This window comes from Astatotilapia calliptera, chromosome 6, assembly GCF_900246225.1.
Source record: "Astatotilapia calliptera chromosome 6, fAstCal1.2, whole genome shotgun sequence".
Classification (NCBI taxonomy): Eukaryota; Metazoa; Chordata; class Actinopteri; order Cichliformes; family Cichlidae; genus Astatotilapia; species Astatotilapia calliptera.
Genome location: NC_039307.1, coordinates 16324252 through 16442747, shown reverse-complemented (window position 1 = coordinate 16442747; position 118496 = coordinate 16324252). Strand labels below are relative to the sequence as shown.

The 118496-nt window shown below is 40.5% G+C and overlaps 4 protein-coding genes across 13 annotated transcripts in view; all 4 read left to right on the top strand.

Annotated features, from left to right (window-relative positions):
- The window catches only part of rhot1b (ras homolog family member T1), a 13022-nt gene extending 12648 nt beyond the window's left edge, over positions 1–374 (top strand). For all 3 annotated transcript variants that reach the window (XM_026170600.1, XM_026170598.1, XM_026170599.1), the window contains one exon: positions 106–374. In XM_026170600.1, the coding sequence (XP_026026385.1) occupies positions 106–223 (118 nt within the window). In that variant the 3' untranslated portion in view covers positions 224–374. The remainder of the gene's footprint in view (positions 1–105) is intronic.
- A 5075-nt stretch (positions 375–5449) lies between these two features.
- Positions 5450–80769, top strand: rhbdl3 (rhomboid, veinlet-like 3 (Drosophila)). Of its 5 annotated transcripts, XM_026170593.1 has the most exons (11): positions 5450–5502; positions 6723–6899; positions 7097–7640; positions 8213–8236; positions 47552–47710; positions 52439–52663; positions 54107–54255; positions 67273–67385; positions 77591–77691; positions 78400–78460; positions 79432–80769. In XM_026170593.1, the coding sequence occupies exons 3-11, from the start codon at positions 7500–7502 to the stop codon at positions 79701–79703; spliced, it is 1245 nt and encodes a 414-aa protein (XP_026026378.1). In that variant the 5' UTR covers positions 5450–5502; positions 6723–6899; positions 7097–7499; the 3' UTR covers positions 79704–80769. The 5 variants fall into 5 exon arrangements, with proteins under 5 accessions (XP_026026378.1, XP_026026377.1, XP_026026379.1 ...); XM_026170592.1 differs by lacking the exon at positions 5450–5502 and having other exon boundaries at positions 6717–6899; XM_026170594.1 differs by lacking the exons at positions 5450–5502; positions 8213–8236 and having other exon boundaries at positions 6717–6899.
- An 8686-nt stretch (positions 80770–89455) lies between these two features.
- Positions 89456–96980, top strand: znf207b (zinc finger protein 207, b). Of its 3 annotated transcripts, XM_026170588.1 has the most exons (11): positions 89456–89645; positions 90130–90256; positions 90389–90527; positions 92134–92316; positions 93173–93248; positions 93407–93459; positions 93575–93702; positions 94184–94282; positions 95067–95312; positions 95698–95854; positions 96198–96980. In XM_026170588.1, the coding sequence occupies exons 1-11, from the start codon at positions 89605–89607 to the stop codon at positions 96347–96349; spliced, it is 1401 nt and encodes a 466-aa protein (XP_026026373.1). In that variant the 5' UTR covers positions 89456–89604; the 3' UTR covers positions 96350–96980. The 3 variants fall into 3 exon arrangements, with proteins under 3 accessions (XP_026026373.1, XP_026026371.1, XP_026026370.1); XM_026170586.1 differs by lacking the exon at positions 94184–94282 and having other exon boundaries at positions 89457–89645; positions 93578–93702; XM_026170585.1 differs by lacking the exon at positions 94184–94282 and having other exon boundaries at positions 89458–89645.
- A 66-nt stretch (positions 96981–97046) lies between these two features.
- Positions 97047–106435, top strand: LOC113024023 (uncharacterized). Of its 2 annotated transcripts, none has more exons than XM_026170590.1 (5): positions 97047–98146; positions 103529–103882; positions 104200–104589; positions 105514–105623; positions 106057–106435. In XM_026170590.1, the coding sequence occupies exons 1-5, from the start codon at positions 98140–98142 to the stop codon at positions 106252–106254; spliced, it is 1059 nt and encodes a 352-aa protein (XP_026026375.1). In that variant the 5' UTR covers positions 97047–98139; the 3' UTR covers positions 106255–106435. The 2 variants fall into 2 exon arrangements, with proteins under 2 accessions (XP_026026375.1, XP_026026374.1); XM_026170589.1 differs by lacking the exon at positions 97047–98146 and adding an exon at positions 101358–102528.
- The last annotated feature ends 12061 nt before the right edge of the window (positions 106436–118496 follow it).

Sequence of the window (118496 nt, the reverse complement as noted above, 5' to 3'; positions counted from 1 at the left end):
AAAGCCAAGTGAAAACAGGGTTGTATGATACGGAAAATCAGTTGTTTTTTTTGTTTTTTAACTCTTTACATATGTCTCTACACTCTGCATCCCTCTATTTAACAGACACGTTAGCCAAGCGGACCTGAAGAGCTCGACCTTCTGGCTGAGAGCGAGCGTTGGAGCCACAGTGTTTGCAGTGCTGGGATTCGCCATGTACAGAGTGCTGCTCAAAACGCGGTGATCCTTCAGCATTCAGTCCAGCCCTCACTACCCGGGGTACATAAAAGCTAATTTGACCAGTCGGAAGTTTTGATTTTCCTGTTTTCATTGAATTAACTTAATGGAAAATCACTCATAATTCTGTTGTTTAATAAGCCCCGTTTAAAAAAAAAAAAAAAAAAAAAAAAAAAAAAGAGATTTATGTGCAAATAAGCAAACATTTAGGTTTTGTTTTTTTGCATTTTCATTTCTGTTTCTCTTTGGGGACGATACAAAGAAATATTTAATTTTCTACCAAATGCTAATTTGCTCAATCTGTCCTGTGCAAATAAAGATAATATATTTATATGAAAAGAAACAAGGTTGATTAGTCATACTGAGTTACGTAAAAAGCTATTTTTTTTTTTTGGTTGCTTGCTGATATGATGAACAATTTAGTGTCACTTTCAGTACGATAAGGCTTGTGATGTGTACCATATGCAAGTAATTCTTTAGAAGAAGATGTAAATACTGTATATAGCGTAGACTATGTGTACGTTTGATTTATTTGTGTCTAAAAGGCCACTTTTGAGTCACATTTCAGCACTGACTGCAGAGCTATTAACAGCACAATCTTTCATCATTATCACCTGGCAGAAATGAGGATTTCCTTTAATGGCCAAATGCCTGGATGCACATTATTTTTTTTTTAATTTTATTTTTTAAATGTTTGCTTTATTTTTTTTATTTTTTGTTGCTACCTGAGCGGATCAAGATTATATCAGTGGAAGTGAATGTGTGAAACGAAAGGTCTGCTGCGCTCTCTCATGTCTTCCTATGTTGGTCACTTTACATTTTATCTGTATGTATGCAAGTACTTGTCATAAAGTTTGCATGCTTCAAACTTTTTGATGACAGTTCAGTGTTTTAAGAATTATTGTAGCCCAACGTCTTCACAGCTTCTCCTCATTGCTTGTAAAGTCCCCAAAATCGAGGACTCGCTGATCTCTCCTGGTTACAAAAGGTGTAATAATTTTCTCTAGATGCTCATTTTCAACCACATGCAGCTACTTGCTTCACTGCTTGGTTTCTGTATTCATTCATCCCTGCCTTTCCAAGAGTTTACATTGAATAAATATATCTGAACAATGTGGTGTACTGGAGTTATTTTATTCAAAGATTTTCTTTTTTTGAAAGTTGTTATCTCCCGAAGACTCCGTTATTTATTCACAACTAATTAAATTATTGAAAAACAGTAACTTTATTCATGCTTTTATATTCAGGATGTTTACTACACTATTAACTTTCCTCTTGTCCTCTTCTGGGCCTGTCTTTCTCCAGATTATATTCGGTATGCAACAATTTGGAAATAAGGTTTACCTTAACACAAGAGGGCAGCGTTGCTTAAAAAAAAAAAACTCCATCAGTGGCTAAAACTAGATTGTGAGCCATACAGTCTGATTCTGACTCAAGACTGTCCATGTTTATATTTTTATATATATACACACACACGGTGTTGCGGTTATCGACATAATGTCTTGGCTTATTAAATCCAGTTTTGCTCTTCAGCAAGTGGTCCTCTCCCTAAATTGAGAACAACTCATTCTGTGCAGTGAAATACAAGTTAGAATTAGTGCTCATCATTCTGACTCATTTATAATTTAACAGAATTATAATGATGAAAAATCTCTGCAGGCTTTTTTGGGCTTTGGTAAAAAAATTTGCGTATTTTTTGTAACTATTTGGAATAACTTCATGAGGAATGTGGTGGAGGGCTTTTCTCCCAGAATGTTTTAAAGTGAGACCCAGTACTGTGTTAAAGTAGCATCTCCCTACACCCCAGAAGAGGCTTAAACTGAACCATAATTTATCCTAGATTTATTAAATAAGAGACGCTGAACTTCTGAAGTTATCTTCCAGACCTCTGGAAAATGTATAAATCCTTTGAGATGTGTTTAGCATCATAAACTGCATAAGGACAGAAACCAGAGGTTGCTGGAAGTTTCTAAATAATGAAGTAGAGCTTCTTGGTGAATTTGATCCATTGCAGATGACTGAACCCCACAGGATTGATTTCACAATACGCAGCAATATCTCATGCTGTATGCTTCATTAGTTATTCCCCCAGTCATCCGCTGTGAAATGTTGGCATATCACAGCCCACTGAAAACTTTAAACTCCATTTAAAGGGAAACTTAGAAATCACTACTTGTCTTTAGAGACTACTTTGAGGCAGCCTTCCTTTGACTGCTTTTTTCTGGTTGGTGTCTCATCTTCATTGTGGAAGGTACTTTTCTATGTCTCTGTGAACAAAGCTCGATGTGCTGTCTTTTTGTCTGCTGCGGCTCTGCAGAGAGCGCCAGTTATTGCTCTCTGAGAAACTTGAATCGTGAGAAAACCTGTCTTTGCTTAGAATAACAGCCTTACTTCTTACTCTCTAGCTGTGATGTCTCCTACTGAAAACCTGATTGGGCTGTGGCTTAGAAAATTTCAATATTTTTTTCTCAAATTTTTTGTTTTTCTACAAAGTTTGAAAAAAGCAAAATTTATACTGTAAGTAATTTAAAGTCCTACAAGCATGGATGGATGGATGGATGATTTTAATTACCAGGTAATTAGCAGGTAATTCAGTTTTTTTAAGCAGAAAAATAAAGTAATATTCTGCATGTTTTAGGGAAAGGGCCATATTATGAAGTGGCTTAGGCAACCAACCAAAGACAACCAATGATATACAACATCAGATTCAACATACTTACATATCGACCAATGAGGCACCAGCAAGAATTAGCTGGGCATATATTAACCACCTAATTAATGTGAACCACAACATTTGAACTGTTGACTGTCATATGTTTTACCCTGGTGACTGGTCAAACACTCTAAGTCACTCCATAATCTGCATAGTTATATATTTAATGTTGTTGCTAGTTTTTCAGCTAAAATAACTAAAGATACTCACTACTTGAAGTCACATACAGTGTAGTTTATTTCTTCTTTACTGTAAAATACCTGAAGTTACTTGCTACCCAAAATTACAATCAAAATGTTTCTTCCTTCCTGTAAAAACCCAAATTAGTACCACCTTATCCCAGTGCACTTTCTGGTATGTATTTCAGAATAAACTACATTGAAATTCCTGGGAGTTTCCGTTTAAATCTCTGGGAATTTTAGTTTCTATTAATTACTACTGTTTTAAAGTCTTTAAGTCTTTTTTCTTATATATATTTTTATATATTTATATATTATATAAAAAGATAACAGATTTGTGATGTTCTTGGTTAAAGCAAATGAATAAATGAGTGAAATAACTTCTGCCATTAGTTCAAATGTCTAGCTAAAATTAATGTGCTTGTATACATTTTAAATAGCAGACTAGTTATAGCAACAGATAATATGAAGTTAAATTAAAAAAAATAGTGTTTTCTACAGCAGACAGTGGTCATAGTAGCTAAAACTACTCAATAATGGAAACTTTTTAAAACACTTAACCTAATTAAACTTAGTCAGCATCTGTTACTGCAAGTATGGGATATGCAAAATACACAAACAAATAAATAAATGAATACAAAACATAAAAATGGAGAGAAGAAAAACAACATTTAAATAATTAACAATCAATGAGTCCATCACTGATTCACTCAGTCACTTTAATTTCAGTGCAAATAAACACTTTCACACCATCAGGAATGGTGTTAATAAAGAGCAGTTGGTGCCTGCAAACAGCCCTGAGCTACACGGATGCGAAAAGAAAGTGATACAGTTCAGGTCTTCATTTATAGATGAGCTAAGTTCCCCCACATAGCAGGTGTTTTTCTAACCAAACATCTTGTCTCTCTCTGTTTCTTCTTCACACTCTCTTTCCTCATCACCTCTGTCCTTTCCCTCTGTCTCTTGGGTTACAGCTCTTCAGCTGATGTTAACACATGACCTGTGAAAGCCACCTCAAAGCTGGTTTTGTACTTGTTTTAAATGGAAATTCCTGGGCTGTCTGCAGCTGTTGAGACAATAAGTTTGCCGGTTCTCTGGTGTCTTTTATGATTTTATGCCTGGTTTTATAGTTGAAAAGATCAATTCTGGCTGAGCTTTACAATAAGACAGGGTGTCATGAAAAAGTAGTTACCACCTCCTTGATTTCTTAGGTTTTTGCATATTTGTCACAATTCAGTGCATCGTCAGCCTTGTGTGAAAAACAAATTTCCCACAATTAACTGTGATTATGCATGTTTGTTTGAAAGCTGACTTTAATTTCATTAGCCACACTGAAGCCTAATTAAAGCCACTTAAACAGAATCTTTCTGACAAAGTGAAGCAGGTAAAAGATCTCAAAAAGCATCATGCCACAATCTAAAGAAACAGCTGAGAATCAAAGTCATTGACATCAATCCATCTAAAAAAGCGTTTCATTTTTATAAGGCTCTGGGACTCCAGCGAACCACAGAGACAGCCATTATCCAAACTTTGTGAACCTTTGTGAAGTAGTGAAGCTTCCCAGCAGTGCCCATCCTACGACAATGACAACAACAGAGACTCAATGACAAATCAAAGAAACCAGAACAACATCTAAAGAACTGCAGGCCTCACTTGCCTCAGTTCAGTGTTCACAATTTAGCAACAAGAGAGAAGTGCACATCCATGGGAGAGATCCAGTATGAATAAATCACTAGTGACCAAAAAGAACACAAAGGTTCATCTCAGATTTGTAAAAAACCCATCAAATGTTTTGATGATTCCCAAGGCTTTTAGAAAATATTCTGTAGACTGAAGAGACAAATGCTGCTTTATAAAAAGAACATCATAAAGTCAAACATGGTGGTGGTAGTGTGATGGTCTGGGGCTGTGTTTCTGCTTCAGGATATAAATAGAAGTGCAAATCAGATCGTAAGGTGTCGCTCATGCATCTGCTTCACCTGCACGGAGATGGTCATGTGAGGTAATGAAGAGTGAATTATTTGTGCAACCTACAGTAAGTTCAAAAAACTGCCATTAAACTTTTTTCTCTCCAGTGCACAAAAAGCACAAAATAAGAATACAGAATCTCAACACTGGGTCTGGTGACCTTTGACCAATTATTCTGTTTTCCTCCTTTTTTAAGCAACATGACAAAGTTCATCTTTAATCCCACGTTGTTGTGTGGGAGTCAGGGAGAGACCCCCAGGGTTAAAAATATCAACTGGTCATATGGTTACCATGGTAATGCGAACACGAAGTACCTGGGGGAGGTTTACTTGATGGATACTGATCAACCCACACACTGCAGACCACATAATTTCTCCTCATACATGGCTTCCACCCAACTATTATGTTTGTTTGATGTCTCCTCAGGTAATTGGTATGTGTTTGTCTGAGGTGGGGCCCCTGCTTTTTGTAGCTGCGGGCTGGAGGGGACATTTTATATCCCTCTAAATAAAACGGAATTTATAGCTTTGGACACTCCCTCCTTCCCGCTTTTAGACTGAAGCGATTTTGTATGCTGTTTTTTGGGGCATGATTAATTAGTGTTTATAGCACAATAGAGCTGTATGCCAAGTGCTTGCTTACTGTTGTGTTGAGTTTGTCTTCGAGATTTTTTTGGAATCTTTACCTTGAAATAAAATCGTGAATGTAGACTTTTACAGTAATTTTGTGCTATAAAAATAAAGTTAAATGAATGGACTGTTTTAGATTAGATGGATCAGATCAAACGTGAAATGCTCACTCTAGCTGCAAATATTAACAGGGAAATGTTGAACCAAGATACTATGTCTGTAGTTTTTATTTGAGCATATGGTGGGACATTAAGCGAGGGTCCTCCCTTAGGAAATGTTAAGTGTCATAAACTTAACTTTATGAATTTCTTCACCAGTGTATGCATGGAAAACAAAACACATAGTGGATTACAATGCAGTGATTCTCTCTGGTATTCTCCATCATTTTTAAGAGTAATTGTCAGCTTTTGGCGCATAATTACCTTTACCTCAGAAGATTCTGTGGTTAAACCTTATTTTTGCATGAATATTTTATGCTTAATATTTATATTTTGGGAGCAAATTGCTTAAGAACAAACACCTGCCTGCTCCAGAAGTATTCTTTGCTTAGTAATGTTATCGTGTTTTCCCAAAATAAACCATCTGCTTCCTTAATGTTTTACGGAGAGGAAGAGATTAGGGCAAGTGCATGTTCTAATTGTTGGGTGGATGGGGCTTGTCTTTTGGGTACAGCTGTGCTCGACAGCTACAAAAGTCTTTTAAAACAAGACTTTTCCACAAACAATACAAATAAAAATAAGTAAAAAATAAAAAATGAGCATGTTGTATTCCATATGGTCACACTTAAGCAGTAAAGATGAACACAAGTCGTTACGATCGTGCACAAATCACCCTAAACCCCACGAGCCAGCGACAGCCAGCTGCTCGCTCAGGGAGCCGGAGTTCCTCGAAACCCCCGAGAGGCAGTGGCTGGTGATCCCTCCTCACCGCCGGCCAAATCTCTCCCTTTCTCCCTCCCTTCCCTTATCTCTCCGCCCCCACCTTCCCTCTCTTCTTCACTCCCTCTGTGCCTGGAAGGACGTATGCGGATGGAGCAGAGTCGCGGCGTCTCCTGGAGCTGATCCAACCATCCCGTCTGAGGCGGTCGTTTTGTGCCCCCCGCCCCCTAGTGAGGTTTCTTGCACGGCGCACGGTGGAGAAACCAGACGGCCTTTCCCGCTCTGCGCCGTCGACCGGCAGAAAACAGCGTGCCAGGTAACGTGACGCACCACAAAAAAGAAGCTGGCACATAACTGAACTTCTCTCCCAGTGTGCCATGTGCCCACGCTTCTGAAGTAGACTTTTACCTCTGCCCGGAGAGGCCATACGAGACTTCATAGGTCGATGTCGTCATCCCTTTTCTGGGTTTCATGTTGTTGTCACTACTGATGATGTAATTATTTTTTTTTCAGTTGGATCTGCGTTCTGCTGCTGCTGCGTCGCACCTCTCGAAGTGAGAAGACTCGCTCTGCCAATGTGCGTCCCCAGCATCGCAAACTTGGATCGTCGCCTCTTTTCGCGGAAAGACTCATCTCCACCTCTGAAAACCTTTTGTCACTGCTGACTAACGATGTATTGACAAATTGTGTGACACTGTATGGATACTTTTTTTTATCCCCTAACTGGCTTTTACTAAACTGTCAGACGTCAACTTCTCCCTTGCGGATGAAGCTTTGCTTGCTCTGTTTATGTGAAAGTGCGTCGGGCATAACCGGAGTGCGCACACGTTTAATTCATCGCGGCGGGAGCATGGGATTTTAAACTACAGCATGTGGAGTCGTTCCTAAGGACCGCATCGCTGCTCTCCGTGGGTGTATGGAGAAGAGCAGCCTGAGAATGACAGGCGGAACCCGGGAGGCGCCGGTGAACATCTCTCCGGCGGTGGCGGCCAACGCAGAAGGCGAGGAGATCGAGGTTTTGGAAAGTACCGAAGTCATCCCAGTGGCTCCAGAAGAAGTAGGTCTACACAATGTGGCGTCAAGTGAACACATGACCCCTGTAACCTTTTGACATTTTCACAGTTATGAATCAGGACCTTCAGCTTCTTTTTCTTTGAGCGAAGTTAAACACAGTCCCTCTAAAATTAATTTCAGAAAGTCATTTGTCCCTAAATTCAGTGGCACAACTGACAAAAACAAGCGTTTTACAAAGACACGAGATGGAATTTAAAATACTGTTTATTCTTTTGAGAGCCGAGTTAGTAAAAGCACCCAGCACTTTGCTTCATCTTTTCCAAAGACACACGCTCACAGCATACTACCTTTTACACATAATGAGGCACACTTTTGGTACCTTGTTATCTTTTGCTGCGGCTCATTGACCGTAATGATCAGATAATAGCTGCATGTGATCGCAAGACTGCAATTATGGCAAATGCTTAGTGAAGGAAGCCCTTTTGGCCGAGATTCATCATTATCAAACAGGTGCTTCCCTCCTGTCTGGTACCTGTTTCTGAGTTTATTTTTCTTCCCATCTATTCCTCTTATTCATTGCTTCACACGCTCTTTTTCTCTTTTTACTTGTCTCAGCAATGGAAGTCTCTGTTTGACAAGGTATGTATCACAACCTTTAGTCCTTTAGGCTTGACTTTTCATATGCATGTTTCACTCATCGTGGAACTGTGTTGTCTCTGAAGGTGCTCATCTGTGTGTGAACTGTTGGTGACCTATGTCTTAATCTTTATTATCCGCTCCAAGCAACACAGATATATTAATCTGTTAAAAACGACATTGTCTTGCTTAAAGGTCATGAAACATAGGAAAGATTTAGCAAGATCAGGATTGCAGGATTGCACCAGAGGCAACGATATTTAATATTAAAAACTCCATATTTAGTGCGCTTTAGTGTGAATTGCCCATGGATCATGACCTTATCATTGTAAATGTGCTGTAACAGTGGCTTAATCACTAACAGAAGTGATTTAAACCTGCGCTGGGGGATTTTGCAAACTGGTAAAGGAAATGACATACAAAAGCAACAAAAAAAAATTTAGATTTTAGAAATATGATGCAAATATTTTCTGTTCAGCTATCACAAGTGCCTACTTAATATTTTTTATAGTTTCAAAATACTGCTAAACTTTGATCAGTTCCACAAAAAAGTAGCATCAGAGTTTCGTGGGGTTAATTGACTTGAATCCTGAGTCTTTTTTCCCTCCAGTCCCAGTTTATGAATTAGGATGAGTTGATAAATATATTTTCAGATCAAAATCTTGCCTAGTGCAGCTTTAAATCCTTCGCCCGCTGGGTATGACGGCATAATGTGTAACCAGGTCGAATCGCTGTCAAACCAAACTCGTGGAGAAGAGGGGGCTGTGGTGGTTGTGTCATTAACTGATATCGGCCCCAGTAATACAATTAGGACGATACACCTGGATGGATTGATCTGTGAGTCAGAGCAGTCTTGTAAGAAACACATGCCACCATGCACACACACATGCACAGACACACACAACCGAGAAACCCCAGGAGAAGAGAAACAGCGACTGGCTGATCATGCAAGCAGCAGGTCTGACAGGACTGACAGACGGCAAATGAGCCCCCCCTCTATCACACAAACACACGCACACTTATGCCCACACAGCTTGCAGTGTGTGCGACTACTGCATCACCTGCTCGGCATAGGGCCCCCCACTTTCTCATGTGGGGAATTGTGTGCATATTTATGTGTGTGTGTGCGTGAGTGCAGTGGTCAGCTGGGATTTTTAGGGTTGAGACTGAGGCTCGTGTCAGCCTCACTTTTAAGGGGGAGACAGAGGTCCCGTGGGATTATGGTGTGTGTGTGTAAGTGATGGCGGCATTAAGTGGGCCTCTCAAGCCGCTGTCTCCATGTGTGCTGCACAGCTTGGAGTTTCCTCAAGTGGGCGTCGGTCAGAAAAAAGCAAATGGCAGGGTCTCTACTCACCGTGGTAGCAACAAATATCCTTTCACTCTTTCGGTCTCCTTTCCTTCTTGGTTCACACAATGAGTTGGTCCATTTGTCAAGGGGCTGACCTCGGGGACCCCCAGCTTCTGTGAAGCGACAAGAGAAATGATGGGCCACTGAAGACCAGGAAAAGAAGGCTTTTAATCCACCCTGGCAGCCCGTGTTACTGCATGTGGAACAAAAGATGAAAGCTACTGAAAAACAAAGAGCAAGATCCAAAGATTTATGAGTAAAGATACACATTTCAAAGTTCATCTGTATGTGTGGAAGTCTATTTCATGTGTTGGATACTTTATTTGGTAAATATAAGATGTGAATGAATAGAAATATGTATGGTTCAGAGATGTGGAACAAGGGAAGAGAGGGGTGTGACATGCAACAGGTCACCAAACAAGTTTTCAAAACAAAGAAAAGTCATGACTTAGTGGACTGACCGGTAAGAGGTCAATCAAGTACAGGTAACAAAGTCCTTTCTTCACGTTTATAACATATTATCATCGTATTTGAGGACAGCTGAGAACATCTGTCGATTCTAAACGAAAAAAAAGAGCAGTTTTTCTTGGCTGACAGGTTGTATACATTTGTTTCTTTAAAAGATATCCCAGTATGTAAACTTGAAAATGCCTCACGAATGAAAATCTCACCTTCTAATAACTAGATGTTACAAATCAGCTAAAAATACAGCGTCTAATGTTGAGGACAATGATGCATCTTTTCTGTTAATCAGTCCTGACACCTCTGTATGGTCTCGACAGCGCGCATTTTATCCTGTCATCTCTCTCAGTGATGTTTGCACAGCAAAGAAACTACAGGATCATTTTCTCTCATTCTTTTCAGCCTCACTCTTTGGCTTTGCTCCCAACTCTTTAAAGCAGTTTGAGCTGTGTAAAAAAAAAACAACCCTTTGCCATCCTATCAATTTTACCAGCTCCCACGTGACTCTGTACATACAGCTATCATTTCTGGATTTCAGACCATTGGGGACAGGAATCAAAGTGCTGCGTTGCTCTGTTTCCCCCTCACTCCTCTCTCCAGTCCCTGGAGAGGATTTTGTTGCTGTATAAGTGCTTTCTTTCTCTGCACACAGGAAGCAAGAGAGCAAACCTCAGAATGCTTTGATTCATGTTTCCCATCGCCTGAAACAAACATCGAGACTCAACACAGACACAGGCGATATCTAATGAAGCAGAGGAGATGCTGTTAGCGCGGACAGCAGCTGCACTGCCCTCGCTCTCCCTCATAATCAAAGTGTCCCAGCCTCTGTTTGTCCTCTAGACACACAAATCTGAAAAGGCTGCAGTCATTGTAGCGTGATTACACACGGCACATGTCATCAGAAGAAAAAGAAAGGGCCCTTTACAGATTCTTCTTTCTACCCTGACTGATTTGCACACCAGAGCTCAGATAATGATGTTTCTTTTTTTTCTTTTTCTTTTTTTGAAGGTTTCTGTGGATTTAATCAATCCAGTTTATGTCTAGGATTTATTTGATAAACCATATTAAGCATGTTTAAATCACACGGTAAAATGGAGGAAACACATTTGTTTTGCTCAGCCAGGGAAGGCACATCAGATGGCTTTTTATGTGTGACTGGGAGCGCTAAAGATTTCTTTTTCAACCCGCTGGTAAAAAAAGTGTCTAAAAAGCGTCTCTCTCCTTTAGCTGTCTTGACCTAGATGGTGATTTTCTTACAATATTGATTGCGAAGAGCTACGTACACACAGCAAAGACTCAAAGTTATTATTTACCGGGGCTGGGACTATATCTGCGTTTGCGATTGCTGATAGTAGAAGTCCCCAGATGTACTGATTGCGACGTGGCTCAGCTCAAATGAGATGAAGCACCTGTAAAGGCAGGATATATACAAACCATAGATTGTCTTCCTCTTCTTTAGAAACTTTTCTTTAGCTAACTCTCGACTGAAGACGCACAACAGGATTGTTTGTCAATTCTCATAAATTGTCAGTGAATACTAATACATCTTTGATTCTGTGTGTGTGTTTGTTTATGTGCAATCCATAAGTGTGTCCACAGATGCCTTTGTGTTGACAGCATGCTCCCAATGCCACTTCGAAAATCCCCCAGGCATGCGCCCACAGGAGCTTAGTGATTAAACACTTTCACATGTCTGCATACTTTCCGTGAAAGTGTTTCCCTTTTAACTTCATGGTTGGTGGCAAAGAAAATCCCAAAACAACTGACTGGAGCCACATAAATCAATGTCTTATAGTTCTTTTAGGAAGGTTGTCTAGCTGGGGAGATACAGTATACAGTACATGTCATTTCTTTTTATTCTTCCTGGAAAATGGGAAGTAGATACAGTTATTTATCAAAACGTGAGGAAAAAACAAAGTTTGTTCAGTTCTAATGAGCTTGAAATTAGTATGTGGTATGACTGCCTTTATTCTTCATCACAGCCTGAACTCTTCTTATTTCTGGAAGTAGTCTTCAGGAACAGTTCTCCGGGCCTCCTGAAGGAGATTCAAAGCTCTTCTTTGGATGTTGGCTGCCTTTTTTCTTTCACATTTTCTGTAAAGATGATCTCAGAGAGGTCACAGCTCCGGGGAGGCCAATCAATGACTGGTATTGTTCCATTGTGTGCTTTTCTGTCAGGGTATGTTTTTACTGCACTGGCAGTTCGTTTGGAATCATTGTGCTGAAAGATAAGGCTATGGCCAATCACAATGTTTACAGATGGTGTTGCATTTGGTCAAATCCGAATTCATAAATCCATCAATTTCAAAAGATCCCCAACCCCACTGTCTAAAATGAACGAGCCTTCACCGTGTTTTCCAGATGGCTGTAGACTCTCACTGTTGGGCTTCTCTCCTGAGTCCTCTGATTATTTGAACCAAAAATGTCAAGTTTGGATTCATCACTCCATAAGACCTGTTACCAGTGATTTTCAGTCCAATTTGTGTGTCATTTGGCATCCCTCAGCCTTTTCTCCCTGTTTCACTTCCTTAAGAATGGATTCTTGACAGCCATCCTTCATTTGGGACCATTTCTGATGAGGCTTCAGTGAACCATAGATGGATCAACTGAAGGGCCAACTCTAGCAAGGCCTTTGTTGGATTGTTATTATTATTTTTTGTTGCTGTTTTTCTTTTGGATGTGGCTTGAAGATACTGCTCATCTTCTGTAGTGTCTTTTTTTCACCTTCACATGTCCAGTTTCCTCAAATTATTTAGTGACACGCGGCACACAAAAATATTGATCAATGGCTCTTCAATAATCATGTTTTTGGTGAAGAAAAAGTATCAGATGATGTTATTTTTGGAATTTAAAAAAATAGATTCAGCTAAATAATTGGAACACATTTTGTGTTTTAGCGACATGCTGCAAATAACGAAATACCTAAATACACAGAGATTGGTTCTTTGCTAAGTTGTCTGTTAAGTCTAGAAAAAAAGGTTCATCCCTTGATTTAGGTTCCTTTTTTGTGCTTCAATGATTCACAGCTCAGTGTAAAGTGATTTAACAGTGAAAATGGCCAGGTATAGGGATTGGCAACACGTTCTCACTTGAACATAAGCAAAGAAGTGGATATGTCAAAAGAAAAACTTCAGGAAAGTGTGGAGAATTATTGCTCAACAACAATAAAAATGACAAGCAAGTCTGACTACATGGTAGCAAAATCCAAATAAATTAGACTGGCTCAATACTTTTGCTCATTAGTGTATATTTTCCTGTAAACTGCTGGTTAGTGCCTCCTTCCTCATGACCCGTATATTCTAAAAGATGTCAAGCATGACTGATCGAGGGGAAACCACGAACTTTGTGAATGATGGGCGTAGCCTCCTAGCATCATATACTGGATTTGGGCTCTGGCTCAACGTTAATTTTTGGCCGCCGATGCTGTCGTTGCACAGACACATATCTTATAATTAGTGTTAAGTAACATTCAAACACGGGGTCACCTAATTCTAGTATGCAGATAAACAAGTTATCAAGCAAAAATCTTAAAGGTGATATTTAGCAACTCTGTTGCCACTTAATCTGAAACAATGCACACCATAGGAAACAAGGATATCATGTTGTCTGAGTAAATGAGCGAATGGTCCACCACCCAGTTGACTGGCACTTAATGGAAAGCCAACTGGGAAGCCTCAGCTGCTATTAGCGGTGCATGCAGGGAGAGGATGTCTCGACACGCCCCATCAGTTTTACTTACACTAAAAACAGAAGGAGGTTTAGACAATGAGACAACAGCAGTGAGTGAATCTAGTGGTAGTTAGGTATTGTGTTTGAAGAGGGTAAGGCCTGCATCATTTCAAAGAATGGCACCCGCAGACTGTAAAGGATAAATCATAAGGACCTTTGCCGCTCCCCATTTTCAAGAAATCTGAGACTAGATCAGATGGTCAATGTTTGACCAAAATATTTCCAGGACAGGCGTTTTTTCCCTGTATTTGTACCTTTTATGTCCTTGATATCAATTAGCTTCTAATTGCTTTCTGTGTATAAATTTACTTATTAGTGTTTCTCTCTTTTATCCACATTATTTTTAGTATCCTGATGTGTTTATGAGCCTAATTGCCTCTGACACATACACAGATGGCGAGGTCACAGTTTGCTGACCTGCTCATCCAACAGCACACATGTGATTGACACCAGCTGAGTCCTGGAGATGAGCCAACGACAAACACTTTTTGAAGTGTGTTGTCTCGATTCAGGATCCTGAAAGCAAAATACACTCCGCCTCATTTTTATTGCAAAGCGCCTGGCCTGTGCGGTGATGAAATAACAGAGAGAGCCTCAAACATTTTCATTGAAAGATTTAATCAGTGCTCATCTTTCCCCCACTCCTTTGCCGCTCCCCTGCTCAGCTCTAAATAGATTTCCTTAATGAAAGGCACAGTTCCAGTTGGCGGAGTGTGAAAACAGTTTCTGCTTTTATGCAGAGGTAAAAATAGCCGCCTTGTCTGTCGATCTGTAAATGAGAGATAGACGATGCACCGGTTTATTTGTAATTGGCTACAGTGTGCAAAACACAGCAGTGACATGAATCCGAGGTGTCTCTTTTGATAGCTGAATGGCTCGGTAATTTGGCAACCTCCATATGCCGTGTGTTTGTATGCATGTGCATCTAGTAGATTTGTACACACCGGTCCTGAGAATGTAAATCCATTACTAGAAGTCAAGGGAGGGCAGTGAAGAAGGCGGGGTATGCCTATTGCCTTTTAGGACCAATGCCAGTGCGTACATTCTGATGGGGCTTCTTCACAAATCATCCCTGACTGGTCTGCTTTCTACGTTCTCTTTCATCTCACTTATTACCTCTCTGTCTCTTGTCTCGTTCTTCTGAAATGCGATTTGCCATCAGAGTTAAGTGGATGACACTGCAGATGTGACAAGGCTTCAGTCTCTGTCTGCTCATCAGTGCTTTTATTTAATCTCTTTCCATTAGCTCTGTTCACAGATCCACACATCACCATGCACTAGCTCATCAATGATACAATAACAGCCCAAAAACTGAAGGGCTACAGACGAAAAACATCAAATCAGTGGCTGATAAAGGAGCCTGAGGTATTGTTTTCAGCAAGGCTACATATATTGTGATTGTGAGCCGAGTGCGTGTCTATGTCACTGCTGACACAGCTCACAATAAGCTATTTTTTGTCTGGAAGATCATGTTGTAGTCTCTCTAGCTGTGAGATTGTGAGAGTTTTGGCTGAAACTGGGTTCTAGTTTATTCCTGAATGATGGCTTTTGTTGGTAACCTGTCATTTTTGCACTGTTTTTAACCATTAATGCGGTGGCATTTCTCAACACCACTTATCAATGTTGGGATGGTTTAGTTAGCTCTGATGGTTAAAACAGAAGAGTTTAATTTTAAGAGAAAAGCTTGGTCCCGCTCTGTGCTGTATGTGCCAGCATGACATAAACTCTGGATCCTTTATTGCTCAATGTTACGCTTGTAGGCTGCCTGCAGTCAGCCCGCTGGCTCTGGCCTAAGCTACACAAAATGACTGTTTGATTGTTATGGTCCTGTTAAGCCACTGGGCTTTGCATAGGGCAAAGCACATCCAGTGTGCTCCCGAAAGCCAGCTTAACCTGCAAACACGATTTATACGTGAAAAAAAATCTTTTCATGTTGCAGCATGAAAAGAATTCTCCAAATTCTCCTTTTCTCCTTATTTATTCATCATAATAAATCATAATAACAAGATTTAGCTATCAGCCAATGTTCGGACATCAAACAAACACATTTGCTTACTTTGTTTAGTCTCAGGTATCCAGACTTGTTTTGTCCTCTCCTGCTTTACACAAGCATGTTTTGCTGTCATCTTTTATTTGTTATTTGAACAAAAGTGCCAAAAGGATTTGCTTTTTATAATTATCAAACAGGAATACAACCTTGAAAATTATAGAAGAAAATAGATAGATCTAGCTTTTTCAACACAGCCAATTAGCAGGCATGCTGCAAAAGGTTTTAGTGAGAAAAAAATAACCAAAGCTTATTTTCACCCATAAATAAAGCCAATCTAAGATTTCAAAAATTCTGTTTTTTAGGTTTGAAAACCAGATTTAAGGGGCAATCGCAAAGGAAGCACTTTGCTCAATGTACATCGCTTTGTTGCTGACAACTGGTAGCTTCTAGGCTCGAGGTTGCTCTACACTTTATGGCCAAAAGTATTGGGTTGCACCTCTTAATCTTTGAATTCAAGTGTTTTTGGTCCAGTTGTCATAGATATTTCATGATCAACTATAACTGATATTATTGCAGTGTGGAACATAGCATATATAAAAAAGATGGAGTCATCGAGTCAGGTTAACTCATGAATCATTATTCACTTCTACTAAACAGAAAGCACAACTCAAGTATCAACACGCATAATAGATCATCAACCAGACATGCCAGTGCTCAGGAGAACAATTCCACTGAAAGAAATAGATCTCAGCTCAGCTGAGAAGTGGCCGATTTTATAAAGTCAAGAACAGAGTTTCCGAGTGAGGTATGTTGAGGTGCTTAGTGTGTAAGAGTCATGAATGCTCTGCTGACTCAGTAACTGCAGCATTCCACATATCCTCTTTTATTAACATCAGCATAAAGACTGTGCACCAGGAGCTTCGTGGGATGGGTTACCTGTAGCCATGAGGCTGCTGTAGGTGTACAGTCCTTTATGATTATTGGTAGGTATTTTCTATATCTTATTTTAAAGTTGAGAAAAGTTTAAAGCCCTGTCCACACAGGAACTCAGTTACATTCAATGACTTCAAGAGAGGATGGGCGAAATACCTGCAAAGTGGGCGGGTCCAATTTAAACTTTTCTCAATGTTGAGGCAAATGATTGAGAGCGCAGGATAGCACTCATTGACATATGACAAGGTAGTAAATAAATGAGAGGGTTACCTACAGGAATGTCCACTAGTGATCAACCATCAGCGACAAAGTGATGCTTGATGAGTGAATCCCACTCATCAAGTGGACGGGCTTAACTCAGGATCATCCACTTTGCGTTGCCTACAGTTGTTTCACCTGTTGTCGTTTAAAGTTGATCATGCACGGAGAAACAAATGTAATAAAATATACTTATTCTCTTATTTACTTTATATATGCGCTTACATTTGTATCGTTCAAGACACTAAGTGCGAACCATTTTGTCCAAACCAATCAGATGTAGAGATGCTCCAAAGTCACAAATGTAAGATGGCAAAAACTCATTTAGATAAGAGGATACATTTGAACACTCAATATTCACTTTTTCTTTGTAGGTATTGATGATATACAATATGAGTTACAGAAGTAGTCATATGAAGAAATTAAAAGCTGTAAAAATCTTGCTCATTCTTCCACAGATGACAGCTAGTTTACTTTCTTCGTCTATTTCAACGTAGCAGTGCAGGATCACTGTTTAACAGAGTCCGGTTTCCTTGTAGCAGGTCATCACTCTGATCCTCCAGGGGATCAAAGACACATTGCAGGTCCGTTCATTCCTCATTGTATCAACAGGTCTTCCCACAGGTTGCAGAGCTGTTGACAGATCTGGTCATGACCCATTACACATTACAGCAACTAGCAGCTGTGTGCGTGTGTGTTTACATGTGTGGCACACTTGTAAGCTAAGCAGTTCTTGAACCTTGTGGCACATGAAATACAAAATGACTCCCTTTTTCTCAGTTTATAGATGTTGTGTGAATGTTCTCCCCAGTGAGATATCAAGAAAACCACAATTTTAGGACGCATTCCTATGCCATAGGCCATGCAGGTCCACAATGAAGCCTTGCAGATGTGGTGTTGACACAGGTACAATAACCCTGTGTTTGCTGTGTATACCTGTCTGTGTGTTTCAGTGCTCTGATTTCTGCCTCTTCAGTCAAGCACTTCCCATTAAGGAATGTTTCTGACTGAGTGTTCAGCTGAGCCAACTCTTTCATTCCCCTCTCTTCTCCCAGTAGAAGAAGCGTTTAGTGCTCACTAAGACAGATGGCACATTGACAACCACCTCAAACGAAAGCTGACAACTGCTACCGCAGATGTTTAGGCCCATGTGCTGGATTCATAATGCTGGCTGTATTTGCTGAGTTTGAACTCTAAATTGTTTGTTGGCTTTCAGATCACTTTGTCTCACTATGTGCTCAGCTGTCCGTGAAGCGCTGTTCTAACAAAGTGCTTCTCCAGCGACTCCTTGTTTATTCCTACACCTCCTTGTCTCTCCGGAGAGTTTGCAGTCATGACAGACTGTTGTGCAGACAAGAGGAAAAATGCATAATTCAAAGGTAATGGCATTTTTTTCTTTTTTGCTGCTTTTTTTTTTTTTTACGCCCACAGTAAAACTTTAGGTGGTGAGCTCAGATCGCATTTTTCTGGATTTACTTCTCTAAATTTACTAAAACCTTTTTCTTAGTTTAGGGGCATTTTCCATCCATACATTTGTCACAAAAACAAAACAGTACTGTGAAAAAAATCTGAATTTCTTGATTAAAGGTGTAATAGGTGCAATATGTTATTGAAACATGTCCAAAAATACATGGAAATATAGCACATAAGGCAAAAGCAGAGTTTGTTCAATTCTAATAGGCTTAAAAGTCAATATTTGGTATGAAAATCTTTAGAAGCTTAGTGATTAAACACTTTCACATGTCTGCATACTTTCATGGGAAGTATGCAGACGTTTGCTTTAAACATCATGGGTGGTGGCATAGCTGAGAAGATAGATACATGTGCGTACAGTATACAGTACCTGACATTTCTTTATATTTTTTATAGGAAAATGGAAAGTAGATACAGTTATTTATTGAAATATCTGCACACATACATTAAAATATAGTATAGAAGGCAAAAACTAAGTTTGTTCAGTTCTAATGAGCTTGCAAGTCAATAATTGGTGTGACCACCTTTATTCTTCAGCACAGCCTGAACTCTCTTTGTTTCTTTAAGTAGTCTTCAGGAGTAGTTCTCCAGGCTTCCTGAAGGACATTAAACACTTTGGATGTTGGCCGATAGTGCTCTGTTGTGTGTTCTTCTATTCATGCTTTTACTGCTTTTGTTGAAAAATGAAGCTGTTGCTAATCAAAACCTTTCCAGATGATAATTCAGGGTAAATCAAAATCTGAAGACACTTTTCTATCTCCGTATTTCCATCAGTTTTCACACCAACACCATTCCCAATACCACTGTGTGAAATGCAGCTCCAAGCTGTAGACACTCACAGTTGTACCAGCTTTGAGGTCACGTGACTCTGTTTGTCTCTCATATTTTTCACAAGTTCTGCTAAAGAAATGGGAACAAAGTTTGCCTTTATTTATCTATTTACTTATTTATCTTTTACAGGCTGCTAGTAGTAAAATGTGTACAGACACAATTTAAAATGGATTCTTTTCTATGTATAGACACATATAAGAAAGATAAACACTGGAGCCAAGCAGCCAATGTCCAAAAACCCCTCCAAAACATATAAGACCTCCAGAAAGCCTGGAGAACTCTTGCTCAACACCACTTTAAAAATGAACAGAAAATGTGTCCATTCTCTCTTTTGTCTGTGCTCAGTGGCTTCTCTGGTTTGTGTTCACATGACAACTTTCCAGAAGCAGACTGTATATAACCCCCAAACTGGTGTCACTTTACTTAATAACGCACTTAGAAGAATATAAACAATTTACTTGACACGGTACAGGTGGGACTGTGGGCCTGGACGCTTCGTTATAACTTTTTGCAGAGCAGTTGTTCTCTCTGCAGCCCTCACATCAGGTTCCTCTGTCTGCCACATCAAGATTGGTTAAATAAATTAGGCAGACAAGTGACTTCCCTCAGACTCGGTGCCTGCCCCAGTTTCAAGATCAGGAAGCTGGCTTCAAGAAAGGGAGAGAGATGTTTACTGTTTACTAATGTGGGTAATCATAGAGTCACGATTGAGATGATAATATCATCACACATTACCCACAGTAACGATGGTATTGCACTGATTTTGTAGCAATTGATGCATCATGGCATCTAAGTAAATAACTAAATAAGAAAATATTTTTAGCAGCTGCATTTTGCTGTCAGTGTGTATATGTGTGTGTGTGTGTGTGTGTGTGTGTGTGTGTGTGTGTGTGTGTGTGTGTGTGTGTGTGTGTGTGTGTGTGTGTGTGGGACCTCAGTAGGTCACATTAGTGGAGAATTCTCTTTAGAGTGTCTGCGTGTTTTATTCGAAATGTTGGTATTTGGTGACAGCACAATGATAATGGTGTCCCTAGAGAAAGTGATACGTGATACTGATACTTAGCCCCATCCTACTGTTTCCTTACTGCTTTCTTATTTTATTTTCAAGTATATAAGGTTCCCTTGCATTTATTTATTGCCATGTTTGATGTTATACCTATAAAGTAATGTAATGTAACATTGACCAATAAAACCCCCATAAAGGGTATGCCTTAGGGTGTCATCCTGGTGAATGGCGGTACTTTAAGATTATGCACATCAAGATGACGGTGATGAAAATGCTCAGCATGAGGTTCACTCTGGGATATCATCCACCGATGGATGACATCATAATGGCTTCCTCCATCTTTTGTATACAGTTTCAGAGTAAACCAGAGGAGTTTTGAATGTTGGCAGTTTTAGATTTCAAGAAGAAAGTCAAATTGAAGAAAATGCTTGTAACTTTGGATGGGTTTTATTCAAAAGTTTGAATATTGCAGATAAGAAAGGCAAAACTTTGGAGCTTTTCGTTGTATCTTGGACCAGGAGCTGTTGTGTCAGACTGTTCACATCAGGAGAGAGGCTCTGTGAATTGCATTTTTAAGTCAGGAGTCCAGATCATTCACATTTTTGCAGCCTTCTTACTGACTATGTTACCCATACCACAGCAAAGCAAAGGAAGCTTCCTGATGTTTTTATGTGATTCATGACATCGGTGTTTCTTTGCAAAGCAATTACAATGAATATCAAAAAAAGTTACAAAAAAACTGAGTTATGTTGAAATTGCATGGGTAGTAATTTTATTTTTTTATTTTTATTTAACATAAGTAATATAAGTGTACAAAGTGTATTTGGACTATCTTACACTAAAGGAAGGGAATAACTGGCTTTTTAATAGGCTATTATGTAGTGATTTGAGTTTTTCCTCTGACTTTGAACTCTATATAACCTTAAAAGATGAAAAGAGGTTTTACACACTAAAACATAATTTTGTTAGAGAAAAAGTTGTTATGCGTCTGAGAGTAAACGTTAAATATTAGTGGGGTTATTAGAGATTTTGGAGCTTTTATATTTTATATAAAAGCTCTTTTATGTCAACATAACCGCTTGATTTGTTTGGGTGAGAGGATGGGTCAGTAACTCTCAGACATCTTGGGCCAGCCCGGCAGGCTCAGCAAATGTCCAAGGTGAGTGACAGTGCTTAGCTTTCACACAGATACCATCCTGTCTCCCCTGTGTCGTCTTACAGGGCATCGATGCCAAAGCCTGCCAGCCGGTCCAAAGTGCTGAAGTGGCTAACAGTGCCAAGGGCAAAACCACATCACAGCGTGCAACACAAAATTAGACAAACAGGATCTGCAGCCATTGTAACTCCTTAACTTTCTGATTTGATGTTTACTGAATTCTAGCATCCTTTTGAATATTAGCATTGATACTGCTGACTGCTGCAGTGGCGTCTGTTCATAAAGGGGTAAATAAGATAAACTGCACACTGAATCATTCAGGTTATAAAACATAATCCAGACGTCCTGCATGTAATTTTACAATGAAGGCCCATGGTAAAATACAGGGATATGAAATTAGGTCATAGATGGAGTTGTTCCCACTGATGATAAAAATTTCAGCAGTTTTTCAGCATTGTTTACTATGAAGCATGAGCTTCAGGGAAGATACTTTGATTCCCTTTTCTCTCATGGTTGGACAGGCATAACTGTTTTTAGACAAAATATATTTTGTACTCCTCAAAGAGAATAGCCTGTGTTGTTCAGCACTGGGGAAAAAACTGTTGCCATAGTTTTACAGCACAGTAATGTCAGACTGTGTGCTTAATTAAGATATTAGTAAGAAATAATAAATCGCTGCTGTAAGTTAGAATAGATCTCGGGCTTGATCCTAGATCTCTTATGGCACTTGCTCATTACATGGACACAAGTTGTAAATTTATAGATTTGATGGTTGGGTTTGTTGATGGCAAGAAATTGCATCTTACATTTTCATTTCAGTTTCTCAACTCAGACCTATAATGCAGACACAGCGGGGCTTATCTGAGCTGTTTTTGACTCTCATGGCTCAGCTATGGCACTGGCAGATGCTGTGTGGGTCTGATGTGCCCCAGTTGTCATGTGAAAATGAAAGGTTTCACAGGGCTCTATGCAGTCCTGTAAAAATCTAAGTATAACCGTACTGTTTCCATAGGAATTTAGAGGGTAAGTTGCAGCACTGGTGTAGCTTATCAAATGCACATCATCAGTTATCATAAAGTGTGACTTCCTCTATGAAAGCAGATGTTTTAGCAGTTTGCTGGTCTGGAGCCTTTAAGTGTGTTTTAACACAATGCCACAATCTTCCCAGGAGTGGACATCCCAGCAAATTCACCCCAGTACTCAGAGAAACTGTAGCAGACTCAAGAGCTACATCTCAGTTAGTAGTACACTTAGAAAAAGACTGAACAATTATGACTTATTAGGAATGGTTTGCAGGAGAAAGCTTCTTCTCTCTAAAACATGACATCATGGCTTAAGTTTAAGCCGAAGTTGTATCTGAACAAACCAGAAGACTTGATGGAACAAATGGAACAATGCCCTTTGAATACATAAGCGTAGAATGGAGATGTTTGACCAGAATACACATCGCCACATTAGACAAAAACCAAACACAGCATATCAGCAGAAACACCTCATACCAGCTGCCAAGCACGGTGGTGGACGGGTAATAACTTGGGCTTGTTTTCCAGTAACCTTGGCATCTTGCAGTCATTGATTAGACCATGAACTCCTCTGTATAGCAAAGTATTGTAGAGTCAAATGTGCAGCCATCTGTCCACTAGCTAAATTTTGGTCCAAAATTGGACCACGCAACAGGACAGGGATCCCAAGCACAACAACAAATCTACAACAGAATAGCTGAAAGGGAAAAGCATCAAGGAGCTGCGATGACTCAGTCAACGTCCAGACTTCAGCCTGTGGTTGGATCTTTTCATAAATAAATGATTGTAAATCTCCATGAATCAAAGCACCATTGTAAAGAACAGGGGACTAAACCTGTTATGCAGTTATGTGAGAGACCGATGAAGTCATGCAGAAAATGACTATTTCAACTTGTTGCTGCTAAAAGTGTTTCTACAAGCTATTGAACTATGGGGCGTACTTGCTTTTTCCACAGGGCTACAATGTCCTGCACCAACTGTATTTTTCACATGACGGTAAAATTAATGAATGACTGAACTTTGGCTATTAGACACACCCTGAATAAAGACCCGACAGTCAAGAACATAAAGGACTAATAAAGCTTACTGCATTTGATCCTAACATTTCACTATCTGTGGAGAATTTACCAACACTGAGTCTTAGTGTGTTGTTTAATTTAATATCTGTTGAACTCACTGTAGGGAGCTAATTTTCAGCTTAGTAATTCTCATTTAAGGCAAATTGAGGACGGGAATTACTGCTGTGCTAAAAACTGGGAAATGTCATGACTGATTATTATAACTGTTAGATGAAACACAATAAAATTACACTGTTAACCAAACAGTATTTAATATAGATTGGTCACATTATGTCACTGAATAGGGACTATATTTTGGCTGACTGAGATACAGTCTCTCAAATAATTGTTAGCATGGGGGAACATCCTTAAACAGGCTTTTTATGTATAAGGATACACAGTGGTCAGAGGTTGAGATAACAGAGGCTTTTCAAATAGATAATAGGCAACATAGAAATTTTCATATAGCTTTTACTGTTGTAAATTGAGCTGAATTAACCTTCAACAATAGAAAACATGCAAAGTGCAGATATTTCTAGATATGGATTGAAAAGCTTTTAAAAGAAATAAATAGTATTTGTGGATCTTCAACGTTGCTTTTTTGTAGTTGTAATGTGTTTGTGTTCAGCTCACCTCAATAATTAGTCAGTGGATCTAAAGTTAGCTCCGTTCCTGTAAAAAATCAGAATTTGATATGTTGTAGTCAGAATGAATGTTACTCAGCTTTCAGCTTATTACTCTGTCCGGATTTGTTGCGATCACTTTTGTGCTGTGGGGCAGTAAAAACCTCATTTATTGCAATCTCAAAATCTTTTGTATATCCACTTGGTCTCGTAGTGCTGTCTTGAGTGCTGACACTAACCGTAAGGATAACATAAGAGGGAATTGCTGTAACCTGACATTAAGTGAGAGAAGATTCATTTCACAGCATTGATAATGGAAGATTCTCAGCCTGTAAATCCATCCCTAATCCTTTGCCAGCCCAGTGGGGTATTTGCGTTTTTATGTGGTTGTGTCACTTCCAAATGTGGCTGTAGTGATCACAGCGCATCCTTAATGCATTTTGGTGCAGTCGCTCTGTTTACTTGGAATCAGATCAAACAAACTGCATGTTAATGCTGAGTGTGAAAACAGGGCCTGTTCTGTGACAACACCATCACCTTGTCTCCTCTGTTGCAGTGTTTAGTAGAAATCTTCTCAGAGTTACAGAAGGAGATGGGGGTATTTTTATGGTCGTCACTGGGTTTGCTGAAGCCACATTTGCAGACATAGTGGCTCGTCAGAGTGCCTGTCAGAGTCTGACACTGAAGTTGCCATTAGATAACGCTTATCTCCTTCAGGGGAAAAACTGCCAAGGTTACGATAACTTACAGTTCAATTTCAGGTGGAACGAGAATCCATATTTATTATTTTTACAACAGTCTTTCTGAAATAAACTTCACTTTTTAATGAGGTATTTATGTGTGTGCAATCACATATGACATATAACAGACAGTCAACACAGGATTACATAAAGTGCACTGTGCAAAAATTGCAAAAAACAAAACAAAACAAAGACAGTGCAACACCAGACAGAACAGAACAATGCAGGCACAAGACAGTGTGGACACAACAGAGCAAACATGTGCACACACAACAGTATGTGTGTGTGTGTGTGTGTGTGCTTGTGTACTCTAATGAAATCTGTGCATGGATCTTATTATTTCGACTCTTTCTTATTCTTCAGTGAGGATATTGTGGCAACATTGGTGATTCAACTCAGACTGGGAACAGAAAAAGTGTCAAACGGACTCTTTTGCTTACTTTTCTTCAGAACTTGAAGATATGTAAATATGAAGATATGAAGATGCAAGAAAAGGTCAGGAGAGAGTTAACTTAGTTTGGCACAAAAAAACCCCCTAAAAAGTATAAAGCTGGTCATAAGATCCATGAGATGAACAGGAAGAGATGAAGGTTGGATCAGGAAATTTGGTATGCCAAATATACAGCAACTATTTTGTTACTCAGTGACAAGTGGGATCTCAAAAGTCCAGTGATGTTGTATGTCTGCAATTTAAGCTGAAGCATCTTCATCAATCCGGTATGTGCAAAATGGAGTTATGGAGCTGTTATTAATCATATCTGTTACCTAGCTAACTCTGATTTATAACTTATTTCAAACAGCTAACCAGATATAGTGTTTAGTGAAATATGCTCTTTTATTTTGGTAGCTAAAGTCATTTTGTTTGTGTTCAAGCACTTAACTACAAATATAGACTGTATATAAATGATGGAAGTAGCCATCATTAGCCACTGTTTTCTGGATTTCCAATTTTAAAACTTCAACTTTTTTTTTTTTGGCCGCTGCCATGTTGCTATTTTTAAGGGTCACGAGTAACATGTCACCCTGACTTCCTCAATGAAGACCCCTGTCATACAAGCCTACAGAGCGGCCGGAGAATAATGTGTATTCCCCAACTGGTTGGTGAGTGGTTGCTGATGGTTGCTTGCTGTTTTCCGGATGAAACCAGTCACAAAGGGGATGTTGCACCAAAAACCTTGCAGTTACTTTGGTCATTAGCAGATTGCCACTTTCACATGTAGCTTGCATGGACTGGTCTGTGGATGGTCCCTGAGTTGAAGTGAAACTTGTAAAAGTACAACAGAAGCCAGAAATATAAAAAGTTTGTCTTCAAAGTAAAAGTTGTCTTACAGCTGCAACCAACATATTGGGGGCAGCTTTTTGAAGGCGAATTGTTTCTGTTTCCAGTTTGTGTTATGTGTTTCACAGAGCAGTTGCCATTTGTTTTCAGCCCAGTCACCATCTTTAACGCAAATCGTAGGCCACCATAGTCTTCTAATGACCGCAGGAAGAAGGTTTGCACTGCAGCACTATATCTCAGTTTGATCCAGAATCTGCTAGTAAGAATTCACATTTATCCTTAGTGACTAGCGGTTGCCAGAAAGTCTGAGGCCTAAGGCTAGCATGCATGTTTAGCAAGCTGCATCCATAAACTGCATGGTGCATCGCCACAAATATCTGTTATTTAGTGACGAGTAATGCACTAATAAAATACCTGAATTTTACTCACCTAAACTGCAACAAAGACTTCAATAATTCAGTTAAAAAGCTTCAAAGTCACTAGCATCACAAAGACAATTGAGACCTCTCATCCAGTGTAGGATGTATTTTTAATGCCATTGTTGAAGCTGAAGACGTTTTCACATCTGAACATGGGAGTCAATGGGGATCGACTTAGCTTTATGTGTTGCATTTTGTTTCTATTTGAAAATGTTAGTATTGAGTCTCAACTATTCTCAAATATTTACGTAAAAGGACAAAAAAAACCTGAAAGAAGTCAGATATGGTGTTTTTTTGGAAAAAACTATATAATAACCTACACTTCCTGTAAAAACTTGATTGTGAGGTCTTTGGTTGCTGTATGAATGCAACATAACTGCCTCACATCTTAAACACCTTGAACTGCTTTTTCTGTTTTTTGTTTTTTTGAAACTCGAGTAATGTGGGTTGAAAGAACTCACCTTCTTCTTCTGCCTTAAAAGGAAAGGGGAGTCTACCATGGAGAGAGTGGGGATTGTCTCTTGCTCGCTGATTTCTAAGGATTATGGGAATAGGATTATGAAGTTGAGGGTGCCCGAATGGGACTTTCCACTACTGCCAAGGATCAGGAGACAGCTAACTGGCTGGCTGCCTGATTGTAGCTGATTAATAAAAGCTACTGCTTGCAGAGTGGCCTCCAAAGAGCAAATGCAGTGTGTTTCTTCTATTAAGGGAGAAATTCTTGTTTAAGATTGACAGACAGTTTCAAAAGTCCCACCCGGCCCAGATGGCTACCTTGAAAATGTTTCTGAGAGCCAGATTAACTCCACCATCCTCACCCCCAGCCTCTCGCAGCTCACCCTTTCCCCCCTTTTCTTTTTGAGATTTAAAGAAAATAAGTCTGGGGCCTCCCCTTGGGGCAGCCCAAGCTCGGGTCCATTTGCCAGCTATTATAGATCATAAATCTCTGTGGTGAATGGAACCGCTGCCATCAGTGGTGCAGGGATTTGATTGTGTTTTGGGGAGAGCTGACCTGAGGGCAGGCCTGTAGCAAAAGAGAGGAATGAATGCGAGAGAAAGACAGCCTGGGGAATGGCTCATTAAACAAATGTTTCTCCCCACTTTTTGTTCCCCTTCTTATCCTGTGAGGAGCTGCTGAATGTGTTGAGCACTGAAGGGACGTTTGATAGAGGGTTTGGCCTGGCTATAATGAAGGGTTCTCACCTCGTTGTAAAGGGGAGGTTTGGGGAGAAAAGGTCACTAATCTCCATCTTTGTCTCAGCGCTGACCTGCCTGTGCCCTTTGCCTGAGTGACATGGATGCTCTGTTATAACTTTGTTGGTGTATGTGTGTGTTTGACATGAATTTTGACTTCTCCATGCCTCCTGGCAGATTAGCTCACGTGTGTGTGTCTGTAAAAGTGACATTTGTGCTCTTGTGGTGTAAAAAGCTTTCTTCCTAGTCATGTCTTGTCTTGCGTGTCCAGTTTGTGTCTTTGTTTGTGTGTTTAATTGTGTTTCCATACATGCTTTTCTCCAGTGTGAATGCTTTCACAAGCACAGACGGGAGGTAAAGTGTTTATTTGAACACATGTTAGACAGCCTGCTGAGGGCCATTCTGTCTGCTACAATCCCCTCTGCTTCTGGAAATGCCCTGGGGGCAGTACAGCTCTCTCTCTCATTTCACCCATCTTTTAAACTATCAACCAGTCTGTCCCGCTCCATATTGCCTTCTGTCAGACAAAATCAAACCCCATCCATACTAATGCAGATAACTCTGAAAGCACATCTTTTTCTTCCCCCCACTCGTGGATGTCAAGGCTTAAATTTGAGTTTTTCCCAATTCTTTCTAAAATGCAGGTAATAGTATTTAAGGAGAAAATGTTGCAGTTTTTTGTTTTGCATGGATTAATGCCATTCTGTCAATGATGCACTTAGGATCTGTTTGTTGGCATGTAATGTATAATTTAATTAGCAATGTGCTTTTTGCTGCTATACCTTGTCCCCTCCATAAGCTTGTTGCCACTGCTGCCAAAGTTCACATGACATTGGATACTCTAAACCCCATGTCAAAAACCACCTGTAGATATCCAAGCATACATCCAAGTCTACACATGCTTGTGACTAGAGATCAATATTGGTAAACCAGCTTTTACCATCAATGCAATTATAATATGTAATTCTGAATTCAGTGTTCAGTACTATACGAATGTCACACTACCAGAAATTTAGTAGTCGGTACGAATACCGGAAGAACTGCAAGATTCTCGATACCCAGTTGAATGCCAAAACAAAACGATCATCCTGCGGACACAAACTCCTTTATTAAAAAGTCATTTTAAAACACAGACATGGTGGAAAAGTTTACAATTTTTAAATTATATTTTGTTAACAAGACACAGAGTGAAAGGTTAAGATGGTTCCTGAGTAATCTACAAATGTTACATTTGCATTACATTAGCATAAGAGTTTAACGTTTGCTATTGTAAACATTTTGATCTATGAAACAAAAGTTGAGCTTACAAGGCCAAGAAAGATCACATTTTGTTGCTGTGAGTTGAAACTTACTCAAACTGAATTCTTTGAATAGGTCTTGGGTGCTTCGCTACATTGGAAATACTTCCGCCCAACATCAATTGCATCTTGCCTTTGGTGAATCAGTTATGATCCCTTATTAAACCCCCGTTGAACACAGTACTTGTCATGTCGGACCCCAACACACGCACACAGACCAGCGGTATAGTGACAGCAAACACAATCAGTCACTCGTCCCAAACACCTGTTCAGCCCCGCCTCCGCGCTGCCCCGGGAGCTCACCGTGCCACCCCTCCTCTGCAGCGGGCCAGAGACCACGTCCACGCCACAGTACTGTTATTGCAGACTCCGCCTTTTTTACCAATAATTTGGAGCAGAACCAATGTTGAAATCGCACTAGTCTTCTTCTTCTTCTGGATGCAAGGATAGACTAGACCACTTGTAGCTGTACGCTGCCTCCTTCAGTTCCAGAAGACTGGAACATACCTTTACCCATAGGTATGTACTGTCTCGATACATACCTATGGGTTGGGACAACTAATGGTACCACACATATCAGTTCAGGTGACATCCCTACAGCAGTGAAAGTTGAAAGCTGTAAAAAGTCTTGCATGTGATTCGCAGAACGAACTAATAAGCTAAGGGGTGTTCTATTTAGGCCAGTTTCTGCTCCGTCTGCAGGCTGCTTTGCAACCCACCTCCACCCCAGCATCATGTGTCAGTGTCATCTTTGTTCTCATTGTTGCGATTTATGTTTTGTACTGAAGGGGTGATCCCAGAGCCATACATTTCAATTGGTCCTGATTGAGCTGTTTTAATTCATATAGTAAAATCTTTACAAAAACTAAACAAAACCTAAGCATGCATGCATGTAAATCAGCGGTCTCCAACCTTTTTTGCGCCACGGACCGGTTTATGCCGGACAATATTTTCACAGACCGGCCTTTAAGGTGCCGCGGATAAATACAACAAAATAAAACTAGTACCGGTACCGAAAAAAAGAAGATTTATTCATAACACACGTGAAAAGACCCATAAAAACGATAACAAAATAACGCTGAAAACCGATAAAAACCCTGAAATCCATACATTTCACACCTGAGCCTCTACTCTCGCAGCCCGGTACCAAACGACTCACGGACCGGTACCGGTCCGAGGCCCGGGGTTTGGGGACCGCTGATGTAAATCACAGAATCCAATCACAGAACTCTATTGAACCCATAGGAATAACAGTAGTAACACTCACCTATGGTTAGTTTGTTGTCTCATTCACACTCGGTTTATCAAAGTTATTGCAACAGTTGGCTTCCATGGAGTAAGCTTCATCCAACAAGTAGCACCGCAGAACTTGCTAATAAATGTAGAGCCTGAATGTAATGTCTCCCCATTCAGCATCTGTCAAAGAAAACTGCTGATGATATTATGACTGCATCTTGTCACCCACAGACCAAAGTAGCTCTTTGTCTGCAACAGCTTTAAACCAGGAAGGAATGTGGTTTTAAACTTTAAGAGTACATAGGCTTTGTGATTTAACAGTGCAATGAAGTGTGCATCTAAGGGTGTGTTAATGAATATTCAGGGACACACAGTTGGTATGCAGCCCTCTTTTGTGGCGCTCGGTGATAGATCTCAGCTGTCTGTGCAGTGAGCTGCTGTGATGTGTTGGGAATTAGCAGAGATGTCGATGGGACAGATACTCAGCATGCTGCTGGGTGATCAAGGGTATTGATACTGTGTTACCCAGAAACATTCAGTTTAGATTAAGCTGCTCCAAGGTGCTTTATAGTTACATGGAAGTGAGTTTTCTTATTAAGATTATTTGCTTATTAAGATTATTTGCTTAAGGCAGAGTGCCTATGTTTTTTCTATTCGGTCTTACTTAGTGAAGCAGAATAAAGAGGATGCCAGTATTTACAGCAGTGAGTGGCTGCACAGAAAAGAGAGAGGTTGTACAATTTCACACCTTCAGCAGAAACTAATATTACAGTGTAGAGGTTTGCTTAGACCCACTGAACACAGGTTGCACAGCATAACAGCTCTACAGACACTATTAAAATCTAGCGAGTCCATAAAAAATACAAAAAAACTGTGCATTAAATATAGACGGAGACACTTTAAAAAAAGCTACTTTAATACCACCTTAAACTTTGGAGAAATGAAACACCAATTATCATTTTAGTCTTCCAGCCATGAATAAACTGACTGAAATGATGTTTCTGACATTTTTCAGATATCTAGCCTGATCTAATGTTTCACTTGTATGTCTCAATCGTATCATAATGATACCATTAAGCGGATTTTTGCACCATTGCAATTGTAGAAAGGATAAATTTGCAATAAGCATCCCACTCAGGCAGGATTTCCTCCTCAGCCTTAAGTAGACGAGGATCTCTTAATAAACAGTGTCACCTGGGAACTGTACTTATTGCCATTAATGATAACTAAATGTGAAACCACTCCTGTAGTTTTGATCAGGGTTTACAGATGAATTAACTGCGAAGCTGTTTCCATGTCAGTGTGTAGTTGTATGTTTATATGCTATCTCCGTGCAGCACAGTAAGATGTCTACAGATTTAAAGTAATACCTTTGCGTCTGACACCTATCCATATACTCCATCTGTGTGTGCACACACACATGTACCCACTGAAGACATCTTCACGTAGATCAACGTTGCCTGGTTACTGGCCAGTTGGCAAGGGAACGGTGACAGCCCATGCTAATTTGTGATGGCCTGAGATGACTCTGTTCGTGCCTACGTGTCTGTGCACGCGTGTGTGTGTGTATGTGTAAGATCAATGAAGGTTTCTAATCTGTCAAGTGAGACAGGTGACCCAGCAAGGCTTTGATTTGCCCAGACACAACAGCAGACTCTCTAAAATCAATTTATGTTATAGCGACAAAATGAGCAACTTACCTGACTTAACTCAAAAAATATATTTTGATACTGAAGTGGTCCTAAAAGAAGTAGCAGTGCATAATTCTGATCTTTTTTAAAAGATTTTTTAATTAAAAGAATAAAATGAAGCAGTGTATTCTCACATATTCTTATTTGCATGCTTTTTGATACAGAAATATGTACTGTGTCAGAATTGTCTGTTTCATGGTGAAGTAGACAGAGTAAAAGAAGGCGAGCGGAGAGAGTATATTAGACTACGCGCAAGAAAAAGCAATTACCTGTGGACGGCTACGTGCACTTCCCATCACATAGAACAGGAAAGCAGTGGAGAGAGGAGAAATGAAGACAAAAGGGAGCGGAAGCTGTATCAGGAAAAAAAAGAAAGGAAAAAGGAAAGAGTGGAGATACTGTGGCCGAAAGAGTCTGCAAGTCAGCTGTCTCTGTGAGAGCTGATAAGACTAATCTGAGTGAATAGAGTTTTGGAAGTAATGCCATGCATTTGAAATTTCGAGGGGTTTTTTTTTTTTTTTTTGGGGGGGGGGGGGGGGGGGGTGATATTGAGACTTTGAGTTTGAATTACTAGGAGGAAGGGATGACATGTCCAGGTGCAACCAGCTGCTCCGCCGAGTGAACTTTAGCTTCGGTGCAGAAAGTTTTTCTATTTGGACTCTTTCTCGTCTTCTAAAAACATGAGAGTTGGTTCAATTTAATGCTCAGACTTAAACATCAAGTGACTTCACTTTTACCATACACAGCTCTGCATTGTTCTTGTATTATTTGTCTGAGTATTTCTTTTAGAACATGACCAAAATATATGTATACACACACACTCTCTGAGCACTTATGAAACACCTGTGTAACCCTGTTCTATTCAATATGAGTGTTACAACCCTAGCTGAGACTACTGTGACTTATACCTGTGTGGGTGTCTCCTGCCTTAAGTGCCACCCTTCTGTGCAGCTGCCTCCAATCAGCAATTAGGCCAGGAGTGCTTAAGGCCAGAGCTTCAGTGCCAGAGAGCCTTTTTTTTTTTTTAACAGCTTGTGAGCGATGTTTGTGTCTGGACTTCTTACTCCTGCTCTGTGAAGAAAGGTTGTTTTTGACCATTTAACCTTTTTGATTCTTTTGTTTTTTTGTGCAGCTTCTAGGCATTGTTGTATTTTTACTTCTTTTGATAGTGTTAGCTCCTTGTCCTTCTTTTCTAGTTTAATTATTAATAACAACTTTTATTTAATTGATATTTTTGCCTCCTGGTCTCTTTGTCTTCAACCTGAACACTTTGAACAAGCAATGGCTTACGATAAGGTAACATCCAGTAGTAGAAGCCATACAAATATGTATGTAAATCCATGGAAAGTTATACATGAACAGGTACAGGTACATGAACACACAAGCCTGTAAATATACAGGTAACTGCACATATCCATAGATACATATACATGTGCCGAAGGTAAAAAGAGAAACAAATTTTCATTCAATTTCTACTTGATCTGATACATACTGTGCATGTTCTATACATGGATTTAAATTGTACGTTATTCAAAAGTGCAGTGCAAAGCTTTTTCTTGATGGTGCCATAGTTTCAGTCCTTAGTTTGAAATACACTTTTGTTTTGAATTAGTTGACAAAAGTTGAGTTTTTTCCTACAGAACTATCCCGTATGGCAAAACACTTTTGTAGATTAGCAGGTAATGGAGTAGATAAGCATTATCAATACATTATCATTATATAAAATATTACTTTTGTTCTTTCCCCACTTCTCCTGGTTTTTCAGGTGAACGTCACAATGAGTGAGGACCTTAATGTTACACCATTCTGCCCACAGACATTTGGCCAGTATGCTCTTCAGGGTCATACCCTTGTGCACCTCTGGCCCGCTCTGCAATTGTTAGGTTGTTGCATTTATGTTGTGACTATTTTTGTGTCTGTAATTTCACCAGAGAGCAGACATAAACAGAAATAACCGTTGTCATCACTAGTAAATGTTTTGTTTACCTCGTCAGCAAACATGATAGAGACGCAATATTAGCAATAGTTTGGAATATAATGTAGTATATATCACATATTTATGTTTAAGTGACTTTCTTTATTTCTCACACTGTTCTTCTACGCATCTTCTTCTGCGTCCTTAAGTGGTTTGTAAAATGCCAGCCTTAATAAAATTGACATTTGAATAATTATTGTTCTTAATATTATTATTCTGATTATTATATGTATTTCACATCCCCGAGCTACTTGCATGCACTTCTCAGTGATTACTCTTTTGTCTCTCTTGTTGCTCCTTTGTCTCTTACACTCCAAAGCAAAGTGGCTTCATCCTGCTCTCTGTCCTACAACAATCATCTTTTTGCGCTACAAGCTCGGGGAAATAACAAGTTCAAGTGTGCGTTCTGTGCAACACTTGCCCCTCAGTGTTTCACCCGAGTTTCCCAGGGGAAAACACCGCTCATATTCAAGCATGAGTAACGAGGTAAAGAAAGCGGAGTGGGTGAGAAATTGTTGGTCCTGCTATTTAATGAAAGTGGGTTGTAATAGAGAGCTGTGCTGGGACAAGAAAGGTCCTCCCTCAGCTTGTTGAACTTGCTGATGTATGCTCTGTCACAATGTTGCTTAATTGACTTGTTTTGTGCCCAGCTGAAGGTTATTGCATCAAAAGAAGTAATTTTATCTGGCACCTGGAATCTGTAGTACTTTCTGTCCTGCAAGCTTCCATTTGTAGGCTACAGTCTGGACATTCTTTTAAGTATTATAATTTTAAACTTCATCCTCATGTTATTTTATCACGACTTAGCAAAAGAAATGTTACCATTATCTCAAAAGATCAAAGACTCAACTGGATAGCCAGCTTAACCCCCATCAGTGGTCAGCATATTTATAACTTTTAATCCTTTCCTGAGTTTCTTTGCTTTCTAGCTTTTCCCTTGTTTTCTCTTCCTCCCTCTCTTCTCCCTTACTCATCTGTGGCCTTGGCCTTTGAGTCTTAAGTTTTTATGGCTGCATTAACAGGCACTGCTTGGCATTTGGGGGGCTATTAGAAGTCTTGTTGAGTCATTAGTCATGCGTTTGAAGTGTGATGTGGGCAGAGCACTGGCTTGGCCAGCGGGGGCCGTGACATGCATGGTGAGCTGGTCTCTATGCGAGCCAGACGGCTGACCTTTTCCAGCAGAATCCTCCACGACAAGAGAGGTGAAGTCTGAGTAATTAATGGTGTGAAACTGTGGTTGCTCATCACATCCCTTCCTTTCACGACGTCTTGTCACTCAGCCTTCAAGTGACACCGGCGGATGATCCACCTGGGAGGAGCAGAGAGGTAATGGATCTTCCTTTCTGTGTTTATCCCAGGTGGAGATCTCTCCCCAGCTGAATGCTTTCAAAGTTCATTTTGAACACGGATGATAATGAAACTGAAAAGAGGATCTGTGTGACAGCAAGACTAAAGCGAGTCATCCAGCTTCAGTGTGAGACAAGTTGACTTGAGCTGATTGTTTTTCCTTCATTTCAGTAAAAGGTTCTACCCTTTGAGGTTTAAAAAAATAACACATGCACTGCAGAGCATAATTAAAGTAACGATTAGATGCTGCTGAATTCTTCTGCTCTGAACGGTGTTGGTTTTGTCTGGGTAACTGAATTTGTTCTCTGTCAGAAAACAATGATACGACAAACGGGCTACTGACTGGTAGCCCGTCTGCATCAGTGCCTGCCTGAGCTGGAAGCTGTCAAACTGGCCCCAGGCTGTGGGAAAGATTAGAACCGCTGATGCCAGACTGACCGACGTCAATTTGGCACTTTTTACTTCGAAAGAGAGCTGACTGCTGTGCTCTTACATGTATATATGCTTTACAATGTGTGTGTTTGCAAGGCTTTGAACCTTTCGGTAAATGAATTTTCAAAATAATGAGTTATTATTGATGTTCATGCATTTGAGCATACTTGCACCAAGACAAAACTTCTGAGAATGATGATCACGTTTGAAAAATACTTAATTGTTAAGTTGTTATCCAATTATTTCCTTGTAGTGTTAAATTTAAAACCAACAAATAAAATTAGGGATGCACGATTATGGCCAAAATGATTATCATGCTTAGTTTGTTCAGTATTGTTTGTGGTTATTTATCACAATTATTCTTCAATTGTGTTGGCAAAAAATGTTTTCATTGCATTGTCATGTAAACACTCCTTTCACATTTTCATATCTGTACAAATCTTTGCATCCGGATAACATCAACACCGCACTACTTTTACATTAAGCTACATACCTGTTAATTAAAACAGGGTGTTTATTCACCTTGCCTGTTGAAGTGTTTGTACATGCATGATGCATATGACTAAAATGCACACGGTGTTCAGTGGGCTCCTATCTTTGGTTGGTGATTTCAGTAAGTTTTGTCAGCTGTACGGGCTCACTTTTATGGACATCAGAGTTGATATTGGATGTTTTAAGTAAGTGACCAATTCATAGTGGTGTTGGCCAGAGGGGCCGATGGCGCGATATGGCAGCCTCGCTTCTGTCAGTCTGCCCCAGGGCAGCTGTGGCTACAACTGTAGCTTGCCTCCACCAGTGTGTGAATGTGAGAGTGAATGAATAGTGGTATTGTAAAGCGCTTTGGGTGCCTAGAAAAGCGCTATATAAATCCAATCCATTATTATTATTATTATTATAGTTTTTCTTGATATTCATGCATTCATTATACTTATACAGTTTGTGGTTTGTTTTCAGGTGGCTGAATAAGCTCATTGCAGACACAACTCTACAGCACTTTTTGCACATGATTAGTTCTCGGTTAGCAACACTTGGGCTAAATCAAGCGCTGTTGTTTGGAAATCAAAAGTATTTCCAAACAACAGAGGGTGATCCATTTGGAGGATAATCTCTTCATCTTCTCTTATGCCAGACATTTCAGTTTTGTTGTATATTTGTCTTTTAATGTAATTTTGCTCATCCACACTCGTCCGGAAAAACTCAAGCTGTGTGATGCAGGGAGCAGCTGTGACTGGCACATGCAGGAACAGGTTATGGATCTAATTTAGGGAGTGCCTCATTAGCTTTTGCTTTGAGTTTAGCATGCATTTTCAGTGTCTCTCGGTCACGTTCCTTTAATTGTGGGAAGCCAAAATCGTGAACATTAAAATTCAATGAACTGTGCAGCCCCAGATAAAGTATATTAACAAAGGTGTTGATAGTAGCTTGTCTATTAGAACATTGAAATGAAAAAACCCAAAGGGCAAAGAAAAAATCAGGGCATAATAAAGTAATCACCATAGATCATTAGGATTCTGCATACTACACATGTGTCATGGCAATTTTGTATATGTGGTTTTGTGTTGCTAAAGGGAAAATATGGAAAAATGCTTTTTCAAATGCATCACTTCGCATGGAAATGGCCAGAATTTGTGCAAAGACACACACATCACCAACATGAAGATTTTCATCCATGATTGCTCATAGCCCCATAATCTTGACTGGGGTCTTTTGGGTGATGTCAGCTGTCGGTCTGAGTGTTTGACTTTTCACCTCTCCATCGCTGCTCCGCCTCTACCATTAAGGGTTGCCTCCCGCCGACAAGCTGTCGGCTCCACTCAACCTGAACTAGTCTCCTAAATGAGGCTGGGTCCTGCTAGCGGGGCTTATGACAAGCTCTAAAACCACAGAGCGTCTCCCAGCTTACAGTGGCAATAACTCTGATAATGTACTCTTTCAGCTGGGCTAGATAATGCAAAAGAAAAAAGCAAAGGAAATAAAAGAATGGGAGTGTGTGAGAAAGATGAAAGAGAAGGCAAAAGAAGGAAAAAAATCACACAGGGAAACCCCTCCTGTTGTCAAGGTCACATCCTGAAAAGCCTGATTAACATGAGAAGGTGAGTGTGTTTGAGTGGATTCAGTTGTAGGGTCTGAGTAATGGCCAGTGAATGAGGTGCCGCTGGTTTTGCCTGTCCTCCCTGGTGCTTCAGTGTAATTAGCAAGGAGACTAACAAGCTTTAACGAGGCGGGCTTTTTATTAGAACTGCTAATTGCTCCATGCCAGGGGAATATTCAGGAAGCACAGGGAAGTGGAATTATAATACGTGTGTGTGTGTGTGTGTGTGTGTGTGTGTGTGTGTGTAAATGTGCAGTATCTGCTCAGAAAGACAATAACACTCAAAGACTGTATTTAGACAGGAATCTACATGTAAAATTGTTCACATGCTTATTTACATTCCCGTTTTCCCTTTTGAATTCACATGTGTATTCCATGTTTATAGGTGAGACAAATTAAAGGAAAAATTAGCATCTTCAGTTACCTTTGCGTATTTGTGCTTCTGTTTGGGTGTGCTTAGGTTTGATGTAACGCTCTAATCAAACTGAGATTTTCTTCCAATCATTTCAAGTTTCAAATGGTTGCATTTCCTTCTCTTTGACCTGACTGAACTTTGTTAACTCAAATTATAAGGTTCTTTTTAGCTGACTCTCATTCAGGAATTTCTTTTTCGTATAAACTTGTTTATCTGCATGCTAGGCCTCGGTAATCATTCTTATCAGATTCACAAGTTAATGAAGAATATTCATTGGTTACTATGATTGATTTGAATAGGACACAGCAAGGATCTCCTGGTTGTAAATCAGCTGGCCAGCTGTGACCTTTCTGTGTGGAGTTTACATGTTGTCACTGCGTCTCCCACAGTCCAAAGACATGCAAGTTAGTTTTATTAGTGATATGAAGTTAGTGTCAGTGTGAACTTGGATGTGAATGGTTGTCTGACTCTCTGTGCTGGCCCTGCAATAGACTGGCATCCTGTCCAAGATTTACCCTGCCTTTTACTCATGACAGCTGGGATAAGCTCCAGCTACATCAGGGCCACGAAATGGACGAGCTGTTAAGGAACTGGATGTTTTGAACAAGCTCTGATTTCCTGAGAAAAGTTGCTTGATTTTTTTATTTTTCATATGCTAATTACTGATTCTGATTCCCTCTAGACTCCATGCACACATATCTTTTAATTAATTACAGTGTTGTCCTCATACTCAGTGATCAAACATGTCATGTAGTCTTACTGAGACAGATTTTGAATCTTTAACAGGGTGTCTCGGAGTTTCTAACACCAGCAGATTGAAGTTCAGATGCTGTTTTTACAAAAGTCATTAGGAAAGAGAATCTGCCAGCTCGTTAAATTGCCTTTTGTAATGTCAGCCACAGTCAATTAGCTGCTCTGCCTTCATGCTCCATCCTTCATGATGTATTACATATAAAAATACTGTAACACTATATATATATATATATATATATATATATATATATATATATATATATATATATCTGGGAGAACCTCAACATCTCCAAGTGTTTTACAGCAAAGCAACTTGTTCTCTGAAAGAATTTAACAGGACACGGTAGAATAGCCTCATTGCTGTGAGTTGTAATGAGATGTTTGATTTACTGTAGAAAATACAAGATGCCAGTGGCTGGATAACCAAAAATCTTGTTTTGTCTGTGGGTCAGCAACTCGAGCGGGCAGAAGCTGCTTTTTTTTGTACTGCACAATCCTTAAAATAGCAACAACTGAACACTGTCTGACTTGTGTGGTATGACTGTAGGTAATTATATTGCTGAACAGGCTGCTTGCTGATGGATTATGCCACACCATGTATTTAACTGGAAGGAAGTAATAAATGATACACTGTATGTAGATGTAATATATATTTTTCCTTAATACCCCAAATAACAATATTTAGGTAAAAAATAATTGAGCTGAGCATACATCTGCAGAGCCAAAGTTGTATGTTGACTGTATTTACATGCATTCTGCTCTCTAATTCTTCTTAATATCAAATAACACTACCAAAAGTAAGTCTACTGCATCCTAAAGATAGTGTCTATTTTTAGCAATCCCTCCTTAAAACCACCTGCAGTGTGTGGTTGCACACACTCAAACACATGTAATTGCATTCTCAACCTGGATGTGCTGCCACAGCGCGGTGCTTTGCTACTTAGCCATAGTCGTACCTACACCACCAGGAGGATGTTATTCTTAAAATGTGTGACACTGGGAATCTTTACTGACTCCACGGGCAGCAGTCATGTTTGTTTATTTCCTCACGTCCTTGTCCATGTGCAAACCTTTGCAGCTTTCAGGTAATCCAGGTACTTAACAATTCTTTACATGGGATAGAGTGACATTATCAATGGGAAAAATGGCTCGTGCGTGTCATTCCATCCCAGTGAGACAGGTCACACATGTCACGCTTGTTACTGCACCAACCCGTATGACTGAATGAATTATTTTCCAGTGTGAAATTAGCTCTGTGGTGATGCAGCTTCAATTTCCTGTCCTGTTAGTTTGTTTCACCACATTTCTGATGTAGGCAGTGAGAAAAGAGTGACTGTCAGAATGACTCACAGCCTACATTTTGTGATTACATGCTATAGTATGAACTTCTTCCTGCAGAGCCTCCAGGGTACATCCTGTCTAAAATGTAGATGAGGTTATCAAAAATTTTGGCAGTCTGTTTTCCGCTGATGTTGCATAAATCATACATAAGTTTACTGTCAGCAGTGGAACAACAGATCTCATTTTCTTCCTAAACAATTAAAAAGGTTTTGTCAGACACAGAATAAAAAGTTTTCCCACTGTGTGCAATTATCCCATTTCAGCATTCAACACATCAGTTCTTAACGGCTTGACAGCTTATTAACTGTTTACTGATGTACAGTTGTGGTAAGACATACGCATATACTCATTATGGGCATGAATGTCATGGTAGTTTTGGGCTTTTAAGGCATTCTTTGAACTAAAAATAAGTTTTAATGTATTTTGGGTTTAAATTGGGATACATACAGACCCAAATATATGCATATATCCCCCACTAATATTTGGTTTAATCTCTACTATCAATCTGCACCGAAATCAGTCAATTTTGGTAACAATCAACAAGCTTCTCGCATTGGTGGTCAAATAGCTCAGTCTTTGTCTCGTCGGACCATAAAACTTTTCTCCAAAAGGCATTTGGCTTGTCCATGTGGGCAGCTACAAATTTCACTCGAACTTGGAGGTGTGGGTTTTGGAGCAGGGGCTTCTTTTTTGGTCCGCACCCTCTCAGTCCATGGCGATTTCAAACTGTCTTCACTGTGGAGAGTGACGGTGGTGTTCCAGGAGTTTCTAGTTCATGGCAGGCTTGTGCAATTGTTGGCTCCTTGGTTGTTCCTGAATATTCTAACCAATTTCCTCTCATCTGAGGGTAACACTTTGGGTCTTCTACAGACCTTGGCAAACCGGTGATACATCAGAATAACTTGAACTTACATACAATTGTTTGAAGTGGTGATGTTGAAATCTTAAATTGTTTAGAGATAGCTCCAAAAGATCTTCCCAGTCTGTGTAGATCTAGTATTTTTCACTGAGTTCCTTGGATTCTCCAATAGTTGTGGATATTGGTTAATCCAGTGAGTGCTGCTGTCAAAGAAGAACTGCCAGTTGTAGCCAGACATGATCACTAGTAAGCCTTGACCTTGACAAGTTAAAAGGCACTGTGGAAGATTTAAGGAAGTCGATATATGTATATATTTGAGCTTGTTTGTATGCATTTGACCCTGAGTGGATTCGAGAAAGTCCAGAATAGATTCAAACATGTGCACCCAGTTCTTGTATTTAAAGTGATTTAAAGATGTTTTTCTAACCAAGAAAAGCAATCATTAAAAGCCCAAAATTACCGTGACATTTATGCCCAGGATGAGTGTATGTAAACTTCTGACCACAACTGTTGGTGTAGCAGGCGTTGAGTGGCTCTGTGATGTGGTCGTTTAAACATTAGCCTTACATGTAAAAGATATCTGGTTTGAGATCAGCTTCATGAGGTCAAAAACTAGTGTACTCCTAGTGCCGGTCCCAGGCCCAGATAGATGGATGTGCTGCATCAGGTAGGGCATCCTATCTAACAGTCTGTGCCAAATCAAACGTGCATGTCCATCTGCTGTGGAATTTCTTTGGGAAATTAGTGAGCAGCTGAAAATTCCCATCACAGGTGTAGCAGGATTTGAGCGTGGCCACCAGCTGTGGTAGAGCAAGATGATCGTTTGGACGTCGTCATCTGTCCAATTTTCTTCTTAGCTTGTGCTTCTTGTTCCAGACACCATCTAATTAGTAGCTCACGACTCAGAGACAGCGATTCAAAACAGTGTGGGGTCATGGTCAATGGTCACTGAAAAACTAAAAGGTCAGACAGATCAAGGCTTTCGGTCTTATATTTTAACACAGCAACACAAATTGTGATCAATATTTTGGAATCCAGGCCCAGAGTACAGCAGAGGATCTCAGTGTTTTCATTCTTTTCAGCCACTTAAAATAAATGAGGGTTCGATTTTATCATCCTCGAGTTGTTTTGAGTATATTTTACACAGCCTGCTTTGTTTCTCCAGGCTCTCAATGCAAACTTAAATCCTTAAAAAAAAGTCCCTGACCCTCACACGCTGCCTCCCCTCTGCTTCCTTAATATTCAGCTTTGTGAAAATGAGGATGAAGACAAAAACCCCTGCATTGTGTCCAAAATGCACCCCTCGGCCTCAGCATTAACACCCCTCACACTCCCCTCCCTCTGTTGTTTTCCTCCTCTTCCCCCTGACAGGCTGCTGAGAAGCCCTTAATATTGGTTGTGAATGTTTTATGGTATTATGTCTGTACCAGGATTTGAGAGTATGTGTGTGTGTGCTTATTTTAATCTGAGAGATTTGCATCACACTCCCTTTGCTGCTTGCAAAACAGGCCTTATGAAGCAGAGACAATAACATAATTATGAAAATGAAATGTGTTGGGATAGAAGCTAATTCAAATTCTAGATCTGGGAAATATTATTACAACACAAGCCAAAATGCATCCAACAAAACTCAAAGTTATTTCATAACTGCTAGACAGATGATAATAACGTCGGTGCATAATTTTAAAAACAGCATTAGTACATCTTTATGTGCAGCTCACACTCATTTCCTTTGCAAAGTGCAATTAAATGTTAATCATTTAATTCATAACTTAATTAATTAAATTGATTAAATGATTCACAAACAAACTAAACTTGCTTAAATGTGCCAGTTTTAGCTTGTGCCAAGAGTCTTGGTCAAAAATGTTTTTTGTGCGATATAATGTCCTTCTCTGCGTGGACCTGCATCGAAAGAAACGATCACTAATTGGAGTGAAGGAACTGGCTAAACCTTGCATGAAATTGCCATCAGTGGTCCATTGTTGAGTGTGTGTCCCTCTGCAGCTCCACCCCAGCAGTCTGCCCATTGACTTCAGAGGGTGCTCACTCAGCTATGAAGCCTGTGGTGTTGCAGGGTGGAGCGAGGAAGATGTTTGTGTGTGTGAGGAAAATAATGCATGGCTGTCTGCATCTGTGAGTGACATGGGAAGAGATAACAGGCACATTTATTGAACTATTTATTTTTCTTCTGAGGGATTTCTTGTATTTTACTTTACAGTGAGAAAGTAAAGGGGATAAGTGAAGGAGAGGTGCATGGATGTAGGGTAAAGAGGGTGTTGTGTGAAGGGGATAGATGGAGGGGGGTGATAGGAGGTTGATGGGGGCCGGGGGGGGGGGTTCGTAAGTAGGGTGGGTGTGGGATAATATTGGGGCGGTGTATGTGGCGGGGGTCTTGGATTGGACTGTAATCCTTTAGTCCTGGTTTGAAATAACCCTGCACAGTCTGGGACAAACAATATGACAGGGTCTCTCTCTCTCAGACACACACACACACACACACACACACACACACACACTGAACATATTGCCTGGCTCAGAGTGGTGAGACTGGCTTCGGCTGACGTTACTTCATCATGACAAAATGTCTTCAACGGGAGCTCACTGATCTGCAAAAGAAGGTTTGTTCTTACTTCTGTAGAGGAGAGTTTACATTTTACGCATTAAGTGAGATTTTTTGGTGGTGCATAAAGTAAAGAGAGCATGTTGCACTCAGAAGTGCAAGTTTGAGCATATTCAGGGTTGACTGTTTGTCTAATATTGAAAAATGCAAAAATGGATGGGCTGTTCATGCTTGAAAACCCTTCAGTGTGGCTAAATTAAAACAATTCTGCGAAGAAGAGTGGGCCAAAATTCTTCCACAGCGATGTGAAAGACACACTGCCAGTCACTGAAAATGCTTAATTGCAGTTCTTGCTGCCAAGAGTGGCACAAGTAGTTATTAGGTCTAGGGGGCGATTACTTTTTCACACAGGGCCTGCTAGGTCTGGATAGTTGTTTTTCCCTTAATTATTAAATAATTGCATTTTGTATCGACTCAGGTTGTTTTTGTCTAATATTAAAATTTTTTGATCATCTGAAATATGTAAGTGTGACGAATACACAACAAAATAATAAAACAGGAAGGGGGCAAATGCTTATTCACAGCACTGTATGCTTGAGGTCATTAGGCACGAAGAGCACTTGGCTCCCTTCTGGTGAGGTTACTCTTGTGGTCCTATTTTGTCTTTTCTCAGTGCTACATCTGTTAGCATTAAACTATGGTTTTTCTCAGATTGCTGTCACATTTTCCAAACATTGCTTACAGATATGTATGTGAAAGTAAGTAGTCACATCATCAAATGTAATATTACTCATGTGATATTGAATATAATGTTGAATAGTAGTAAGGCCGTTCTACGGAAGAGGATTAGGGCCACTGGAAAAAAAAGATGTGCCCACTTTTTTTTTCCAGTGGCCCTAATCCTCTTCCGTACCATTCCAAGTAAAATCAGTCAAATCTAAAATAAGGTTTCCATCTGATCCCCTCAGAACATATTTAATGAAGCTATGCAAAATTGTACTTTCCTACTATGAACATTTGTGCCATTTAAAAAAAATCAGAGTTTAAATGCATTTTTCACACCTGAAAATTCATGTAGCTATCTCCTTTACGTAAGAGGGCTCAAAAAGGCTGGGAAAATGAAGACAAATTCAAATGCACCACCTGATGTACTTCGAGGGTCTGTGCATCAGAAAATACTCATTTTGCATGGTTTCAATGAATCAGTTGTTGTATAAAAACAAAACGAAAACAGCTGATTCTCAGGGGATCAGATTGTCAGCGATTATATAGTGAAGTGGGAAAACCTATGACTTATTTAAAAAATACAGACATCTAGACACTTTTCCATGCTACTTCCTCTTCTGCAAATGTACAGCTTTGTTGCAACTGTACTGCTTTTCAACATTTGAGAACTCCATGCATTAATCGTGTGAGCCTCTCATCATGCTTTCTATACTCTAAAGGTCTCACTTACTATCTGCTGTCAGTCATTTCTTCTGTTTACTGTCAAGTGGAAAAAACATTTTCACAGGTCATCATTTTTTATATGACTTTATTACTTCCTCACGTTGTGATAGATTAAAATTGTCCCACTCGTCTTTACATTGTTCCTTAAGTTCATTGAAGTTTTCAGCCATTTGTTTATGCACAGCTCTCCGCAGGTCTTGCCACAGCATTTTGATCGGGCTGAGATCTGGACCAAGTCCAGTTACATTTTCTTTTCCCGTCCCTCTGTTGTAGTTTGCTGGTGTGCTTCAGCTCATTGCAATTTCACATTTGATTCTGAATGCTTTGATATACAGAGGAATTCATGGTCACAGTGACTACAAGCTGAAATCATCACCCATCCACCACTGTCCAGCACAGTGGTGGATGGGTGGTGCTATGCTGTGTTTGGTTTTGGCAGAAAGATTCTGTTGTGCGTCAAAGTTTCATCTGTCCACAGGACATTGTGTCAGAGGTCTAGTGATTTCTCCAGGTGCTGTTTAGTCTTTTTTTTCTAATTCTTCTATCATGATTTTTTTTTTTTTTTTTTGCCGTGATTTAGCATGCTAACTGAGGCCTGTAAAGTTGAGATGTAGCATTTGGATTTTTTGCATGTTCTCTGAACATCTGACTTAGAGGTCACTTTGCTAGGACCTCTAACCTGTGAAGATTGTGGCATTGTGTTAACATACGCTTGAGTGCTCCAGACTAATAAACTCACACTTGCTGATTATCTAAGTGTTATTATTAAGTGTATTTGGTCATCAGCACTTGCTGCTTCTTAACCTCTTTATTCCTTTGCAAGTGAAGGTAAACTTAGTTTTTTCAAAGGACTGCATATGTTAAAAACATCTGTCATTGTCTGATGAGTCAGTCCATAGCATACACTTTACTTACTATACTTTGTAGCACCGGCATGCTTGCTACACATGACTGCCTGCTGGAACGAGCTGCATTTAATTGTCTGCTGCCAGACGAACTGCATATAAACAAGTTTCAGGCTAGATGCAAATTTCAGAGATAACACTGGCTTGAAAATGTACAAATGGGCTTGCGTTAAATGAAAACTGCATCATCGCTGTTAGATAACATGTAAAAATAAAGACACACAATGTTAGAGAGAGCTAGAACCTCTTCTGTCTGTTGTCCCTTGGTCAACCATAGACCACCTGCTGCCAGACTGGCTGTGCTCAGCTTCTGCTAGCGCTGTCATATGGCAACCACACGTTTGCATACACACGCGCATGCATGCGTGCTGTAACTATATCTGGTTCAGGGGTGTTGAAGTCTGGCAGGCGGCTAATATTGTCTGAATGCCACATCTTTATGCATGGATGTGCACATTTGCAAATATACAGATAGAGAAAGACAGAGTTACATGTGCATACACACTCACATGCACAGAGGCAAGCAGAGTGGCAGCAGCTGTCTTCTGTCTGAATCCACAATCAACCCAACATCCAAATAACACATTCAAGTCCTTTCTAGTGTAATTTGAGGCCAGACAGATATTGTCGCATATGGCTGTACCTTTTTTCTGTTTTTCTTGTTTTAGGGCGTCATGAGCAGCTCGATTTTTCACATTTCACTCAGAATTATTCCAGAAACACTGCTCACTTCTCTGCAATCAGAAAGCCTCTGTAAGAGGTCCTTCCTCTGGCCCCCTAAATGTCTGTGTGCGTGCATGTATATATGCATAGGCTGAGTGGCAACTTCACTATAAATTGGCACTTAAGATTTGAAGCCACACGGCACAAAGGAAAGAAAAGAGTGGAGGAAAAAAGCAAAGCTCTTTTACCATTTAAGTGCTTTAGTAATCACTGCTCTGAAGGTCTTTTGACATATTTGGATTTGTCAGAAAATCTTGGGAATGTTATTTTTCAGATATGTCTGAATGCTTCCTCTCATGAGCAAAAAGCAGCCTGTGGCTAAATGCGGTGCAGGGTGTCATTTCAAAGTGAAATTCAAAGCTGTTATAAGTTACTGCATCTCCACAGTTGGGCCTTTTAGAGCAATTAGAGCTCTTTTATGCAAGATCTTCAAACCATGACTAAACCGCTGCTGATGGTTTTTAGGGTATTGATATTTGGCTTTGCAGAAAACTGTGCACGAGGTGAAACTGACTACTCTAGACTTTTTAAAACGTTTATTTTATTTTATTTGTTTGATATACTGCAAGTGTTGTGCCCATAAAGACACCATGTTTCGTTTGTCTAGTATTTTTCTGTCTGTTCTATTTAAATAATACTTTTAAACAGGTAATCATCACATAATCAATCAAATAATGAATCAATAATAATCTTTTGCATTTCCATATGTTTTTGTTTGCAGTATGACCCCGAAAACTCAGGCTTCATCAGTACAGAGCGGTTCAGGGACCTGCTGGCCACCCATGGCTCTGAGCTCGACCCCCACAAACTGGAAGTCCTGTTGGCCCTTGCTGATGGCAATGCTGATGGAAAGATCTGTTATCAGGACTTTGTCAACCTGGTGAGATGATTTAACTTTCTGTAACTCTGTATTATCCATAAAGATGGTTATGTGAGAAAATCCCACTACATCAGCAGTTTCTGAAATACTGTGCCTAGCACCAATATGCGTCGACATGTCTACTTGAGTTACTGCCATGTGATTGATTGACTGGATATTTGCTTTTTGATCAGCTGAACGACTATACTTAATAAAGTGTCTGGTGAGTGTCAAAGACTCAATACTTATGACTTCACGTGGACGTCACACCTTTTCTCTTAATTGTGATGACATTAAAGCTTCCACAAACCCGAAGGCTAAAGAATATCTAATACGCCAAAGCAAAACATACGTTGCAAGCAGTAGAGTACAACTCTAAACACTAGAGACATTAAAAAGACTGATTAAAAATTGTTCATAGTACTCTGTATGAGGCCAAAACTGTTTGAAGTATGGCCAAGACTTGTTAATTGTCTCCTAATGTGCAGCAACTGAGATTTATTTGTGACTTGTGGAACAGTTGTTTTTTTTTGCCACATCTGGAACTTTTTCAGCTTTACATCCACCATATTCCAAAATCACCTCAGCTACACAAGATTGCTCCTAATAGGAAATAACTCCCTGTCTGGTGAGAATTACCCCTCCTAAGGCTCACCTTGCCCCACTTACAGTTTCACCTTCAAACCACAGCCCGCCGCTGATTGTCCAAGGTCTCACTCAAGTCTCTTCAGCCTTGCTAGCTTCTTCATAACCTTTTCTTTTCTTTTTTCTTGCTGCTATACCTCGTGGGAGACTCAACTGCTGACCCAGGATACTGTGAAGTGGTCTTATGTGGTACACAATAACTACTGGGTGGCTAAGGGATGCGGTGGGGGTGTACATCTCTGTACAGACTGTAGGGAATTCATTGTTGTCTCTGACTGTAAGAGAGTCCATCTCTCCCTGTCTCTCTTGTTCTTCGGAGCTGTTTATTGTGTGATACAGTGGGTGAGGAATGAGGCCTGTAGGAAGCTTGGAAAAATGTCAAAAGGACATTTTCTATTTGGTGCATTCATGTCACGTGAGAGCCTGTGGGTCATGGTGTGCAACTGGAAGTGGGACAGAAAGGAATGGAGGTCTGCGTGCGTGTGGATCTTTGTGTACAATATAGTGAAGTATAGTTTATACATTCACAGAGGCAGCACCAACAGCAGCTAAACACATAAGAGAGAAAGGAGTGACTCATGGTTATGGTAATAAGGTGTGCATGTTTGAGTAAATAGGTGCTAAAATTTCAGATTTGTAAAGCATTTATCATCATCTTCCAGTTACTCACTGCTTTGCACTGGTGGATTACAAAGGTTGACCATCTTTAGACATTTCCTGAGCTTTGTAAAAAACATAGTAAGGTTTTTTTATAGTAAGTTGAATTTCGATGACCTTAACACTAACATTGAACTGTTTCGATTGGTCAACAGTAAAAATGTTGTTGGTGGGATCCTTCACATGTGAACCCACAGCTCTGTGAAAAGGCTTGTGAAACATGTTATGACTATCTGAAGAAATGCGTGGTATGTAAACACGCAGGCACGATGCTCAAAAGTACCAACTGCAAACTGGGAGCTTGAGGCAGAGAAAGAAGGACTGCAGCAAAGAAAGAGCGGAGTAGAGGAGTAGGGAGGAATAGCAGAAAAGGAGGCAAAGGAAAGGACAGACAGAGACAAACTGTGAGGGTTTTATTTGTTGCGCCATCTCTCCCTTGCACCACAGCTCTTCCATCAGCGTGATTGTCAGTAATTGCCTGCTCACTGCTCCATCACAGTTAGCTTTCATATCACTGCTCGCTCGCTTTCTTCATCCTCTCTAACTCTTTACCTTTCCACCTGCCTTTCTTGCATTGAATAAACCAGCAGGTTCCAGCTCTTTATTTCTTTCTTATTTTGTATGCTTATTACATTCTCCTTTACATTTGTCTCCTTGTATTTAACTCTTTCTCATACATCACCCTGATGTGTTGCATTTTTTTTTTACAGCTTTCCTGGGCAGAAAATAGCTACGTAATGTGTTTATACTTTACAAAATATCTACACTTTTAACCACTCAGTTTCTCGCCCGAGTGGAATAAATTCAGGTAATGCTCATAACTTATGATGCATGCTCGCATGTCCTGTTTTGTGTTATGTATACCTGAGAGAGCTTGAGCTTTATGTTAGTTTTTTTTCTTCTTTTATGTGGACGTTTGTTTATGCTGATGTAAGATCTCCCAACATCTTTTTGTTTTTGTGATTCGACACAATCGTCGACATTCAGGCAGGAAAACACGTGGAGACAGTGAAACGCAATCCAAGACACATTGTGGAAATGCCAAAACACACAGTGGCATATGAGAAAGGATTTTCTGTTATGACAGTGGAAGTTGTTTTAATTGTTTCACTTGGCTTGGAAAGCAGTCCACCAGGAATGTGGACGGATGACGTTGTTTTGTGTGTTGCGGTAAATGTTAAGCCTGGTTGAACTTTTTTTTTAGTGTGACCACCTTGTGTGCGTGTGTGTCTTTGCCTGTGCTTTTTTAAAAGCCGCTCTGTTGATGCCAACATTGTGCGCTCTGCCAAAAAACTGAGGGTAATCCAACAAAACAGATGAAACTCAGGGCTGACCTGGTGGAGCTAACGGAGGCATTAAGGCATAAACCGCATACTAACACACTTCTATAGTCTCTTTTCAGCCTTCATCATATTTCTTCTGATCCTCCGCCTATTTGTCCTTCTCTGTCCCCTTCTTGTTGTACTTGTTTCTTCCTCTGCCTCTTCTTCCGTCTCTTTTCTCTGATTGTATTTTCCACTGATCAAACAGAGAAATTGTCTCTTCCTAGCCGAACGCTCATCAGTGCCTCTCACCTCTTCTGCCCCTCTCCCTTCTCCTCTTGGCAGCGAGAAAACAGACAGAACATTATTCTTTCTTTTGTGCCTCGCAAAGACGAGAGGAATCACAGTTGCTTCACACGAAGAATTGACTGTCTTTATGGGGCATGGCTGCCTGGGGGGGATGTCTGTGAGAGCGCTTGCTTCGGTGTGCGGTCTCGAAGTGGCCATGGTAACCTGTAATCATTTTCCCACAGTTCTCTGTGACTGATATAAAGGCTGAAATAATTGGCTTTTTTGAAGTTTGTCTCCAAACAATGAGTCCTAAGACTCTAAAAGTCTCATTAAAAAGCGTCAGAAGAACTATCAGACAACTGTTCAGAGATTTTATTGTTTTTCTGATTTCGTGTATTCCTTCTTATCTTTATTTCTCGTGCAGTTTCTGTTAAACTGAGCTTAGCTGTGATAAATGTCTTTGCTTTCAAGATGTAAACAAGAAGATAAGCCTGCTGGCTTTAAACTAAAATGTTCCTTCTGATAAGCCAGTGCTCGTACTTGAATAAACATCAATTGAAGCTTTCTTACACATCGCAATTTTGAAGCCAATTTAAAGTTGTAGCTTTTGAAGATCCAGTATTACCGTCCACATCTACCTCTATTGCCAACAGCTCCGCTGCCACAACACATTTATGTTTTTTTTCCCCAATCTCTGCCCTTGCTGAAAACAATAACACTCATCCTTATTGCCTTAAAGTAGCATCTGCTAACTGACACATCTGGGCTTCCTGCAGTTCTAGAGACACAGACATAGCCGTAAAATTGAGTTATGGAGTGTCACATAAACAGAGCGGAGCTGGAAACAGATTGGGGGAGGAGGGAAAGACTGGGACCGATAGCCAGAGTGAGAGAAGGATGGAGATGTGGGACAAGAATCTTATAAAACACACAGCAAGTGCAATAAACGGCATAGAGACGGCTGTGATTTAGGCAGCTGGAAAGGATAAACTAGAATTTCTTTTGCCATCTATGCAAAACAAAAAGCCTTACTCAGTTACTCTTAAGATTTGTGCAAACATTTTTTCGTCTGGTTATTTGTGGAAAATGTAAAGATAATTAAGTGGCAGATAGCTAAAACACATTCCTATTATTATTCTCACTTTTCTGACCTTCTTAATGTACTGTTACGCTCAAACAAAGGCTGCTGAAAATGGCGAAACATTTACAAATGCGATAAAGCCTGGAAACCCTCATTTCTTGTGGATTTTGCACCTTTTTTCCGTGGACGGGTTTCTGATGGACATGTTTGTTCAGCAAAAGATGTGTTAGCTTTTAATGCCTGTACGTGTCTGTACTGTTTAATGTAGGGTGGCTGGCAGTGTTCATTATCAGTTCACTGCAGATTATTCTCTTAGTCAGTCAATCATTTGACCTATTGGATATCACAAAAGTGTGAAAAATGCCTTTGTTCAGCCAACAACACCAAATCATACACATTCCTGCTTCATTTTTTTGTCCTTAGACTCTCAGCCTGGGTAGTTTTGAATGATTCACGGTTCAATATAATCCTTTTTTTATCCTGGGCCTTGGTGCAGTCCCTCAGTTCATCGACTGCATGAAACAAGCCGTTTTATCTCCCTTGTCATTGCCTTTGAAGCAACTTTATTTCGATTGGCTGCCCCTTGTAAACAGAAGATTTGATCAGCGGGTGGGTTTCTGAGCTGTGTACTTGTGATGACCGTACCTGCTCTCACAGATACAGCAATTGAAAAAACTCTCTGATAGTGAGTTTTAATAATGATGGTTATAGTTAGACTGTTATATTAAACTATTTGTACTTACCTCCATCTCCTCTTCAGTTTTCTTCCATTCTTAATATTTCTTCTTCCTCTTTTTATGTTTGTTTCGATAGATGAGCAACAAGCGCTCCAACAGTTTCCGGAGGGCGATTCTGCAGGGCAGCAGGCAGCTAAAAGGCTGCAGTCTCAGAGACGAGGCAGGCTTAGGACTGTCCCAGCGGTTGGTCCGCCACGTTGCCTATGAGACGCTACCCCGTGAGGTCGACCGCAAGTGGTACTTTGACAGCTATACCTACTGTCCTCCTCCCTGGTTCATCCTGGCTATCACCATCGCAGAGGTAAGTTGATGGAACATAAAATGTGATGAATCTTTTAGTAATAGTACATTTTAATATGAATTGACCATGATGCTTTTCAACGGTGCCTTCTTGTGCACCTCTAGTATGATGTCAGTGTGCCTGTTATACAGTTGTGGTCAGGCGTTTACTTACACTCATCATGGACATGATCGTTGTAGTAATTTTGAGCTACTGATTTCTGAGCTGTTCTTTTTCCAGGTGGAATGACTGTACGACATATTCTTTAGTATAATGTAATCTTTAATTGACTGCACAAGTTTGAATTTAATATGGATTTTCTCTAATTCACACAGGGTTAAAATTATAAATAAAGGTGCAAATAAATACAAACACAGCCACTAATATTTGGTTAAATGTCCCTCAGCAAGATGTCCCTGAACTAGCCATCAACAAGCTCTTGGCATGATTTTCGTCGGGTATTTGGACACTCTTCTATATTTAAATCTGTTTGGGTTTTGGGAAGATCATTCCAGAAGTTTAATGTTAGCCTGCTTTATCTATTCCTAAACCATTTCGTTTTTGTGTGTTTGCAATCATTGTTCTGTTGGGACACCCAAATGTGTCCAGGTTTCATCTTTCTTGCTGAGTGGTTTGCAACTTTTAGTGTCAAAAGAACCCTTTTTGCCTCTTCTACCAAACAAAGGGAGAAAAATCACTGCACACGCAGGGGGGTAGTGGGTGGGAGGATGGACGATGGATGGGAGATGTAACTGGGAGAGGATAAATTCGTTTAAATTATTATTTCTTCACATATATATATTTTTTTTTTTACTGATGTCAGCTGAGAAAAAGAGACTCACCAAAACTGTACAACAGAAGACTGAATAACATGTTACCTATTTGAGAAGTCTCTTTTTCTGCTGTGATATTGGGATGGTGGGGTCAGAATTTGGCATAAAGAACATAAAAGCATGGATCCATCCGGCTTGTGTCAGTGGTGGTGGTGATATAATAGTTTGCCCATATAAGGTGTATATAAAACATTTAATAATAGGATAAACATACAGTGGTGTGAAAAAGTGTTTGCCACCTTCTTGGTTTCCTGTTTTTTGTATGTTTTTTACACTTTAATGTTTCATATCATCAAATTAAAAATTTTAGAAAAAAAACAACAAAACACAAAATGCAAAACATCCAAAGCTTTGTGAGAAAGGGATGGCTCCGCCCCCCAAAATCCCCTAAAAAAACCAAAACAAAGCAAAAAAAAACAATAGTATTTGATGTTGATGCCACCACTGATTTTTCCAGGTTAATTTGATTGAAACAATATTAAATCAGAAGCTTTTGCTCAACTCCTGTGAAATTACTGAAGTAATTTATTTGCATTGTTTCTATAATAATCTATGAATGGATTTGTGTATTTGTTATTCTTATCATAAATACTACAGCAAGTCACTTATTGTTTGTTCTCTGCTCTCCCAGGTAGCTGTGTTCATGTACTATGGGTGCCAGATGGACCGCTTGGTCCTGCAAGTTTCCAGTCCATCCTTCCTTAAAAGTCCCCTACCTTACCATCCTCAGCTACGAGCCCAGGCCTGGAGGTATCTCAGCTACATTTTCATGCACACTGGGTGAGTTTAAATCTATTGCTTTTCATAACTTTGCCACCATTCAGATTTTCTGATCTTGGAAACAACTTGGTGACATATTTTAGATGAAGTTATCTGCTACAGTGTGTTCATGTCAGCCTTTAGATCAAGGAGGTACGCTTGTAGCATTTTAGGTGGATATGACATATTGATGAACACTAATTTGAAGTGCCGCATAACTGTGATGCCTTGGGGTGGTGTTACCTAAGGCATGTGAGGTGCTGAAGTGAATCAGCACAAGTTATGCAACAGATTCATCAACAGAAATATACAGCAGTGATTTTTCGTTCAAACACACCGAGCAGGACAAAGAAGTAAGAGATGAGAAACGTAGTCGATGGATGCAGCCAATGTTGACTGAAAGAAACGGGTCCTCTAATAACTGTTTGTAGTTGGATTATTGTAACGTGTGTTATGTGTGCTCATATTTGACCATAGAAAACAGTTATCTTTACAGGTACTCTTCACAAAAAAAGAGAAAACACCAAATATCAACTTGACAGATTTAATAAAACCACCTCTACATTTCTTCAGTCTCCTCCTTCCCTCCTCCGCTCCTCTCCTCTCTGACTATATTATTATCTGTTCAGTTCCGGCCAGGTCATCCAGGTTTAATTACTCTTCTGGCTAAATGTAGTTTCAGGCGATAAAGAGAACTAATAAAATGGTAATTTACTTAAGAGAACCTGGTTCAGTGCGAGGGAAGGGCTCGTGCACGGTGAGAAGATAAACTGGAAAGGATGGAGTGATGTTTAACACACCCCAATCACAGAGGAACTCACTGAAATGATTACGGTTCTCAAGGAAAGTGGCTGGCGGGAAAAGGGACTGTTGGGATTTAAACAGTCTGACTGAGGAAACTATGTATAATCACTTGGAAAGAAAAGCGTCTGGACTTCTTTAAGTTGCTTGAAGACGTTTCACCTCTCATCCGAGAAGCTTCTTCAGTTCTAAGAGTCAAATGGTGGAGAGCCCCAGGTTTAAACCCAGTGGGAGTATCCCCCCAAAAGATGGACAAAAGGACCCCCTGATGATCCTCTGCTTAGTCCAATGAGCCAAGGTGTGAAGATGGGTGTAGGTCACAATTAGCCAGGGTTTCAGGTGAGCTCATTGTGAAACCTGGCCCCACCCTATCATGTGATTTCCTGAGGTCAGATGGCCCAGGGTGTGAGTGGCTGTTAAGGTGTCTGGGAAGGGATCTCAAAACTGGATTATAGATGGCAGACAGTTGGTGTCATAAAGCACCGCCTCTGTTCAAAGATGGTCGTTCACAGTGAACATAAATGGCTTCTTTCACTCCTCTTTCAAACCATCTGTCCTCTCTGTCCAAAATGTGAACGTTGGCATCCTCAAAAGAGTGTCCTTTGTCCTTTAGATGCAGATGGACTGCTGAGTCTTGTCCTGTGGAGGTGGCTCTTCTATGTTGTGCCATACGTTTATGAAGTGGCTGTTTGGTCTCTCCAATGTAGAGGTCTGGGCATTCCTCGTTACACTGTACAGCATACACCACATTGTTAAGTTTGTGTTTTGGCGTTTTGTCTTTCGGGAGAACCAGTTTTTGTCTGAGTGCGTTGCTGGGTCGGAAATGCACTGGGATGTCGTGTCGTTTAAATCTGGGACTCTCCACCATTTGACTCTTAGAACTGAAGAACCTTCTCGGATGAGAGGTGAAACGTCTCATAAAAGACACTTTTCTTTCCAAGCTCCTTAGACTACGATGACCTGGATGACTGAGAACCTTCACAGACATATGTATAATCACACAAAGTGACATGAATTCAGCACAGTGCCCTTAAAAAAGTTTGAAAGATGATCACGATATTCAGCTTCACGCGGTCATGTGATGTACGCAGGAACCCTGTTATGCGTTGTCAGAAGAGAAAGAGCTCAAAGAATCCTGATTAAAAGTTAATATAGATTCAAGATGGCTGCTGGGTGACAAGATTTGCTTTTAGGACTTCGGCTATAATGGAGAAAACATGGACCAGCTGCTTTTCATAGCGGAGACCTATGAATGTGTGAGTTTTTGCACGAACAGTTTATTGATTAATCACAAAGAAAAAACAAACATGTTTTAAAAGCATTACTATGATTGCATAATTTAATCCTTAAATGTTCCATCATCTGTAGCTGGCTGCTCTCACCTAAACAGATATATTGCATATTTGCAATCAAGCTGCTGATTTGTGCTGTTTGCTTTCAGCAGCAGTAGCCCAGGTCGCACTTGATGATAGTCCACATAATTTAATCGCTAATAGCTGAACAAGTAGCTACCGCACAGCTGTGTGAAATCCATGATGCTGGTCTTTTTGATGCAGAGAATGATCGTTTATATCACACTGCAGCAGAACTTCTTCAGCTTGTATGGATCGTGTTTTGTCAAAGATATTCTAACGCCTACAGACTGAAAATCAATATTCTTATTTATTCAGAGAATATAAACCTTTAATCACTGATTCACTCTGGATCTTTAAATAATGTTGAAATACATTCAGTTTTTATAGATTTTAGAGACAAAGTAACCCAATTCATGTCACTTCAGATAGACTCATGCATCATCGAGTGTAAAGTGCACAAGTCTTGTCTTTCTTTATTTAGCTGTAATTGATTTAACACTGACAGAGAGCACAGACACAGAAATGGAGTGCCCTTTAACAAAAGTCAAGGCTGGTTTTCTGATTCATTTATCCAATGGTGCAGACGAACTTTGATGTGTATTGCAAGATAATACTCGGCGCTCACATTAAAAGTGGCACTGACAAAGCTTTGCAACTGACTGATACCAATATTTCCATATTTGAATTTTGCCCGCTTTCTCTTCTTGTTTCCCTGTGTCTCTCACTCACACACACACACACACTCACACACACACACACACACACACACACACACACACACACACACACACACACACACACACACACACACACACACACACACACACACACAGAAACAGAGAGTGAGAGTCTCACACACATCTACAAACCATGTAATCCTGTCAACAGCTCAGTACCACTGATCCCTCCAGTTCCCAACACTAAAACAAAATGTAAATATTGGCCCCAAAACATCCCTCAGCAGAGCAGCCTCTCAGACAGACAGAGCCTGCTCTGCTCTCTCTCCCCTCGCTCTCACTTTCCATCACAAGCACACGAAGGATGTCTGTAGCAAGTGTGAAGCCTTCAGAAAGATTAGTGCTTTTTGAGATTAAACCAGGACAAGTTTCTGCCCGGTTGTGTTTCTCGAGTTCTCAGTCTAATGTGGGAAGATGTAACCTACAATAATAATCAGAGGAGCCTGAGCACCTGATGATAGTGTAATAATTTGTGGAAAACTGGCAAGAGATTGCACTCAGTTCAGCGCTAAAGTTGTTCCATTAACGTGAACTAACAATAAGGTTTTCTGTAGTTTGGTGAAGCAGCGATAAAGACAGTAAGATTCAACAGTGCTTTTGTTGAGTGCCCTGAAAGGCCATGGTTATCTCGACACAATAGGGCTTCTCATGGGTATCCACGGATCTGCCTGACAGTGCAGCCTGTTCCTCACAGCCTCATTAGTGGTATAGAAATATATAGCTGCTGTTATCTGGAGGGGAGTTGTTCTCTGAACAGGGTTCTCCCAGCCAATCAATATCCCCATTGTCTTTCTGATCGCTGAGCGATGCTTTATGTCGCCGTTGTAGTTGAGGTGGCTGCGTTGTTTCAAGCTAACTAGATTACTGGGCTTGCCTGAGTTGAAGGAATAGCATGTGTGTCAGACACAGAGAGAGAGAGAGGTTATTTGTTTTAGGAAAGTTTTTGTTTATTTTTGTTTGAGTCTGTCTGTAAACGCAGCGTTTACTGGAACTCTCTGTCAACCTGTCAAACAGGGGAAAAAACGAGACTCCTACAAGAGTCATCGCCATGTCTTTCTCTTCGTTTCTGTCAGCGCTCTCACACATTCGCTGAAAAAGAGACGTCAGGATAATTTAGAAACAGAAAAACACACCAAGTGATTGAAGAGAGCGAGAGAGAGTTATCAAAGCCGAGACGCAGAGAGAGGCTGAGAGGCCAGATTATGCTAGCTGCTTTCCTTTTGGATTCTGCTGTGACACCCGAACGTGCCTGAGCTGCTGACTGAGGTTTGGCTGGAAGGACTCTCTAGCTGTGAAGGGCACAGGGTGTCTGTGTTTGTGTGTGTGGGTGTACGTATTTGTGTGCAAAGCTATCATTTGCTTACACAGTCATCACATTGAACCACAAGCTGTGAGCAGATTAGGGTCCATTTATGGCAGCCGCACACCTCTTTTATCTTTTGTTGTTTTTGAAATATTTAAATGCTGGGTGCATGTCTCTGTGACTCTGTGATAGAGCTGCTTAATCATGGCTGACACTGTAATCATTTTGGTCACTACTGAGGTCACGGAGATTTAGTGGCTTCTGAAACATTGTGCATTTGTTTGAATTTTTTCTATATTTGTTGTTCCTCATTGGTTCCCTTGAATAAAAAGTATTTCCAAGCAGATGAATAGGCTTTACCCTTTCTAGTTGACCAAAGACTCTTTTTCTCTTCTTTCAAAGCATCATAGCTGGGAGACTGAGTCTGGGCTCTGAGGTAACAGTCAAAGCCAAGCAAAATTGTGCATTCATGACCAACGCGATTATAGTAATAGAAAAATAGAACAGCAATCCGCAACACAGCACCTCTTAAATAAGTTGGGACAGGGCCATGTTTGCCACCCTTTAGTATCCCCTCCTGTTTAGACTTTGAGAGAGGTATGCTGTCCCGTTCTGGTCTGATATAGGCAGCAGGACAGAAATACAATATGGATTTTTGCCCATGTCCCTTGCACACAGATTATTTTTATGACATTTTTTGATGAAGTTATTTAATATAGATGATGAAATATTCAGTATCAACAATTTTAAGTTGAGGAACATTATTTTGAAATTGCTCCAGACCCAGTTTTTTGCAGATGGGTTAATCTCTGCTCATTGTAACCTCTGAGAAATGCTGCCTATCTAATATCCTTTTTTTATACTCAATTATTTTACTAACTGTTGCCAATTAACATAATTACTTGAAAAATGCTCCTTCAGCTGTTTCTTTTTGGTACTACTTACTAGAGATGGACCAATCCGATATTACGTATCGGTCCGATACTGACCTAAATTACTGGATCGGATATGGGAGAGAAATAAAAAATGTAATCCGATCCGAAGTATCACAAAATTACCTCACAAAACGCGCTGCTTGGCATAACCCAGCTCAGCGCATCGGAGCAGTATGTGTCACGTGATAGAGCGGCTGTTGTCTGCAAGACCTGTCTGCGGTCTGGTGGAGCATTTGGAGCCGCACTGCTTCCAAACCGCGGCATTTCGTCTCGGAGAAAACTATCCCAGAAAAGTAAAGCAAGTGCGTAAGTTCATCTCAGAATGTTTGCATAGTATTTCCACGTTAAGCTTAACAACTGATACATGGAGCCACAGCTGGACTGGCCATCGGAGTTCCATATTGAGGTACAGCTACAATGAAAAAAAGACACAAAGCTGGAGTTATTATGTCCTTGCTGCAAAGCTGGCTCTTCTCTCATTCTCTTCCCCTCCCTCCCCTGTTGCTACTTCAATCATGAAACTGATCATTGATCAGGTGATCCGCTTTTCTGTCGCAACTCCGGTCTTTCTTGTTTATTTATCGCCCACATTGCGCTAGAAAGAGGAGACCAGCGGATAAACAACAGCAGCACATTTAAGCTTGATAAGCTGTCGTTAGAATTGATTTAATATTAATTTCTAGTGCTGTTTGCTGGAGCCACAGCTAGTGATGGTAAATTTGATTTTTTTACTGAATCGAGTTTTAATGAGTCACTCACCAAAGTGAATCGAATTTTTTGAGTCATTTGATTCACTTGACCAGAGAGTGCAAAAAATGTACATTTTCACTCAAACTTAATTTGTTTCTCTTTTCATGTATATCCTACTGCTAAGATGAATGATTCTAAAAGAAAACAACTATTTTATAGAGCAAAAAAAATTCTAAAGGGAACATTTATTTTGTTTATTTTTATTTTATTAGTATTTTCCTTAAATGTGTCAAATATATATTTTCTCATCTAAATGTCCACTGTGCTGTAAGCCAGGGGGCGGTAATGCGCCTTAACATTGGTTGCCAACCAGGAAGAAGCACAGGAGGGAGGGGGTGAGTAGCTCAAATGTGCTGTTAGCATGTTAGCAGAGCGATGCTACTGTGAACCAAGGAGCTATTGTCTTGATGTGAGCTTCTACTCAGGGTTTTTTTTCTTCCAGCTCAGAGCAGAAATATTTTTGTTAAGATACTGGATGTTGTGTTTTTCTCCACAATTTTAATTATAAGCTAGATATATTTCTACTAATAAAATTAGTTTGCTAACTGCAACGGGGATGAGTCAGTTGGGCTTGTGAATCATGATTCATGAGTCAGTAAAGTGATTCTCGAGTACTGAACGATTAGTTCATGATTCGCGAGTACTGAACGATTAGTTCATGATTCGCGGATTAGCATTAAGTCGATTATGCATCACAGGGTGGAGGGTGGTTCCCTGTTTTCTTTTTGCATAACTAAACTATAGGGTTTGCAACCCTATTAGTTAGGTTGTTCAATATTTATGCTAAGTACTCTTTAAAATACCAGAATAGGGAGGATGGTGTAGGTTTAAGTTTGCTAGATTGATCAGTGTAGCTGAACTAGAAAATATTTTGGGTGCAGTGTATTTTTTGCATACAGGTATAACAGAATAGTTTTAGTGTTTTGTTTTTTAAAACTTGAGTGTGAACTTATACAAAATGCAGCAAGATATTTATAAAAAAAATTGTATTGATTACAAAATACACTATATCGGATTCATATTGGTATCAGCCGATATCCAAATTTATGATATCGTTATTGGTATCGAACATAAAAAAAGTTGTATCGTGCCATCTCTACTACTTACTTTTCCAGCCTTTTTATTCTCCCTGTCCCAACTTTTTCTGAGATGTTCTGCTGCCATCAAATTCAAGAGCTGTTATTTTTCATTTGAAACATTTAATCATGTTTTCTGTGGTCTGTTGTGAATAAAATATGGATTTACTGGATTTACATTTTACGTAGTGCCTTAACTTATTTGGAATTAGGGTTGCAAGTTAAAAAACAAAAGAATGTATTTTTTTTAATTGTTTTCATCAAACCTGAAGATAACCTGAATACGGGCAGTGCAAGTTTCCATCATGATGTACCTCACTAGGAAGTGAACCGCTTTCATAATCCTGAAAATCCGGTGTTAACCCTGAAATTACCTGTAAAAAAAACAAATTTGGTACTTGTTTTTTTTCTGGTTATAAGCATTTTGTTTCCTGTTGAGCTATGGTAGTTATAAGTTTATTAAATGAGAGTCAGCTTGGCGTCAAGTAGACTTTATCTCAATTTATATACAGAGATTGTTTGGGTTTTTGTTTGTTTGTTTGATTTTAATTAGGATATAGCTTACATAAACATGCGCACACTGTCAGATGAGGAAAAGTTTCTTGTCTTCTGTGTATTCCTTGTGTCTAATAGGTCTGTGTGTGTGTGTGTGTGTGTGTGTGTGTGTGTGTGTGTGTGTGTGTGACTGACTTTTTGGACTTGTTTTCGGGCTGTTTATCCTTTCACCTCCCTTTGCCTCGCTGACAGCTCACCAATGTATGAACTCAGCCTTTTGATGAAAGTTTTGGAATAATGAGGCCAAAGTGGACAGTTACAAAGGAAATGCTACTAAAAAAACCCATAAAAATAATGAGAGATTTTTTCCCCTGAGGCCACTCTCTTTTTTGTCTAAAATTCAAGCGTTTGTCTTCTATATATATTGTACTGTATATCTCAAAGGACTCATATCTCACATTATGCTGTTTAGCTTCTTTTGCTGTTGTGTCATAAAACATGAGAATTAAGTGAAAAGTGAATTAATCACTTTTGTGATTAAATTATGAGACGTGCGTCATGTAAGACTTTGATCCATCCATCCATCCATCCATCTTCATCCGCTTATCCGAGGTCGGGTCGCGGGGGTAGCAGCCTAAGCAAAGAGGTCCAGACCTCCCTCTCCCCAGCCACCTCCTCCAGCTTGTCCGGGGGAATACCAAGGCGTTCCCAGGCCAGCCGAGAGATATAATCTCTCCAGCGTGTCCTGGGTCTGCCCCGGGGCCTCCTCCCGGTGGGACATGCCTGGAACACCTCGCCCAGGAGGCGCCCAGGGGGCATCCTTGCCAGATGCCCGAACCACCTCAGCTGGCTCCTTTCGATGTGGAGCAGCAGCTGCTCTACTCTAAGCCCCTCCCGGATGGCCGAACTTCTCACCCTATCTCTAAGGGAGAGGCCAGCCACCCTTCGGAGGAAGCTCATTTCCGCCGCTTGTATCCGCGATCTCGTTCTTTCGGTCACTACCCACAGCTCGTGGCCATAGGTGAGGGTAGGGACGTAGATCGACCGGTAAATTGAGAGCTTCGCTTTTACACTCAGCTCCCTCTTCACCACGACTGACCGGTGCAGCGTCCGCATTACTGCAGCCGCAGCCCCAATCCGTCTGTCGATCTCCAGCTCCCTTCTCCCATCACTCGCGAACAAGACCCCGAGATACTTGAACTCCTCCACTTGGGGCAGGAACTCATCCCCGACCCGGAGTGGGCACTCCACCCTTTTCCGGCTGAGAACCATGGCCTCAGATTTGGAGGTGCTGATCCTCATTCCCGCTGCGTTACACTCGGCTGCGAACCGCTCCAGTGCGAGCTGGAGGCCCTCACCCGATGAAGCCAACAGAACCACATCATCCGCAAAAATCAGAGATGAGATTCTGAGGCCACCAAAGCGAAAGCCCTCCGCCACTTGGCTGCGCCTAGAAATCCTGTCCATAAAAATTATGAACAGAACCGGAGACAAAGGGCAGCCTTGGCGGAGCCCATCACCCACCGGGAACGAGTCCGACTTATTGCCGGCAATGCGAACCAAGCTCTTGCAACGGTTGTATAGGGATTGAATGGCCCGTAGCAATGGGCCAGACACCCCATACTCGCGCAACACCTCCCACAGGACGCCCCGAGGGACACGGTCGAATGCCTTCTCCAGGTCCACAAAACACATGTAGACTGGTTGGGCAAACTCCCATGCACCCTCAAGTATCCTCGAGAGGACAAAGAGCTGGTCCAGTGTTCCGCGACCAGGACGAAAACCGCATTGTTCCTCCTGTATCCGAGGTTCGACTAGCGGACGAACCCTCCTCTCCAGCACCCTGGCATAGACTTTCCCGGGGAGGCTGAGGAGTGTGATCCCCCTGTAGTTGGAACACACCCTCCGGTCCCCCTTCTTGAAGATGGGGACCACCACCCCGGTCTGCCAGTCCACAGGTACTGCCCCTGATCTCCACGCAACATTGCAGAGACGTGTCAACCAAGACAGCCCTACAACGTCCAGAGCCTTCAGGAACTCGGGGCGGACCTCATCGACACCAGGGGCTCTGCCACCAAGGAGTTGTTTAACTGCCTCAGTGACCTCGCCCCCGGAAATCGGTGGGTCACACCCCTCATCCCCAGACTCTGCTTCCTCCCCGGAAGACGTGTCAGTGGGATTAAGGAGGTCCTCGAAGTATTCCTTCCACCGCCCGACAATTTTCTCAGTCGACGTCAACAGCGCTCCGCCAGCACTATACACAGTGCAGGTAGAGCACCGCTTTCCCCTCCTGAGACGCCTGACGGTTTGCCAGAATCTCTTCGAGGCAGTCCGAAAGTCTTTTTCCATGGCCTCTCCGAACTCCTCCCACACCCGAGTTTTTGCTTCAGCCACTGCCCGAGCCGCATTCCGCTTGGCCTGTCGATACCTGTCGGCTGCCTCCGGAGTCCCACAGGCTAACCAAGCCCGATAGGCCTCCTTCTTCAGCCTGGTGGCTCCCTTCACCTCTGGTGTCCACCATTTGGTTCGGGGATTACCACCACGGCAGGCACCAACCACCTTGCGGCCGCAGCTCAATGCAGCAGCTTCGGCAATGGAGACGCTGAACATGGTCCATTCGGACTCAATGTCCCCAGTCTCCCTCGGAATGCTGTTGAAGCTCTGCCGGAGGTGTGCGTTGAAGATCTCGCGGACTGGGGCCTCTGCTAGACGTTCCCAGCACACCCTCACTACGCGTTTAGGTGCACCAGGTCTGTCCAGCGTCCTCCCCCGCCACCTGATCCAACTCACCACCAGGTGGTGATCAGTTGACAGCTCAGCCCCTCTCTTTACCCGAGTGTCCAGAACATATGGTCGCAGGTCTGGTGATACGATTACAAAATCGATCATCGACCTACGGCCTAGAGCATCCTGGTGCCACGTAAGACTTTGATATAAAACATAAACATTTACTCTTGGGGACATATTTTTTTCCCCTTCCTATATGGCTTTTTTTCCTTTCTTTGTGACATTCAAGTTGCCCTTTTTTTCTGATAATGCCTTTGCAAGCTCTGTAGCGTTCATGAAATCATGTTTTCTTCTTCTTTGAGGAGGTAGCTCCCATTTACTTTTACACAGTGTGAAAAACATTTCCCATCCCAGTAAACATGAATCCAGAATTTGATTCTTATCAGAGTTTCTGTTTCACTACTTCTTCGTGCCAGAGTTCAGTACGTTTCCTGCCAATCATCCGCAGGAGGAAAAAGAAGTGTTTTGCCATCACAGAATTTTTTATCACTTTCATGTCTTCACTTTTAAAGTTTACAGAAGAGAAACAGGAGAAAAAAGTTGCCTTTTAAAGACTTCTATGTCTCATACAAGGAATTTGTCATGAAAGTGGTCATTTTTGCACTTTTAATGCGACATAAAACTAATTAAATATGATCAAACAGCATGTCGCTTGAGAGAAATGCAAAACCCAACACTTTCATGTCTGTTTTCATATTTGTCAAGATTAGGCAGACGATACATGTTTAAGATTTGGAATTGAGTGCAATGCTATGTTGTGTTACACATTCATAAGTGAGTGATAAGGCCACATGGGTTTTCTGGCTGGGAAATTGTTGATATTCAAGTTTCTTTCATTGCAAATTTGGGTAAAAATCATTATAAATGTATCATATGCGATGATATAGCATGCTTATTTAGATACACTAAAGGTGGATTTGTGTGTTTATGACATTATGCAGTGTTTAAAAGCTGCAATGGAAAAACAACTGCTTTGAACCACTAATAAACAATATAGTAAGAAATTTAGTTGTTAATTATGAGACACTTAATAGATGCGTGCACACACATTAACAAAGCATGTAATCCTGTCAACAGCTCAGCAGCACAGATTCTTAAGTCATAAACTGACTGCAAATATTGGCTTCAGAAATAAACCTCAATGGAGAAGTATGCAAACTGACCAACCTCCATTTCTTCCCCATCTTTCTTTCTTTTTGTGCAGATGGAGGAGGAATATTAATTTTTATGGAAATGTTTTTAAGCCTTAAAGGCAAAAACAAATCCAGGAGCTATGTTAATCAGCAGAAAATGTGTGTGTGTGTGTGTGTGTGTGTGTGTGTGTGTGTGTGTGTGTGTGTGTGTGTGTGTGTGTGTGTGTGTGTGTGTGTGTGTGTGTGTGAGATACTCTTCAAAAATTTTGAAAGAGTAGTTGTTAAAGAGCTAACTGATCATCTGCAGAGGAATGGCTTATTTGAAGAGTTTCAGTCAGGTTTCAGAGCTCATCACAGCACAGAAACAGCTTTAGTGAAGGTTACAAATGAACAATTAGAGCATTCTGTGTGTATTACAGGTACTGCGCTGCAGTGGTTTGTATCATATCTATCTAATAGAGTCCAATTTGTTCATGTAAATGGAGAGTACTCTTTACACAATAAGGCACAGGTGTCGAACTCCAGGCCTCGAAGGCTGGTGTCCTGCAGGTTTTAGATGCGTCCTTGATCCAACACAGCTGATTTAAATGGCTAAATTGCCTCCTAAACATGTCTTGAAGTTCTCCAGAAGCCTGGAAATGAACTAATCATTTGATTCAGGTGTGTTGAAACAGGGTGAGATCTAAAGCCTGCAGGACACCGGCCCTCGAGGCCTGGAGTTCGACACCCCTGCACTAAGGTTAATTATGGAGTTCCACAAGGTTCTGTGCTAGGACCAATTCTGTTTACATGCGTCCCTTAGGCAGTATCATCAGAAGGCATAGCATACATTTTCACTGCTATGCAGATGACACCTAACTTTATCTATCCATGAAACCAAAAAATACACACCAATTTGTTAAACTGCAGGAATGTCTCATAAAGACCTTGATGACTTCAAATTTTCTGCATTTAAATTCAGATCAAACTGAGGTTATTGTACTCGGCCTTAAAAAGCTTAGAAATATGGTATCTAACCAGATTCTTACTCTGGATGGCATTACTTTGGTCTCCAGTAACACTGTAAGGAACCTTGGAGTCATTATTGACCAGGATATGTCCTTCAATGCACATATCAGTTTTCAGGCCCCTCTTCTGTGGAACCAGCTTCCAGTTTAGATTCAAGAAACTTGTCAAAATGACAAGGGGCTGTTTCTAGGGAAGAATGTTTCTGGAATGACACATTACTTTTTTCCAAAATAAATCACACTACACTATAAACTGGGGAGTCTGAGCTCCATTTGTTGTATCCTGCTCTGAATGTATAGGCTGTATAGAGGGTGAATGTAGCATCCACATCTGAAATTGATGTAGAAATGTATAAAAGCTGTACTTTCTAATGAGAGAACACTTCCCTGATGACTTTAAATTCCTCAAATGCTTGTTTTAAGTTTTATTTAATGCAACATAGGGTTCATTTTGTAAAACATGGTCCTCGTTTGATTTAAAAAGGAGGACAAAGTTGTGGTCTTCAAAATCCTGTTTCAAAATATTGAAAACACAAATGGTAAAACTTTGAGGCCTCACAGTGTGACCTCAATAGCTCATGTGCCACTCACATTTCTGCAATGACCTTTTTATATTGCTACTGTATTAAGTGCAGGGTTATATATTTTTCATGTTACAGGATTGAACACCTGAGCCTGAACATGGCCATGCAGCTGCTGGTGGGCGTCCCTCTAGAAATGGTCCACGGTGCCCTGAGAATTGGACTGGTCTATGTGTGTGGTGTGTTAGCAGGTAGGTGTGTGGCTTCACTGTCTCTCTGCTACCCAGGGACGAAAACATAAACAGACATGGCGGGGTTTTCCCTTTCAGCTCCGTCGTTGTTCCATCTGCTTGTTTTATGCATTTAATCACCTATCAGATTTCATCGTGTGTTGGTGGATACTGGTCAGGGAGAGAACTGTGCATATGTGTGTGGCATGTTCAGGACAGATGGTCTTCTGTTTCTGTCCTCCTACCAGACATGGTGGGATGCAGGGGGTTCTCAGAGCCCTTATTTAAGCCCCCGCGTCCTCCATATTCATTCAGTAAAGGGCAGAGCAAAGAGAGTCATCTCAAATAAAGCTCAATCAGAGAAACACACACAGTAATAATGAAATCGGGGGGGATGAAGAAAGAGAAACGTGATGAATTCTTAAACGCTAATAACACAGAGTCTGAAGAGGAGAGCCGGGATATGAGAAATGCAGAAATGGATGTGAAGCAGAGCTGGGCGAGAATTAGGAGAGGAACTACCAATGAGAAAGCAAAAGCGGACACAGCTTTGAACAAAATGTCACTGCTCCCTTCCTACTCCCCTATCAACCTCAAGCACTGGTGCAATTTGAGTGTTCAGGCCCGTTCAGCTGAGACAAAGCATGTGTATGTGTGAGCTCATAAGCACCGTTTTTCTTCACTGAATCTGTGATCTCCAGCACAGTGATCAACCCCAGTGCTGTTTTCCTGTTTTTTTCCCCCCCTTTTATTTGGTACCCTGGGGTGTCATTTTTAGCAAAACAACTGGAGTGGAAATATTGGGCTACTTTTTGAGACGAGACTTAGAAACATGATGCCTCGTGGCGGGAAATGAGGGTTTTTACTGATAGACTGAAAAAAAATGATTGTGTGATATGAATCGCAGCCGTTGAGGTTTTGTTTAATATTCATGAACATTTCTCTCTACACGTCTGCGAGCCCCCATTGTGTGTAAGAGAGTGTGTGTCTGTGCGTGCACGCACAAGGGTCACTGACAAACACCCCTGGGGATACCAGCTGCGGCGGCCTGTAGCATTAACCTCACAGTGAAATGAGGACGGAGCACATAAATCACTCACACTTACATATGCACACAGACACACACACACACAAATGTCTGTTAATTAGATATCGACCACCAAGAGGAAGAGGGGAGTTGCAGTGTGGTTGTGCCGGCTGCCATGTTTGCGTTTCTTGTGTCTGACTGAGCTCAGCAGGTAAAATTGGGCAGCAGAAAGACTCCAACCAAAATCTGTAATATTTAACAAGAACCGGATGTTTGTGTATGTGGCACATATACAGCACATGTATTGTGTAGACTGTAGATTTATGATTATCTTTAACAGAAACTTTCTAATAGTAAACAGTAAATTAAATTTAAAAAAAGGAAGTTTTCACTGAGGTTTAATGTTTAGTTTTTGCCCCTTTTAGCCTAAATTATATTAATCTTTTACATTAAATTGCCAGAAGTGTTTCCTTACTATCTGTTCTCACTTACTTACTTTTATTTGCACTGTTGTGGATCCTACTCAGAGGTGCCTGTAGTTTTTTTTAACATGAATGAACCTGTTTGTGGAGTATTTGTATATGATTTCAAACATATGTGTAAAGGATCTTTAAAAGAATTACTGTGAGCTTTTTATTCTTTACACTAGATGCTTTTATCAGTGTAATAAATCAAATATAAGGCCGGCTTTAGATTGTTTTTTGTCTTTCAAACAGTCGAGGTCATTGGAGGGGCACAATTTGAACTTGTTCACAGGGACACATGGCCATAAACATCTATGAGGTCATCAAGCTCTGGACCTCAATTTCTATGTATTTATTTACTTTTAAAACGGTACAATAAAAATTGACATGAATCAGCGTTTGAGACTTAAGGCGGATAATACTCTGAAGAGACTCTAGTGAGTTATGGCCTGCAATATAGCCCCTCATGCATAACTCATTAGGAATAATAATTGACTGGTTTATGAGGAGTTAATCAAAGGCGCAATAGCCACAGCCACTGAGCAAGTAATTTTTTCTCTCATGATAAGTGTAGAATATATATCAGGGCTCTAGACTAACTTTTTGACATGGGCGCACCGGTACGCCTAACTTTAAAAATTTAGGCGTACCGGCACAAAAGTTAGGCGCACTCAAATTTTTCAACCGCATCGCTTAACACCGCAGTTTTACATGTGCACTTTCTTTGGGGGGGAAGTCCATACAGACAATATTAATTTCTAAATTATTAACTAACAAACTTGTGCTTAAAGTGCTTTGTCAATATTGTAGAAAATGTTAAAAACTTAATCATCATCTTGGCCTCCTCTGACGACCTGTTTGCTGCTGTCTGCTGCTGAAAGGCCGTGGGGAGAGGGGACACTTGGGCAGTGCATTTACTGCAGCATATAATGTGTTTTCTGGATACACTGTGCTTTTTCAGCATTCAAATATTGATGGCACCGTGTCAGAGCACTGGCTATGAATTTCAGACAGATCAGGCCTTAACTTAACAAAAAAGTTATCAATAGTTCTTTTCATCTTTTCTTATTACCCACAGCTACAGTACATCCACTTCTCTCAGGCCTAGGCTGCTCACTAGGGCTGAGTATCATCACTGATTTCTATAATCCATTCAATTCCGGTTCTCAAAGTCCTGATTTGATTCAATTTAGCCTCAGACAGTCAGAAATATTATAATTCTGATCATTTATCAGTACTGATACACATGAGACTTCATCAGAATTGTGAAAATCACAGCAGATGCCTTTGTGTGAAAGTAACTGAGAATAAAACACAGGAAAACATGAAGGAGATTTTCCTGGTCTGGCTTTTTATAGCAGATAACCTTAAAAATATTCTGCAATTTTGCATAATTTTAAGAAATTTAAATTTCTTCAGTATTGAACAGCAGAAATTAGGCTTTCTTGTCCGAGGTCATTTAAGTGAAAAAAGAAAAAGCGCTGTAAACAACGCTAGACTGGTGGGTAATAAGCGAATGAATAATGCAGAAAACAGATTTGAGACGGGAAACTGTTCCTGAAGTACAGAGAGAGAGAGAGCTGTGCAGGAAGTGTGATTTTTATCGTGGTGGAAGCAAAACAGCAAAAGTCAGAGGGAATTCATGACGACATTGATCAAATGTGAAGCGCAGTTTGCTGCTTCTTTTGCTGCAGGCTCGGTGAATTTTGGTTGGAGAGAGGCAAAACCTGCAGCTCAGAATCAGCGCAAAAAGACGTAAACACAGCGCGGACCCGAAGAATCGCTAAGCTCCGACAGCGTGTAGTGTTCAGGCCGTCGGGTGAGAAAGCCGAGAAAGACGAAGCTGATTCTGATGTGTTGGGTCCGCTCCGTGTTTAGGTCTTTGTGTGGAATCCGTTAATGAATTGATATCGCTTTATTCAAGCTACTCACCTCTCTCTTCCACCTGCACTTTCAACTGGACCACGGCCAATCAGAGAGGTCCCGCCCCTGACTATCTCTGATTGGTTTAGTCCACGATAGGGGCATAATGTGTGTCTGTTGTTGACCACACGGAGAGTTACAGAGATTTTTTTTTTTGTTACCGGAACAGTTGGTCGCACCTGTACGACCAAATATTTATTTTTAGTCGCACCACTGAAAAATTTGGTCGCATTTGCGACCAAATTGGTCGCACTCTAGAGCCCTGTATATATACTGGAAGTGCTGGGTATACAAGTCTGGCCTAAGTCTTCGGTCAGAAAGACTGCAGCAGTCCAGGAGTTTAGTTCACCGTCTTTAATGAAGCTTCACAGAAGATATGCACTGATAATTGTGGCAGGTGCAGTATCGGTGACTATAAGCATGGTTGTCTGGAAACAGAAACAGGTAACACTATAATTAGCAGGCTCAAAGACAACCAAACAACAATCAGAACACATCATCTACTCAGACACAGCAATATTTTACAATGTCCACAAGGGGTCGCCGTAAGACCAGAAGTTGGCTAAATAGCACATATCTTCCCAGTTGCTAGTACTAAGGCAAGCATGTGGCAAGCTAACAACAGCTAAACTAAACAATAAACAACAGAAAAATCCTTTAACCGCGGGATATAATCATTGGGGGAGATTCTGGCCACTGGTATTAACTTAGTGCTTATTAATTAAATAATTAAATAAACCTACTAACGTGGTAGCAGTGTACTGAGGCATAACTTTAGCTTAAACATACACAAACAACTATAACTATTATCATACCAGTTAACCTGTCAAAGGCAATAACACTTACAGTCTCATTAACGCACACGGAATCACACAAACTGCGATACAACTGCCATGCTCTGCTGCTGCTTTTCGTCCCTCACTCTCGCGAGGGACGAAATCGCATCGCACATGATCACTGGTGCGCTCATTTGGGTGCGCTTGGTTCTTGCCTCTAGACATCCTGAGGCCGAGTCAGCAGGGAATTTGCACAATAAGGAATAATTGACTATTTTTATTCTAATTTCTATTCTTCTTTTGCATTGTTTAATTTCTCATTGCTACAATGACAATAAAGTTTCTGAGTCTGTTTCAATTCAACTCAATGTAGACATACATGTGTATACAAAAGTGTTTTCAGTTTTTCTATTTTTGGTTTTGTTTGTATCACAACTCTACGAACAATTCTCTTCAGAACAACAGAGTGTACAATTTTAACAAGCTTTAAATCAATATTTGGTAAGACCACCTTTATTTATTTAGTGCTTGCTCATAGTGGGTCGTTGGATTGTTGAGGTTTTCTTTGTTTTCTCGGTTATATTGTGTTACAATATAAAGCATCTTGAGGCAACTGTTGTTGTAATTTGCACTGAACTGAACTGAACTGAACTGAATTCTTCCACGTGGTCTGGCCTCTCTTAGAAAAGCTTTCATGCAAGTTTCTTTAAGTACTCTGGAGGAACAGTTCTCCAGATTTTTTGAAGAACACGTGATAGCTCTATATCTTTGTTTCTTCTCTGTTCTGTCATGGGATCATCTCTGTCAAGATGACACACTGCTTCCATAAATGTTGAGGTCTGGGTTCTGGGGAGGCAAATATAATGAATATTAACAAAAAAGTTTGAATTCCCTACATGTTTTGTTTGATTTGAGGCCATTTAAACATTTTAGCTTAATCCTTATATATTAGGGGACAAACAGCTACTCTGTTGCTGCATAATGACATAATTTCCTCACATAGGTTACTATGTGAGGAAATATTGCATCAAACAGAAAAGGGCTCAGCTGGCACATACAGAGGTTAAGGCATAGTTCAGAGGTCAAGTAATGACTCAGAAAAGGGTGTCTGACCCTCTAGGGCTCACACACACTCTGACACTTTAATGTCATAGCTCCCCTTATGGAAAACAGACAAGAAGTGGCTTTTCAGAGCAAAGGATATAAGACAGGTGCAGCAGTGGACAATGATAACTAAGACTCAGACGAGACAAAACAGACACACAGACAATAAAGCAGCTACACAAAGTCAAAGACTTGACTATGGGCACATGGGGGTCACTTACAAAGGGCACACACATAAAACACTACTGTAAAGGCTCGGTATATTCAGTTGGCTCAACATGCAGCCAAGCTGTTGATTTTTCTCATTATGAGCACTGATGTGCGTTATTATTTCTCCTCATGTGTCTGGCTGTTTCGCTGCAGTTTGGAAGAAGAGCCAAGAAAAATGAGCTGCCACTTTCAACTGTAAAACCTACAGGCCTCCTGGGGCCTGCTGAATGACTATGAGAGACCGTGTCCTTGTCTGTGTGTGTGTTTGTGTGTGTGAGATTATGTGCACACAGAAGCACACTGCTAAAATAATGTTATTAAACCAAGGTAATTACAGAGATGGAGGTCACCCTGCAGAGACACACTTCCAAAACACAGGAACTAGAAGGTGGAGTTGCTCTTTGTGTGTGTGTGTGTGTGTGTGTGTGTGTGTGTGTGTGCACGCACGTGAAAGAGAGAGAAAGAGAGATCTGTTAGGGTAGGAATCTGATTATCTTGTTTTTCAATTGTTCTTTTTTTTATTTGTTCTTTTTTGTTTGTTAGGTTGGGTGCCAGTGTTTAAAAGTAAAGGATTAGATATGGTAAATGGCCTGTATTTGTATGGCGCTTTTACTAGTCCCACCTAGGGACCCCAAGGCGCTTTACACACCCAGTCATCCACCCATTCACACACTGGTGGAGGCTAACCACAGCTGCCCTGGGGCAGACTGACAGGCTGCCATATCGCGCCATCGGCCCTTCTGGCCATCACCAGTAGGCGGTAGGGTGAAGTGTCTTGCCCAAGGACACAACGACCGAGACTGTCCGAGCCAGGTCTCGAACCGGCAACCTTCCGATTACAAGGCGAACTCCCAACTCTTGAGCCACGATCATCAGAGATGTAGGCTTCTGAACAGAGCGGTGATAACAAGCTGGTCCATCTCCTCCTTAGTCTGAACGATGGCATCCATGTTTTCTAAAAAGAATGTCACATTTTTGTTGGTTTCTACTTTGCTTCAATGCATTTTTAATGACCTTTAGCCCAAACAGGACGGTGACTTTTCTGGATCATGTTACATATGGCTTCTTTTTTGCATGCTAGAGCTTGAACCTGTATTTGTGGATAGTATAACATTTGTGGAAATTACTGGAAGTAATTCTTGAGTCCATGCAGTGATTTCAGTGACAGAATATTTCATGTTTTGCCCCATGCTTTTCCCATCAAATACCAATGTTTGGCCTTATCCATTGTGGACAGAGATTTCTCCAGATTTTTGATGATATTATGTACTGTAGATGATGAGATATTCAAAATGTTGAGGGGCATCAATCTAAAGTTGTTCAACAAACTGGTGAACATCTGCTTCTCTAAGATGCTCCTTTTATTTTATTTATTTTTTTATTCACATTTTACAACATTTTTGGAATAAGGCATGTATGAATGATAAAGTATGGTGTAATAAATTCTGTACATCAAGGAGAAATAGCAATAGCAACAGAAATATAGGAGAAAGTAAAACTGAGCATTGATCAAACTGGGTTTTAACATTAATTTAAACATTATGGGATTGGCCAAAGGTGCAGAATTATAGAAAATATCCAGTTCAAGAGTTTCCATTCCATTTTAAAAATTTAATTTGAATTTATTGGAACCAGTACCAGACATTAAAAAAATCGAATCTTCATCTATAGAAAGTTAATAAAGCATCTGTATCAAAATCAAGATGGTGAAGAGAAACGGTGGAGAATAACCCCATTAGATTTTCTATGCGTTTGAGTATATGATGCACATTTTATTGTGTATTGCTTAAAGGAGAAATATGTAATATGCATCCGTATTCGTACTTTGAGAACAAGAGTGGAAGAACACAGAGTGAATGTGAGAATATTTATCTGCATCTCCTTGTGCTCTCTTTCATAGTGTGGGCAGTTGTGTGTTATGTACTTTGCATCAATACAGTAAACATTCAGTGCCAAAAAGTGAAGGAAAGGAAAAGAGAAGCAAAGTGTAAATGAAGAAAGGAAATGAGTGAGAGGAAAGGGACGATAACAGATACTGTAAGTGTTTGGACATTTGAATAGCCCAGCTAAACATGTCTGCCTTTTTTGTTTCCTTTTATTCCATCTCTTGTAAAGTGAGTGCTGTGAGAACAAATGTGTCTCACCCTCTGAATGTCCGCATGTTTAAACTTTGCTATGCGTGATTGGATCTTTTGTGTATGCAATGAATTGCCACCAGTTGCACAAAAGAGAGCAGCTCCTTGCTGCTGCCCAATTTGCTTGGATTGCTTTTGTCTTACATTAAATTATAGCGTGTGCTGTTACGGTATGAGTAAGCCTCAGTTCACGGAGGTCTGTATATAATACACCCACATTAAATAGCTAATAGCAAAGCTGCCAAAATGCTATTCACAATAGATATTCAGTACACGAATGGTCACAGCTGGTGTGAAAGCAGTTTAAATTAGACATATTGTCAGAGTATTTCCTCTTGAATAAATTAAAACTCAAGACTGAAATATGTGACACAAAAATCAAGAAAGTCTTGTACCATGTAGCATTCTGTCATATTATAGAAAGTTTGCAGCATATGTACAGTTTGGTCCATTTCTAAGATGACATAATGTTTGTAATTTTGAGTAATTGGACAAAACTAACATAATTTCAAATATAAAGATTTTTTAAGTACTTGGATGAAACTCCTTTATAATCAATGACTTCCTGAAGTCTAGAGCAAATGGACATCACCAGATGCTGTTTCCTTCCTTGAGGACTTATCCCAAGCCTTTACTGCCGCCACCTTCGCTTGTTTGTCGGACTTTCTAACTTCAGTTTTCTATCTTCAACTTAAAACCATGCTCTTTTGGGTTGAGATCAGGTGACTGACTTGATTTTATTTCTTTGTCTTGAAACACTTGTGGATTGCTTTTGCTTTTGGGTCATTATCCATTTGTGCTCTGTAGCTCAAGCAGCGTTGCAGCATTTAGCTGAGTAGGTGATATTGGCCTCTACACATTAGAATCCATCTTCCTGCATCTATCAGCAGTCACATCAGAAACACTAGTTAGCTGGTTTCTATTGGCAGGTATACATGCACAAACCATAACATTGCCTCCACCATGTTTAACAAATAATCTCTGGTATGTTTTGGATCATGAGCTGTTCCGCTTCCACCACCAGCTCAGTTTTCATCTGTCCAAATATTTTTTTTCCCAGACCTGTGCAGGGCTCTTTTAGAAAGTCTAATATGATCTTCCTGCTCTTGAGTGTAACCAGTAGTTTGCGATATGTTCTGTCGTTACAGTACATTGGTAGTGGTTGTTTACCAATCAGAAGGTTGGTAGATCGATCTCCGGCTCCTCCAGTTCCCATGTCTAAGCATCCTTGGGCAAGAGCTGCCCTCAGCGTGTGCACTGTTAGATAAGACGCTTAGTCATAGATAGGTTAAAACACTGTATGAATGTTTGTGACTTGCAGTAGAAAGTGCTTTGAGTGCTCAAATTGAGTAGAAAGAGGCTATAAGTACCAGTTATTTACACTCATGAAAGTGTTTTGATTGTAGACCTTGACAATCTCTCTAGAAGGAAACAATTCTGCAATCATCAACTTTTCAGGCCTTTTGGTGTTGCTGAGCTGGTCAGTGCAGTTGCTGGCATTAGGTTGTTATACCTAACCAGATGCTAAAAAGTGTAGAATGCACTCTGCACAGACACTGTTTATGCTCCCAGTTGTCATGTTTATTCAGGGCTCTTTGTGCAACAACCCACACTCTGGTCAGCGCTGGTCTCAGCTTTTCTAACAACCAGTTCTCTTGTCTAAAAGGGGAAAAAAGACCATCATCAGTCCAAACGCCACCAGCTGTGTTCTCACCTGCCTCCCCAGCACCGCCCCATTGAGCTCACTGCACCGCTCCTCCCTTGCAGCTGAGCCAGGGACCACACCTCCGCCACAAGAAGCAACAGCATGCACATACCTATGATTCAAAGTGGCAACTTTAAAATAGTTTTTAAAGGGAGGATTTATAGATATGAAAAAAATTGTAAAAAAAAAAAAAAAAAAGCCTCTCGTATAGTTTTCTCAAGGTAAAGGAACAGAGGCTACAGAGACCAAAACATTTAGACTGCAGACATGTTTCTTTTTGCGTTGAACTTGGGATTTTTACAGAGGAGTCTGTGGGGGTCTGACTGAGTTGCTTTTGAAGCCGTCCTCAAGTGGCCTTTTGGGTAATTGCAGTTTTTTGTGCTTTCACACTGACCCCAGAGGTTGCCGGTGATACAGTCAGTGGTTTGGTTAAGTTTGTCTTCCCTCTAGTAATAAAGTAGTTTTTGTGACTGCCTGCTTAAAAGCTGAGATTCAAAGTACTTTTTTTTTTTCAACAGAAAGTATATAATTGATAGATTTGTTAAATAGAGTTAAACTGAATTAATCCTAAGAAAAGTCAGGGAGTTGAATCGCTTGAAAGTTTTCTTAGGTGTGGTTGAATGAAATCCTATATATTTCACTATTTTGGATACCTGTCTAATTTCACCTTTTAAATATCCCCTAGGCTTTGATCATTACTTCAAATTTCAGTGGCAGCTTTGAAAAAGAAAGAAAACCCCCAGCGTTTTTTTTTTTTTTAAACAAAGGTTTTAACAAAGATTGACTGAAAAGATCATTCTTCAATGAATTATCAGACAGTAAAATGATGTCATCATTTATTTATAAATTTTCACTGACATGTGGCCTTTATCATCACTGCAGGGTCTCTGGCCGTGTCTGTCACGGATATGACGGCACCGGTGGTTGGCTCGTCTGGGGGAGTCTACGCCCTGGTCTCTGCACATTTAGCCAATGTAGTAATGGTAAGTTTTCCATTTACATGCACATGCTATGTGTGCGCACATGTGTATCAGTGATTACCACATCACTCAGTGTTCCTGTCTCTACACATCATTGTCGTATCGTCAAAGTAGCCTACAGTGGCCCCTCGACAGGTGCCGCTTTATCTACAGATGCCATGCATTCCTCACCGTCAGTTTTCTCCCATTCCTTCAAAGATCAGAAAACCATCTGAGCGTGTGCACATGTTTACGTGACAGAGTGCGAATAAAATGCATCCCATCTCAATGCACTCTGCTGTCCTTTGACTTCTATGCCTACTCTGTTTGGTCTAACCCATTCAGCAGGTCATTAGACACATGTAGCAAATATCAGTCAAGGTGAACCTCTATTATGTGCAGTGGGGTTCTCATTATGTATCCTGCCACATCCTTCACAGCATTCTTGAGGTCAGTATGGAGGAGTTTGTGTTCCTCCTCTCCATTGAAATCTTATTATCTAACACAGCAAGAACAGACTGGGGGTCAGAGTGTCTCTGGAGCCTTTAAAATTGACGTGAATTCAGACAAAGGGCACAATCTAAGGTCATTTCAGGTAGTCATGCATGTCTGTTTGTGTGTGTGAGTGTGTATGTAAGGAGGACTTTCTCTTCTAGCAGAGTTAGTTCTGTCTTTATCATCAGAAATGTGTTTCATTATGATTTCTCCACTCTCTCTTTCTCTTCTTTGCAGAATTGGTCAGGAATGAAGTGTCAGTTTAAGTTATTTCGGATGGCCATGGCTCTGGTTTGCAGTAAGTCTGAATAAATATGCCACACTCCCACTCTTAACACTTCTCGTTCAACAGAAAAGTTTTGCTGTGTTACTACTTCAGCACCAGAAATTAATTATGTCAAAACAAATGTTCCTGTTCTTGAAAAAAAAAAGTGTTTATTTTCTCCAAATGCTACAATAATAAGCTTTCTGGCTTTGGAGCTTCAGCACATGAAGGATTTCTCGCTGCTAAGACACTATGATTGTTGTGATGCACTGCAATGGGGTGATGTAAGCAAACTTCATTGCAAGGCTAGATGGGATTCCAGGCAACCCAGATCTGACAAGTTCAAAGTGATTTTCTCCAAAAACAGAAAACAACAACTAAACAAGCAGTGAATCAAAAACTGTAGTCGTGCCAGATTCACTGAAATTAAACTAAATTTCCTCTGTTGCTCGTAACCTTTGACACACTCCATCCAAATAGCTGGGTGAGTTGCTTCCAGTCAGTCTTAAATCAAATAAAAATCCTCCCTCTTTCTGTTACTATCCTGCCACATAAACGCAGTAGCAAAATATGTCTGTGAAACCCCAAGTGGGAAAGTTGCACTAATATTGACTTTGAGTGTGTAACATGCTCATCCACTTGATTTGCATAATCCTGGCTATTGAAGCTGAAGCCTCATAATAACTTTGCATAAAACTTCAGAATGTAATTTTGCAGCAGCACAAGGACTGTCTAATTTTTTACCCCCAGTTCCACTAGAAGGTTGTTAGGAGCAGATCAAGTCAAATACACAAGAGAAAGGATGAGAGCAATTGAAACTTGTATAACAAAGGTTCACTGTTGCTTTATGTCTTATTTTAAGACATCTCGACATCCTTCTTTTTTTATCATAGCTCATCTACCTCAAAGTCAGGACTGTTTATTTTTAATAAAGTGCTGCTGTTGTCACCTACATGCTCACATCTCGCTGCCATTATGTCTTCCTTTCTCCTTTCTGTCCACAGTGAGTGTAGAGTTTGGTCGAGCAGTATGGCTCCGGTTCTACCCTCCGGCCTTTCCTCCATGCCCGAATCCCAGCTTTGTAGCTCACCTGGGAGGAGTGGTGGTCGGCCTGACGCTTGGTGTGGTTGTTCTGCAGAACTATGAGCAGCGGCTCCAGGAGCAGTCCCTGTTTTGGATATTTTTCTGTGTCTACACCTTGTTTGTGCTCTGCGCTGTTTTCTGGAACATTTTTGCCTACAGCCTGCTTGATGTGCGACTGCCCCCACCACCATGAGTTGCTTATTAGAGGCACAGAAGACACTGTATCCCTTTTATTCCTCCCTTGGTAGACGCCTGACCGCCCGGCTGGATGAGTCACCCGGGCCTTCACTAACTGAGCCTCATCTTGAGCCAGTCAGAGTTGTCTGACAACCGCTTTACTCATACATCCAGTGCTCCGATGCAATGATACTTGGCATGCAGAAGCCCTCTGTGTTACACTAAACTTTTTTGGACACGTGTGCTACGTTTTCTGGTTAAGCCTTACATTGGCTCACACTCACCATACAAGCTAATCTCCACTCGTTCTTTGTCTCCATGTCTGCTGGATGTTGGTGTCAAGAGTATCAACCAGTGGGACAGAAGGCAGAAGAAGAGCTGTCTGCATGGCCTGACCTTCTCTGCCTCTTTTCCCTCGATCCAATGGTGCCTATTCATGGAGACATCAGCCTGATGAAAGTATTTCTGCACAATTGCCTGTAGTGTAGGGTGACAGCAGTAAAATCCTACGACCATTTTCTGAAGGGAGACGTCTCTGAAACTCCTCTAAATGAAGGAGAGTATATCAGAACTTAGTCTAAGCTGGTGTTTTGTCATAATTACAAGCACCCCATGAGCATGAGAGGATATAACAGGCAACAGGATAGTCAATCTTCCCCAAGTTTCACAGGAAACGGAGGAGTGTGTAGGCACAGTTTACCTTCAGAGGTTATTATGAATTTACCGTTTGAAGGAGACTGTGGGTTCAGGGTTCAGTCAATTTGTGTTCGGCACAATTTCAACCTCAAACTTGTGTCTTTCGTGTGTTTGGAAGGAGTGCAACAAATGTATCATTGTGTGTGCGAAAAGAAAAGAAGCGGAAGTGCCATTCAGGCTTTTTGCTTAAAAAAAATATGCCAAAACATTGTTAATAGCAGCAAGAGCACAGCCCGTAACAAGTGTTGCTTTTTTTGACGTGAAATAGGTCTAATTTTTTCAGTTGAATGCTATATTTTCTCTAACAAATGTTTTACTGACACCAAGAAGAGTAAAGTTATTTTCATTTTAAGTAGTTTTTGCAAAGGTGAAAATAAAAATCTGCAAAGAGTTAAAAGAAGTTTATTTATTGAAATGTAATAAATACACACAGCAGTAAAGACATCCGGGCCATTCTGAATACATCTTTTTTTTCTTTTTCTTCATTACCAAATGTAGACAAACACACATGCCTGACCTCGAATACATCTGGGCTGGGGTTGTTTCCCTCTCAGTTCAGGATCAACTGGGCAAAGAAATCAATGGTCTTCTCATTAGTTCCTGACACAACTTAATTTGTTAATTGATTGAACCGAGACAGAAAGCGACCCCAGCCCCGAGCTGTAAGTCTTAAACTGTACTGTATTCTAACCTCATGTTACACTGGTAACTGCTTGGCACAAACATAATGTAATTACATACAGATTAATATTTTAACATGTGTTTGCTGTTGATTTTTTTTAAAAAGATTGTGATATTGGTATGTTGTGTAAATCGTCTGGTCGGTCTGCATTGTGATATGTTAGCTATATACTATATGTGTCCTATTTAAAGATTGATTATTAATGGCCTGGGATTGTATATAATAAGGGCTATGGCACAAAACTGAATGAGGGGCAAATCACTGCTATTTTAACATTGTGCATATTTTCTAGATTTGATATGTAAATACTGGAGTGCATTAAACAGTTTTATACAGAAACAAATACTGATGTATTGGATTTTTGCAATCTCTGTGATAGACTGACAGCCTGACCAGAGTGGACCCCGCCTCTCGCTCTGTAACACCTGAGACAAGCCCCAGTCCACCTCTGACCCTGAACTAGAAAAGTGGTTAAGATGACGTATGGCTTGATTTTGCCCTCTTCTGTACCAGTTTTTTTAATGATGCTATTTGTCCATCTGTCACACAATTTTACAATAATATATTTTAGCAATGTAGAATCTGAATGTGCCCAACAATAAGTGTACTGTTCATCTTTGTTGTGAGTGTTTGGACTCATGCATGCCTTTGTTATTGTTTTTCCATTTGCTCGGGGTGGCTCCAACTCTCTGTTACTACAGCATCCTGACAGCAGGTCATAGCACGTTCTCAAATATTTTAAGCCAAGAAATATCTTGACCAAATAAATTTGTTTCATACATGGATATATATACACACACACACCGGACTGATCAAATAAAATCATTTCAAATATTTTAATCAAAGATTGAAACACAAAATGCCAAAACATTTGGCAGTTGGATTAAAGGAGGAGGAAATGAAGTACAGACCAGCAGGTCTTCTTTCAGCTGCATCTTCTTTTGGCTGCTCCTGTTAGAGCAGGGGTAGGGAACTCCAGGCCTCGAGAGCCAGTGTCCTGCAGGTTTTAGATCTCACCCCGGGTCAACACACCTGAATCAAATGATTAGTTCATTACCAGGCCTCTGGAGAACTTCAAGACATGTTGAGGAGGTAATTTAGCCATTTAAATCAGCTGTGCTGGATCGAGGACGCATCAAAAACCTGCATTAGAGATTAACTCATCATCTGCCTCCATCTCACCCTGTCCCAAGCATCTTCCTCTGTCACACCAACATTCTGCATCTCCTCCATCACTCCATCGATGAACCTCATCTGTGGTCTTTGTATCCGCATGTCTGATTTGGCAAAGATTTTAAGCCGGATGCTCTTCCTGACGTAGTCCTGCCCTTTTATCTGGGTGTAGGACTGACACTAGGAGTGACACTAGGACTGACACTGGCTTGTGGCCCGTCCTGTGGATGGCTTCAATGAATTTGGACAAAACATTAAAAAGCAAACTAAAAAGTAATTAAGTAAAATGTTATTTCTATAGAGCCTTTTTAGACAAACATCACAAACCACAAAACACCACTTGTGATCTGAGGTGGCATGTGGGTTTAGCATCCTCTGATGTGAACTGGCTGAACTTCTGTGGACTGCTATTAAAAAGTCAGCTAAACTAATGGATTACACAATCAGATTGCTAATATTAAACTTTATTAGTACTAGATAAATTTACAAATATTGTGAACTTTATTTAAATAGAAAACAATTCACCGACAAGCTATCATTGAAAATATAAGTTTGTATACTTATTATACTTGTATACTTACACAAGGGAAAGGAAACACAGATAAAAGGGTTAGTTATTGCACTCATTAACTTCTATCCTTTATTTCACTTCAGCGACATCAGTTAAAATGATTTTGTTTATTTGGCATAACCAAGATTTCCAATCTAATCTTTATTTTTGTGACTCCCAGCTTGGACCCTGCCAACAACACTAATCAATAAAACACCATAACCTCAATCTTTGCGTGTGTGTGTGATCATTTATCTGTACAATGTGTACAATTTATCCATGAGCAAATGCTGTTTTGTGAAGTAATAAAGAGGAGCTTCACTGCACACATTATGAAATAAAAATGACAACAAAGGAGGCCCTGAAGTGTTGAACAGCTGTTCAGTAGAAATGGGGAAAACATTTGGCTTTCAGAAATGCAGCAAGTGGTTTTCTCAGTTCCCAAACATTTAAAGTCTGTTAAAAGAAGCAGTTCCCAAACAAATTAAGGAACGTCACTGCTATCTATCCATCCTGGGGAAAGAACAGTTCAAATAAATTAAAAATTACCATGACATTCATGCCTATGATGATTGTATTTAAACAACTTTCTTTGGAAACATTAATGTCGGTTGATTCAGTATCAAGGAAGGAAGGACAGAGGATATTGTCCAATATCAAAGAAAAAAGTGCTCAAACTGAGCAGCTTTAAAACAGGATTATGTGTTAAATGTAAACTTAAAAGTTGGAGGAAGCGATTATAGGGCCATACAGAGAGTAGAGAGCTGGGGTAAGAGCCTTTGTGAAAAAAAGCAGATGTCAGAGTGATCAATGAAATGTGTGAGAATACAAGAATCAGCTATAATTCATTCAGAGAAGGGACCCCTTAAGCTGTCACTGAACATCTTCTCTGTCTAGCCGGTACAACCATGGAGTAGCAGTTTTGAAGGCCTACGATGAAAAATTCATTATGCAGCCAAGGAAAGCCGCCTCAGTTGTGTTTCCCCTTCATAAATCTTTCCTTTCAGAGGTAATCATTCACCTTGATGAAGAAAACGAGAGGCCGCAGGAAAGGAAAATCTGTCTGGAAACATTTGTTGCATCTCAGCATTTATGCAACCTGCTGCGAGAAACACTTGTTACTTATTTATCCTTGTTTAAACATGAAGGTGCACACAGAGACAAGTACGAAGTACACTTAAAGGACCAAAAGTAATGAGGAGTGATAAAAATATCACTATTACATTGCAGTGGGTCAGTCTGGACTTGATTTTAAATACTGGGTATTGTAATACATTAAAATTGTCAATGTTGTTACACCTTATTTTCCTGTTTGGGTTGATTACCTAATGGTTACTAAACCTCTCAAATACATGTATATTTGGCTCTAAATTGTAATGGACCATAAGCGTAATCGACACTGTATGTTGGTACAGATAGAGTAACCATCGAACGTTTTCTAATGAGAGCGTTTCCTAATGAAATGTATATATAAACCATTACTAACAGCTGTTCTGGAAAGCCTTTCCACCCAATTTCCACAGCCTGAAACCCCCAATGTACTGTTCTTGAAGTACTATCGCCACCTAGTGGCCAAAACAAGTTGTGCGCCGTTCTATTTCATCTATCAGTGTTACCTGAGCTTCCAGCGTCACCGGTCAAAAATCTGTCAATTTCTTGTAAATGTGATCTATCAGGATGCCTTGGAGGGAATTTATTACATCTGGGACAAAAATCCGCCGCGTCCACAATATGGGTTCAAATTGAATGCAAAATATATTTTTAGTTATAACTAAGTTGGAAATTCAGAGAGATATCAAATACATGACATGGCATTACATTTTGAATCTGAAGGGCTGAAGACACTGTTGGTGACTGGACTGAAAGTGGAAAAATCTGTGAATGATGGAAAATTTCTCTGACATTAAATCCTCTGTGTCTTTTGCGCATGTAAGTAAACTCTTGTGATAATTAACTTTTATAAATTATTTATAAGATAAGTGATGAATGTTTAGCTGGCTAAAAGTTCATATTCATTCATAGTTCACAGATTCTTGTTAGGTCTCATCAAAATGTAAATAGTTTTATTGCATTTAACTGTGAACATGTATTTTTACTTCATTTTTTAACTTTTTAGGCTAAGGAAATCGCATACCTACATGCACATACCCCAGCAAAATGCAGCACATCTTGCTACAAACCCCTTTTGGACTTAAAAAGACAAGCAACAACAACAAAAATCCAAGGAGCTGACAGGAGAAAAAAATGCTGCTGTGTGGAGAAGTATTTGCTGGAAAGGAGCTCAAGAAAGTGTCGACACTTTTAATGGCCAGACAGGACTTGGAAAGCTTTGTAAAAGCAGTGAAAAACAGTTTGACACTATGTGCGAGGAGACTGACAGAAAACTGAAAGAAAAGGAGAAGTAAGGTTGGATCTTAAAAGAAAATCTGAGCATCCAGCCGAGTGAGAGTGAGAAGGTCAAAAAACACCAAGCGACAGAGTGCAAACAAGGCAATGAGGTGAAGCTGTCACTAAACACAACAGCAAAGCTGGCAGGGGGGTGCGGGGGGGGGGGGGGGGGGGGGGGTGACCATTGAGTTTAAAACTCTGTAGGAACACTGTGGAAAAACTTCATCCAAGACAGCTGAATTTTCAAACTTGAAATGATGGCACTGGTAGAAAAACATTTGGCCAAGCTGAAAACAATTAAGTCGAAACACCACCAGAGCAAAACTGAATGCCAGAAAAATTTCAAAGCTTTGGAGGACTGTCTCAGATGTGAGCTGGCAGCAAGAAAGAAAGAAAGAAAGAAAGAAACAAAGAAAGAAAGAGAAAAGGCTTCAGAAACAGAGAAGAGACAATAAAGAGAAGTTTGCTTTCCATGGTGAGGAGTTTGTCAACATGGTGAGAAAGCTGGAGGAGGAGATCAGGCTCATCAGGCTCACGAGCCATGTAAAACGCTGAGCTAATGCCATTTTACCTCATCGTTTGAGTTACATGATAATATGATGGATTGTAAGATTTTTTCTTTTCAAAATGAAAATAAAATGCTTTGTGTGTCTTTTTAGGAGCTTACCTTAAAAACTGACGAAGGCAAAGCCGAGATGAAAAGGGAGAAGGCTAGAAATGGAAGTAGTAGATAAACAGAAGAGATTAGGAAAGCATGAACATAAAGTGAAAAAAGTTGAAGAAAGAGCAACATAACAGGAATGCAAAAAGAGAAAAAGAAACAGAAAAACAGAACAAAAAATAAGGAGAGATATAAAAGAAAAGAAGGAGGAAAGCAGAAAGACAGAAAAGTAGGTCTCTCTTCCTAAACCCCATTTTCCCTTTTACTTAGTAACTGCAGTTAGGTCCATATATATTTGGACAGAGACAAATGTTTATTTTATAATTTTGGTTCTGCACATTACCACAAAGAATTTTAAATGAAACCACTCAGATGTAGTTAAAGTGCAGATTTTCAGCTTTAATTCAGTGGGTTGAACAAAAGATTGCTGCCAATGACAGCCTGACATCTTGAACTCATGGACATCACCACATGCTGTGTTTTCTCCTTTTTAACACTGTCAGGCCTTTACTGCAGCAGCTTGTTTGTGAGCCTTTCTGTCTGAAGTTTAGTCTTGATCAAGTGAAATGCATTTGAAGAATATTCCACTTCTTTGCTTTAATAAACTCCTGGGTTGTTTTGGCTATATGTTTTGGGTCATTGTCCATCTGTATTATGACGCCCAATCAATTTGACTGCATTTAGCTGGATTTGAGCATTTCTTTGTACATGTCTCTGAACATCTCAGAATTCATTCGTCTGTTTTTGTCCTGTGTCACATGATCAATAAAAACTAGTGTCAGAGTGCCACTGGCAGCCATGCATGCCCAAGCCACAACAGTGCCTCCACCGTGTTTTACAGATGATGTGGTATGCTTTGGATCATGAGCTCTTCCATTTTTTGCCATCATTCTGGTAGAGGTTGATTTTGGATTCATCTGCCAAAAAATGTTTTTTTCAGGACTATGTTGTTTTTTTTATGGATTTTGTTTTTGTTTTGGGGTTTGTTTGTTTGTTTGTTTGTTTTTTCATTTTTAAGCAAATTTAAATTTAACCTTTCTCTTCTTGAGGCTTAGGAGTGGCTTGCAGATGGCAGCGAACCCTCTGTATTTACTTTCATGTAGTCTTCTCTTTATGGTGGACTTGGATATTGATACCCTCTGAATGTTGTTCACTTGGTTGGCTTTTGTTGATCATCCACCACTGTTGTCTTTCTCTGATGGTTTTTTCTGTTTTCGAGGTTAAAGGAAGGCTTTTTTTCATCTGCATGGAGTGCTCCTTTGACTGCATATTGTCTGTTGACAGCGAACTCTTCCAAATGCAAGCACCACATTAATGGCATAATGAAGGAATGCACACACCTGCCAATGAAATACATGGGCTAATTAGTCCAATTATTTTTGTTCCCTTTAAAAAGAGAGTGGCACATGTTAAGGAGCTGAAACTCCTAAATCCTTCATCCAATTTGAATGTGGATACCCTCAAATGAAAGTTCTACACATTATGCCCATGTCCATTATATAACAATAATTGTATTTGTATTGTGTTTAAATATATATGGACCTAGCTGTAAATACACCTGGCATTGCAACAACTTAATAGCAAAAGGTATAGATATTTAGCTGTCTGGCTACGTGAACATAATCCTGAAGATAAAGCATTTTTTTTGGTTCTGTATACGTTTTACTGGAGTGACTGCATGTTATGCAGGAGAAAACACCACCATCCTGTGACAAAACTTTAGAACTACATCAAAATAGTCCCACAGACCTTATATTTAGGGCTGCTCAATTAATCGAATTTTAATCACGATTACGATCTGGGCTTTCAACGATCATTAAAAATGACTGAGCCGATTATTAGCCCCTCCCTCGTGCTTTACTCTCGCGCTGCTCCGTGTGGCAAATCGAGCGCACCTCTCTGCATTTCTCGAAAGCTAAGCAGAAGTTATTTGGAGAGGAGAGTGACTGCCGTTGGTTGAAAAGAGAGGTAAAAAAAAACCTTCAGTGGTGTGGAAACATTATGGGTTCGCAGAGTCAGACGTCAAGTAGACATAGTGTGTAAACGTTGCTACGGTGTAGTAGCTGCACCACAGAGGAACACTGCAAAGTTCACTAAACATAGATGTTTACATTTTTCATTTATTTTTTATATTGCAAACATTTGCACTGTTATCAGTATTTGCACACTATTTTATATTATTTTTTTAAAGTCATTATTCAATACATTGTTATTGTTAACCCTTTAAATCCCTGTAGAACCAGAACCGCGTAAGCTAGCGCAATAATTTGTTTTGCATAAGAAACCGGAGGAGTTGTACTTACATCTTATGTAAATGGCCTGTATTTATATAGCGCTTTACTAGTCCCTAAGGACCCCAAAGCGCTTTACATATCCAGTCATCCACCCATTCACACACACATTCACACACTGGTGATGGCAAGCCAGTGACAAGCTTATGTCATCAGCTTGTCCTCGGTCACTTAATGCATACATATTATTAAAATATGGGCTATAACAGTTGTATTGATGTATAGCAACTTGAAATGCTCCCAAAAATGGCACTACAGCATGTAAAAAAAATAATATAAGCTCTGGCGGACTTGGTTCTATGGTAGGTCTTAAAGGGTTAAATAAATATCGTCAAATAATCGAGATCTCAATTTCAGTGAAAATAATCGTGATTATCATTTTTGCCATAATCGAGCAGCCCTACTTATATTAATATAAGTATATTAAATTACATTATAGTAAAACCATTTTTTAAATAAAAACCATCCTCAGATGCAAAAGTGGCGCACAAAAGCCAGTTTTGTTATCGACAAAACTGTAGTTTTTACACCTAGTATATATTTTTTCCATTTATATGATGGAAACCTCTAGACTCCACGCAACAAGAAAAAAGTCAACACTGGTTAAAAGAAAAATATGGATAATGTGGCAGCTATTTATTGATGATATAATCCCCCTGCTGTAATCTGTGCCCATGCAGCTATATCATTACTTCTTGTTTTTAATCTTGTTAAAAATATATGAAACACGTAATACCTATCATGATGATAACTTTAGTTCATCTTTCTGGTGAAAGTAGATCTTTGCACATTTATTGGGTTACAGTTGCCAGTCAATCATGAACTATGTTTTAGTGTCCATAAAGCTTTTAAATATGTTGGTGGATAAACGCTTCTAACAATGGTTATAGCAATACAAGAAAATGTCAGCAGTTATTTCAGTAAACGGATCTGTTAGAATAAATAATATGTAAAGAGAAAAACCGTCCTGTAAGTTAAGTTCCAAATAAGACATCATTGACTATCAGCCCAATCTGCTAATATTCTTGTTTTAAGACTTCGTGAGTCATGAACGTTTTCGTGAGACATCAGTGTGTTGGCCATGATCAAGACAGTTGCATGTTACATGGCGAGCTGGCTTTGGGAGGTCTGTCCATCGGGGAGTGTTTTTGCTATAAAGGAATGATGGAATGAGACACACTTCATTTTAAGTCTCCAAGTGCTATTCAGCACCAAAGGTTCGCCAGAATATTGCATTGCAGTGAAATCAGTTATTTACTTCACCTGTCGGCTATCCTGTCTACCGTGCTTCCTGTTTTGAACCTCTGGGCGTGTCTGTGACGCTCATTTCGTATTCGCGCGAGAATACGTTCGTTACAACTTCCGCCATTGAAGCGCCATTTTCGGCCTTGTCACGGGATTACAGCATGCTGTTCTCAAACAGATAATAAGACAAGTGTTTAGAGTTTTGATACCGGTTTTCCAGTATTTCATAAAATGGGGCGAAAAAAGAAGAAGCAGATGAAACCATGGTGCTGGTATCCTTTTTGTTTCGACGATAAAGTGCCGCTGTGGAAAGACGAGGGGCTACATGTTAGCTCGACAAAGGGAAGGCCCAAACTAGCCTCTTGACGCCCTAAAGCTTGCGTTAGCATTAGCGACTGGCACTCACGAACTTAAGAGTTTTGCTGGTTGATTTTTACTTAATGAGATATTTTTAAAGCTGTAAAATACTCGGTATCGGTTGTATTTCATTTCTAGTAGAGTTTGGGTTCGTGGTGCTGGTTACAGGAATCGAATAATACCTTGGATATTAACGGCTATGTTAGCATTTAGCTTCGTTTATGATTCAATCTTCAGGACTGATCCGTCTTTAGATTTGTGTAACCAGACGATTTGCGCTACTTAGTCGCTGAGTGATGGTTATTTTAAGCAGTTCTTATGTTATTTTGCCGGCTTGTATGGTCGCTGAATTTCGATCTTGTACAGTGTTACTGGGCAGTCCTTAACTTCAGTTTCCAGGTACTGTAATCGAGACTTCGACGATGAAAAGATCCTCATTCAGCATCAAAAGGCAAAACATTTTAAATGCCACATTTGCCACAAGAAGTTGTACACTGGCCCTGGCTTGGCTATTCATTGCATGCAGGTATGGGTTTTTAATTATTAATAACCTTATTAAGATTTGTAGCATCTTTGTTTAAAAAAACACACACACATTAGTTACAGGTAATCGAGTAGTTATTCGAGTTTGTGGTGACTCACTTTGCATATTTTTCAGGTGCACAAAGAGACGATTGACAGCGTACCAAATGCAATTCCAGGAAGAACAGACATCGAGCTGGAAATCTATGGCATGGAGGGAATTCCAGATAAAGACATGCAGGAACGAAGGCGAACGTTAGAACAGAAATCACAAGGTTTGTTCACCTATGCAAGGGCTGTGCTTGTGTTGACTAAAACCTGGTTTATATTATAGGGTTTGTAATAGAGCAGGGCGATATGGCCAAAAATATTTATCACGATATATATTTGAAAATTTGCGATAACGATATAACCGACGATATAATTGATGCGAGACAAAATACAACTCCACAACATTACTAGCGCAAAAAGACAACCTTCCATTTATTTTCACTTAAATAAGAAGCTGGTTTTTATGTACATTAAAGCTTTATAAAAATGTAACAGTGCAAATGCAAATTCCTTGCTGAAAGTTTAACCAAAAGGCATTTCCAGTAGAAATGGGCTGACATATCCTGAGCATAACCATGTATAATATCCACTGAAGTTAAAAAGAGGTGCTTTGCAACATTAAACTGCAGTGTGCAGTACGCATTTTTCGGACCATAAGGTGTACTGGATTATAAGGCACATTAAGCGAAACAAAGCAGTCAGATAAATCAAACTTTATTAAACTCATTCTTCTTGCTTCCTCCACTTCTGTACCATTGATTCATTAATGTTGAATTCTCTGGCAGCTGCTCTATTCCCATGTTGTTGCAGTATATTAATGACTAACCTCGTATTGTGGATGGATTATCTCAGTTGTTCTCCTGACTGAAGTTTGGTCCGTTTACAGCATCCTGCCATGCGATTGCATTTGTCTCTAACCATGAAGAACCTTCACGTTAACTTTTATAAGTGGAAAAGTGTTAGTGTTCGTCCTCCAGCTTCACTGTTTATGTTATGCTAACATAGCTGTGTCGCTAGCGATCACGTAGCACAGCATTATATACCAGCTAGCCCAACTTCAGTAACCCTACAAACGTCACTGCTGTTTAGTTTCCTGTCTTCATTTATGTTGGAAGTGATAGCAGAGCTGTACGTTTGATTTTTTTCAGAAATCTCTCAGTCAGAACATGCAATATCATGCTTAGGTAACTAGCGAAACTAGCGAGCTAACTTCCGCTAGCTTCCTGCTAACTTCTAACTCCATTAAATGTAATAACTTTTGTTTTCATGGATGCCTGGAAGTTAAAGTTGAGAGGCACCTGGTAAAGCAGCAATGCTGATCGTTTTACTAAAGATGAAAGAATTTAGACAGTTTTTAACTCTCAGTGATGCTGCAGTGTTGTTTGACCTGAAGCATACGGAGTTTAGGACCCAGATTACTCCCAGATTTAAGAGCATCTTAGTCCGACAAATACGACAATAACGACGACCGCTTGCATGTTCTGCAAAAAAATGTGCTTTGTCGTGTATCTGACAGACAAACACCAAACCAGTTCCACATCACGGAAGTTGCACCATTTTTACAAACCAATTCTGGTTCATCTGTTTCACTCAACAATCGGCCATGTGCGTATGAAAACAAAGGCACTGCGCATGCGCGTTTTACTCATATTCTATCGCGATATTTCATTTTCCTATCGTTGCCTAACATTATACCGGTATTACCGTGAACGGTATAATATGGCCCAGCCCTAGTTTGTAATATGATGCACGAGTCTTAGTAATCTAATATAGTGTTATGGTATGGGTTACATAAGATTTTGCTTAGGTGTCAACATTTTCTGTTTTCAGAGAGTCAAAAGAAGAAGTCAAACAATCAGGATGACTCTGATGAGTCTGATGATGATGAAGCTGGACCGTCAGCTCAGCAGGTCACTGTGGTCCAGGCCCAGGCAGGTTATGCTGCCCCAATGGCACAACCTGGGATCCCTCCTGTGGCTGGAGCACCAGTGATTCCTCCTGCAGGATATCAAGGCAAGGTTTTTTATTTATTTATTTTTTTTACAAACTTAAAAATCTATGCATCAACTACACATATGAAACTGGCTTCGCAGCTGATCAACTTTTAATTCCAGTTGCAGTTCTGCTTTTTAACTAAAACCGTTATTGTGTTGAATTGTTTTGCAGTAGTTTCTCATGTCGCCATCCTTCACATCCTTTTCATTTCCTTTTGCCAGTCGATAGAAGTTCAAGTTCATTCCAGGTTTATTTCAGTTTAAAAGTATTCTTTTTCTTTCCAATTGAATTGTAATTCTAATGCTAGGAAATCTTGCATCCACAAATTCACAATATTTTTAAATGTTTTTGCTAGATGGATTTTACTGCTGAATCACAGCTGCATTTAAGGAGACATGGGAATTTGATTTCTGTAGCACGTTACATAACACATTCCTGCTGGATGTGTCTCTAAATTCATCAACGATCTCAGATAATTGGTGTAATTGTTGGGCACGCATGACCCGTAATTAACAAATCCACTTCAGTTTATATCTTAGTATTTTTGTAAGTTTTTAGCTACCTTCTTAAAAAGTTGACAGTATTAATGCAGTTTGTCCACCAGAGAGCACCAACAAATAATTTTTGTTCAGCGGTTGTATCTATTTTAACCCTATAGATGATCTGTCATGTATGCTTTTAACACACTCCTTCAGTTTTTTGCCACAAATATCTAAATATACGACTGAAATCATTCAAGAAACTAAATGGAGCCTGTGAAAATGTAGTTTATGTATGTGTATCCTTTTGCTGTGTTTATTTGCCTACTTGTTTGATTGTTTGTGTGGCATGATGAGTTATTGCTAAATAAATCTTCTCTAACCCGTTGTTACAGGAATGCCTCCTATGATGCCCGGTGTTCCTCACATGATGCATGGCATGCCTCCTGCAATGCCTGGAATGCCACCAGGGTAATTCATTTACTAACTTTTGATTTAATAGTAACTTTACTATCCAGTGTTTTGTCTGTAGGGATAATACAATCATGGAGCTAACTGAAATGCAGTTTTACTGTAGTTCACTGTCAGATCAGTGTGTCCAATTTTCTGTGGGTCTCTGCTTTTTGCAGTATGATGCCAATGGGAGGGATGATGCCCCCAATGATGCCAGGGATACCCCCGGGTGAGTTGTGCTTGCATTTCAGAAACAACCGTTGAACTTATATTACACAAAGAACTAAATTTGACAAATGTGATCATGTAAACACTTCTGATCCTGGTTCCGGTTCATCCTACAGCAGTCCCACCCCACATACCCCCAAGGCCAGGAATTCCTCACATGGCCCCAGCCCCTGCAGTCACTCGACCAGCCGCACCTGCGGCCCAGCCAGCTGTCACCAAACCTCTCTTCCCCAGTGCAGCACAGGTGGGCATTGTAACCCCACTAACACACATGCAGTGACTTCTTTAGACATTTGCCTCAAAGAGATGTTATTGTTTTCTTAGGTCTCATGTTGTTAATGTAGTTTACTTTATCTGGAATTAAACCGTCAACAGGGTGTTTTATGATGTCGTTGTATACATAACAGGATTTTTCCAGGCTCAAAATTTAGGCTTGGAGTCTGTGTCACTTGCTCATATTTGCTACATTTCTGGTTGATTGATAAACAAATTGTCAGAAGTAGAACATAAAAGAAACCCCACTCAGATAAGCTGGTTAAAATTAGTCTTGTATACCAGAGGAAAAAAACCCCTCATATTTTATTTCCCATTTGTTCTTGTTTCTGATGTGTCCCTTTGCTTTCTAACCTTGTTTAGGGTATGTTGTAAAGGGTAAAATTCAGATTAAAAAACATTGTAGACATGTTACATGCAAACGCTGTGGTTTCCTTTCCACCATGCTGCAGATGGGCTCTGGTGTTCACAGCAGCACAGCAGCTGTCTCCTCTCCATCTGCAGACCCTCAGTCTGCGTCTCCCCAGCCTCCCTTTCCTAATATGCTACAAGTATGCTCACAGACAGGATTCTGTGCTCTGTGGCAGCTGCATGTTGAATATTTATTAACACTGCCTGTAAATTCTGAATTTGCAAACTTAAACATGGCTGGATACTAACCATATTTGCTTCATAAGTCTACTTGTGCACCAAAATAGCCATGCTGGCCATGATGTTGGTGTCACAGGATGGGCATCTCTGACAAGAACTGACATGTTTTGTTTGTGAGCTTCATTAGTGTGCATGCGCTTTAGTTAAAATAGGCCTAAGATGAGATGAACTTTATTTAGAATCTTCCACTCTCTCTCTCAACCTCAGGAGCATGATGCAATTAGTACCCAACAGATTTTGCAAGATTTTTATTTTTCTCCCTTAACCCGAGTTCTTCCCATCTGAAGTGCTATAGATACTTCTAGTTCTTCTCCATTTAATGTAAAAATTGCACTGTGGTTGAGACAAAATAGCGCAACAGCTTTGTTTCAATTAAAATAAAATGGAAACAAATTAATTGGGATTATTAAAATCATGTGTAATTTGTGTATTTAAGCTTCAGAGTAACCAAATCATAATACACTTGTACATTAGTGCTTTAAAATGTAAAGCTTAAATCAAATGATTAGTTAACTTTTCCATTTTTTTTAATGTTGTTACTGAGATGTCATCTTTTCACTGTAATTTTTAAAATGAATTTATTTTGGGGTTATTTTCATTCCTTTTTTGCATATTGCAACATTAAGCTAGTATCTTATTATTAATTTAAAAAAAATCAGTTATATGTATGGTGTCTTTGCACAGGCCCAGCAGACTGTTCCAGGAGTCGCAGGAGCTTCAAGTTCCCTCAGCACAGCTGCCTCCACTGACCCACCCAAAGCAACATTCCCTGCCTACACCCAGCCCTCTGTCTCTTCTTCTTCCACTTCTTCTAATCCCTCTAGCAGCACTGTGGCCAAACCCCCAGCCACAGTGACCAGTAAGCCTGCTACCCTCACCACCACGAGTGCAACTAGTAAGTTGATCCACCCTGATGAGGATATCTCACTGGTAAGTTGCTTGAGCTTTCTATTTTGCCCTTTTCACAGTAAGTAATGACTGATACATATTTATAATAGCACATTGGGCAATAGACAATAATAGACTGGTGCAGTATTTGACCACCAGCTTGATTCTGTATATCTTGATCATAATTCAGCTATATATTCAGAATATGTTTGAAGCTAAACACTTTGGTTGCACATCCTTAATACTACTTAGTAGTTCTTCTTTTGTGGTTATGTTAAAGGATGATTCTGAACTTGAACATCCTCAGTCTGAAATCAGGGCACGTCAACATTGGTACAAGTTCCTCATCATTTTTTTGTACTGTAAAGGGGCATAACAAAGTTTCTTTAGTCTGAATGTTTGTTCTGTGCGTTGTCCCTGCCAACAGGAAGAGATGAAGTCCCAACTTCCTCGTTACCAGCGTCTTGCACCAAGACCTGGTCAGGCCCATGTGGCTGCTCCCCCAGTGGCAGCTGTGGGTGGTATAATGCCCCCACAGCAAGGCTTGCCACCACAGCAGCCAGGCATGAGGCATCCCATACATGGTAAGAAAACCCCTTTTTTTTTTTTTTTTTTTTTTTTTTTTTGGCAGTGTACAGAATTGTTTCTGTTCTAGCAAACTCATTTTTTGTGTAACTCACTGTTCTACCAGCTTGTGCTCACATTTCATTGAAAGCTTAGCTTTTTCTCAGCAGTCTCTGTCAAGTAGGTGCTTAATTTAAAAAAAGAAACCGCAACAGGAAAAAACCAAGTATATTTGGCTGTTTGAAAAATATAATTAATTGAATTTTGTAGATTTGGACAGGAAGGTGTATGGTGCACAGCAGGTGAGATCAGATGTCCTTTTGAACAGTAGCATTAAAACACTCCGTGCTCTTCTCTCTGTAGGTCAGTATGGTGCCCCTCCTCAGGGCATGCCAGGCTACATGCCTGGAGGGATGCCTCCATATGGGCAGGGGCCTCCCATGGTGCCCCCTTACCAGGGAGGCCCTCCCATGGGTATGAGGCCTCCCGTCATGTCTCCGGCTGGACGCTACTGAAGCAGCAAAGCAACCTGCACATTAGGTTTGAGGTTAACACCTTTCTATCACCCTTGTGCTTTTTCAAACCTAGCTGCAAGCAAAGAGCATAAAGACCAACGGTGGTGAAGACAAATATTTGTTAGAACACATGGACATTTAATGTAACATCTTTATTTGAAAAGAGCCAAACACCACATAAGTTTTTAACAACTATAACGTTGTTAACTAATTACATGTGAGGATATATTTTTCCCCTTAGGTTTCACTCAGGTTCATAGAAGTGAAGTGTGTTTAAATGATTCATATTTCTTTTGAAGCTGCTGGAGTTTCATGAACGTACCAACTCCTTACAAAGGCAAGTTTCTCTTGTAAACATTTAATCATATTTTTGTTTATTTCTTTTGGTGGAATGATTGAGGCCCTCACAGCATGCTTAGATGCTGTTGGACATTCGTCCCCAACCTTGGTTGGTGAGGGTCTCAGAAACTGGTTCCAGTTACGTAGTCTATAAACTCCATGACTCATCAGGCTCTAGTTTTATTCTTTTTTTCAGGTTTGATTTAAATATTTCCTGGTCCTAAGTCTACTTGTATACATCCTTTGTAATGTTTTATCAATCTGTTGTAATAAAATCCATCTTGAAATCCAATGCTGGTTTGTCCTGACGTGCGTGGAGGTGAGTCATGAAGGTTTGTACTGATGTCTTTTGTTTTTCTGCACAGCTTAGGGATTTGTTTAATGGCAGAATCTTATCAGGTAGACAAAGACCAAGTTTGCCATCATCTGTTTTTTGTTGAGTGCATCAATCATTGCCTTAATAATAGACTGATTATGAAAAATAAATTAAAAAAAAAAATTCTTTACATAAATTCAGTAGCCTAATAAAGATTTTACATGCTTTGAGTTTGTGTACTTCCAGCCAAAAACTGAGATGTTGGCTAACTTTATGTTCCAAAATACTGCATGGTACCTGTGATATGATGGAATTAACTGCAAATTAAGCAATACAGTTGCAGTACACCCAGTCTGCAATGAAGGAAAAGCTAAGTTTCATTTCTGACCCATTAACTCCTACACACACACACACACACACACGGTTGGCTGCTTTAATAATGTTGGTGTCTGTCGTGGTCATCTCTCTATTATGCATTGAAGAGGGAAAGCAAAACAAAGCCAACAGCAGCAGCTGAGTTTAACATATTTGTTTTTTAAGGTGAGGTCTTTGCTATTTACTTTAGACTTCATTATAGTGTTAATCACTGTCTGCAGCGTAGTGCTTATTTCTGCAGTCTCTTTCTCCCTGCAGTTTTTTTTTAATTTAAAGAGTAACTAGCACTGTCATTTCTATAGGAAAAATAAAATGCAAGAACAGACACCTGAGGGTCTTCTTGTGACCACTGCTAACCCCTTAACATTATATTTCTAAAATGACAGTAAATCAATGCCTATTATTATTTTCCAAAGCACTTTGTTTGGCTGGTCTTTACCACAGTGCTGGCCTGTGTTGCTGCGTGGTTTTGTTTTAAATCCTAGACGTATCATAGTTGTCGGACATCTGGGGTTATCCTGTTACAGATTGCTGTCTATAAAGCAATCCGTGAAAGAACAGACACCACAGGTGTGCAAATCTGAGTGTAGTGCATATATGGATTAAAAACAAAAAATAGCAGGTTTTTTAAAAAGAAGTGCTTGTAGGTATTTGATGTGGCACAGTGTTTCCTCTGCCCATATCACTTACTGCTTTGTATTTGTTTTTGTCTGTAGCCCATCCATATCAGCTTTTCAGCCTTAAAACCCAATCAGCTGGCATGACAGGTCAGTTAAAACTCAGTAAGTACCTGATGATGTTCTAGTGTGGCTCCATCCTCTACATGTGGATGTTAGGCCTTGTATTATTAAATTTCACACCAATCAGCCACAGCACATGAACACTTGGACTACACGTCTCCCAGCAGCAGATTTTAAGATGATTAGTGTCACTTCATCTGTGAGTGGTTTCAAGGTTGTGGCTCATTAGTGTGATGTCAGAAGAGCTATGCCTGAAGTGACATTGAAATGTGCACTGAGTTTGTCTCTCTTGTCCTGTCTGAGTTTGAAAATTACAAACATGGTAAGTAGTCGTGGGATGGGCCGCCAGTGTCACCGGGGCTTCTGTCAAAGGGTCAGTTCACCCTGATTTCGCAAGTGGTGTCTAACCTGATTGCTCTTAGTTTTTGTGCTTGCTAGGTAAATTCCAGCATCTTACTAACTTTGCACATTGACATTAAAGAATTTCTGTCAAATGTTTCACACCAACGTGATTGTTCTCCTCTGGGAACTTCCCTTCAGTCTCAAGAATCATCACTGTTTTTGTTCCTTGTAATAAGTAAAATGATAATATGAATTTCCCCTGAAGTGTTTTTGGGAAAAACACCATGATTTCAGGATTAGTCTTATATAGCAGTAAAATTTAGGCTAAACTTGAATTTTTTTTTTTTCTTCACCTTGCTGTCTTATACATTCTCCAAAACAATATCACATTTTTTCCTGAACATAAAATTGTATCGAGAATATCTGAACCAAAAAGAAGCAAAACAGGACACCACAGGTGAGAGCTGAGTAGGAAGGTTGTTTTAAACTTGGGTGAACTAACTCTTAAATTCTGACATAAGAGCTAATGTCTGTAATACGTAAAGTGAAAGTATTGATACTGGTTAGGTGTTTTTTGGTTTTGTTTTGTTTTTTGTTTTTTTCCCAGCTTTTTGGGTGTTTTTTTTTTTGTTTTCTATTTTTTGTTTTTTTGAGGGGGGGGGGGGGTTAGCATCAGGCTCATGTTTAGACCAAGCTATTGGATTTCAGATGTGCTTAGCTATGAGTCTGTCTAACATGTGCTTCTTATTCATGTCATAACGGTTTTCTGTATCAGATGCTTTATTTCTCTCTCCAGATAGTAAAATAAATATAAGCTGTCATATAAAGTACAGAAATAATACATGTCAATTTAATAAAAATAATTGAAATTTTCTGTTGACACTTGTTTTCTTTAACGGGTCTAAAAAAAAAAAAAAATACATTCTGGTTTATAACATCCACGTGTTCATGCTTGTAGGCATTCAGAAACTATCTGCCCCTCTACGAGTCACTGCTCCGTCACAGAGTATTAGTCAGATTTTAACCCCAACTTCATGATCACTAAATGCATGTTAACCCAAGTTAAGGTCAGAATTGTGATTTACTGCTGATTAACATACAAATAATTGTGAAACAGTGAAAACCTTGACTTTCAGTGGAATCTAATTTCTGTTAGTGTAATAAGTTACTTCAAGTCCTTCCGTTAGTCACGTCACACTAGTCCTTCAGCAGTTCTGTTGGCTTCCGGTTAAATATTGTATTGTTTCCGCTCCTCACCTGTCACATGAATCCTCTGTTCAGAGTTAATTTACATGCAAATTTGTTTTGACTTGTCAGGTACTTTTGTTCTTACCGTTTTTAACTCTTCTGTGTCACATGACCTTGAATGTTTTGAAAAGGCTCCTAAAGTAAAACATGTTATTGCACATAGGTGCAAAAGTTCATCAAGGTATTTGTTTCACCTGCCATCGAGTAGTTGGTGTACAATACAGTATTAACCCTTTAAGACCTACCATAGAACCAAGTTCGCCAGAGCTTATATTTTTACATGTTGTAGTGCCATTTTTGGGAGCATTTCAAGTTGATATAGTATTTAGTATTTTATTTATTTATTGTCATTGTCAAGAACAATGAAATTGCGTTTGGGGCTTCCATACAACCCAAAAAAAAGAAGAAAATAATAAATACCCCTTAAAACCCAAGTGTACATATTTAACCCAGTGTGACTCCAATGCAATAAGACAATCCTTAGCAATAATGTTCGTAGAAATATATACATCAATAAAACCATTATAGCCCAAATTTTAATGATATGTATGCATTAAGTGTATAGTAATTACATAAATTGCAAAAAAGTTACAAAACAATTTAAAATCGTTTTTGTGTTTTTAACATATATTTCTAGTTAGAGAAATTTAAGAGGTTTATCTGTAAATACAAAAAAGTTGCACAAAATAGTTTCCCACCACAGGAAATTTATTTTAAGTGTCTTCATAGTTTTATTTTTGAAATACATCAATTTTTATATACTGCAGGAAAAACAAAAATAAGTATTATAATGCAAATTTGCAAAAAAAAAAACAGCATATGCATCAAAATAAAAATAATAATATTTCCAGTAGTGCAATATGAATCCTAAGCATTCCAGAAACGACACAGAAAGTCATAAAGTCAAACATAACTTTTAAAAACACAAGTATAGACTCGTAAGGTCCTGATGGTAAAAAACTACATTTCCGCGAAATGACGTCACTTCCGGTTTTGGTCATGGTGGACATGCAAACCGATTATCAAGTGATGACGTGACGAATTCTACTTCCGGGTCTAAAGTAGTCTGCGTTTAATATGGCTTTTGTGTTGTTAACTTGTTTAATGTTTTGTATTTTCTTCTATTTAATCTCAAAAAGCTCCTAAAAAAAGTCAGTGATCACCGTTGACCTCTCTCGGCTTTTATTACCGCTAATCATTTATTTAAGCTCAGTTTTTAAAACCTTACGATGTAACTATAGCACAGCCCATGCAGCAGTATATGAATGACTAACCTCGTATTGTGGATGGATTATCTCAGTTGTTCTCCTGGCTGAAGTTTGGTCCTTTTACAGCATCCTGCCATGCGATTACATTTGTTCCTGACCACCGAGAACACTCACGTTAACTTTTATCAAGTGGAAAGAAAGTTAGCTTGTTTATATTATGCTACCATAGCTGTGTCGCTAGCGGTCACGTAGCACATCATTATATACCAGCTAGCCCAACTTCAGTAACCCTACAAACGTCACTGCTGTTTAGTTTTCTGTCTTCATTTATGAAGACTTACTTAATTACTTAAGTAAGTCTTCATATAAAATTCTATTAAGTAAATCTTAAGTAAGTAAGACTTACTTAATTGCTTAAGTAAGTATTACTTACTTAAGATTTACTTAATAGATTTTTATTTGAATGCATCCACATTCAGCCACTGAAGTAAAGATAACAGTTCAAAAATAAAGCGAGTTCTCAAACTGTGACTCATTATTCAGAAAAATGCTATAAAGCCACCTCTGACACCTAATTGTGGTTTTCCTGATACAAATCTAGAGCACGAAATTAGTTTGTGCAGGTCGAGGTTGCACGAAATGCACTTTTTTCTACCATGCTTCAGTTGTTGATGCATTCAAATGACATTACACTGCTGTCCTATTTGTTCTGTTTTTCTTATATCTGCTAATTGGAATGTGAACAATAGCATGATGAATGTTTTGATAACTGGAATTCCCCATAAGTCAGAAACAATGAGGATTCTTATCTAGATTAACGAAATACTCGGTAGTTTTGTCTGTAGATAGAAGGTGAATCGCTAATATTGAAGAATGATCCAATTGTCTTATAGCTGAGACCAAGTTTATTTAACATGTACTGAAGCTGTTACATTCTTCAGTAAAAACTTGAGATCTGAATGTTTTCAGAGTACTTTCTTGAGTTTCTTGATTAATTTTTCAGTAATAAAATATCTTTTTAGCTCCCTTCAGTCACTGGACCTATTTTCTAGTCTCTCTCCAATGATGCAAATTATCATCAAAAAGCAGACACATCCTGTTCACGGACGAGTCTTCAGCATCATTTCCTCTGGGACATACAGAAATACTATGTGAGGAAAGTTTTTTTCCGAAACATGTGAAACCCAATTAATGCAAATAAAGCTCTGCTATTGAAGTTAATTGAAGTTAAGACAAAAGAGAGCACATGCTGCTTCTTTCTTTAGAGCCAGTGCTCAGCAAATACTCAATATGATCCTAAACTGTTTCAGCTGAGGTGTTAAATGCTTTAATTCATGGCTGTAGGAGGAGCTGATCCAACAGTCGTGATGTTCATTTGTTCGCGCTTCCTCTTGTGAATGTCTTGAGGTTTGAAGGTGGAGCTAATGGAGTTCCTCTTGGTTTCATTTACTGTAAGACACACTTCAAATTCAGTTTTTTACACTTGCATCTCTGCTGTTATGGTTTCCATCAGTGGCTTCCCACAAGATCTTAAGTGTGTGATGTAAAAGATGATTTGGATCCAATACCTTGCTTTTTTGTGGGCTGTAGTCATCACGCAGATTGGGTTTGGTAAGTTTGGTTGTGTTCCTCAGGCTGGTGGCTGGTGGTGGTTTGATCACTGGTTTTTCTTTCAATGTGAATTGTGCATGCGGCACAGTGGTTTGGGTAATTTCTGTGCGAAGGAATCTGAAGTCACTTGGAGTGCTGGTGGATAAAATGATAGAAGCAAAAAAGAGCGCACTGGAAATCTGTGAAAATAGTCTGGTCACATTTATTGAACCTTTTTGCCTTTTGTTATAGTGTGAAATTGAAATATAGTCACTAGGCAAGTCTAATGTCTATTACAATGATAGATTGTAATCTAGACTTCAAACATACAATTTGTTTTACATTCTGCTGAACAATACTCTTCATATTTAATATATTTGTTGCCCCCCACTGCAGTAATTATCTGTGAAATGTTTTAAAAAATACGTGAAAATTATCTTTATTTTTCCAACACTTTAAAACATGCTTATCTAAAATGGAAATTAAAAAGCAACTAGAATGGTTTGCAAATCATTTGAACAATACATTTAACGGAAAAAAATGTAGAGAGATCTTTTGAATTTTTAATATGTAACAGCTAAAGCCTTATTATGTTATACAATACTATCATGAGTCAGAGGCACTCTTTCAAAAGTAAAGATGGGAAGTGGTTCACCACTTTGTGATCTTGGCGTAGAGTGCCAGTTGGTGGAACTGGTAACCTGAAAATCTGTCACATAATGCCGTTTGGTTTGAGAATAACATCCTTTTCAGTGAATATCTTCCTTATTTCAATAAATGCCAAACCACATTTTGCATGTAGTACAACAGAGCGGCGCATTAAAGAGCTTATTGTTCGCTAGAAACATTTGTTTAGGTGCATACTGTCTGTATACGTATACAAACACATACACCTTCATTGCTGGTATTTACATTTTGCATACCCCAGTTTTATGAAAATTTGGGCTAAAAATAAATTATGTTTAGTTCTTCTCTGTTTGTGATGTGCTTCTTTTTTTTGTCATTTTAATTTCATCTAAAGCTCACAGTGAGATTCACTTCTTGAAGCGGCATGAGGGTGAATCTGTCGTTCTTCCCTGTGAGATTGAACACAGGGACCCATCGCCCTTGGGAGTCTACCTGAAACGCACCTGGCTGAATCATAAAGAAGTGCTGTTCAAGTACACCAAGGAAGACTTTACAGTTGACAATTCTGCTGACAAAAGCCGCATTAGCGTCAGTGGAGACCCGAGCCTTTATTCTCTGAATATCACCATCTCTCAGCTGAACGCCAGCGACACAGACCGCTACTACTGCGAGTTTGTCGTGGAAAATCTTTCCTCTGCAGATGAAAAGATACCATCAAAGACGGAATTCTTCCTCCTTGTTGGTGCTGGTGAGTGTACTTTTTGATTTATTTTAGGTTTAGCATTAAACTACACTTACACTTTCCAAACCATATTACAGTGCTACGATGAAGCTTTTTTTCTTTGGGGATGTAAAAAGCGTAACATAGCGTCTCAGCAGTGCCTCAAACATCTTAAAAGTTTAACAGAGCAGTTCTGGTTGTTTGTTTTTTTCCTAAGTATGGCACATTTCCTCCTTAACATATCATGCCAGACTCATGCACATAATAAAATCAGATTTGGAACTTGATCCTTACTAGTGGCACCCATATCCATTATATCGTTTTTATTCCCTTTCCTTTTGGAGATGTCCCTGAGTCAGTGGACACTTATCCAGAGTACGTGATAGAGAGATGTGCTGGGGGTTCGGCGGTACTCCCCTGCCTCCCCCAACGTGGGGAAGGCTTGGCCGTGGAGGGGGTGATTCTAAAGAGGCAGAAGGGTCGGGGACCTGTAGAGCTGCTGTACAACTCAAAGCAGCACCACAGCGGCAGCCGTTCTTCCTCCTCCTCTCAGTTCCCTGTTGAGAGGGTCCAGTTGTCCTCTGCGCCCGGCCCCGGCGGCATCACCTACAACCTCACCCTGCAGCAGCTGCAGCCAGAAGACAGTGCTTTGTACAGCTGCCAGCTGCTTCTGCACGGTCAACCCGATAGCAGTACCAGCCTAGGGAGACGTGTATTCTTTATTTCTGTACAAGGTGGGTCACATCACAGTGAGAATTTCTCACCAGGTGACTTCAGCTGACTGGTATTTGCTGTTCAAGATGAAACTTCTTTCCATACTAATTGTGAAAATTTCTAGCTTTTACTAACAAAGCTGCCACTGATGATGTAATCAATAACACTGTGTTGCTGTGGGGCTTTCACAGCCAGCAAAGCTTATGGTCTGTATTAGTTTCACATCAACAATGTTCCAATGTCTTTTGCCCTTTTCTTTCTCTGTAGGCATGTGAAAAACTGATAACACAAAGACAATAGCAGAAATTAATATATTGTGCATGTGAGATAAGTTTAATAAGGTGCTAACCAAATCAATCTGATAGCGCTAGTGATGAGAACAGGAATATTTCTGACTCATTTCCTTTGATGGTATCTGGTATTGAGGGGTTGTTTCTGAATGTAGTGTGAACTATATCCTTTAAGCTTATCTTCAATTTGGAAACAACTGAAAGCTTTTTGTTTTTTATTCTAATGAAGTCTTATTTTAAAGTTGTAATCATTTGTGTCATGATGTTCTACATTTCCCCCTCTGTAAACAGATATCCTGTAATCTTCAGCAGGTTTAGGGATGTGTACACTTTGTTTTTAAGGCTTTAAAGGTCATTGTGCTGCTTAGCATATCTCCTGCTTTTAATGTGCAAACCAAATCTTATCAGATGTTTGATAACATTTGCCTATTTATGAACATTTAGGGGATTTTTTTTTTTTTGGAGCTGTTTATCCTAAAGTTTGCAGAAGTTTCCACACTATCTGATATCCTTTTGAGGTATATTATTCAAACTGCAGCTTAAAACTAAGAAGGAAGTGACTTCTGATTCTGATTGTGTGTCTATGTTGAAGAAAGGGGAATGGTATGGAGTTTCACATTTTAAACACGCCTTCCTCTTTCTGCTTCTCCTCAGGTGGTCATTGGTGCGGTTGCTCCAGTTACTCCTCTCTGCTGTACGTTTTGTCATCAGCTGTGGGCGTTCTCCTCCTCCTCCTGCTCCTCACTGGATGTGTGTTATGTAAAGTGAGTGTCTTTTTTTGATTGTGATGTGCTACCTTGAGTATGCTCGTACACAGGGGCAAGAGAGTGAAATCTAACTGAAGCATTAGCACAAGCAGCACCTGTTTGTTAAGATCACGGCTGATCTGCAGCTCACCACAGAAACCGCGCTGGTTTCACAACTTTGTGCAGCCAGTTATCAACATGTTTGTCTTAAAGTTCAGTGAAGAACACTTTCAAAAACCCTCTTCTTCTTCTTAGTTTAACAAATTTGTATCATTTACTTACATTATGTGCTTAAATTGGCCTTTATTTTTTCCAAGAAAGGGTCAGGTTAAGAGTTCCCACTAAGGATGTCGCCTTGAGAGAAAATGACAAACTTTGATTTTGACACAGGAAATTGAGAATGTGTGTTAAGTCTTTATTTTACTTCTCTTCCTCGCTCAATGATTGTCAGGGCAAAGCACGCCACAATGCGAAGTCACATAGTCCGGCCCCTATCTACGAGGAGATGAAGTCTCCCAGTCAAAAAGAGGCCCCTCTCCGTCTGAAGGACATAGGGTGCTCCGAGTACAGAGACAGCCCAGCAAAGAGATCCTCGTCAGAGAACCACTATGAAACTCCAAGAGCAGCTCTCAACAGCATCAAAACCTAGAGCGACACTCGCAACTCCAGTTAACACACAGAAGAAAATGTTGCAGTTGGACATTTGTGCCTGAACTTGGCTGGTGGGGGTCAGTTCACTTTCTGGTTTGGCGTAAATATTTTTCTGGCTATGTGCATCCTTTGTAATATTTTATTGACCTGCTGCAATAAAATCCATCTTGAAATTCAAAGCTGGTTTGTCGTGATGTGCGTGCGGAGGTTTTTTCTGCACACGTTTCATTTCATTTGTCATCTTGTTTTTGTTGAGTCCATCCATCACCCTTTAGGGGGTCTCCACAGTGGATCACTAGTATCCTCCTTTCAGTATACTGAGTCATCTGAGGTTTTCCTCATTTCTTCCTTCGTGGCATCTCCATATTCAGCATTCTTTATTCCATGTCTATGCTTTGCTTCAACTTTTCTTTTTCCTTTTCATACAATATTAACAACTAAATTAGCTCTTAGTCAAGTTTCCTGGTGAAACCACAATTGGCAGTGTTGATGTCTGACTAGTTCCCCTTCCAGAAAGCGTTCACATGGCACCGCAACAAATTCCTCTATCGCTGCCATGAGGCCCAGGAAGGGGGGGAAACCCAGCATGGCCTCAGGTCATTTAGTGCAAAGAGACAAACACGTACCTCAACTAAAGTGGAATCCTCCCTTTACTTATCTACTTTAAGAAGCTTAGCAGTTGGCTGTTTAAATATTCAACTCAGTAACCCAATTAGGCCCAAAGCAAGCACACAACAAACCCCCCATGAACTGACTATGTTACTATACTTGCAGAGAGGGAGAAACTCCACACAGACCAAAACTGATAATATCTCACACCTGCCCAGGGGTCAACACACACCACAATTGCAGGTGCACAACTCAAATTAACTATGCAAAGAAACAGCTAAAATTCAATCAAGCTCTGAGGGCTTTGATAGAGCAGCTGTGACCCAGCTGTGACCAGTGTCACTGTCACTGAAAACAAGCCACACCACCTCATGGACATCTGCAAAGAGACATGCCGCACAAAAAGGCTGAAAGGACAGCCAGGTGGAGGGGTTCATCAGATAATCTGTACCTCATGTGTCCTTTTGAACCGTAGCATTAAAACACACCGTTCTTCTTTTTCTGTGGGTCTGAATGGCGCTCTTCCTCATCACCTGAAGGGATTTTTTTTTGTGAGAAGGGGCCCCCTTACCAGAGAGGCACTCCAACAAGTATGCCATGTCTCTGGCTGGATGCAACAGATGCAGAAAAGCAAAGAGCATAAAGACCAATGGTGGTGAAGACAGATATTTAGTGAAACTTAGGTTTCACTCAGGTTCATAGAAGTGAAGTGTGGTCACATGTCTCAGTAATCTCTGTCTAATGCATTAAAGAGGGAAAGCAACACAAAGCAAACTGCGGCAGGTCTGGATTAAAAGCCAACTTTGTGAAACTGAGTTAACATTTTGTTCTTTAAAGTCTGGACGACTACAGTGTTAACCACTGTGTCTGCAGACACCAACGGTGCAGTGTACTGCTTATTTATTTCTGTGGTCTCTTCCTGCCTGCTGTTCTCAGAATGACTAGTACTGACAAGACTAGTACTGACAAGAAGTAATACAACAAGAAGTGATCATGAGCTGTAAACAGCTTTTTACCATAGTGCTGGTTTTTATTGTCGGGTGGTTTTGTCTTGCTCGTGCTATCCATGAATCCTACCATGTGGATTCATGGATTTTTTTTTCACATTCTGTCTCTCACAGTTGAAGTGTACCTCTGGTGCAAATTACTGACCTCTGTCATCATTTTAAGTGGGGGAACTTGCACAATCGGTGGCTGACTAAATACTTTTTTGCCCCACTGTAATGTCAATGCTACTAGCAAACCCCTGATATCACAAAGTGATTCACTGAAGAACCCCTCAAGAACCTTTCTGGGTATGCTACTTCTACTCCTACTACTTCTACTTAGAACCATTTTAATAATGATTACACAACAAAGTCATTCTTCGAACAATTGGTGGTGAAACTCTTCCATTAAGTTCTTGCAGTTATGTTCAACACATGAGTGTTTTTCAACGTTTGTGATGTTGGTTAGTTACACATTTCCTTTTGTTCGTGTCTTGAGGTTTGAACGTGGGCCCAACGAAGTTTCACTTTGCCTCAAATGTTCAAAGTCCTGATCCATTTGCTGTATACTCGCAGTTTATGTCAGTAGATTACCTTCTAGGCTTCAATTAGTGCTTTGCGGTGGTGTTACAGTGCCTGGCATGCCTTCGGGCTTTTGTCATCACACAAAGTGGGTTGGTAAATTTCTTTGTGCAGCTCAGGCCGGTATTTCGATATTTTGGTGTCAACTTTCAGTGGGAACTGTACGTGCAGCTGTGGTAATTTCTGAGCTGAGCCACAGGAAGTCACTTTTTTAAAGAGCTAGTGGATATTTTCTAACATTTCTTATAATATGATTTCAAAATATACCTTGAAGCCCACCGGCTATAGCGTCGTAAGAATTCACACACAACCGTCCAAACTTTTTTTGATCACCACAGCAATAACCAGCGGTGAAATTTTTATAAAATAGAAACCTGTTTTAGTTTTAAAAAGTTAAAGAAAGCAAAACTGTGATGATTGTAAAATGATATAAACCAAACATACATATATAACTGAAAGCGTTATTGCTTTTCAGAGCAGCTCTCAAGGCTTACCACATGGAACCATAAAGCACAACATGCTCGAAGTGGAAATTTTCAGTCTTCCTTCTCTTTTGTGGTATCCTCTTAGTGACCATCAGCCAACCTCTGGCTTCTTCATGGCTCTTACAGGCTCTGAAGCATACGCTTTACATCAGTTTCACAACAGCTATGAACCTTTCATTGCATGTTTGTGTACAAGTGTCTAATGACGAAGATACCTGTCACTGACGAAGACAGGAGACATTAAAAACAAAGCTTAGTTTCATGACGTGGTTTCAGTCAGTTACGAGGATGTTTGTCTTAAAGTTCAGTCAGAAACACTTTGAAAATCCGCTTCTTCTTGTTTGTTTAGTAAATTTTTATTAGTGCTGAAATACAGTATTTTTTCCCAGGTAAGTCACGTCAGAGTCAAGTAAGAGTTCCTGTTGAGGACGACATCTTGAGACAAACTTTGATATGGGAAATCGAGAGTGCGCGTTAACTCTGTTTTCCTCTTCTTTCAATGAAAGTGGAAAGTGCGCCACCATGTGAAGTGACATCCTCACACCTAAAAGGAGATGAAGTCTCCCAGTCAAACAGCAGCCCCCCTCCATCTGGAGGAAATGGTGTGCTCCAAGTTCAGAAGTGAAGTGAAGAAATCTAAATTGAAACTACAAAACCCAGAGAGTGCCTCTCATCTCAACACCATCATAAACTACAACAACTTGTCAACTCATCTGGTCCAAACAAATTGGACTCCAGTTAGCACGCAGAATCTTTCCATTATATATAATATGTTTTGAATCTGGTGCATATTGCCAGTTTGTAAACATGTTTGCATTTGGGTATTTCTGTAAAGACTTTATTATAAATGAGCAGTGAGCAAACTGAATCAAAGTTTCTATTGTAGTGATCACAAGTACAGCATGTCTTTGTCCCGTCTTCCTCCGCTCACCCCCAAACGGTAGCAACAGAAGGGACCCTTTCCTGAGCCTGGTTCTGCTGGAAGTTTCTTTGCTCATAGGGGGTCATATGGTTGTCAGGATTTTCTGTTTTCTTTGTATTATTCTAGTGTCTTTACCTTACAATATAAAGCGCCTTGAGGTAACTGTTGTGATATAGCACTATACAAATAAAACTGAATTGAATTGAAGTATTACTGCAGTATGTTAAAGTAACACATTTCCAATGACTCTCAGAAGAAAAATGAAAATGAAAATGTTGCTGATAAACAAAAGACATACAAATGAAATTCTTGTACATTGATCAGAACCTTAAAAAAGATTTCCCTTGTGTTTTTTGACACCAAAGAAAGTAAGATGGTGCCTGTGATATGATGGAAATAACTGTAAATTAAATTATGGTGAAGTTTAGTACAGCAGTCTACAATGAATGTATGTGATAGGACGCAATCACATACATTACTCTGCAACAGCCCCAATCCTACACAGTACTGGTTAGATGCTATCGCTGCAGTACTGTATAATATGGGGCTATTGCAGAGTAATGTATGTGACAGCTTCCTAGGTCTGGCTAAATAAAATAAAGAATGTGAAAAAGCACTCAATGTCAGCGCTACTGTGGCTGCTACTATAATCGTCTCAATAGCAAACCTGCAAGCAAAAGCATGAAGGAACACTGAAGAACCTTTCTGGGTTTCCTTCGGGATCTTCTTGTTATGTTCTAGGTTTTAGTAACTTTTTAATGTTTAAAGAGCTTAGCTTGTAATGTTAGTGCATGCTTCCTCTTATTTGCATCTTTAGGTTTGAATACAAGGCAAATTAATTTTCCCTTGGTTTAACTTCTGAGTCCTGATGCATTTACTATTTATACTGTGATAGTTTAGATCAGTGGATTTCCTCCAGAGCTTAATCAGTGCTTTGTGGTGGTGTAAAAGATATCCAGGATTGATTACTTGCTTTACCCGTGCACTAACTTTGTTTGCAGCTCAGGCTAGTAATACAACAATTTGATTTCTTCTTTTAGTTTAAATGTTTAGTGAAGCTGAAGAGTGATTGCGGTCATTTCTTGACCACGGCAGCCCTCTGCTACGTGCAAGCTGTCCCTGAAACAATCCAGCAGATAACTGTTAGCCACTTGGTTTTGACGTTCCATCTATGCCTGCATCCTAGCATCTTGCACTCTGCTGTTATGTTTTTTTATTTTTTAATATCAGCCACTTCTTGCTCCCCTTCTGCTTATTATCCGTGCAGGGTCCACTATGTAGGGCAGTGGGTGTAGGGCCTAACAGAGTAAATGGTAATGGCATGGCCTGTACTTGTATAGCGCTTTACTTAGTCCCTAAGGACCCCAAAGCGCTTTACACATTCAGTAATCCACCCATACATTCACACACTGGTGATGGCAAGCTACATTGTATTTTTTTTTTTTTTTTTTTTTTTTTTTTTTTTGTGCCTGTCCCGTTTGGCTCTCTTGCCATCAGAATTGTTGTCTAAAGGCAAAGAAAGATGCCCAACGGATTTACTTTACCAAATTGACCATCCCAGCCTTGCCGTAATGGTCCATTTGATTCACCTTTTATTGTTTATTTTATTTTCACTTACTGAATACGGGACAGACTTGACTGGGGGAAAGAAGGGGAGAAAGAAAGAGGGAAAGAGAAACAGCTGAGAAGAGGGACGGGGGAGAAGGGCAAAAGACAAAAACCAACAGAACGGGCAGAGAAAAAAAAATGCATATATCGATCACCTGGATCACCTGCTGAGAAAGAAAAAAGAAAGCAAGCAGAAGAGAACAAGAGTAATAGAATAAACAACATCACAATGATATATGGGAATATGACAGTAAATACTAAATGTTAAACATTATTGCCACAGCCCCGTCCTCCAGGTCGTGAAGCAGGTGTGGAGGAGATCAAAACTCCAGACATCCAGAGGCCCCCAGAACACAAGAGACCAAGGAAGACCAACAGAGGGGCAGCTGCGCCACTGTCCCGGAAAGAGCTGAGGAGAGTCCCAGATGAGGGCTCACTCAGCAGCCGCGGAGCAGAAGCCAGGGGGGGTTGCAGTGACGCGCCCGTGAGCTCCGCCGGCAGCCAGCCGTGCCTGACTGACCGAGCCCCAGTCCGAGAGGCCGGGGGCACCCCACCTCCGAAGTGGCCCGAGCGAGCCCCAGGCTCCAGGCCCCGATAAGCGGCCACCAAGGAGTGAGCCGGTGTGTACCTGGACGCCCATCCCCGGACACAAAGAACCACCAACGCACCGATGTCTGAGGGGGTCCGCCACTGGCAGGGGAAGTGGTGGTGGGGGGAGATAGGCCTCCAAACCTTGGAGGGCCTGAGATGTCCCCAGAGAGGTGGCGCCTGATACCCAACCTGACATATAGACACAGACATACAGGCACACACAGATACAAACATCCATTCCCACCCTCATGCTCTCATATGCACTTACTCCACACTCAACCAACGTGGAGACAGACATAAAGAGACGCTGTACACACGATCACACTCCCCAAGCGTACTCTACAAACCGGGTCTAGGTGCCCCCGCCCCTGGAGGGGGGAACTGCACCCAGACCCAGGTGGTGTTTCCCTTTTCCCTGCGGTGGGGGGAGGCAGACCGCCCCGACTCCGCAGCAGCAGGAAGGCTCCACACTCCAGACCGCAGTCGGACGGCCAACTCCTCCTCCTAGTCCTAGCCCCCCTGCTCCAGCAGGTCGCAGAGAATGGGGGTGAGAGAAGACTCCAAACCTCCCTCCACCCGCTCATTGTAGTGTTGATGCATGTGTGTTCTAAGGTGCATTTAAAACCCAGGAGGGCATGGAGCTACCTGCCAGAGAGCAGCAGGTAAGCGCATGGTCCCTCCTGCTAGCCCTCAATGTCTACGTGTATTTAAAATTGAGAGGTGGGCAACGATGCCAGGGGTGGGGTGTACACCCTGATGGTACTTTGGACTCTGTGTATCGTGCCCACCCCCAAGATCCTATATGTATGTGTAATGAGAGTGTGAGTAATGTGAATGTCTAAGTTGTGGGATAAAACTGAGGCAGAGGCAGCCAGAAGGGGACGGGGGGGGGGGGGGGGGGGTAGCCTCCTCTGCACCCTGGTGACATACCCCTACTCCAAGGCCCTGCATGTGTGGGTGGTTGTGGTGGAGCGGGAAGAGGGAGGCAGCTGGAGATGGGGAGGGAAGGAAGGGAGGGGCAAGTGACCCCTCCCTGGGGCCAGCTCCCCCGCTGACCCCAGTAGGCACCCCCATACTCCGCGACCCGCCAGGGAAAGGGGGCCCAGGCCCATCCAGACCGGGCCCAGTGCAGCAGCGCCGCCCGGCCCCACAGAGCCCGGGACAGTCCACACAACCCCACCACAGAGAAAACTGCACCCACCCCACCATCCACTCATCTTCCAGACTACATAAGACAATAAACACCCAGGCTGAGATCTTCCTCCACCTCTCCTGTATCTCCCCCTCCTGCAGAGAGAGCTCCTGAGGAGAGGAAAGCTCCTGCAAGATGTGACAATCTCCCCCACCAGTTGAAGAGCCCCCCAGGTGGCTCGATGCACCGGCGGCACCCTGCTCCAGGGCCGGGCCCCCATGCACCCACCCGCCCACAACCCCGGCAATACACCAACCAGGACCCAAGCCCCCGAGGCCCGGTCCGGGTCCCAGCCCAGAGACGGAGCGCCCCCAGAACCTCACGCCCATCCCGGACCCACCCAGGGGCAGCCAGGTTGCCAGGTCAGTAACCCACGTCCGTCAGCACAGACCCTCCCCTAGCCCCGCTGCACGCAGCCGCGAGGAAACAGTCACCTGAGAGCCAACAGAGCCCCTAACCGGACATGACCGCTACCCCGGGGTGAGCCCCCCAAGGAAGATGCCTCCGGGGAACCCCCCGACGCCCTAAGCCTGTCCCTACCCCCACACCAATCACAACAGTGAAGGCGGGACCAAACTATGACCCCCCACCCCCACTAGGTGATGGAGCTGATCAAAGGAGCCCAGAGCAATTGATCTGATGTGGTGGCAGAGGCTGTATCAAGACTAATGTAATCTAATAGATAATTTCTATATTGGTTAGAATTAAGATTGTTTTTATTTTTCCAGTTCATGAGGACTGTTTTCTTGGCTATGCATAGGGCAGTGAAAACCATATGGGCGATATTCTTTTCTGAAGTGACATTATCTAAGCTGCCCAACAAACACACTAAGGGGGAAGTTGGAATGTTACATTTCAGACACTTCGATAAGTCTTCACATATCTCGCGCCAAAACTTCTGAACTGGTGGACACAACCAAAGAGCGTGGATATAATTGTCCGGTGAATTTGTTTGGCAGTGTGAGCAGTTGTTGGTAGACGTAAAGCCCATCTTGAACATCCGATGACCTGTATAGTGCACTCTATGTAATATTTTGTATTGAATTAATTGAAGACTGGGATTTCTAATTAGATGAAAGGTTTTTAAGCAAATCTGAGACCAGAAGTTTAGGTCTAAGTTAACTGATAAGTGCGCCCCAGCTACATTGTAGCTGGGCTGCACTGACAGAGGCGAGGCTGCTGGGCATTGGCACCACCGGGCCCTCTGTCTTGCCCAAGGACACAACGACCGAGACTGTCGGAGCCGGGGCTCGAACCGGCAACCTTCCGATTACAAGACGAACTGCCAACTCTTGAGCCACGATCGCCCCAGAGGATGTTGCTTGGAGGATGAAGTCTGTTTCTGTTTCTGTCTCTATGGCCAATCCTTCTGATTAGTTAGGGCACACCAGGAGAGATTCACAGGTAACAATGATGCTGCCAGCTGATCCTGCACAGTCAACCCGATAGCAGTACCAACCTAGAGAGACTAGCATTGTGCATGTCTGTACGAGGTGGGTCACACCACAGTTTCTAGCTTTTCCGAACACTATCAATATCACTGGATGACTTTTCATTGATTGGACTCGGTGCTCTGAGGCTCTGAAGCACATGCTATGCATCATGTTCCCATTTCACCTTATTTGGCTGTGCAGTCAACTAATAACACGATCAAACTAAGACACATTAAAAAGAGATAAAATTCAAGTTTTACGTATGTTTTTAGATTTTATGTCTGAGTAAGTTTAATGAGATAGCAGCAGTGACTGGTGATATAAATTGGGAGATGGGGAATGGTATCTGATAGTGAGGAGTAGTAGCAGCGATGCCAAGTAAGGGTTAAAGAAGTGATGGAATAGTCTATAATAACTAATAACTACAATATTTTTTAGGTCATGACAGTATATGCAGCCATTAACTGTTACTCATGATTTGTCTTGATGTGATGAAATGTTCGCAAATGAATGAGAAATCATCTGTCATTCATAAATGAAATGTTTTGTAGGATTTGAAATTTTTTTTACTAGGTTAACTAACTATTAAAATTGAGCTGAAGCAACTGACAGCAGCACAGTGTCCGAGAAACTGAATCTTGCAGGATGTTCTGGCCTTGCGTCGCATAGTTGTTCCAGTTTCTCCTCTCTGCTGTGCACTTTGTCATCAGCTGTGGGAGTTCTCCTTCTCCTTTTCCTCATTAGATTTTTGGTGATGTATGCAAAAAGTGGCTTTCTGATTACAATGTGCTGCTTTGAATATACATAAGAACGCACGTGCACAGTGGAAGTGTAATAAGTAGCTGCTTGTTACGGTCATGCCTGCTCGGCAGCTCACCACAAAAACCACACAGGTTTCATGTGCATGCAGTTATCAGCATGTTTTCTTAAAGTTCAGTGAGGCATATTTTGAAACCCTCCTCTTCTTGCTTGTTTATTACATTCATATTAGTGATAAAATGCAGTCTTTTTTTTCCAGGGTCAGGTCAGACTCAGGTTAAGCTTTTCTGAAGAGTTTCGGTTGAGGATGTGGTCTTGAGAAAATTTGACAAACTTTGATTTTAACACAGGAAATCAAGAGCGTGTGTTAACTCTGTTTGTACCCTTCACTGATTTTTGATTTTCCTCCACCCTTCCTCTCTCGATGACTGTAAGCGTGAAGCTCACCACCGTGCAGAGTAACATCCTGAACCCTCGATTTACCAGCAGGTGATCAAAGAGAAATGTCCCAACCCAAAACCGAGCCCCTCTCAAGTTAAAGGAAGTGGAGTCCTCTAAATAGCAAAGAAATCCTCGTCGAAGAACTCCTGTGAAACCCCGACACCGTCTCTCACCAGCTTGGATGAACTCAAACAACTTTAGCGAGCCCAAACATACATACAGGGAGTGCAGAATTATTAGGCAAGTTGTATTTTTGAGGAATAATTTTATTATTGAACAACAACCATGTTCTCAATGAACCCAAAAAACTCATTAATATCAAAGCTGAATGTTTTTGGAAGTAGTTTTTAGTTTGTTTTTAGTTTTAGCTATTTTAGGGGGATATCTGTGTGTGCAGGTGACTATTACTGTGCATAATTATTAGGCAACTAAACAAAAAACAAATATATACCCATTTCAATTATTTATTTTTACCAGTGAAACCAATATAACATCTCCACATTCACAAATATACATTTCTGACATTCAAAAACAAAACAAAAAATCAGCGACCAATATAGCCACCTTTCTTTGCAAGGACACTCAAAAGCCTGCCATCCATGGATTCTGTCAGTGTTTTGATCTGTTCACCATCAACATTGCGTGCAGCAGCAACCACAGCCTCCCAGACACTGTTCAGAGAGGTGTACTGTTTTCCCTCCTTGTAAATCTCACATTTGATGATGGACCACAGGTTCTCAATGGGGTTCAGATCAGGTGAACAAGGTGGCCATGTCATTAGTTTTTCTTCTTTTATACCCTTTCTTGCCAGCCACGCTGTGGAGTACTTGGACGCGTGTGATGGAGCATTGTCCTGCATGAAAATCATGTTTTTCTTGAAGGATGCAGACTTCTTCCTGTACCACTGCTTGAAGAAGGTGTCTTCCAGAAACTGGCAGTAGGACTGGGAGTTGAGCTTGACTCCATCCTCAACCCGAAAAGGCCCCACAAGCTCATCTTTGATGATACCAGCCCAAACCAGTACTCCACCTCCACCTTGCTGGCGTCTGAGTCGGACTGGAGCTCTCTGCCCTTTACCAATCCAGCCACGGGCCCATCCATCTGGCCCATCAAGACTCACTCTCATTTCATCAGTCCATAAAACCTTAGAAAAACCAGTCTTGAGATATTTCTTGGCCCAGTCTTGACGTTTCAGCTTGTGTGTCTTGTTCAGTGGTGGTCGTCTTTCAGCCTTTCTTACCTTGGCCATGTCTCTGAGTATTGCACACCTTGTGCTTTTGGGCACTCCAGTGATGTTGCAGCTCTGAAATATGGCCAAACTGGTGGCAAGTGGCAGCTTTCAAGCCTATACAGCTTGGAGTAAGACAACATGCATGAAGAGGATGAAGTGGACAAAATACTCATTTGCCCAATAATTCTGCACTCCCTGTATATATACAGTTACACAGAATTACAATAATTACTCAAAAAATTTACTTAATTACTCCCAGGAGAAAGTAATTAATTTCCATTACTCGTTACATTACTTTCATGTTACTGTAAAATAGCTGAAACGCATTGTCTCAAAATTACCGTTTATCAATACAAACCAACTCACTAGCTGGGCTCACGTCTTCATTTTAGGCGGGCAGCGTTTTTTTAAGAGATAAAGGCGAATGGCTTAATCAAGAATTGAGCTGGGGTTTGGGGAAGGCCTCAATGGGGACTGGCAGTAGCTCCCAGGCCTGGCAGAGGGGATGGAAGGTGGAGCCTGAACATGAGAACAAACAGCTTGTAGAACTGGGTGGGTGATATATATATATATGACCCGGAAGGGGTGTGTTTGGAGGCGAGGTCCCGCTCCTGAAACACAAATCCCTAGCCTAATCTAGAAGAACCAATTCTTGTAGATTCCCATCCCTACTCCCAGGCTCATAGACAAATGTATAACATTCATTTTGGAATTGAAATATTCCAATATTCCAATTCTTTTCAATTGATTTTTATCTTCTGTGGGTGGCATGAGTCTATTTCTTCAACCTCCTTAGACCCGAACTCTTCCATGGCATGTATTTTTAATTTCTCTTTGATATTTGGGCACGCTGGGCTCTGATGAATGTAAAAACAAAGAATTTCAATCTATACGAGTCTTTTTGGACTGTCAGGAAGACATCATGGACTTATTGGTGTTGCCGCATTTCTGTGGGTTTGGCTACAAACAAGGCATTTTGTTGCCTTGTACCTGTGACATGTGCAATGACAATAAAGTTGAATTCTATTCTATTCTATTCTATTCTATTCTAATAAAGCATGAACTTTCAAACATTGTGCATGGTTTTATATTTGTAATGCAATAGAGTTGTGGGTATTTTGTGATATTGTCTGATGTAAGCTTTTCAGTTGATTAAAAATAGACGTGCGAGACAGTTTGGCAATCTCTTGCTAAATATATGATAACAGTCCTACCTTCTAATAACACATATTTAAGAAATATTAAAGGCCTCAGTTTCAAATTGTGGTCAAGTCAGCCCACACGTGGAGAAGCAACAACCTCAGTTTGTATCTGAGGCCGTCTCTGCTGCTGCAACAACAGGAAACAACGTCTTCTCCCCTCCTCTCGTCTCACTGCACCCATGTCTTCCTCATTTTTATT

Bases quoted from the DNA above. Each gene is read 5' to 3' on its own strand.
- znf207b (XM_026170588.1), top strand. From the start codon at position 89,605: ATGGGGCGAAAAAAGAAGAAGCAGATGAAACCATGGTGCTG. The intron at 90,528-92,133 runs GTTTGTTCACCT...TTCTGTTTTCAG, and splicing joins GTTAGAACAGAAATCACAAG to AGAGTCAAAAGAAGAAGTCA. The intron at 95,313-95,697 runs GTAAGTTGCTTG...CCCTGCCAACAG, and splicing joins CTGATGAGGATATCTCACTG to GAAGAGATGAAGTCCCAACT.
- LOC113024023 (XM_026170589.1), top strand. From the start codon at position 102,468: ATGATTTGGATCCAATACCTTGCTTTTTTGTGGGCTGTAGTCATCACG. The intron at 102,529-103,528 runs GTAAGTTTGGTT...TTTCATCTAAAG, and splicing joins CATCACGCAGATTGGGTTTG to CTCACAGTGAGATTCACTTC. The intron at 103,883-104,199 runs GTGAGTGTACTT...TTCCTTTTGGAG, and splicing joins CTTCCTCCTTGTTGGTGCTG to ATGTCCCTGAGTCAGTGGAC.
- rhbdl3 (XM_026170593.1), top strand. From the start codon at position 7,500: ATGGAGAAGAGCAGCCTGAGAATGACAGGCGGAACCCGGGAGGCGCCG. The intron at 47,711-52,438 runs GTGAGATGATTT...TTGTTTCGATAG, and splicing joins ATCAGGACTTTGTCAACCTG to ATGAGCAACAAGCGCTCCAA. The intron at 52,664-54,106 runs GTAAGTTGATGG...CTGCTCTCCCAG, and splicing joins TGGCTATCACCATCGCAGAG to GTAGCTGTGTTCATGTACTA.